This window comes from Ovis aries, chromosome 5 (genome assembly GCF_016772045.2).
Source record: "Ovis aries strain OAR_USU_Benz2616 breed Rambouillet chromosome 5, ARS-UI_Ramb_v3.0, whole genome shotgun sequence".
In the NCBI taxonomy this organism is placed as follows: Eukaryota; Metazoa; Chordata; class Mammalia; order Artiodactyla; family Bovidae; genus Ovis; species Ovis aries.
Window position 1 is genome coordinate 78,119,915 of NC_056058.1, and position 144,179 is coordinate 78,264,093.

The 144,179-nt window shown below is 39.1% G+C and overlaps 4 protein-coding genes and 1 long non-coding RNA gene across 25 annotated transcripts in view; 3 read left to right on the forward strand and 2 right to left on the reverse strand.

Annotated features, from left to right (window-relative positions):
• The first annotated feature begins 435 nt into the window (after positions 1-435).
• FBLL1 (fibrillarin like 1) lies at positions 436-2,254 on the forward strand. The gene has a single exon (XM_027970486.3). It carries the CDS (start codon positions 776-778, stop codon positions 1,772-1,774), a length of 999 nt encoding a protein of 332 aa, XP_027826287.2. The 5' UTR covers positions 436-775; the 3' UTR covers positions 1,775-2,254.
• A 1,475-nt stretch (positions 2,255-3,729) lies between these two features.
• LOC132659835 (uncharacterized) lies at positions 3,730-19,161 on the reverse strand. 2 transcript variants are annotated; one of them, XR_009600727.1, is made up of 4 exons: positions 18,626-19,161; positions 10,963-18,145; positions 4,780-10,516; positions 3,730-4,023 (listed from the first exon to the last, which is right to left on the reverse strand). It is a non-coding gene; the product is annotated as an uncharacterized LOC132659835 (long non-coding RNA). The 2 variants fall into 2 exon arrangements; XR_009600726.1 differs by having other exon boundaries at positions 4,780-18,145.
• Positions 18,294-81,045, forward strand: ZFYVE16 (zinc finger FYVE-type containing 16). Of its 18 annotated transcripts, none has more exons than XM_060415965.1 (21): positions 18,294-18,452; positions 21,499-21,622; positions 22,710-22,765; positions 36,472-36,580; positions 37,208-39,471; positions 41,286-41,382; positions 44,139-44,300; positions 47,585-47,727; positions 47,849-47,971; positions 49,573-49,948; positions 51,136-51,258; positions 54,941-55,096; positions 56,489-56,713; positions 59,645-59,727; positions 62,142-62,246; positions 62,619-62,766; positions 63,914-63,994; positions 71,035-71,197; positions 72,768-72,873; positions 73,781-73,948; positions 79,108-81,045. In XM_060415965.1, exons 4-21 carry the CDS (start codon positions 36,511-36,513, stop codon positions 79,270-79,272), a joined length of 4,758 nt encoding a protein of 1,585 aa, XP_060271948.1. In that variant the 5' UTR covers positions 18,294-18,452; positions 21,499-21,622; positions 22,710-22,765; positions 36,472-36,510; the 3' UTR covers positions 79,273-81,045. The 18 variants fall into 18 exon arrangements, with proteins under 18 accessions (XP_060271948.1, XP_060271947.1, XP_060271953.1 ...); XM_042250718.2 differs by lacking the exon at positions 18,294-18,452 and adding an exon at positions 18,586-18,732; XM_060415964.1 differs by having other exon boundaries at positions 21,499-30,210.
• A 7,288-nt stretch (positions 81,046-88,333) lies between these two features.
• On the forward strand, positions 88,334-121,418 carry FAM151B (family with sequence similarity 151 member B). 2 transcript variants are annotated; one of them, XM_042250721.2, is made up of 6 exons: positions 88,334-88,458; positions 93,321-93,446; positions 103,813-103,996; positions 110,695-110,912; positions 113,269-113,404; positions 118,799-121,418. In XM_042250721.2, exons 1-6 carry the CDS (start codon positions 88,434-88,436, stop codon positions 118,956-118,958), a joined length of 849 nt encoding a protein of 282 aa, XP_042106655.1. In that variant the 5' UTR covers positions 88,334-88,433; the 3' UTR covers positions 118,959-121,418. The 2 variants fall into 2 exon arrangements, with proteins under 2 accessions (XP_042106655.1, XP_004009101.2); XM_004009052.6 differs by having other exon boundaries at positions 103,831-103,996.
• Positions 121,419-132,199: 10,781 nt separating this feature from the next.
• ANKRD34B (ankyrin repeat domain 34B) overlaps positions 132,200-144,179 on the reverse strand; it is a 14,541-nt gene continuing 2,561 nt past the window's right edge. For both annotated transcript variants that reach the window (XM_060415974.1, XM_027970488.3), the window contains exon 3: positions 132,200-136,462. In XM_060415974.1, the coding sequence (XP_060271957.1) occupies positions 134,902-136,440 (1,539 nt within the window). In that variant the 5' untranslated portion in view covers positions 136,441-136,462 and the 3' untranslated portion in view covers positions 132,200-134,901. The remainder of the gene's footprint in view (positions 136,463-144,179) is intronic.

Sequence of the window (144,179 nt, forward strand, 5' to 3'; positions counted from 1 at the left end):
TAAGAAAATGCTAATGCGTATATAGGGCACTTAATACATACCATAGCTGAGGCAACGGTATGCGGTGCTTCAAAACAAACCTTTGAGGCAGGTTCTGCTTTACAGAAGGGATAATGAGACCCAGGGAAGTCAAGACACTTGCTCAAGTTCAGATAAGACGCTCAGAGAAGGTCAGATAAAGCTTTCGGAGACGACACAGCAAGCGAGTGTCAGAGCAGGGACAGAAACCGATGTTTGTCTCCCCCTCTCCTGCCAAGGAGATTCCCCCTTTCTTACACCCTGGAGAACTGCCAGGGGTCCCTGAGAAAGCAGAGCTGGGGAAGGGCGAAAGGGACGCCTAGGGTAGCAGGCAGCTGGAGAGGGCTGGGAAGGGGGGCTTCTGGGGCTACCGGGTCGCCATAGCGAGTGTGATGCAATGACGCCCATCGCTGCGTCAAAGGGCGGCTCCAGGGATGCGGGCACTGCGGCAGAGCCGGTCCCCACCGCCCGCGCCCACCTCGCCCCTGCAGCCTGCCGCGGCTAAGCCAGCAGGCAACCGCTGCTGCTCACCTTCCTCCGGCATCAGGACCACCGCCTGGAACCTCCAGTGACCCCTGAAAACCTCTCTCTGCCACAGGTGACCCCTGACAACCACGCCCAGGTACCGGCGGCCCCTGACAACCACTGCCAGGTACCCGCCGTCCCTGACAACCGCTCCCAGCCATCGGTAACCCCTGACAACCGCCGCCAGCCACCCCCACCCCCCACCCCGGTTCCGGAGCGCCCAGGGCGCACCATGAAGTCGGCGGTGGGCTTGCGTCGTGGCGGGTCTGGCGGCCGTGGGGGTGGCGGCTGGAGCGGAGGGCGCGGGGGCGGAGGCGGAGCGGGCAAGGGAGCCGGAGGCGACGGCGGCAGCCCGGGAGGCAAGGGCGGCTTCGGGGCGCGGACGCGCGGCTTCGGTGGCGGCCGGGGCCGGGGGCGCGGTGGCGGCGGAGGAGACGGCCGGGGGGACCGCGGAGGCGGCGGGCAGCTGCGCGGCGTGGCCAAGAACAAGAACCGCCGCAGGAAGAGCGTCTTGACGGTGTCGGTGGAACCGCACCGGCACGAGGGCGTCTTCATCTACCGCGGGGCGGAGGACGCGCTGGTCACGCTGAACATGGTGCCGGGCCAGTCGGTGTACGGCGAGCGGCGGGTCACGGTGACCGAGGGCGGCGAGAAGCTGGAATACCGCACGTGGAACCCCTTCCGCTCCAAGCTGGCCGCGGCCATCCTGGGCGGGGTCGACCAGATTCACATCAAGCCCAAGTCCAAAGTGCTGTACCTGGGTGCCGCCTCGGGGACCACCGTGTCCCACGTCTCCGACATCATCGGCCCAGACGGCCTGGTCTACGCGGTCGAGTTCTCCCACCGCGCCGGCCGCGACCTCGTCAACGTGGCCAAGAAGCGAACCAACATCATCCCGGTCCTCGAAGATGCGCGGCACCCGCTCAAGTACCGCATGCTTATCGGCATGGTGGACGTGATCTTCGCCGACGTGGCACAGCCGGACCAGTCCCGCATCGTGGCTCTGAACGCCCACACCTTCCTGCGCAACGGGGGCCACTTCCTCATCTCCATCAAGGCCAATTGCATAGACTCCACCGCGTCCGCTGAGGCGGTGTTCGCCTCCGAGGTGAGGAAGCTGCAGCAGGAGAATTTAAAGCCTCAAGAGCAGCTGACTCTGGAGCCCTACGAAAGGGACCACGCCGTGGTGGTCGGGGTCTATCGGCCCCTTCCTAAGAGCGGCGGCAAGTAGCCACCCAGCTCGGGCTGTCCCTGAGATGTGCCCAAGGCTGCACTGTGCTCCGTGTTACCGTACATTTTCTTCGTGCAGTTTTTCTATTAAATGACATAAAGAAACAGTACCCAGGTGTATCAGTGAGGCCACATTGAGTTATCCCCACATCTCCAAATCTGCCAAACCCTAAAATAGCTAAGATACCTGGTGAAAGGGGTCCATCAAGGAGTTACAGCTTGGGGACTGTGCTTCCTCCAGCCACGCAAAATCCTGACTGTTCAGGGCCCCTCTTCACATGTACTTCCTCATCACAGGGGCTGGGGAAATGAGCTGATAAAATCATCTTTGGAAGGCAGGGGTGGGGGGGCAGTTGGAGCACTTCCTACACGATGACACGTCACGTGACCAAGCCTGACTCCAGGGAGTGGCACTGGGACTAACACCCATCTGTCTGACTCCAAGCCAGAGTTCTAATCATAATAAATAGTCAATACTTTTCTCTTCAGGCTTCCCTGGTGGCTCACTGCTAAATAATCCACCTGCCAATGCAGGGGACGTGGGTTCAATCCCTGAGTCTGGAATATCCCCTGGAGAAGGAAATGGCCGTTCAGTTCGGTATTCTTGCCTGGGAAATCCCATGGACAGAGGAGCCTGGTAGGCACAGTCCATGGGGTTACAAAAGAGTTGGATATTACTAAGCAACTAAACAACAACAAGTTTCCTCTTCAAGTAAGACCTTTTGCATTTGCTGGTATGTGTAATGGGGCTTCTTAGGTGATTCAGTGGTAAAGAATCTGCCTGCCAGTGCAGGAGACCTGAGTTCAATCCCTGGGTCAGGACCATCCCCTGGAGAAGGGAATGGCAACCCACATGAGTATTCTTGCCTGGAAAATTTCATGGACAGAGAAGCCTAGTAGACTGCAGTCCATGGGGTGGCAAGGAGTTGGACACAACTGCGTGACTGAGCACACAGTATGTACAGTGAGACCGCCAGCCCCAAGATGGCTTTGTTTCCATTACCCTTTTACACAAGAGGCAACAGAGCTTCTGAAGGTAAACTGGTTGCTCAGATTTGCACAGCCAGATGGAACTCAATTGCCCGTCTTTGGAGCTCATAATCCATTGCTATTTCTTGTACACCAGTAGGATCTTGCCTCTCCCCCACAGGGCCCATGCCAAAGAGACCGGACAAGTCCTAACAAAGACATGGATTAGGACTCTCTTGACCTCTCTATGTTCTTTCTCTCCCTCCTGATGCTACCCTTTACTTTTTTTTGGCCATGCCACGTGGCTGGTGGGAATCTTAGTTCTGTGGCTACGGATTGAACCTGGGCCCTCAGCAGTGAGACTGTGGAGTCTAACCACTGAACCACCAGAGAATTCCCCTTTTCTTAGATTTCAAAATAGTAATACAGGGTATGAAGGTAGGCTGTGAGTCCACCTAACAAAGTATTCCCAGTGCAAGGCGTAACACATTCAAAGTGGCATCACCAAGGGTCTGAGAAATACCAGGAAAATGACTCTCAGAAAGTATCTGTCTCTGAGAGGCAGTTCCTGCAGACCCTGAAGTTCAGTACATCAACTCTGGCTCTCCACACCAGCCCAAAGGGAGCAGGAGAGTGAACAACCCGAGGAGAGCTGTGAATGTTCCAAATCAGGCTTTTAAAATGGCTTTTGTTTATTCATTCACTCATCCTTTCAAGAACTCCCCACTGCCAATTGCCAAAGTCCTGGACATTTCATCCGGGAATGACTGGTCCCTAACATGCCATTTGGAAAGCGGGTCCACCTCCCTAAAGGTGTTCCCGCACAGAGACTATGGGTGGTCTGTGTTTTCTGAGGATACACTTCCTTCACACAGGAAGAAGATAAATCAGATTTGTAAATGGCCAACCCCTCTGCTCCTCCCCTCCACTTCCCTATCAGTCACTCACACACACACACACAAGCTACAATGCAGGGGGGAGAGCTACCGTTCAGATTGTTGGCCAGACTTACTCAGGAAGAAGAGGGTGAATAGAGTAAATGTCTGTAAAACCCCAAACCAGGCATTTCCATAAACAATGTGAACTCTTCATTAAAACCTTGCAAAGCCAGGATCATTTCTACTTAACAGATGAGGAAACTGCAGTTTGGAGAGATGACATGACTCGCTTCAGATCCTCCAGTAAGACTCACAGCCAGAAACCAAACCCACAGGAGTCTGACTTTTCAGACTTTCTCCAATCCTAAGCTAATGAATTCATGGCTGAGATGAAATCTGGAGGCTGAAAAAAAAAAAAAAAAAAACAGAGGGGGAAAAAAAAAGAGGACTTCCTTGCTGGTCCGGTGGGTTAAGATTCTATGCTTCCGCTACAGGGGGGACAAGTTCAATCCTTAGTCAGGGAACCCCACATGCTGGGTAGAGTGGCCAAAAAATTTTTTAAAAGTGAGGAAAAACTCTGAGGCTGAGAAGGACTCCCAGGAAACAGGATGATTACTTCCAGAATCTTAAGGGATCCAATCCTTCCTCAGAGTCAGCTCAGCCTCAATAAGGAGCTTTTGGAGCCTCCATACAGGGTTTCTGTCCTTCCAGATTGAGGAGAAGGCAGGGGAACCTTGGCCTCTTTTTTTGGTGTGAGCATTCCCACATAAACACAGACAATTTATAGTTCATGTGTGAAGCTGCTTGACGTGGGACCATCAGTGGAGAAATGGCATTAAAAAAAAAAAAACTCATAAAGAATGTCTCTGAGCTGTAGATGGGTCTCTGGGCCAATGGGATGAGATGGTATATCCCAGGAGAAATATGGGCATAAGGACTAAGGGAATGTAGGGAGGGAAGCTGAAACCTGGTTTTGGAGGATAATGGCAGGAAGGAAGTATGGAACTGTAACTCCCATGGGCGGCAAGGTTCAGGACACAGGTAGCACCTGACTGCTGGGGTCCCCAGAAGGCGTTAAATTTGGGGTGCTTAGGTGTCTGAGACTGTTGAGGCTGTATAACAAAATACCACGGTCTGTGTGGCTTCAATAGACATGTACCTTCTCCCAGTTCTGGAGGCTGGACGTCCAGGGTCAAAGTGTCAGCAGGGTTGGTTTCTGGTGAAGCATCTCACCTAGCTTGTCAAGGGCTGCCTTCTCCCTGGGTCCTCACATGGTCTTTTCTGTGTGTGCACAAGGGAGATGAGAGAGATAGGGGAGGAGGAGGGGATCTCTAGACTCTTCCTCTTTGTAGAAGCACTCCAGCCCTGTCAAATTACAGCTCCACCCTTATGACCTCCTACAACCCTAATTACCTCCAGAAAGTCCCCATCTTCAAATACAGTCACATTTGAGGGTTAGGGCTCCAAGGTTTTAATTTGGGGAAACACAATACAGCCCATAACAGTAGGAACTGGATGGGAACTTTCTGCTAAAATGCCCATCTTATTGGCTTCTGGGAAATGACTGCGAAAAGCAATGTACAACTGAAGTACCTGTACGGAACGCTGCACATCATCCCTTCCTCCCATCTTTCCTCCTGTTGTGAGTGTAAGATAACTGAGAATTAACAGTTAACATTAAGGCTGTGGGTTGGAACAGTGCTGGTGGCTGGGTGGGGTGGGAGTGGTGGGGAGGGAAATTAGTTGAGCTTCCAAGAGGGATTGGTTTAAGCTGGAAGCTGGCTAGAATCTGCTGCTGAGTTTCAGAGAATCAGGAGTGACAAGAGCCATGGTTGAGCCCAGCCCAGCAGATGCAGTGAGGCTAAGGCTGATGCTCAAAGACCAGGTGAGATGGACCCTGAGTCACACAGTGTCAGCAGAAACCGTGGGAAGAACCCACAGACCTCAGCCTTCCACACACCCTCACTATGATGTCCGTCAGCTTCCTCCACCCTGATGCCTCTGGGGATGAAGGGAAGAAGAATGAGGAGGGAGAAAACCTCTGTCCAAAAGGGGCTGTTTTAAGCCAGAAGAAACCAATTTCAAGTGGTAGTTTCCCTCCCAGCTTCAAATTCTCAACCAAGCAAGATGCTTTAACTCCATCTGAGCTGCAGTGAATATGTTTAAATTCTACTACACTCGTATTTATCAACCACTTATGATGTCTCAGGCATAAAGATAAAGCACTTATTTGATTGCAAAGTGTTGTTTTTAAATTAATCACAAGAACAAACATACCAGAAAATACTGAAACGGAAATGTTCAGATTAATGTCGGCTGTAAAATGAATACTGGTGTTGGAACCACTCGAAACGTCTGTGTTGCTGGAGTGAGAGAGCGTGTAAGAGCCCCTGCCCCTTTTCCTTCCCACCCCTGGTTCTGCCCCCACACCCTGAAGGAATGCACACATATGTCTGTAAATAGACTGCTGCTGCTAAGTCACTTCAGTCGTGTCCGACTCTGTGCAACCCCATAGACAGCAGCCCACCAGGCTCCTCCGTCCCTGGGATTCTCCAGACAAGAACACTGGAGTGGGGTGCCATTTCCTTCTCCAATACACGAAAAGTGAAAAGTGAAAGTGAAACCACTCAGTCGTGTCCAACCCTCAGCGACCCCATGGACTGCAGCCTTCTAGGCTCCTCTGTCCATAGGATTTTCCAGGCAAGAGTACTCCCAGCTCTCAAATCCAAGATTTGATCCTGCCCTTCAAACAGCCTCCTTTAAGCCCCTTGGGACTGGAGTTGCAAACTGGGAGGATGGTCCCCTCAGGAGGACTGGCCTGGGGAAGACTTGGCCCCAATGCATGATCTAGAAGGTGGGGGTGTGGGCTCCTGGGGGCACGGCACTCGGCCACTATGGACTCCTTGCCCTGTGGGCCAAGGTGCAGACAGAGGAAGGCCAGAGTGCAGCCCTCAATATGTGGGGCTCTGGGCTGGGGCCCTGACTGCTCAGATCCAAGAGTGGCCCCTCCACCCAGTTGAATCTGTGTTCCTCCTTAAGGAGGCAAGTCTAACTCTTTCTTCCTAGTAGTCTTTCCTGGCTCTTGGGCTCGCAGGAAGTTCCTCCTGATTCACGTTCTGATGGAGACAACATTTACGGTGCACACGGTGTGTTCCAGGTACCTCTAGACACCTTATTTCACTTAATCCTCATAGCATCCCCCGGGAGGCAAGTGTTATCATTCCTGCATCACAGATGAGGAGGCTGAGGGTCAGGAAAGTGACAGGAATCACCCAAGGTGCAACAGAGCTGGAGAATATGAGATCTGGGTTGTTGTGAAGAACTGTATTCTTTCTCTAAGCCAATGAAATTAAAACCAGGCCCTCTAGGGGAAAGAAGGCCTGACGTCTGTTTTCGGTTAAGTCCCCCAGCTGATTCTACTGTGCGTCCAGGGCTGACATGACTATTTTATCCCATACTGTTCTTGCTGTTGATTGGGAAGGGCAGAATAAGGACAGCACTTTGAATCACTAGAAGATGACAGCTTTTCTGCGGGGTCTCTATGACAGGCCAGGATACCCCTTGAGATTCCCAGGAGGAAGAGGGTTGAGGTCTGTGAATGAAGTTACTGGTGTTCCTGCCTCTTTAGCCCCTGACTGAGAACTGCCCGCTAATCTTGTTTGTAAGGAGCTCAGCTGAGCTGGGGGAGAGAGCTGAGCTGCGAGGTGCGGGAGGAGTTCAAAAGGCAAGGAGGCAAAAATGAGAGACTTTGGTCTTTAATCACTTACTGTGATGGAATGGGCACTCGTGGTAAAGAACCTGCCTGCCAGTGCTGGAGATGTAAGAGACATGGGTTCATTCCCTGGGTCAGGAAGATCCCCTGGAGGAGGACATGACAACCCATTCCAGTATTCTTGCCTAGAGAGCCCTGGTCCACAGGGTCGCAAACAGTCAGACACGACTGAAGTGACTCGCATGCAGTGTGATGGAATAAGCAAGCAGATAAAATGGGAGAAAGCACCAACTCCTCTGTTCCACATTCCCCCATGGAAAGGCACCCCAGCTGAGTCAGTGGCATCAGAGCTACGTGGGGATGTCTTACTGCTGAAGGCGCCCTGGAACCAAATGCTCCAGCGTTTTATGGATCCTGACGCCTCTGGTGAGGGGATGAGGGGGAAAGGCTCGGAGTGGAAAAGTTTTCAAGATTCTCCCCTTCACGCATAAAGAAGCAGAAGTCCTCGGATAGAAACCTATAAGGGACTTACCTCGTGGTCCAGTGGTTAAGACTGACACTTCCACTGCAGGGGCAAGGATTCAACTCCTGGTTGGGGAACTATAAGATCCCACATGCCACTCACATTAAAACAAAACAACAACAACAACAAAAACATTTTGGAATGAAGGTGACGGATAGGAATAGCCCTGAGTCCTTGACTGCAACCCCCTTCAGAAACAGAAGTTCGCAGGCTGTGCCCCAGGTCTGGCGCAGGAAGGGCAGCTTCCCCCCTAGTCCCACCAGGTATTCTGGGTAAAGCCTTCTTAATTGCCTGTGGTCAGGCCCGAAAAATCAATCACACATTGATCCTTAACCAGAAGCTGATTCTGCAATGCCTATATCCTCATCCAAGCTCTGAATAGTGTTCCCAGTTTTTCCTGTCTCTTGAGCAAAAAATTTGTTTCTTTTTTTACCTTTCTATTTTTTGTTTATTTCTCATGTGTTCCTTTTCCGCTCCCTGGGGGCCAGCAAGCCCCACATCGTCAGCTATGGCTCCAGGCCCACTGCCTCCAGCCGAGCCTCTGCCTGGAGAGCTTGGGTGCCTAAGAACGTTACACAGGAGTTCTTGCTATGAGCAGTAGCTGTTGAGCAAGGCAGAACATGAGAAGAAGAGCTGAGATTGCTTTTATGGAGCACATTTGTCTTTCTTTCTTTTCATGTGACTTTAATCTTCCCCCACTTTTCCTCCCCACTTGTTTGCCCGCCTCACTGCCTTTAGGAACCCCAAGTCCAACAATCATTCAACCCCTGAGGACTTCCAACTATCTTGTCTTTTTACCACCCTTTCAACTCCCGTGCTCAAGTCTTCACTTGCCTCTTTACTGACTTCATGGCCTATAGCCACTTCCTTGCTCAATGTTCTGTCCCTGTCTGTCTGTCTGCATTTGTTGGCAAACTGGCCAGTTGTTTTCTGAACTATCTGTTTCTCACAGTAAATTATCAAATGAAAACAGTTGCCAGTATACGCTACTAACACTCTTTTCCAACTTCTCCTAAGGTCACATATTCAATGCTACGTTACCTACCTTCCAAGTTGTCAGGTGACCAAAGTTACACTTCTTCACAAGATGAATCACCATCCTTCCATCCTCTGATCGCAGTTTCTTTGCCACCTGCTGCCAGTCCCTAATCCAGGGCCTCGAGTTTTATTTAGGTTTCTGTTCAATAGCATTTGCTGCTGGTACCAACATTTATATCAGTTGGGATGGGTATATCAGATGGCTTATGTCACGGTAACAAATGTCCAAAGTCTGTGCCTAAATGACCAATTTGTTTTCTTCCTCGTATTACCTTCATTATTTTGTGGGAGGAGGTGAGAGAGAATTTTAGAGGGGTGACTAAGTTAATTTTAGTCACTTAGGGATCTAGGCTAAGAGACCAGCCACCATCTTGAATACTACTGGCTGTCAAGAGAGAAAAGATGGCTCCAGAAGGTCTCAGACCGGCGATTACATGTTCTAGCCATGACGTGGTAGTTCCAAGCACAAGTCACTCCCTAGTGGGCTAGAACCAGTCATATGAACCTCCTCAACCACAAGGGAGCCATATTGGTTGGCAGCTGAAGAAATGAAAGCCTAAATATTATGATTATAAGCTATAATAATTTTTTTGTCTTAATATGGCATACAGTTTATGGTTTGCTGACAAGCTCATATGTGTTTTAAAATTTCTGTGCCTTCAGATGGATAATAACCAGCTCTGGCTAGTCGAGTACAAGTTACTTGTTTGCTCTGACACTGAAAGAAAAGGAAGATACTGCAAAACAGAATAAAGATCAAATTACAGACAGAGTTTTGGGGATCTGCAGCACATGTGATAATTAAAGCCAGCAATAGATGAGTTTGAGAAGGACTTAGAACTGAGCTCTTAGGAGATCCACCGTTTTGTGTTCTGATAGAGGAGATGTACACAAAGCTTCTGGAACAATGTTGTGTCATGAAATCCAAAGGAAGACAGCATTTCAAGAAAGAGGAAGTGTCGGCTTTGCCAAATGCTGAGAAACCAAGGAAGATGACAGAAAGCACCCAATTAATTTGGCTTCATGGGTCACTGTTAGTGTTTGCAAGAACAGTGAAGTAGTCAGGGACAATCCATTTTAGAGAAGGTTGAAGATTAAAACGGGAGGCGAGGAAGTGAGTCAGTGAGAGCAAACACTCCTAAAAATGTGATGGGGGAAAAAATACAGTGAGGGGCAGAGGGACAGGTTTTGCTTTTTGACTTTGCATTGACAATGTAATTATTAATAGTGAGTCCCAGTGTGGTTGAGAAGTCAGCCTTTATTCTGGAGTTGTAGTTATCATGCAGAGACTGTTCAGATCAATATTATTTGATGAATCTGTGTTTTTGCAAGAAGGGAGCTCCCAGTGGCACCATGGTTCAATTAGAATGTGGCAGAAATTGCTATTTCCTCCAAATATCCATTCTCTCAGGCAGGTTAGAATTTTCAGCTAGGCACAGGGCCTCCCAAACTAGAGACAATTTCTCAGTCTCCCTTGTAATTATCTATGACCAGGGGAATAAGTCCTAAACAATTCAAATAAGCAAGAGTATCCTGTAGCAGGGCTTCCCAGGTGGCTCAGTGGCAAAGAATCCCCCTGCTAACCAGGAGACGTGAGTTCGATCCCTGAGTCGAGAAGATCCCCTGGAGAAGGAAAGGGCAACCCACTCCAGTATTCTTGCCTGGGAAATCCCATGGACAGAGGAGCCTGGCAGGCTACAGTCCATGGGGCTGCAAAAGAGTAGGACACGACTTAAGTGACTAAACAGCAACAACAACATCCTGTAGCAACTTCAGAGAACCTTCCTTAAGGAACAGCTTACATGAGTCATTTGACCCACTATGTCACTTTCTTCTTCCTTGCCGGTTGAAATATGGACACGATAGTTGGAGCTGAAGAGCCATATTGGACCATGAGATGACCTTGGGAATAGAGGCTACAGTTGACAGAGTAAAAAGCTGCTGCTGCTGTCGTTTCAGTCATGTCCAACTCTGTGTGACCCCATAGACGGCAACCCACCAGGCTCTGCCGACCCTGGGATTCTCCAGGCAAGAACACTGGAGTAGGTTGCCATTTCCTTCTCCAATACATGAAAGTGAAAAGTGAAAGTGAAGTCGCTCAGTTGTGTCCTACTCTTTGCGACCCCATGGACTGCAGCCTACCAGGCTCCTCCGTCCATGGGATTTTCCAGGCAAGCATACTGAAGCTAGAAGAATCCAAAGTCTGTGTTGACTTGATAAAACAGAGTTCTATGGCAGCCCTAGACATCTGTATCTGTTAATGTTACAAAATGTAACATTAGGGCAAATTTTGTTAATGCAAAAGGAAAATAAGCATCTAGTTTAAGCCTTATGTTTTGCAGATTTCTAATATCCTTGCTGTGTGCTCTGCTTAGTTGCTCAGTTGTGTCCAACTCTTTGCAACCACCTGGACTATAGCCCGCCAGGCTCCTCTGTCCATGGAATTCTCCAGGCAAGAATACTGGAGTGGGTTGTCATGCCTTCCTCCAGGGGATCTTCCCAACCCAGGGATCAAATCCAGGTCTGCTCTGGGCAGATTCTTTACCATCTGAGCCACCAGGGAAGCCCAAGAATATTGGAGTGGGTAGCCTATCCCTTCTCCAGGGGGTCTCCCCTACCCAGGAAGCATCTCCTGCATTGCAGTTGGATTCTTTATCAGCTGAGCTACCAGGGAAGCCCACTTAGTCAAATCTAAATCTAATGAATATATACAAGGTCACCAATAAAAGTGCAGACTGTAATAAAATTGACAGTCCATCACTGAGATGAAAACAGATTAAAAGTCACTGAAGAAAATTCTATTTAGGAAAAATAATAGTGTTAATTTAAGACAAAGGATACTGGTCAGGAGGCCTTGATGCTAAGAAGGAAATTAAGAATAGAAGTTTCCCATTTGCAGCAACATGGATGGACTTGGAGAGCATTATGCTAAAGTGAAATAAGTCAGATGGAGAAAGACAAATACTGTATGATATTATCTATATGTGGAACTTAAAATATACATGAACTAGTGAATACTACAAAAAAGAAGCAGACTCATATACAGAGAACAAACTAGTAGTTACTAGTAGGGGGGAACTGAGGTATGGGGGAGTGAAAGGCACAAACTGGTAGGTGTAAGATAGGCTACCGGATGTACTGAACAACACAAGGAATCAAGCCAGTATTTTTAAATAACTATAAATGAAGTGTAACAATTTTTTTCTAAGAAAGAAAAAAATTACAATGTTTAAGTTTTAGAAAATTTAAAAAATATATAAAAATAAACTCAAGGTTGATTACAGATCTAAATGTTGATTACAGATACTATAAAACTGCTAGAGGAAAACACAGGCAGAACAATCTTTGACATAAATTGCAGCAATTTTTTTGCATCCATCTCTTAAAGTAATGGAAATAAAAGCAAAGATAAACAAATGGGACTGAATTAGACTTCAAAGCTTTTGTACCAAAAAGGAAACCATAAAAAACAAAAAGACAACCTGTGGAATGGGAGAAAATATTTGCAATCAATGCGACTGACAAGGGATTAATTTCTCAAATATAAAAAGTTTGTACATCTCAATATCCAAAAAACAAACAATCCAATTAAAACGTAGGCAGAAGACCTAAATAGATGTTTCTCCAAAGAAGTCATACAGATGACCAACAGGCACATGAAAAGATGCTCAACATCACTATTAGAGAAATGCAAATCAAAACTACAATGAGGTATTCCTTCACATCAGTCAGAATGACCATCATTAAAAAGTCTACAAATAACAAATGCAGGAGAGGATGTGGAGAAAATGGAACCCTCCTACCCTGTTGACTGGAATGTAAATTGGTGAAGCCACTATGGAAAAGAGTATGGAGCTTCCTTAAGACTCTAAAAATAGAGTAACTATGTGAACCAGCAACCCCATTCCTGGGCATATATCTGGAAAAGACAAAAACACTAATTCAAAGAGATACATACATCCTGATGTTTATACCAGTACTATTTACAATAGTCAAGATATGGAAGCAACCTAAATGACTATCAACAGATGAATGGATAAAGAAGATGTAGTATATATATACACAATGGGATATTGCTCAGCCATTAAAAAGAATGAAATACCCCATTTGCAGCAACATGGATGGACCCAGAGATTTCATATGAAGTCAGTCAAAGTCAACTATCATAGGATATCATTTATATGTGGACTTTAAGAAAATGATACAAATGAACTTATTTACAAAAGAGAAATTGACTCACAGACATGGAAAACAAATTCATGGTTACCAAAGGGGAAAGGAGAGAGGATAAATAAAAAAGATAATGAGAAGGAGATGGGAAATGACCATAATAGGAAGAAAATGTCACATGAGGAAATGTGGTCTGATATTATCCAGTTTTCCAAATTTGCTGGCATATTGAGTGCAAAACTTTCACTGCATCATCTTTCAGGATTTGAAATAGCTCAACTGGAATTCCATCATCTCCACTAGCTTTGTTCATAGTGATGCTTCCTAAGGCCCGCTTGACTTCGCATTCCAGGATGTCTGGCTCTAGGTGAGTGATCATACCATCGTGATTATCTGGATTGTGAAGATCTTTTTTGTACAGTTCTTCTGTGTATTCTTGCCACCTCTTCTTAAAATCTTCTGCTTCTGTTAGGTCCATACCATATCTGTCCTTTATTGAGCCCATCTTTGCATGAAATGTTTCCTTGGTATCTCTAATTTTCTTGAACACCTCTCTAGTCTTTCCCATTCTATTTTCCTCTGTTTCTTTGCACTGATCACTTAGGAAGGCTTTCTTATCTCTCCTCGCTATTCTTTGGAACTCTGCATTCAGATGCTTATATCTTTCCTTTTCTCCTTTGCTTTTGGCTTCTCTTCTTTTCACAGATATTTGTAAGCCCTCCGCAGACAGTCATTTTGCTTTTTTGCATTTCTTTTTTTTTTTTTTGGAGATAATCTTGCTCCCTGTCTCCTGTACAATATCACGGACCTCCATCCATAGTTCATAAGCACTCTGTCTAATACACCTAGTCCCTTAAATCTATTTCTCACTTCCACTGTATAATCATTAGATATTTGATTTAGGTCATATCTGAATGATCTAGTGGTTTTCCCTACTTTCTTGAATTTAAGTCTGAATTCGGCAATAAGGAGTTCATGATCTGAGCCACAGTCAGCTCCCAGTCTTGTTTTTGCTGACTGTATAGAGCTTCTCCATCTGTGGCTGCAAAGAATATAATCACTCTGATTTTGGTATTGACCATCTGGTGATGTCCATATGTAGAGTCATCTCTTGGGTTGTTGGAGGAGGGTGTTTGCTATGACCAGTGTGTTCTCTTGGCAAAACTCTATTAAATCTATGCCCTGCTTCATTCTGTCCTCCAAGGCCAAATTTACCTGTTACTCCAGGTATTTCTTGACTTCCTACTTTGGCATTCCAGGCCCCTCTAATGAAAAGCACATCTTTTGGGGGTGTTAGTTCTAGAAGGTTTGTAGGTCTTCATAGAACTGTTCAACTTCAGCTTCTTCAGCATTACTGTTCAGGGCATAGACTTGGGTTACTGTCTTTTGAATGGTTTGCCTTGGAAACGAACAGAGGTCATTGTATCGTTTTTGAGATTGTATCAAAGTACTGCATTTTGGACTCTTTTGTTGACTATAGTGGCTACTCCATTTCTTCTAAGTGATTCTTGCCCATTGCTGCTGCTGCTAAGTCGCCTCAGTCATCCGACTCTGTGCAACCCCATAGACGGCAGCCCACCCGGCTCCTCTGTCCCTGGGATTCTCCAGGCAAGAACATTGGAGTGGGTTGCCATTTCCTTCTCGAATGCATGCATGCATGCTAAGTTGCTTCAGTCGTGTCTGACTCTGTGCAATCCTATGGACAGCAGCCCAGCAGGCTCCTCTGTCCACAGGATTCTCTAGGCAAGAATACTGGAGTGGGTTGCCATTTCCTTCTCCATTTCCTTACCCACAGTAGTAGTAGATACAATGGTCATCTGAGTTAAATGCACCCATTCCAGTCCATTTCAGTTCACTGATTACTAAAATGTCGATATTCAGTCTTGCCATCACCTGTTTGACCACACATTGGTGAGTAAAATATCCAGGCTAGGAAGACACATGTCATTTCACACAGTTCATCAGTCTGAATCAGTCACCCGGCCCTATTCAACCACAAGGGAACCAGAAGGTACTCTGCCATCACATGTCCAGAAGAGATAAGAACTAGAAATATTTGGCAAAGAATTCTGACCCCCTCAACAGGAAAGCCTGTGTCATGATGTTGAAGCTGTATCAGACTTGAGCTCTGGGCATGACTGTACCATGTATCACCTCTAAGACAGTATCCAAATACAAGTGCTCATCAGTCATTTGGGGTATATTTCTCTCCAATGATTCACAGTCATGCAATATATTATATGCAGAGATTGCATAATGAATAGAAAGTAATTGGTTGGCTCAGTTATGAATTCAGCAATTCTTTTTAAAAGGAATGATTCCATTTTTCCTCTTGGATTATTAAAAAAAAAAAAACTTGGAAAATAATGGAATACTCGAAAGAAGAGGGAGAAATCATCGATAATTTCACCTTCCAAAAATAGAGTTAATGTTTTAGTGGAATTTCTTCCAAATTTTTTCTATGTATTTTTAAAAACTAGCTGGCATGGTCACCAAAATGACAACTATTTCTTCATTGGTTCCCTTGTTCTGAATAGCTGATCTAACTGGCCCTAACTGGCCGACAATTTTTTTAAAAGATGTTTCAGCTCTTTTCCTTGTAACACTGGTATTTTAGCATGGCAATATAGCACTTAAATGCTAATCAGTAACTAACCATTGCAGGTCACATTCTGTAATTTGGAGCAATGAATCCATAGTTTAAAAATTGCTTCTTAGTCTCAGACCAGCCATACAACAAGTGAATAATTATAATAGTTATTTTTATATTTTTCTGGTATTTTCTCCACCTAGTTTACTTATGAAAAGGGAACAACTTTGGAAGTTCATATTACAATGAAATTTAAGCCACTTAAAATAATCAAGATTCTAGTTACCTTTCAAAATAATAAAAACTGCTGATGATCCAAGGAATGACTAGTCTAAGGAATAAATTAACCAAATATGTTAGAACTAGGATGATGGCTTTTCCGGAGTCCATTTAAACTAGACTCTTTAGGTGAAAGATAATACATGAAAATATTTCAGTAACTATTACTCAACTTTTTCCAAGGACTCTTCTTCCTTAATGTTTTTTCTGGCATTGCATTTGATGTGTAGATTTATTTCAACCAACAAAGAAATGTTGGCCAAGCATCTACACACAGCTCTTGTAATTTTACTATACTGCAGCAATCTTTCAGCTGTTTATGTTAATAAGAATAACACAATGGATTGTGAACTTCTTCAGGGAAAAAAATCATAAATTATCCATCTTTATAGTCCTTACAACTCCTAGCAAAATGCACTTTATAGAGGAAACACCCACAAAAAAAAATGTGATACAAAGTACAATCTGTATGTGAAAGGTATTTGAATTTTTGATATATTTTCCTTAGTGTTAGTCATCTAAATCTTTGTATTCTGAAACATATCCTTATAATTTCCAAAAGAAAAGCTACTTAATTAGGTCATGTGAAGATTTCTTGAAATGAGTTGACAAGTAACTTTACAAAATCTTTGTCATTTATATCCCCAACAGGGCATGAGTGCTCATTTCATTCTACGCTCACCAATGGAGTTTACTTACGAAGTAAACAAACTAATTAGATCCACAGGACATGTCTCTTTTGTCTTCTCATTATTAATGAGTTTGAATATTAGTAAAATATGCAGTACACATTTCTTATTTTGTGAATTGACTGTTTATGTCCACACTTTTCCCATTTATCTGTTTAAGGTCTTAGTGTTCTCTATTTCTAGCCTTTGTCCTCACATTGTACAATACACATACTTCTATTTCAAATAGGCACTTGTATACATGCATCTCCGCTGTAAGACTGTTTCTATAAGGGTTCCGTTTAGTTCAGTTCAGTCGCTCAGTCGTGTCCGACTCTTTGCGACCCCATGAATCGCAGCATGCCAGGCCTCCCTGTCCATCACCAACTCCCGGAGTTCACTCCAACTCACGTCCATCGAGTCGGTGATGCCATCCAGCCATCTCATCCTCGGTCATCCCCTTCTCCTCCTGCCCCCAATCCCTCCCAGCATCAGAGTCTTTTCCAGTGAGTCAACTCTTCGCATGAGGTGGCCAAAGTACTGGAGTTTCAGCTTTAGCATCGTTCTTTCCAAAGAAATCCCAGGGTTGATCTCCTTCAGAATGGACTGGTTGGATCTCCTTGCAGTCCAAGGGACTCTCAAGAATCTTCTCCAACACCACAGTTTAAAAGCATCAATTCTTTGGTGCTCAGCCTTCTTCACAGTCCAACTCTCACATCCATACATGACCACAGGAAAAACCATAGCCTTGACTAGATGGACCTTTGTTGGCAAAGTAATGTCTCTGCTTTTCAATATGCAGTGACTTTTTATTTATCTGGGAGCAACAGCATACACACAGTAGAGAAAATGCACACTGCACTTCCTAGAATTACTCTTAAGATTAAATGAGATAATCTAAGCAAAGCACTTAAAGCAGTTTTTGTCACAGCAGATGCTCACTAAACTATTTTAAGAAATCAATACGTTTCACTGTTGAGCTAAACCCACACAATTTCATTTCAAAGTTTAGGAAAATCAAGATGAAGTAGCTTTGAAAGATCACAAACTATACGACCAGGTTGTAGATTTGGATCCTGATTCTCAAATCTTTCGCCACCAATTTACATCAGACTGAAATACTCTTGAGATACTAAAGCTCTTGAAATTTCTGAAAGACCAGTATGAATTGTGAAATTTAAAACCTTTTGGCCACCGATGGATTATTTTCCCTAGTCTGTAATACTCTGCACCCACATAGATGTCTTTTCTTCCCTCATTTAAATTTATAGGAAATTGGTGGTGAAAATAGTAAAGCTCAAAGAAACCCAAATATACATCACATGATTGACGTTTACTTCTCCAGATTAGTTAGCTTTTGTTTTCAGACATTAGAGGCAGCTGCTCGCGTGGCCACTGTCAGAAAAGCAGAACTAAAGCAACTCAGAGGCAAAGACAGAGCCGTTGGGAATGGCCAGTCAGCTGGAGGGCTTAAGGCTTGGCAGTGGGTTAGGAGCACTTCTGTTGCTGCCAGGAGGAGGCGGGTGGGGTGGTTGCAAAACTAGTCTGAAGCAAAAAAAAAAAAAAAAAAGCGAGGTTTTCCGGGATAACAGCCGCGCCGGGGGCGGGGGCAGCAGGCCGGGTTGGCTGCCCAGCCGGCGGGTGTGTCCAGTACAGGCCGGAGGACGCAGGAGGCTGAGGGTGGGGGGCGGGGGGAGCCGCGTCTAGGTCAGCGAAGGACGAAAGAAGCCGGACAATGACGCCGGTCGCCACCGGATCCCGGCTCGAAGGCCTCTAGTGAGAAACCGGCTCCCCACCTACGGCCGGTCATCCCGGCATTCGCGAGACCCCAGGGCCTCCTCAGGCATTTCCGGTAAGAAGCCCGGGGCCCGGGGCTTAGACCCCTGCATCGCAGCGCGCAGGCGCCCTGCGATACTGGAGGCCGCGGACGCCGAAGGAGGGGGCGTGCGAGTCAGAGGAAAGCCTCTTCTGCGCCTGCGCTTTCTGTTTTACCCGGGTCGCGGAGGATAGGGGTTGGAAACAAACCTTGAGCCGACGTCTAGTACTCCCTGGACTCCGGGCCGGGGCCGCCCTCCACTCCTCCGCGCGGCGTCTCCGTGGGCCATCCGAGAGCTCCGCAGGGGTGTGGGGAGGTAAGAGTTCCCTCTTGCAGGCGTCTTGGCTTCTCCTCACTCCTGTTGCCTCACGGAGGGGGCGGGGTGGCCGCTGGTCGCGCTGCGCTGGGCGCTGGGTCTGGCCCTCCTGCGCCTCCAGGGTCCGAGCCTTGGGGCCCCAGGAGTCGTTCCTTTTCCGAGTGCCCTGAGACTGGCTAGGAATTCAGCACCCTCAAACCCAGCGGCCCCCTCGGTAAAGCCTGGAGGGCCGGACCAGGCTAGGGTGGCAATCACGGCGACTGTTTGCCGGGTCCCACCCACTTGGGCCGCCCGGAGTGCTCGGCGCTGCCCCGGGGAGCGACCCCCTGGGGCCGCGGCGGGTGGAGGGAGAAGCGCCCCCCGTACCCCCGGGCCGCTTGTCCAGCCGGGGTTGGGGTGCAGCGCCTCCCGGAGGGGCTGCCGCTCCCCGGAAGAGAGTGGCAGCCTCTGCGCGGAGAGGACTCGGCCCCCGCAGACCGATCTGTCATCACCGCCCGAGCTCTAGCAAAGCCCGTTCCCGCACCCAGGCATTCTTTTTCTCGTCGTTTTAGACCCGAAGGACGCGGCCGTTTTCCTTCCGTCTACGTTTTCTTTTGTATCTTTAAAAATTATAAAAGGTGATCTAACTTTTAAACTGTTAACTTCATTTGTACTACTGTGATTGCCTATTATTATATTCCAGACTGAGGGTGTTCTTGCACGCTCTAGCCCCCACATTTGATAACTATTTTTTTCTTTGACAAAATAGGCAGCTTGTTGATCGAATTAGGTTCCTTAATTTGTTGTTTTGAGCTTGTCTTTTGAATTGGCAGAAGTTCAGTGCTTTGATCTAGTAGAACTGATTTTTCACCTAATTTTTTTCCTTTTTTTCTCCACCGGATATTAAACTGCATGTTTGGTGTAAATATTTTTAAATATTAAAACAAAGGAAAAGGGAAAATAATCAACTATGATTCCACAGTTAAGGGTAATCAACAATAGTTAATTTTTTACCTGAGTCTTTTCCCCATGGCATTTTCTTAATGAAGATATTTTATATACAGTTGGATTACCCACTTTTCTTGCTTAAAATTATATTTTGAGCATTTCCCCATATTTAAAACAAACTTCATAAATATAACTTTATGATTTTGATTACACTACTGCTAACATGAACCAACTATCTTTTGAAATAGTTATATTACAGGTGAAACTAAATTCCCTGTTAACTATCATCCGGTATGCTAGATGATATGAAAGTATCACAGTTTATTTAATCCAGTGGGTCTCAGGTTCCCTTTCTACACTTAAAAATTATCGAGGAGTAATAGAGTTTTGTTTTTCTAATGAAGTATATATACTACTTTAGAAATTGAAACTGAAAATTAAAATTTTTTATTTATTCATTTAAAATTAACAATAAACCAGTTAAATATATATTAAAAATAATGTTTAAAATAGCTAAAGTATTTTTTAAAATGTATTAGTTTTTTTTTTTCATTTTACATATTTTATAGATCACTTAACATCTGGTGTTATAGGAGACAGGTAGAATCTCATTTGGTGTGCTGCCTTATTTAAGCTGAAGCATATTAAGAAAATCCACCCTTGCACAGATGAATATTTGGACAGGAAGGCCCTCATCCCCCCAAAAGATTTGGGGTTTCTAGGGGCCCTCAGACCACAGTTTGAAAAAGCTGATTTAATCGTTCTCATATTGATGAGCTGTTAGGTTCTTTGCAGTTTTCACTATTACAAACACTGCAGCATTGAAAGTTCTTTGTAATGGTTTTATTTATTTTTTTTTTTTGTAATGTATTCTTGAGCATAGTACTAGTGTTTCTCTAGAAGCAGAATTGCTAGGTCATAGAGTATGTACCTAAAAAATCTTGATATAAACATCACTTTTGATGTCTACATAATTTTTTGTGTTCTAATGTTCGTGTCTAGATTGTTTTAATTAATGATCTGGCAAAATAGTTTTAGTTGTTTTGAATTATTTTCTTGAATTTATGAAATGAGAATTATTAGATCAAATCTTAGGAATCTTTCTTAGGTCTTTGGTATATATTGTCATATTGTTCCCCTGACTGAGTATACCAGTTTATTTCTTATCATCAGGGTCTGTGATGCTCTTTTTATCAGACCCTTACCAACCATGTGTGCTTCTATTATTAGAAAGATTGTTTTCGGATTTAGTAGGCAGCTAAAGGTATGTATTTTAATTTGTGTTACTGTGATAGTGCAGACTGTACACTGAATTTTTTTCAGAATTTTACTAGTTTGTTCATATTTTTTGCCTGTTTATGGTCCAGTATCCAAGTGTTTTTCTAAAAGATTGTAATATCTTTTTATATTATAAGGATACATGTTATCATTTTTTGAAGGAAAGGAACAAAATTAACTTTTTTCCTATTTATAGTAGTATATTTTTATTAAAAAATACTATAATGACATATAATATAGATATGAAAAGCTTACATAATCTCAGACACCATTATTAATAGTTTGGTCTTTGCTTCTCTGTATTTTTTTTCATTGTGCCTTTGCTAATACTATTATTATTTTTTTTTACAACTTATTTATAAAAATGAGTTTGTACTATGCATGAGGTTTTATGATTTGATTTTTTCTTTTTTTGTCTTTTAACATTATATATTGGATATTTTTCTATAGAAGTACATAGAACTCTGGGCAGAGTTCTTTCAGAGTGGCTTTAGGAACACCAGTTGTGACCTTTAGTTATCTGATGTCAGGCTCCTGTCCTCTTCTGTATTCTCTTCCTAGGTGATTTCATCTGTTAACAGCTATGTGCTGCCAATTTCCAAATCTATATCTCAGACCTCCCTCCTGCATTCCAGATCCTTATATTCAACTACCCATTGGACATCTCCCCCAGGACATTCTCAAGGTACTTCAAACACCAGTCCAAACGTAAACTTGTTTTCCCTCAGTCCTGCTCCTCTTTGTATTGCCCGTTATGATCAGTGGTACTGTCGGCCACCTAGCTGGTCTTACGGCTCAGAGGTTAAAGTGTCTGCCTGCAGTGCGGCAGACCTGTGTTCGATCCCTGGGTCTGAAAGATCCCCTGGAGAAGGCAATGGCAACCCACTCCAGTATTCTTGCCTGGAGAATCCCATGGATGGAGGAGCCTGGTGGGCTACAGTCCATGGGGTCGCAAAGAGTTGGACACGACGGAGCGATTTCACTTCACTTCACTGTCAGCCACCTACTCACTTGTGATGGCAACCTATCTAATCCTACCTTTCTCCCTTGTTTTCACTCTCCAAAAGTCACCATTCTTTAGCCACTTTTGTATGTTTCCTTTCTGTCTAATCTGTCTCAGTTCAGGCTCTCATCATCTCTCACTTGAACCATTTTAGGAGCCTCCTTACTGTTGTTTTTTGTTCTCTGACAAATCTTCCATGGTGTTGCCAATTTGGTTTCACTCATGAAGAGATTTTTTAAAATCATTTTTGTAAAACTAAATAGTGTAAGTACTTGTTTGTAAAACTATGTGTACTTAAATAACCAAGTGAGTAAAGGTACTACTTACAACAGGTTATTATGCACATGTAAATAAAATTCCTTAGAATAGGCAGTATATCTTGTATTTGTTTTGTGTCTTCTCTACAAGGTAGATTACTGGCACAATAAATAAATCTTGATTGAAATGGAAGTATGTGCAGTTTAATAACATTTCATGTCAAAAGATTTCAGTATCACACTTCCTTTGTGGCTCAAATGGTAAAGAATCTGCCTGCAGTGCAGGAGACCAGGGTTCAATCCCTGGGTCAGGAAGATCTCCTGGAGAAGGAAATTACAACCCACTCTGGTATTTTGTCTGGAGAATTCTACAGACCGAAGAGCCTGGTCAGATACAGTCCATGGAGTGGCAAAGAGTTGGACGTGATTGAGCAACTAAGCACACACCCATCATACCTTTTATAAATTATTAGATTATGATTTAATTATCCTACTCTTTTTGTATCTTTTAGGTGCTTTAAAGAACATGGTGCTTAGAAGTACAATGTTATTTAGATAGAAATACTTTGTAAGTAGAAACACTTTATTGAGTATTACTTAATAAATTCTATATTCTTTAAGAAAAATTATCTGGCTTTTTCTAATGAGAGTTGTTTCTTTCAGTTCTGCACTTTATTTTTTTAAATACATTTTGTATTCAAAGTTCCTTTATTACTTTTTGCTGTTTATTTTTAATGTAATATTTATCAAAAGGATACCTGTACATAATTTAAAAAGTCAAGTAATACTACAAGACTTATAATGAAGAACAGCCCTCTGCCCTCATCCTCTCCCATAAATCCCACTCTGCAGAAGCAAAAGCAGAAGCAACTTTTCTAAGTGTTCCTCATCGGAATCACAAACAGAAATAATTTGACTAACTGTTTTCTCAGTTCTGCCAAGGGTGATTTATAACTACAATTGACCCTTGAACAACTCAAGTTTGAACTGCAGGTCCACTTATTCATGGACCTTTATTTTTTTCAGTAGTAAATAAATACTATGGTACTACATGATCCTACTTGGTTGAATACATGGATACAGAGGAATTTCAGACACTGAGGAACTGTGGATATGGAGGGCCAACTGTAAGTTATACACAACTTCATGAAGAGTCAGCTCCTGTAGCCCACTGTTAAAGGGTCAACTGCAGTAACACTAGATGCATAGGAGAGGTGTTAATTCAGTACATAAAGTGGATACCTCAGGGCATTAAGGATTAATTATCTCATAGAACCTTTATCGAGAAATGTTGCCCCATAGTCAGCCATTATTCAACTCTTTTTTCACCTCTAGGTTTTTAAATAACATGCTTTCTTATACAGCTCGCTCTCTCCCCTACTTCATCCTGCTGCTGCTGCTGCTAGGTCGCTTCAGTCGTGTCCCACAAAGTAGACAAACAAGTTTTAGATACTATTTACCAACTTCCTATTACAGAAGATGGGAGTTTAGTTTTGTTATACCAACCTCCACATTTAAACACCGCACTTCTCTCCTTTATGTTTGTATATTATATGTTAATTTTTAGGGGCTTCCCAGGTGGCTCAGTGGTAAAGAATCTGCCTGGCAGTGCGGGAGACAAGGAGCTGCAGGTTCCATCCCCAGGTTGGGATGATCCCTTGGAGGAGGGCATGGCAACCCACTCTAGTATTCTTGCCTGAAAAATCCCATGGACAGAGGAGCCTAGTGGGCTGTAATCCAAAGGGTCCCAAAGAGTTGGACACAACTGAGCACATCGTTTAGCCATGTGAATATTTTGTACAGCTGAGCTAGGTAGTATATTATAATGATATGTTCTTATATAATTTTGTGTTTTTCCTATAGTTAAAATTATCTTGGTTTTTTAATATATCTTTTTTTATCTTTAATATGTTAACAAACTTTCAGCCAAGACGTAATCTTTTGGTAGATTCACACGTATCAGATACTCTGTTTACTTTATAGCGTCTCTTCTGTCACCCTGCCTCCATCTTGATGGGTAGCTCTCTAGACCTGTTGCTGTCTTCCTGAAGTGTCCTTTGATGGTCATCTGTGAATTTCTTTTGTCTCTCCCCTGTGGTGGATAGCTTGTTTCCAGGATGTCAGGTCTTTCTTCCCTGGTGTCTATTACCTTCATGTTGGCAAAGTACATTTTCTAGTAGTTCCTGAAAATGACCGAGTGGGAGGCACATTTTGACATACCTCCTTCATTGTTTGTGTGCAACGTATGTGCACATACATTTCCTTACTTTCTGGCATTATAAGATACTCCATGCTCTTCTTGTATATTTCCTGTCCCAGTCTTAGCATCAGCCATTTCTGCAGGAACCTTGGTTCCTTTTGTTGAAGAAACATACTGGCACTAGTGTGTTTGTTGCCACTAGGATTGTCTTGCTTTTAGGCCCTTTTAGCTGATGGAGCAAGAGATAAATGGGTTTATGATAATAACTATAAATATTACAAGTAAAAAATTATTACAAATGTGTAACCACCTGTGTCCATATTAAGGTGAACATGAGTTTATTCTGATGTCTCCACCTCAAATTTGTTACCATATGGGTCATATTCTAGCTTCTTCCCCTTAACTTATCTATAACCTTTAAGAAGAGATGGCAAGAATATACAGAAGAACTGTACAAAAAGGATCTTCACAAACCAGATAATCACAATGGTGTGATCACTCATCTAGAGCCAGACGTCCTGGAATGTGAAGTCAAGTGGGCCTCAGAAAGCATCACTATGAACAAAGCTAGTGGAGGTGATGGAATTCCAGTAGAGCTATTTCAAATCCTGAAAGATGATGCTGTGAAAGTGCTGCACTCAATATGCCAGCAAATTTGGAAAACTCAGCAGTGGCCACAGGACTGGAAAAGGTCAGTTTTCATTCCAATCCCAAAGAAAGGCAATGCCAAAGAATGCTCAAACTACCACAAAATTGCACTCATCTCACATGCTAGTAAAGTAATGCTCAAAATTCTCCCAGCCAGGCTTCAGCAATACGTGAACCAAGAACTTCCTGATATTCAAGCTGGTTTTAGAAAAGGCAGAGGAACCAGAGATCAAATTGCCAACATCTGCTGGATCATGGAAAAAGCAAGAGAGTTCCAGAAAAACATCTATTTCTGGTTTATTGACTATGCCAAAGCCTTTGACTGTGTGGATCACAATAAACTGTGGAAAATTCTTCAAGAGATGCGAATACCAGACAACCTAACCTGCCTGTTGAGAAATCTGTATGCAGGTCAGGAAGCAACAGTTAGAACTGAACATGGAACAACAGACTGGTTCCAAATAGGAAAAGGAGTATGTCAAGGTTGTATATTGTCACCCTGCTTATTTAACTTATATGCAGAGTACATCATGAGAAATGCTGGACTGGAAGAAACAGAAGCTGGAATCAAGATTGCCGGGAGAAATATCAATAACCTCAGATATGCAGGTGACACCACCCTTATGGCAGAAAGTGAAGAGGATCTAAAATGCCTCTTGATGAAGGTAAAAGAGGAGAGTGAAAAAGTTGGCTTAAAGCTCAACATTCAGAAAATGAAGATCATGGCATCTGGTCCCATCACTTCATGGGAAATAGATGGGAAAACTGTAGAAACAGTGTCAGACTTTATTTTTTTGGGCTCCAAAATCACTGCAGATGGTGACTGCAGTCATGAAATTAAAAGACGCTTACTCTTTGGAAGAAAAGTTATGACTAACCTAGATAGCATATTGAAAAGCAGAGACATTACTTTGCCGACTAAGGTCCATCTAGTCAAGGCTATGGTTTTTCCTGTGGTCATGTATGGATGTGAGAGTTGGACTGTGAAGAAGGCTGAGCACTGAAGAATTGATGCTTTTGAACTGTGGTGTTGGAGAAGACTCTTGAGAGTCCCTTGGACTGCAAGGAGATCCAACCAGTCCATTCTGAAGGAGATCAGCCCTGGGATTTCTTTGGAAGGAATGATGCTAAAGCTGAAACCCCAATACTTTGGCCACCTCATGCGAAGAGTTGACTCAGTGGAAAAGACTTTAATGCTGGGAGGGACTGGGGGCAGGAGGAGAAGGGGACGACCGAGGATGAGATGGCTGGATGGCATCACGGACTCGATGAACGCGAGTCTGAGTGAACTCCGGGAGTTGGTGATGGACAGGGAGGTCTGGCGTGCTGCAATTCATGGGGTCGCAAAGAGTCGGACACGACTGAGTGAACTGAACTGAACTTCCTTCTAAAGGTGGGAGACCTTGCTCCCACCATCAGCCATCCATTTATTTAATTTCATTTCTAGCATATGAGTATGTTGGTTTCAGAATTAACCCATACCCCCATGAGAAACAGTTTTATCAACTAGAGCAGCGGTTCCCAACCTCTGGGTGGTTTGCCCCAGGGACCAGTTTTATGGAAGATAAGTCTTCCATGGACCGGGATGGGGAGGGTGCTTTCAGGATGATTCTAGTGCATTACATTTATTCTGTACTTTATTATTATTATATCAGCTCTACCACAGAGGCATTAGATCCCAGAGGTTGGAAATCCCTGAACTAGAGTATAATGCTTGTGTTGCTTTTAGACTCCACTCATTTCCCAAGGTCGAACTTTTATTTTTCCATCCTTTTCAGCATGTTTGTTTTATATATTCATAATGCATTTACACTTTTTTTTTCCAAATTGTGTGTTCCATCTGAGTTCTCCAGCCTTCTAAATATTTTTTAAATTTGCATACATTGAGATTGTTCTTTGTATTATAAAGTTGTATGGGTATTAACAAACACTTAATGTTTTGTATTCACTATTATAGTATTATACAGAATAATTTCACCACTCTAAAAAATCCACTTTGCTTTACCTGTTCAGTCCTCCCCTAGTCCAAAGCACTGGTTCTCACTGATGTATTTACTGTCTCTCTAGTTTTACCCTTTCCAGAATATCATAAAATTAGAAACCTATAGTAGTACATAGATTTTTTTAGACTGACTTCTTTTACTTAGCAATACCCATTTAAAATTCATCCATCTTTTTTGTGGCTTGATTGTATATTTCTTCATATCACTGAATAATATTCCATTGCATGCATGTACCAAGGTTTATTTATCCACTCATTGAAGGACATCTTGGATGCTTACAGGTTTTGGCAGTTATGAATAACATTGCTATAAACTTTCACATCTAAGTGCTTGTGTGGACATAAATCTTTAAATCAGTTGGATAAATACCTAGTATTACTGTTGCTGGATCATATGGTAAGACAATATTTAGTTTTATAAGAGACCGTCAAGGTGTCTTCCAAAGTGACTGTACATGTCACATTCCTAAGTGAAAGTTCTTGCCGCTTGGCATCCTTGGGGCGTTTAGTATTGTCAGGGTTTTTTTTTAATTTCAGCCATTGTGATAGATATAAAATGATATCTTCTTATTTTAATCTGTAGTTCTTTAAAGACAAATGGTGTTCAGCATTTTATATCCTTGTTTGCAATTTTTATATCTTTTTTTAAATTAAAAAATAGTTTTATTTATTTCCTTTTTGGCTGTGCTGGGTCCATTGCTGGGCAGGCTTTTCTCTAGTTACCGTGAGCCGGGCTCTTTTTTGTGGTGCGTGGGCTTCTCGTTGCAGTGGCTTCTCTGGTTTCAAAATACGGGCCCAGGGCGCGTGGGCTTCAGTGGTTGCGGTGTGTGGGCTCAGTATTTGTGGTTCCTGGGCTCTAGAACATACCCTCAACGGTTGTGGCGCAAACTTAGTCGCTCCATGACATGTGGATCTTCCCAAACCAGGGGTCCATCATGTGTCTCCTGCACTAGCAGGTGGATTCTTTACCACTGAGCCTCCAGGGAAGGCTTTTAACTTTTATTTTATATTGGAGTACAGTTATTAACACAGTTGATAATTGTGTTTGTTTTGGGTGTACAGCAGAGTGATTCATTTATACATATACATGTATCCATTCTTTTTAAAAATCTTTTCCCATTTAGGTTATTACAGAGAATTGAGCAGAGTTCCCTGTGCTATATGTTGTTCAGTCACTCAGTCGTGTCTGACTCTTTGTGACCCCATGGACTGCAGCATGCTAGGCCTCCTTGTCTTTCACCATCTCCCGGAGCTTGCTCATACTCATGTCCATTGAGTTAGTGATGCCGTCCACCCCATGTTATCCTCTGTTGCCTCCTTCTCCTCTTGCCCTCAATCTTTCCCAGTAACAGGGTCTTTTCCAATGAGTTGGCTCTGCATCAGGTGGCCGAAGCATTGGAGCTTCAGCATCATTCCTTCCAATGAATATTCAGGATTGATTTCCTTTCTTATTTGGAGACATAGCTGTTCAGAACTCTTGCCCATTTTTAAATTGGATTGTTTATTATCTATTGGGTAAGAAAGCTCATTCTAGGGAAAAACCCAAATGAACTTTTTGGCCAACCCAATAGTTATTGAATTTTAAGAGTTTTTGGAGGATTTTAGATACAAGTCCTTTATCAGTTAAGTGTTTTGCAACTATTGTCACCCACTCTATGGCTGGTCTTCTCATTTTCTTAACAGTGTCCTTTTCAGAGCAGATATTTTTAACTTTAATAAGGTCCAATTACCAGTTTTTCTTTCATGTCTCATGTCATTGGTCATCACCAAACCCAGGGTTTGGGAAGTTTTCAGCTATTATGCTTCAAATATGTTCTCTGCTCCATTCTCTCCTCCTCTCCTGAAACTCCTGTAATGTAAAGTTAGTACATTTAATGTCGTCTCAGAGGTCTCGTAAGTTGTCTTTTTATTTTTTTTCCTTAATTCTTTTTTTTTTTCCCCCCCTGTTCAGCTAGAGTGATTTCTACTACTCTGTCTTCCAGTTCACGGATCTGTTCTTCAGTATCATCCTACTGCTGATTCCTTCCAGTGTATTTTTTTCTTTCAGTTATTGTATTCTTCAACTCTGTTTGGTTCTTTATATTTTCTAATTCTTTGCTAGAAACTAATTTCTCACTGTTCATCTGTTCTTTTACCAAGTGCTTTGAGCATTTTCATGATTATTACCATGAACTCTTTATCAAGTGGGTTGCTTATCTCCACTCGGTTCTTCTTCTGGGGTTTTTATTCCTTCATTTGGGACATACTCCTCTGTTGCCTAATTCTGTGTTTTTGGTAGGTTGGTTACACTTCCTGATCTTGGACTAGTGAAACCTGATGTAGAAGATGTCCTGTGGTGTCCCGCACCCGCTCCCCTCTCATCCCCAGACTTATGTGCTCTAGAGAGCGTACTCTAGGTGGACTGCAGGGGCCCTTCCTTTGTGGTGGGATGGCTGCTGTGGGCACCCTGGTAGGTGTGGCTGACCTCTTCTTTGGTTTGGTTGCCAAGCTCTAAGTAGTGTGAAGGCTGCCAGCTGCTGGTGGGAGGGGCAGGTCCTGGCATGGCTGGCTGTATGGCTTGGGGTGTTCCAGTCGTGATGCTGGGCTACTGGTGGACAGGGCTGGGTCATGAGCTGATTGGCCCAGAACTAGTACTGGCTCATTAGTGTGCAAAGCTGGATCTTGAGGCTGGTGTTGGCCTGCTGGTAGGTGGGGCCGTTTCCTGACATGGGTGGCTTTGAGGTCTGGGATGTCCTGGAGCTGATGCTGGCCTGCTGTTGCTTGGGTCCAGATCTTGTGGCTAGTAAGCCAGAATGATGCTTATCATCACAAGTGTCCACATGGTAGAATGAGCTCCTCAAAGTCACCGGTGCCAGCATCTGTGTCCCCAGGGTAAGTCCCAGTTGCCTCCTGAAATCAGCAGTGAGTCTGACATAACCTCCTTTCAAATTACTGCTTCTGCCCTGGATCTCAGAGCATGTGTGATTTTGTGTGAACTCGTAAGTCTCATTTCTCGCAGCCCTCTGGCTATCCTGAGTGTAAACCTAAAGCCTAATGTTTTAGAGGGCTTGTCCTCTGTTGCAGGACCTCCAGGCTCGGAAACTTGCTGTGAGGCTCAGGCTTCTCATTCCTTGGGCAGAACCTCTGCAATCGTTTATGCTGTTTATGGTTCATCCACCCAGGGGTATGTGTCTTGACTATACCATGTCTCTACCTTTCCTGCCCATCTTGTTGTGGGTCCTTCTTTATATTAAGTTATAGAAGATTTTTTCTGCAAGTTCTCATCAGTGGTTGCTCTTTAAATAGTAATCTTGGGACTTTCTTGGTGGTCCAGTGGCTAAGACCCTGCATTTCCAAAGCAGGGAGCCTGGGTCTGATCCTTGGTCAGGGAACTAGATCCCACATGCTGCAACCAAGTTTGCCCGCAACAACTAAAAGATCCTGCATGCCACAAGAGATCGAAGATAACCACATGCCAGAGCTGAGACCTGGCACAGCCACAATAAATAAATAAGTATTTTAAAAATAAATAGAAATTTTGATGTGTCCATGGAAGGAGCTATAGGTATTTTGTAGATATTCTTTACCAAATTGAAGAAGTTCCCCTCTAATCATAATTTGCTGAGAGTTTTTATCATGAGTGTTGGGTTTTGTCAAATGGTTTTTCTTTTGCATCAGTCAGTATGATTGTTTGATAACTCTTCTTTAGTCTGTTGATGTGGTACATTACATTGATTAATCTTCAGATGTTGAACCCACCGTGTATACCTGGATAAATCCCATTTGGTGGTTGTGTATAATTCAGTTTATGCACTATTGGGTTCAGTTTGGTAATACCTTGTTGTAGATTTTTACTTCTATGTTCATAAGCTACATTGGTCTGCAGTTTCCTTTCCTGTAATGTCTTTATGGTTTGGTGTTACAAGTCATGGTGCTCTTATAGAATGATTCAGGAAGTGTTCCCTCTGCTTCAGTTTTCTGGAGGAAACTTTGGAGAATTGGTATCATTTCTTCATGAAATGTTTGGTAAAATTCACAAGTGAAGCTATCTAGACTTGGTGATTTATTTTGTGGAAGGTTATTAATTATTAATTCAGTTTCGTTAATATATGTAGGACTTTAGGCTAATCTATTTCCCCTTGAATGAATTTTGGTAGTTTGTGTTTTTTAAGAAATTGGTCCATTTCATTGAAATGATCAAGTTTGGGGGTATAGAGTTGTTCATAATATTCCTCTATTTTTAAGTGTCCATGATATCAGTAGTTATGACCCCTCTTTTATTTCTGATGTTGGTAATTTGTATCTCTCTCTTTTTAAAATTAGCCTAGTTTATCAACTTTACTTTTGTAAAGGGTTTTTGTTTTCAGTGATTTTCTTCATTTCTCTATTGTTTTCCTGTTTTTAACTTATTGATTTCTGCTCTAATGTATTTAATTTATCTTTTCTGCTGCCTACTTTGGCCTTAAATTGCTCTTTTTCTGATTTTCCAAGATGGAAGCTTAGCATATGGATTTTTAGATCATTCTCCTTTTTTAATATATACACTAAAACTATTAAAAACTCCTCTAAGCACTGCTTTTACTACAGCCTGTAATCCTCACTTGAATTTTTAGATTTCTGCTATCAATTTCCATGAATACTTTTTTCTTCATATATTCCTTATGTATGGCTTCCTATTGCTGTTTCATAGTTGCATTGCTTTTTTTCTGAGAATGTAAGTTTCTTTGATGTTTTCTTCTTCCTGTATTATCTCTTCCTCCAAGTTCCTTTTATTTCTTTTGGTGTCTGTGTGTTTTCATGTACTTTTGTATATGTATGGTATAACCACAATTTAAAAATGGAGATAGAAGTAATACACTTAAATGAATTAGGATGCCATACCATTGTTACTGAGAATTTTTCTGAACTTTGCCTTGTGCTAGCATAATTAATTGTTCCTTTGAAGATGATCCTTCTGTCTTCAGAATTCAAAGTTTCACTATAGAGTAACTGTGGATTCCTCTTTGCAGTCTGTTGAACTGTGTGAGGGTTAGGGATGCTGACCTTCTCTGCTGTTAAAAATTCTTCCATAACCTACAGTCAGTCCTCCGTACCCATGGTTCTTCCATATCCATGATTCCACCAACCCTGATTGTGCAGTGTTACAATATTTACTATTGAAAAAAATCTGCATGTAAGTGAACTGTGTAGTTCATACCCATGTGGTTCAAGGATCAACTGTACTTAGGTTGCTTGGTAATGGGTTCCCTGCATCTGTTGTGTCTTTAATCAGTTCTGGAACTCCTGGCATTATCTTTACAAGCATACTTGTTCCATGCTCTCTAGTCTCCTTGTAGGGCTCCATTCTCATTCTGTCATCCGTGTTTCTTAACTTCTTTTTCATATTTTCTTCTTCCCTATTTCTCTGGGCTTCGTTTGAGGTTATTTCTTCAGATAGGTCTTCAGCTCTTTGATTCTGTATTAAGCTCTGTCTAACCTTTTTAATTCCGTCTTTATGATTTTTTTGAGCCTCGTGTCCCCAGTTTGTGGTGACTATCATCAGTGGCTCTAGTAAAGCGCTCTCATTTGTTGATTGTCTCTTATCTTTCATTTCCCTCTCCTTTTCCTTACTCCAGGCCACCATTCACATGTGTTTAATAATATATATCTTTCTGTTTGTATATTATTGCAAAATTTTTATTGTGTTTTATCAACTATTTGAGGAACATTGCTGGAAGTGTTCCTCCTTCTGCACTTAGTCTTAATTGCTTTCTTAAGATGTCGTTTAACTTGTCCCTCTATGCTTGAATTTCCTGTAAACATGCAGTTAGTGCTAAAAGCTTGATTAGATTTGGAGTCAGTTACTGTTTTTGTTTTTGAAGGCAGGAATATTTTGTATGTGATTCTGTGTCTTCCACATGAAGCATATAATGTTTGGTTTTTTCACATTTATTGATGGTGAAACAGCTCAACTGGAATTCCATCACCTCCACTAGCTTTGTTCGTAGTGATGCTTTCTAAGGCCCACTTGACTTCACATTCCAAGATGTCTGGCTCTAGATTAGTGATCACATCATCATGATTATCTGGGTCGTGAAGATCTTTTTTTGTACAGTTCTTCCGTGTATTCTTTGCCACCTCTTCTTAATATCTTCTGCTTCTGTTAGGTCCATACCATTTCTGTCCTTTATCGAGCCCATCTTTGCATGAAATGTTCCCTTGGTATCTCTAATTTTCTTGAAGAGATCTCTAGTCTTTCCCATTCTGTTGTTTTCCTCTATTTCTTTGCATTGATTGCTGAAGAAGGCTTTCTTATCTCTTCTTGCTATTCTTTGGAACTCTGCATTCAGATGCTTATATCTTTCCTTTTCTCCTTTGCTTTTCACCTCTCTTTACACAGCTGTTTATAAGGCCTCCCCAGACAGCCATTTTGCTTTTTTGCATTTCTTTTCCATGGGGATGGTCTTGATCCCTGTCTCCGGTCACGAACCTCATTCCATAGTTCATCAGGCACTCTATCTATCAGATCTAGGCCCTTAAATCTATTTCTCACTTCCACTGTATAATCATAAGGGATTTCATTTAGGTCATACCTGAATGGTCTAGCGGTTTTCCCTACTTTCTTCAATTTGAGTCTGAATTTGGTAATAAGGAGTTCATGATCTGAGCCACAGTCAGCTCCTGGTCTTGTTTTTGCAGACTGTGTAGAGCTTCCCCATCTTTGGCTGCAAAGAATATAATCAATCTGATTTCGGTGTTGACCATCTGGTGATGTCCATGTGCAGAGTCTTCTCTTGTGTTGTTAGAAGAGGGTGTTTGCTATGACCAGTGCATTATCTTGGCAAAACTCTATTAGTCTTTGCCCTGCTTCATTTCGCATTCCAAGGCCAAATTTGCCTGTTACTCCAGGTGTTTCTTGACTTCCTACTTTTGCATTCCAGTCCCCTATAATGAAAAGGACATCTTTTTGGGGTGTTAGTTCTAAAAGGTCTTGTACTCAATATGCCAGCAAATTTGGAAAACTCAGCAGTGGCCACAGGACTGGAAAAGGTCAGTTTTCATTCCAATTCCAAAGAAAGGCAATGCAAAAGAATGCTCAAACTACCGCACAATTGCACTCATCTCACATGCTAGTAAAGTAATGCTCAAAATTCTCCAAGCCAGGCTTCAGTAATACATGAGCCGTGAACTCCCTGATGTTCTAGCTGGTTTTAGAAAAGGCAGAGGAACCAGAGATCAAATTGCCAACATCTGCTGGATCATCGAAAAAGCAAGAGAGTTCCAGAAAACATCTATTTCTGGTTTATTGACTATGCCAAAGCCTTTGACTGTGTGGATCACAATAAACTGTGGAAAATTCTGAAAGAGATGGGAATACCAAACCACCTAACCTGCCTCTTGAGAAATCTGTATGCAGGTCAGGAAGCACCAGTTAGAACTGGACATGGAACAACAGACTGGTTCCAAATACGAAAAGGAGTATGTCAAGGCTGAATATTGTCACCCTGCTTATTTAACTTATATGCAGAGTACATCATGAGAATCGCTGGACTGGGAGAAACACAAGCTGGAATCAAGATTGCCAGGAGAAATATCAATAACCTCAGATATGCAGATGACACCACCCTTACGGCAGAAAGTGAAGAGGAGCTAAAAAGCCTCTTGATGAAAGTGAAAGAGGAGAGTGAAAAAGTTGGCTTAAAGCTCAACATTCAGAAAACGAAGATCATGGCATCTGGTCCCATCACTTCATGGGAAATAGATGGGGAAACAGTAGAAACAGTGTCAGACTTTATTTTTTGGGGCTCCAAAATCACTGCAGATGGTGACTGCAACCATGAAATTAAAAGACACTTACTCCTTGGAAGAAAAGTTATGACCAACCTAGATAGTATATTTAAAACCAGAGACATTACTTTGCTGACTAAGGTCCATCTAGTCAAGGCTATGGTTTCTCCTGTGGTCATGTATGGATGTGAGAGTTGGACTGTGAAGAAGGCTGAGTGCCAAAGAATTGATGCTTTTGAACTGTGGTGTTGGAGAAGACTCTTGAGAGTCCCTTGGACTGCAAGGAGATCCAACCAGTCCATTCTGAAGGAGATCAGCCCTGGGATTTCTTTTGGAAGGAATGATGCTAAAGCTGAAACTCCAATACTTTGGCCACCTCATGTGAAGAGTTGACTCAGTGGAAAAGACTTTGATGCTGGGAGGGACTGGGGGCAGGAGGAGAAGGGGACGACCGAGGATGAGATGGCTGGATGGCATCACGGACTCGATGGACATGAGTCTGAGTGAACTCTGGAGATGGTGATGGACAGGGAGGCCTGGCGTGCTGCGATTCATGGGGTCACAAAGAGTTGGACACGACTGAGCGACTGAACTGACCTGAACTGATGGTGAAATTGCTGGATTCATATATATTGGCCTGATCCCATATTATAAAGTTTCCCACCAGCCTTTCATCCAACAGTTTTAACATCCATTGATAGCCATTGCCTAGTACATTTATTGCATTAGGGACTATGAAGAGATGATTTTTAAAATGTTAATATCCTTCTGCATTTATCAACTGGAATTCTTATCTAAAGAACTCTTCCTTAGCAGCTATTTTGTTATCCTAAAGTACATTTTGTAAATAAAGTGCAAAATAAATTCTTAGTTCTTTTCTCTTAATATATCAATTTTCAGAGTAATGAGTTACTGCCCTAGCATCCCTCTAGTGAATGGTGGTTTTTGTTTCTGTTTTTAGTATCATTATGATCTCTTGGTGTGTGTGTGTTTTAATCCATTTGATTTGTGGTCAGGCCTCATTTATTTGATGGTCACTTGTTCCTTTGAAGCCAGTGGGATCACCTTCAACTTAGCCCCTGTGTTCTTTTATATTGTCTCATTAGTCATTGATAGATTCCTTCAATATCTCTCAGGCTTATTTGGTGTAGTTCCTGCCACAAATCAAAAGTTCATCTACTTTATTCATAAAGTTAATTTTAGCTTTCTTGTACCTCTCTTGTATGCTTATTTTCTGTTTCTTTAATTTCTGCTCTTAGCTTATTTGTTTTCATTCTTTCTTTCCTAGTTTAAGCACCTAAGTCTCTTCGTATCTGTTGAAGTGCCACTTTTACTGATTCTCACAAGTTTATACATGCAGTATATTTTATATTATTTGATACATGGTACTTATAGCTATTTTTAGTTTTCAACTATGAATTCTTTGACCCATGAGTTATCTGGATGAGTGTTTTAAATTTGACAGTAGTTTATGTGTACATGTTATATTGTTAAGAGTTTGTTTTCATGTCATTTTTGTATGTATAGAGGAATTTCTCCAAATATATCACAGGTTCTTCAAAGCAATACTCTTAAATTTTATTTGTGTCTATTCCCTGACTATGTTTCTTGGCATGCAATACATTGAATTAAAGGAATATAAGGAATTAAAGGAACTATCATACTTTGTATTTTTTAGCCACACAAGAATTAAATTCTGAATAAGTCTACAAGTAGAATGGACAGTTATTTTAAAGCAGCAGTCAGTGACTTGGACAGACTTCTCGATGATTTCGAACAGAATCCAGGTTTGTACTATTAATGTAATTTTAAAATGTCAGTAATTAGTACTCTTAGCAAAATATGGTTTCAATTTTGGTCACATGGTTATCTTCTGTAAAACATTCACATATCCCGTTATAATGAATTAGTATATTCTTATACTGAATAGAACCAATAGCCAGACATAGAAATAAGAAAACCAGAAGTTTCTTTCCAGATATAAACTTAGGTAAAAGAAAGACCTTTAAAACCAGCATATGAACCAGCTAAAAGCAACTTGAGAGTTCTTCATAAAGTTGGTATTTCATTACTATGAAAGAGAGTGTTTTCCCCATCTTAGGGTGAAGACAAGGAAACTGGTGGGCAGCACAAATAAGTTAGATTGTTTTTCAGCTCTTCCTTAGTCTGGTTTTTATAGTGCAACAGAGTTATTTTAAGTTTCTATCATATTATGACATCTACATAAATAAAGGTAAAAACCCCAAATAGTTTAAATCCAAATAAAAATAATTTCTGAAATTATTGCCATTCTGCAAGAGAGTAATCTATCTCTGGTCTAAAAAAACAAGCTTAGAAGTTGTAGAAACCATAACATCTTTGGAATAATTTTGATTTGGGTCTCATCACTAACATTGTATTCCTGTTTTAATTAGATGAACAAGATTATCTCCAGGATGCACAAAAGGCATATGATTCTAAGCACTATTCAGTCTCTTCAGAGCTGACTGCCTCACAAGGAACTTCATTGCTACCAAAGGATCAACAGTGCATTAATTGTGTCTCATCAGAAACAGGTTATGAGACAAATCAGATTGCCCTGAGTGAAAAAATACTTGAGGGACTAACTTCTTTACAAAATGAAAAAAATGTAACAGGGCTTGATCTCCTTTCTTCTGTGGATGGCGGCACTTCAGATGAAATCCAGCCTCTGTATATGGGACGGTGTAGTAAACCTGTCTGTGATCTGATAAGTGACATGGGTAATTTAGTTCATGTAACTAATAGTGAAGAAGATATTAAAAAATTATTGCCAGATGACTCAAAGTCTAGTGCAGATTCCTTGACGGGACTGGATTTATCTTCAGTGTCAGAAACTTTCTGTGTGTCTTCAGCAGACCATGGTAATAATGCAGTCAGAGAGGAACAGAGTGATGTCAGCTCTGAATTACAAAACAGAGGAATCAGTGAAACTACAGAATTTGGTGTAAAAGTAGATATAGCACTTTCAGATTCATGTACTTACAATGAAAAAGAAAATTTAGAGGATAAAAAGATCTCTAATCAGTCAGAACCAGTTGTTGATTTTAACATGCCATCTGCTTTGACTCAACAAAGTTCCAAAGTGTTTGATGCCAAAGACCACCCACAGCACAGGAACCAGCCATGTGAATTGGTAAAAGCTGCTGGGTGTTTGGTAAAAGAGGAGGAAGAGATGCCAGTTAAAGCTGCCACAGAATGTTTAAAAGAAGGAGGCAGCACAAGTGCTTTGTCTTGCAGTCTTCCAAAAAATGGAGGTTTATGCTTAAATGATTCAAACTTAAGAGATGAAAATTCCAAGTTACCTGACTTTTCCTTTGAGGAAGATAGGACTGCGGTATTTATAAAAGAATCTGCAAAAGGAGACTCAAGAAATTTAGATCTTAATGATAATAAAGATGTAATCCAAGATTCTGCTTCAGCTTTACATGTTTCAAGTGAAAATGCATATTCCTCATTGTCCTGTCTTCCAGTACCTGGGTCTTTGTGTGGATCTTTAATTGACAGTAAAGGTCATGGTGATTTTTTACCCCAGAATGAAAATAAAGACAATGCACAGAATCCAGTGACTGTACATGAAGAAATACAGAAGAAGGTTACTTCAGGTAGGGAATCTTTGAAGGAGACTGATCTTTTGAAACAGGATAAATGTAAAAACATACTTCATCAGCCATTAACTGAAAAGATGGGAGATAGAAAGGTAGATTCTAACCAGATGGTAATTAGAGTTGAATCTATGGATTACCCTGATAACAGCAGTTCTTATACAGCTGCAGAGTCTCAAATGGAGCTTTCTGGTGCTAGTGCCCCAGAATCTCCTGATCATTGTGAAGGTCTTACTTTTTCAAGCAGTGATATTGATGGACAAGACTTAGATTACTTTAACATTGATGAAGGCATGAAAAGTGGCACACCAATTAGTGATGCTGAACTTGATGCCTTTCTCACTGAACAGTATCTTCAGACGAGTAACATAAAATCATTTGAAGAAAATATAAGTGATGCAGAATCTCAAATGAATCAGGTAGATATGAAAGGCCTAGATGATGGAAATATTGATAATATATATTTTGATGCTGAAGCAGGAGCTACTGGGGAAAGTCCTGGTATTAATATGACTTGTGAAACAATTGATAAACAGAATACAGCTGAAAATGGTAGCCTTTCTTTAGGCGAAAAAAGTACAGTTGAACAAGGTTTATCTAGCAGTAAGTCTGAGATTACGAATGAATTATCAGTCTCTGATAGTAACAGTCAATCTGTTCATGTTGGAGGGGCCAGGCCTAAGCAATTGTTTAGTGTTCCATCAAGAACAAGGAGTTCAAAGGAACCAAATAAACTGGATGTTCCAAATATGCCTGAAAGTAAACCCAGGACAGCAAATACCATTGTTCCAGCCACTTGTACTACAGATTCTGTGACTGATCCTCAGGTTAGCTTCGATTCTAATTACATTGATATAGAAAGTAATTTTGAAGGTGGGTCCAGTTTTGTAACTGCAAATGAAGACTCTCTTCCTGCAAACACTTGCAAAGATGGCCTTGTTTTGGGCCAGAAACAACCTACTTGGGTTCCTGATTCAGAAGCTCCGAATTGTATGAACTGCAAAGTCAAATTTACTTTTACGAAACGGAGACATCATTGCCGAGCATGTGGAAAAGTAAGCTATTAAAATGTTTGTCTTTTATTCTTTTGAGGCATTTTAAATGAAATATTATGTGACAGAATAACTGATTCATAGATAATTAAAAGATTCAGTTAATTTAAAATTGTTGTTTTTCGTTTATGTGGAAATATATAAAGCCCTGCCATTTTTATAGATGAGGTTTGAATAAATATCACACAGTCATGGGTATTACATACTGGGAAATGAGGAACACTAATTTTTGTGAAATCAAACAATATGTGTCATTTTCTCCCTGACATTGACACATCAGATGTACGGAATTCAGTTAAATTCCAGTTTATCCTTGAATACTTATTTCAGGACTATTCTGCAAGCTAGTGTTAACGCCTGATACCTGAGGTAAACACTGAGAAAAAAAGCAGATTGACTTGCACGAGGTTCAGAACACTGAAGATGACTTCATTTGTGTTCTGTCTTGTCTGTGAATTCTAAGGCTTGCCTATAGAAATGACATTGCATTTTTTCCCCAGCATTTTCAGCTTTTCTTTAGTTGCAGCAAGTAGGGGCTACTCTTTAGTTGCAGTGTGCAGGCTTCTCACTGCAGTGATTTCTCTTGCTGTGGCTCGTGGGCTCCAGGGTACTCAGGCTTCAGTAGTTGCAGCCCATGGGCTTAATAGTTGCAACTCACAGGCTCTAGAGCACAGGCTTAAGAGTTGTGGCACACGGGCTTAGTAGCTCTGCAGCATGTGGGGTCCTCCTGGATCAGGGGTGGAACCTGTGTCTCCTGCATTGGCCAGCAGATTCTTTACCACTGAGCCACCGGTGTGTGTGTGTGTTAGTCGCTCAGTGGTGTCCAACTCTTTGTGACCCGACGGACTATAGCCCCCCAGGCTTCTCTGTCCGTGGAATTCTCCAGGCAAGAATACTGGAGTGGACTGCCATTCCCTTCTCCAAATGTAAACCAGCTGCTGCTAAGTCGCTTCCGTTGCGTCCAACTCTGTGTGACCCCATAGACGGCAGCCCACCAGGCTCCTTTGTCCCTGGGATTCTCCAGGCAAGAACACTGGAGTGGGTTGCCATTTCCTTCTCCACCAGGGAAGCCCTCTATTTTTGTTGTTTGTTACAGTTGATTTACAATATTATGAAAGTTTCAAGTATACAACATAGTGGTTCCCAATTTTAAAAGATTATACTCCATTTGTAGTTATTATAAAATACTGGCTATATTCCCTGTGCTATACAACATATCCTTGTAGTTTATTTTATACTTGTTAGTTTGTGCCTTTTAATCCTCTACCCCTGTCTTGCCCTTCCCCACTTTCCTCAGTGGTAGCCACTAGTTTGTTCTCTATAAATCTGAGTCTGTTTCTCTTTTGAATAACATTCTACTTTTAAAAGTTAAAGGAAAAAAAAAAAAGGAAGGAGGCTTCCCTGACAATCCAGTGGTTAAGACTGTACTTCCACTGCATGGAGTCTGGGTTTGATCCCTGATTGGGATTCAAAGATCTCACATACAATGCAGCACAGCGAAAAAGTTAAAAAAAAAAAAAAGTGGGGGGGGAGTTGTAAAGGATGACAGAAAGCTTTTAAAATTGTGAACTTATTAATTAAGAAAGTTTTTTTCCCTTCTAATTAGTGTAATTGATTTAAAGGAATTCTCATCAGTAATTTTAAATTGTAGAAACCTCATTTAAGTAAAACAATAAAAATAAAAAGAATCATTTTAATAATTACCTATGACTACGATCATTAGAAAAATTGTCATGTAATCAGAAAACTGGTGTTTGCCTCAAGTAGGTATAACCATGCTTGAAACAAAATCAAATTTGCTATTTTATTCTCTTCAGGTATTTTGCGGTGTCTGTTGTAATAGGAAGTGTAAATTACAGTATCTAGAGAAGGAGGCAAGAGTATGTGTAGTCTGCTATGAGACGATTAGTAAAGGTGAGTATTAACCTGACATATCTTCTTCCAGTAATTGAATATATCTTAAAAACAACTAGATTGTGACAAAGATAAACTTCTTTATTTTCTTAAGGCGAGGACCTAGTGTTGACTTATCTGGCTTAGTTGGGACATCCCAAGGCTTGGTTTCTCTTCTTTTTGTTCCACTCTCACAATTATTACTACCAGTCTGGAAAGGAAGCATTCAGTTTCTGGAATGGCAGTTCATTAACTTTTAACAGGTACCAAGTCCCTAAATGCTGCATTTCATCTGCTGTTTGTTTTTGTCACCATCATTGTCATCCTCATCATCTTAATCTAAGCATTTATAGAATATCTAGCAGTAAATATTATCCAATCTTATATATTAATAGCATAAGGCAAGGTAACAGTTCCCACCTTATAGAAAATTACAACCTACATTGGGAATGAAAGCTAAGGTAGTAATATTTATAATTTTTATATAAATTCATAGGACTGTTACACTATTTGTACAGTTTCATCTTTTACATATTTCTTTCCTTTCTCAGTTTTATAATTTTGTTTGTACATTTAGCTAGTTTACTGTTATCAGCAAAAATCTTGGTGGTCTTACTTTAGCTCTCACAGTTGTGTATGTGTCTATATATGTGTATGTTTGTTTTTTTCTTCAAATACACTTTTGTTCTTTTGAGTACTTCTTGGCATTTTTAAAGATTTGTTGACAGTTTAATTCCCAGCAAATATTACTTGGGACTTTTAAGACCAGACCTGTGCACTAGCTCAGGTACTGCTTCCTGTTAGCCAGGAGAATAAATACCTGATAATAATTTGTTTTTCTCTTTTGAATGAAGATAAATTTTTTCAGCAATTCTTCAAAAAGCTCTGATGTGAGTCTGTTAGCCTGAGGTAAGCTGCTTTACTCCCTGCTGTTGACCTCTGCTCTGGAAGATAATAGAGTGTAAATCTTTTAATATTTCCATAATACCACCAGTCTTTATGAAGACTTTAAGTACTTATATCTTTTGCTTATGCCATTTCAGTAGCCTTTAAGACTACTGCTGGTGAAAAAAAAAAAAAAAAAAAAGACTACTGCTGGTGCTGTTAGCCAAGCAATCTGCTAGAATTAAGAAATCTTAGAGCAAGCTCCAACATGATTATCTCTCCCCGGTTAAAAATAAAGCAGCCATGAAGATTTGAAACATTCTTTGAGTTGACAAGTCAGATATTTAGGTGAACATTAGAACATATTCTGACTCTAAGGATCCAGGAGAGAAGATACAGTCATTAAAGAAACCAGCTAGGAAACTGAGATCAAGCATTGGTTTATTAAAGAAAATATTTTGAATGGATTTGTTTATTTAGATATCTGTTTTATTTATTCTGTTTTGATATAACATGTAATTTCATTTGTAGCTCTGTTTATCATTAATTTATACACCACAAGAAAACATAAATAAATTACTTTAACACCAACGTTAGGGTTGAAAATAGTAGACATGATCATTTAAAATAATGTTACTAATAGGAGGTAAATGACTCAAGGACTCTTTTAAGACAAATTCCAGGAAGAAGAGAAGATAGTTTTGTTATAGACTAGATAATGAGGAAGTGCTAAAACTGTAAGTTTTAAAGAAGCATGCATGTGAGTGCCATTACATAAACTTAGGGCAGGTTGGAAATTACTTTGAAACTCTGGTATTATGTTTGGATTTTTTTGGTTAGTGGAAGTCATTGCATGAGGGTGCGAATTCAGTGGCGCTTGAAGGGGTTATTGCAGCAGTGGCAGCATTTGTAGCAGATCAGTTTGGAGAAATGCTTACGGGAGAGCTGCCAGTGCTCTTCCATGTTGTTGGGATGAAAAATCATTCAGCAGTGTTCAGGCACTGTTCTGTGCTTTGGAGATCCAGGTGAAAACAAAACACATTTCCTGTTCTTATGGAACTTTTTGATCTCATAGAGCTTATGAATGTGGGGAGTGATGGATAGGATAGCAAAGAGAATATCAGATGGTGATAATATTCTAAATAAAAATAAAAGAGTGTGAGAGGGATAGATAGTAACAGATTTAGGGGCAAGAGGTGGTTATTTTAAAAGGTGGTAAGAATAAGGGTTTATGATACTATGATATGTTAAGCAGAGACTTGAAGGAGATAAGAGAATAAAGCTATATGGAAAAATATGCCAGGCAGAGAGAACAGTAACAGCAAAGACCCTAACCTAGAAGAGTGCTTGCTTCACTGTTGAAGAACAAGGAGGCCTCAGTGGCTGTATCATGATGAGTAAGTAGGATATTAGTGAGAAATGATATCAGCTAACTAGGAAAGCAGAGGCAGGATTAATAGAATGTAGACTAAGACAGGGTCTTGTGGGCCACTGTAACTTAAATTTTCATTTTAGTAGGGAAGCCATTAAAGGATTTTAAGCAGAAGAATAATGTGATACGATTTATGTCTTAAAAGAATCACTAGGAACTATACTGGAAATTGACTCTAAGGGTACAAGGGCAAAAACAGATGGTCATATTAAGTAACAATGATTTTCTTCAGTAGATACCAAACATAAGCCAAAATTATATTGAATTAACTAATTGGTATCTTATACTGAAGTAGAATGCTGCCAACTAAAATAAGGAAGTAAGAATATTATCTTTCCCACGTGCCACTTACTGTTTAGCCATTTGATTTCTTTCTCCTTACAACTTGAAAAACAGAATATTTATCTTAACTTACTTTGAAGTTTAAAAACATCTGAGATGAATTTTTTTCCCTTTATAGCTCAGGCATTTGAAAGGATGATGAGTCCAACTGGTTCTAATCTTAAGTCTAATCATTCTGATGAGTGTGCCACCGTCCAGCCTCTTCAGGAGACTCAAACATCAAGTATACCTTCACCTACAACTTTACCAATCTCAGCACTTAAACAACCATGTGTTGAAGGTAACTAGAAGAAAATTCTGTGTCTAATATTAAAGATAAATTATTAAAATAGAAGTTTTCTAGTATTCAGGAATCTAGTGAGAATAGAGAACATAGACTAGCTGCCAGAAGGAGCTTAATACAGGGAACTGGTTAGAAGGGTATGTATGTTAGAAGGGCAGAAGAACAAAACGGGCATGCTCAAGTGACGCTCAAGGGTGGAAAAAAAGCTATGACAAACCTAGACAACGTATTAAAAAGCAGAGACGGTACTTTGCCAGCAAAGATCCATCTAGTCAAAGCTGTGGTTTTTCCAGTAGTCATGTATGGATGTGAGAGTTGGACTATAACGAAAGCTGAGCACCGAAGAACTGATGCTTTTGAACTGTGGTGTTGGAGAAGACTCTTGAAAGTCCCTTGGACTGCAAGCAGATCAAATCAAACCAGTCAATCCTAAAGGAAAGCAGTCCTGAATATTCATTGGAAGGACTGATGCTGAAGCTGAAACTCCAATACTTTGTCCACCTGATGCGAAGAGCCAACTCATTGGAAAAGACCCTGATACTGGGAGAGATTGAAGGCGGGAGGAGAAAAGGACGACAGAAGATGAGATGGTTGGATGGCATCACCGACTCAATGGACATGAGTTTGGGCAAACTCATGGAAATGGTGAGGAACAGGGAGGCCTGGTGTGCTGCAGTCCATGGCGTCTCAAAGAGTCAGACACAACTGAGTGACTGAACAAGTGACTCAGAGAATAGTAAGTGCAGGAAGCAGCTGCTATCCCTAGGGTTGGGAGAATGAAAGGGGAGAGTCTGTGTTACTAGAACTCAGTACAGGAATACCAGGAGATGCTTGGTTCTCAGACTTGGTGTTCATGGATTAGGGTACCACATCATGTGGCTGCTGCTGTTGCTTCTAGAGGAACACCAAGTGGCAAATGCTGGGGCCATTGAGGAGCCTCAGGATTGATGTTAAGATGACTGAAGGAGTGTTCCCAGCTTGACTGATTGATTGATGTAAGGAGTACTGAAACTCACGGGACATGTTAGGTATATCTGGTGGTGGTGCTGCTGCAGAGATCCTGGCAGAAACTAGAAACAGAAAGAATTCCCTTCTCTTCCCACCTTTCAGTCTTCAACCAGTGCCTGTGACCAGAACCAACTAGCAAGGGGGTCTGGGAATTGCACTTTTCAGATGTCCAAAGAGTATCAAAGAGCACCATATAGAAGGGTGGGCTTGAATTTGAAAGACAGTGGGTAAATAGTCGGCATGTCTCCCTTTCCTTAAAAATCTATTTTTAAATGTGTATTTCACCACAATAAGAAATGTTTCTTATATCTTCTAAAAAACTTTTAAAGATTTAAAAACCTTTGGGTGCTCTGTTCTTTTTTACAACCTATTGTAGTTTAGGATCTTGAGTAAAACCTGTATAGACTTCTAATTTTCAAATTGAAGTGTAGTTGATTTACAATGTTGTGTTAGTTTCAGGTGTATGGTACAGTGATTCAGTTATATATGTATATATATTCTTTTTCAGATTCTTTTCCCTTCAGTTCAGTTCAGTTCAGTTCAGTTCAATCACTCAGTCGTGTCTGACTCTTTGCGACCCCATAAATCGCAGCACGCCAGGCCTCCCTGTCCATCACCAACTCCGGGAGTTCACTCATTCACGTCCATCGAGTCAGTGATGCCATCCAGCCATCTCATCCTCGGTCGTCCCCTTCTCCTCCTGCCCCCAATCCCTCCCAGCATCAGAGTCTTTTCCAATGAGTCAACTCTTCACATGAGGTGGCCAAAGTACTGGAGTTTCAGCTTTAGCATCATTCCTTCCAAAGAAATCCCAGGGTTGATCTCCTTCAGAATGGACTGGTTTGATCTCCTTGCAGTCCAAGGGACTCTCAAGAGTCTTCTCCAACACCACAGTTCAAAAGCATCAATTCTTCGGCGCTCAGCCTTCTTCACAGTCCAACTCTCACATCCATACATGACTGATGGAAAAACCATAGCCTTGACTAGACAGACCTTAGTCGGCAAATTAATGTCTCTGCTTTTGAATTTGCTATCTAGGTTGATCATAACTTTTCTTCCAAGGAGTAAGTGTCTTTTAATTTCATGATTGCAATCACCATCTGCAGTGATTTTGGAGCCCAAAAAAATAAAGTCTGACATTGTTTCCACTGTTTCCCCATCTGTTTCCCAATACTGAGTGTAGTTCTCTGTGCTATTCAGTACTGTGTATGGTTTTTAACATAAACTATTAGTCTGTAACGTGCTAGAAGATAACTGATTGTCAGACAAATTCAAGTATTTCTATCAACTATTTTGAGTTTCACTTCTCTCTCACTTAACAGCTATTTTCTATTTATCATTGTAACTTACATAATGAGGTTCAGCATGTATGGTTATGTATTCTAACTCTAAAAATGATGAGTCCGCTTTTTAAAATATTTATATATTTTCCTATATTGACTTTAAAATTATTATATTATGAAGCATTGCAAATACAAGAAAGATGCCTTTTAAAATATATCCACCCATGTTGCAGAAATTATATATGAGTCCAATTTTTTCACTGTTATTTGTATTATGCTATGGAAAGTTGGTCCTTTTGATGATTGTATGTTCTAAAATCTGGTAGGAATTTTCATAACCTTCCTCCATAGATGCTTTTTAACAAAAGAGAACAGATATTTATGCTGACATCTAGTTATTTCCTCCAAATCTGAGAGGAAAATATTAATTACTATTAAGAAATATAAATTAATTATATTAAAAATGTAAATATCCAACATTATAAGAACAAAACATGTGCTTCTGTTAGAAGTAGAAATTGACCTCCAATACACAAGTGATCCCATTTCTTTTTTTTTTAGATTTTTTATGCTTCTTTCTTCTGCTCTTCATACTTTTTTTCCTTTGCTTATCTACCATGCTCTGATCTGTTCCATTTTCCCTCCCTGTGCCTTAGTCCCTAAATTTTATTTGGTCTCCATACTCACAAAGTTAGCCTTAATGATAACAGGCTTTAAATCTGCATTCAATGTCCTTAAGGTATAATGTCTCCTGTCTATTCTTTTTCTGACTTCAGGATTCCTAGGGCCAGCTCTGCCTTTGTAGGAATTAGGAAAAAAAGTATTCCAGGTAGATGAATCACAAAAAGCCATTTCTGTAGGCCTTGAAACCCTGAAATGCAGGGCTTGCCAAAAGTTATAAAAAGCTTTTGAAAACTTTTCCTGACCTATTTAATATTAAATCATTGCAATATCAAATTAAAATGCTTTACTTTTTTGAACTGATTCTAGGATTATGCTCCAAAGAACAGAAGAGAGTATGGTTTGCAGATGGTATATTGCCCAATGGTGAAGTTGCAGATACAACAAAATTATCATCTGGAAGTAAAAGATGTTCTGAAGACTTAAGTCCTCTCTTACCCGATATGCCGTTGGTAAGGAATCTAAAGAATGATTTGATAATTTAGTAAAATTTTATTTTATAGGTAATTCCTTGCATGATTATTAGAGTCATTTAGTTGCTAAGTCATATCTGACTCTTTGGTGACCCCACAGACTATCACCTGCCAGGCTCCTCCGTCCATGGGATTTCCCAGGCAAGAATACTGGAGTGGGTTGCCATTTCCTTCTCCAGGGGATGTGCCTGACCCAGGGGTTGAACCTGTACCTTCTGCGTTGGTAGGTGGATATTTTACCACTGAGGCACCAGAGAAGCCCCTGATTTACTAGAGTACTTTTTAAAAAATTCTTTGAGCTTCATTAAATGAGAAACATATGATGTAGTGAATATATTTTAGATTTTATTTTTTAATGTCAGTTTAAGGCAGTGATTCTTAAATTTTTTTTTTTTAATCTCAGGACCCCTTTATGCTCTTAAAAATTATTGAGAACTCAAAAGAACTGTAGATTATGTGGGTTATGTTTATTGATAATTACTGAATTAAAACTGACACAAATTTTAAATTAATTAAAAATAAACTCATTAATAGTAATAATACTTTTATGAAAAGTTTTAAAAATAAAAGTTTAGTGAGAGGAATAACATTGTTTTATATTTTGTGTGAATTTCTTTAACATCTGGCTTAATAGAAGATAGATTCTTACATCTACTTCTAAATTCAGTCTGTTGTGATATGTTGTTTTAGTTAAATTAAATGAAGAAAATCGTGGGACCTCACTGACTTCCTGAAAGGGTGTTGAGATCCCTGGACCACATTTTGAGAACCACTAGTATGGGGAAATAGAACTGAGATTTAGTAAGGCAATTTAGACTAATTTGTTTAATGATTTTCAAACATTCAGTGAAGTATCTGATGGTAGTATATATGTTTATATTTACACAGAGGTTACTAGGTGTTACATAGAAGACAGAATCCAAACCCACTAAGAACTCTTAATTGTAAAATAGTAATATGCTTACAAAAGCAAGTATGAACATATGAAGTAGAAATCTTGTTTATTCATTAAACAGATTTATTGAGCATCTCCTCTGAGCCGGTTACCTGGTTTATCCATTAGACATGGATAATACATTAGACCTGGTTTATACATTAGACAAGATGCACATGTATCCTCTCTTCAAGTTCCCATACCATATAAACTTACGTCGTTTGTCAGTAAGAGTTCAGGAGCTAGGTTTTACAAGGAGCTGTAATTACCAAAATTATGTTCCTTAGCTAGCACCTACCCTCAATCAATATTTTAACAAAATGGAATTTTTACAGAGGCTAGTATTACTTGAGTTCTTAAATAGTTCTCTATTGACTCAGGTTTGGCCAGTCTTAAAAAAAAGGGGGGAGGGGGGCTTAATTGAAGCAGATTTGATGTATAGTTTATTCCAGATGGCTACTGTTGTGGAATATATCTGCCATTTTGCTTCCTAACCACTCCCCTCTCTGCCTTCTCCCTATTCCTCTCCCTTGCCACCTCCCAGCCAGGCTTTTTTGTCTATTAAGAGGAAGAGTGTCTTGGGTTGAATTAATAAACATCCTGACTTTGTGGCATGGAATAGGATCCTGAAGTTCTCCTTGCCTCCTTTTTCCAGACTATAAAATTAAAGTCATACTTACCTGAGCATATAGTAAAGCTAAACCTGTGTACTTGAATTTAGAAGCAAGATGGTACTGTTTCTTGGGAAATTTGGCTTCTAAAGAATTTCTGAGCCCGGTTTGATTTTATTTATTCTTTTTCAAAAGATATCTTTGACTGTCTACAATCAATATTTCACATTTGAGCAGAGACCCTGAACTGATTTGGGCTTTTTCCTCCATATTTCACAGATGGTAAACACAGTGGATCATGCCCATTCTACTCCAGTGGAAAAACCAAACAGTGAGACAGAAGATACAATAAATGAGATAATTCAAAGTCCTATTTCTCAGGTTCCACCTGTGGAAAAACTGCCTACAAACACAGGAACTGAGGGGTTCCCTACATCTGCTGCTTTTACACTAGATGATGATGTTTTTGCAGAAACTGAGGAACCATCAGGTCCCACTGATGTCTTGGTTAACAGCAGTTTACCTGTTGCTTGTAGTTCAGATTATAGGCTATTATGTAGTATTGATGATAATGTTTGCAGTAAGGTTAGTCTTCTACCTGATGATGAGGACAGCTTGCCCCCTCTTCTGGTTACATCTGGAGACAAGGGGTCAGGTAGGAGAGCAGTTATTTACATTTAAAAAGGAGTTTTATTGTTGTTGTTTTTAAAGAAGAATATATCGATGAATTTTGTATCTGATATATGAAATGTATTTTTTTAAACTTACTGTGGTTGAAATATGTATGATGGCATGGAACACTTAGTTTGCAAAAAGTCTTAACTATATAAAAACAATTCTAAAAATATCTGACCTCTTGAGTTGATTTGAATGTGATTCACGTATCTGAGTCCCTAATTTAAAGTCCGGTACAACAGAGAAATTCATAGCCTTTAAGTCTTGTATTAGTTTTGATTCCATGTCATTTTTTGTTTTAAAGATGCATAGTGCCTAAAGAAAGGAATATTGGTTTGGATAACAGAAATTTTAGTTCCTCATCTGCTACATAATATACCTATGACTTGAAGCATAATTTAATCTTTTGGGCCTCAGCTTCCTTTGTAAAAGAAGATAATTTAGGTGGTCTCTAAGGACCTTTCTAAGCTGGAGATTCTGTGGCTATCTCCCACCTTGGAATAGTTCCCTAAGAATACATCCGTGTAACTCCAGGCATTATGCTACATCCCACATGAAATGATTACGTTCTGTGCCTGATAGTGTAGGAGAATGAAGCCTAGGATCTCTGTTCTGTAAGAAGGAGCTATTTTCATGATCCTAGTGATAGTGGCAAAAAAATACCGTAAGCCCTGTTCTTTGCATTCCATTGGTATATTTTCCTGTTGATTGTCAAGTTTTTTCTTAGCCACTTATCGCTGACCTAAGGCATGTCACAGCAAGCAGTATATACAGTTTGGGTCTAGACTACTTTTATAGTTGCAAGTTACAGAATTTATAATTGGAGTGACTGGCAGATTGGAATCCACTTTAGAAAACTGTCTTAAAAGCTTAAAGGTGCTGAAATTACATCAGTATGCTGTTTAATCAACATATTTGTGCATAGACTATATATATAATTGATCAGAATTTATATGTATTCTAATATTAATATATTCACATAAATTGAAAAGTAAAAATTAGTAGTATATAACAGTTGTCTGGTTGTTGATTGATTTCATGAGATGTGTTTTTGCTTTTTAACTGGGATCAAGTCATTTGTGGATTTATAAATGTGGCTTTTTTGTGATAGGCATATTTAACAGGAGACATATTTATTCGAATTAATATGTTATTTTCATGTTTTAGTGCCTGTAGTAGAAGAACACCCATCTCATGAACAGATCATTTTGCTTCTTGAAGGCGAAGGTTCTTGTCCTGTTACATTTGTCTTAAATGCTAATCTACTTGTGAATGTCAAGTTAGCATTTTGTAAGTAACGATTTATTTTTCTTTGCCTAATTGGTAAGCAGGATTTCTGAATAATTAATTTGTCAGGTTAAATTTCGATTGACAACTGTAAAAAATAAGCAGTATTGGATATTGATTTTTTAGTCAAATATTACATAAATAAATTTTGCAGTTTTACATGCAGTGATTTTTAAAGTAATAGTTTAAAGATTTTTACTCAGTTCAGTCGCTCGGTCATGTCTGACTCTTTGTGACCCCATGGACTGCAGCACACCAGGCCTCCCTGTCCATCACTAACTCCTAGAGCCTACTCAAACTCATGTCCATTGAGTCGGTGATGCCATCCAACCATCTCATCCTCTGTCATCCCCTTCTCCTCCTGCCATCAGTCTTTCCCAGCATCAGGGTCTTTTCAAAAGAATAAATTCTTCACATTAGGTGGCCAAAGTATTGGAATTTCAACTTTAGCATCAGTTCTTCCAATGAATATTCAGGACTGATTTCCTTTAGGATGGACTGGTTGGACTTCCTTGCTGTCGAAGGGACTCTCAAGAGTCTTCTCCAACACCACAGTTCAAAAGCATCAATTCTTCGGTGCTCAACTTTCTTTATACTCCAGCTCTTACATCCATACATGACTACTGGAAAAACCGTAGCTTTGACTAGACGGACATTTGTCAGAAAAGTAATGTCTCTGCTTTTTAATATGCTGTCTAGGTTGGTCATAAGTTTTCTTCCAAGGAGCAAGCGTCTTTTAATTTTATGGCTGCAATCACCATCTGCAGTGATTTTGGAGCCCAAAAACATAAAGTCTGTCACTGTTGCTGTTGTTTTCCCATCTATTTGCCATGAAGTGATAGGATGAGATGCCATGATCTTAGTTTTCTGAATGTTGAGTTTTAAGCCAACTTTTTCACTCTCCTCTTTCACTTCTTGAAGAGGCTCTTTAGTTCTTCACTTTCTGCTATAAGGGTTGTGTCATCTGCGTATCTGAGGTTATTGATATTTCTCCCGGCAATCTTGATTCCAGCTTGTGCTTCTTCCAGCCCAGCATTTTGCATGATGTACTCTGCATATAAGTTAAATAAGCAGGGTGACAATATACAGCCTTGACGTACTCCTTTTCCTATTTGGAAGCAGTCTGTTGTTCCATGTCCAGTTCTAACTGTTGCTTCTTGACCTGTATGCAGATTTCCCAGGAGGCAGGTCAGGTGGTCTGGTATTCCTGTCTCTTTCAGAATTTTCCACAGTTTGTTGTGATCCACACAGTCAAAGGCTTTGGCATAGTCAATAAAGCAGAAATAGATGTTTTTTTGGAACTCTCCTGCTTTTTCGATGATCCAGCAGATGTTGGCAATTTGATCTCTGATTCCTCTGCCTTTTCTAAAACCAGCTTGAACATCTGGAAGTTCACAGTTCATGTACTGTTGAAGACTGGCTAGGAGAATTTTGAGCATTCCTTTGCTAGTGTGTGAGATGAGAACAATTGTGCGGTAGTTTAAGCATTCTTCGATGTTGCATTTCTTTGGGATTAGAATGAAAACTGACCTTTTCCAGTCCTGTGGCCACTGCTGAGTTTTCCAAATTTGCTGGCATATTGAGTACAGCACTTTCACAGCATCATCTTTTAGGGTTTGAAATATCTCAACTGGAATTCCATCACCTCCACTAGCTTTGTTCTTAGTGATGCTTCCTCAGGCCCACGTGACTTCGCATTCCAGGATATCTGGCTCTAGGTGAGTGATCACACCATTGTGATTATCTGGGTCATGAAGATCTTTTTTTGTGTAGTTCTTCTGTGTATTCTTGCCACCTCTTAATATCGTCTGCTTCTGTTGGGTCCATACTGTTTCTGTCCTTTATTGAACCCATCTTTGCATGAAATGTTCCCTTGGTAGCTCTAATTTTCTTGAAGAGATCTCTAGTCCTATTCTATTGTTTTCCTGTATTTCTTTGCAGTGATCACTGAGGAAGGCTTTCTTATCTCTCCTTGGTGTTCTTTGGAACTCTGCATTCAGATGCTTATATCTTTCCTTTTCTCCTTTGTCTTTTGCTGCTCTCCTTTTCTCAGGTATTTGTAAGGCCTCCTCAGACAACCATTTTGCCTTTTTGCATTTCTTTTTCTTGGGGATGGTCTTTATCACTGCCTCCTGTACAATGTCACAAACCTCGGTTCATAGTTCTTCAGGCACTCTGTCTGTCAGATCTAATCCCTTGAATCTGTTTGTCCCTTCCACTGTATAATCATAAGGGATTTTATTTAGGTCATACCTGAATGGTTTAGTGATTTTCCCTACTTTCTTCAATTTGGCAATAAGGGGTTCATGATCTGAGCCACAGTCAGCTCCCAGTCTTGTTTTTGCTGGCTGTATAGAGCTTCTCCATCTTTGGCTGCAAAGAATATAATCAGTCTGATTTCAGTTTTGACCATCTGGTGATGTCCATGTGTAGAGTTGTCTCTTGTGTTGTTTGAAGAGGGTGTTTGCTGTGACCAGTGTGTTCTCTTGGTGAAACTCTATTAAATCTATGTCCTGCTTCATTCCGCATTCCAAGGCCAAATTTGCTTGTTACTCCAGGTGTTTCTTGACTTCCTACTTTTGCATTCCAGTCCCCTCTAATGCAAAGGACATTTTTTATGGGTGTTAGTTCTAGGAGGTCTTGTAGGTTTTCATAGAACTGTTCAACTTCAGCTTCTTTAGCATTACTGCTCCAGTCATAGCCTTGGATTACCGGGATATTGAATGGTTTGCCTTGAAAACAAACAGATCATTCTGTCGTTTTTGAGATTGCATCCAAGTATTGCATTTTGGATTCTTTTGTTGACTATGATGGCGACTCCATTTCTTCTAAGGGATTCTTGCCCAGAGTAGTAGATGTAATGGTCATCTGAGTTAAATTCACCCATTTCAGTCCACTTCAGTTCACTGATTACTAAAATGTCAATGTTCACTCTTGCCGTCTCCTGTTTGACCACTTCCAGTTTGCCTTGATTCATGGACCTAGCATTCCAGGTTCCTTGCAATATTGCTCTGTATAGCATAGGACTTTACTTCTATCACCAGTCACATCTACAACTGGATGTTGCTTTTGCTTTGGCTCCGTCTCTTCTTTTCTTTCTGGAGTTATTTCTCCACTGATCTCCAGTAACGTATTGGGCACCTACAGACTGGGGGAGTTCCCGTGGACCACATTTTGTCAGACATCTCCACCATGACCTGTCCGTCTTGGGCAGCCCTAGAGGGCATGGCTTATAGTTTCATTAGACAAGGTAGACAAGGCTGTTGTCCATGTGATCAGATTGGTTAATTTTCTGTGATTGTGGTTTTCATTCTGTCTGGCTCTGGTGGAGAAGGATAAGAGGCTTATGCCAGCTTCCTGATGGGAGAGACTGAGGGGGAAACTGGATCTTGTTCTGAGGGTGGGGCCATGCTCAGTAAATCTTTAATCCAATTTTCTGTTGATGAGCAGAGCTGTGTTCCCTCCCTGTTATTTGACCTGAGGCCAAAACTATTGAAGTAATCTTACAGAGTTACACAAGCCATCTTACACAGTTCAGTTTAAGTTTTGTGAGAACATTGGGGAAATAAGGAGTTTGAAAAGTTGTACTTCATGCAAAGGACAATTAGAAGTTGACATTTTTAAAAAAAAATTAAAAAAAAAAAAAGAAGTTGACATTTATAGTTGTATGGTTTTGTCACTTAAGATTCCTCAGACAAATACTGGTACTTCTCAACCAATGGATTGCATGGCTTGGGACAGGCAGAAATTATTATTCTATTGTTATGTTTGCCAAATGAAGATACTATTCCTAAGGACATCTTCAGACTGTTCATCACCATTTATAAGGATGCTCTGAAAGGTACAGTATTTTATTTTTAACTGTTCAGACCAGGGGATGGATAAATGAGGGGCATTTTTGCTTTTAGCAGTGCTAACTGTACTAAAGGTTTATTTTATGAAGAGATTACTGATTACTTAAAAGAGCTTAGTCATCATTTTCAGTCTCCTTAAATCTAGCATTTTATGTAACTAGTGTCTTTATTGTTTTTTTTTTCTATTTTAAAAGGTAAAATATATTTACTTTCTTGATCTTTTTATGCGTCTACACAGTAGTCCCCCTTTATCTGCAGGGGATAAGTTCCAAGACCCCAGTGGCTGCCTAAAACTGGAAATGGTACTGAACCCTATTGTACTATTTTTCTGTAGTATATATATACTATATGAAAAATAGCATATATGTATATATACTATAAATATATATATATGTGTGCTGTGCTTAGTTGCTCAGTTGTGTCTGACTCTTTACGACCCTATGGACTGCAGCCTACCAGGCTCCTCTGTCCATGGAGATTGTCCAGGCAAGAATACTAGAGTGGGTTGTGATGCCTTCCTCCAGTGGATCTTCCCAACCCAGGGATCGAACTCAGGTCTTCTGTATTGCAGGCGGATTTTTTACTGTCTGAGCCACCAGAGACGTCCAAGAATACTGGAGTGGGTAGCCTATCCTGTCCCTTCACAGGAGGGCTTCCCGACCCAGGAATCGAACCAGGGACTCCTGCATTGCAGGCGGATTCTTTATCAGCTGAGCTACTGGGAAAGCCACACACACACCACACACATACTATTTTTTCATACATATCTATGATGAAGTTTAATTTATAAATTAGGCAGAGTAAGAGAACATCTGAATTGCCAGCATCACTTCTCTTGTGCCTTGGGGGCAATATTAAAAAAATAAGTGTTACCTGAACAGAAGCACAGTGACTGTTAACAGTTGATCTAATAACAGAGACTACTGCTGAGTGACTAATGGCCTGTAGCATATACAGTGTGAACATGCTGGGCAGATGACCGAAGGTGTGGTTCACATCCCAGTGGGGCAGAGCAAGATAGCAAGAGATTTATGTAATTTTCCAGTTAATATTTTTGGACCACAGTTGACCAGAGGTAACTTAAACCATAGAAAGGCTGTATAAGATTTGGGGAACATGATGACTTTTCACTTGACCTTGAAGTAAGGAGAAAAATTTAAAAACACCTATGGTTAGAAACATTCTCAAATTTCTGTTCACAATTTCCAGTCCTCAGAAATAACTGAACTTTGTGCACACAAGGTATTTAATGCTTCTTCAAGAGTGAGAGTAAGGAAAATATATTGCTTTTCTTTATGAAAGTTTATATTGGGACATTCAGACTCAGACTGCCACTTGAAAACAATTTAAAGTCTTTTTATTAATGATTTTATTTCTAGGAAAATACATAGAAAACTTGGACAGTATTACCTTTACTGAGAGTTTTCTCAGCAGCAAGGATCATGGAGGATTTTTATTTATTACACCTACTTTTCAGAAACTTGATGATCTCCTATTACCAAGTAATCCTTTTCTTTGTGGAATTCTTATCCAGAAGCTAGAGATTCCGTGGGCAAAGGTTTTTCCTATGCGTTTAATGTTGAGATTGGGTGCAGAATATAAAGGTAAGTTTTAGAATAATAAATTATGTAGGTTCATATACTGACTGTAAATAAGAATTTAACATATCATTAAAATGAATTTTTAATGTATTAATGGGACTACTTTTGTTTTGATGTACTTTTAAAATTCTAAAACAGCCCTCCTCTGGTATAAGATTAGTCTAGACAACCTTGATATGAGTTTCTAGATGTTCCTAATTATTATATTATTAACTTACCTTAAAATTTTTTTTGAACTTCAAAACAAAACACAGAAAACCTTGAAAAGTTTTCTTGAAAGTATTTACTGTAAGGAGTTCATTTTGTTATGTTGCTTATATATTAAGAAGGTAAATCATTGTGCCCCACCCCAATTTGTACATACTATAATGACAGACATAAATGGTTGTGAAGTAATGGTCAAGGCTTATGTATATTTCTAAGGTTCTCTCTAAGCTAAAATAATTTCTGTGTTAAACTTTTTTGAATTCACACTTTTCTTTATCCCTCACAAAAAAGAATAATTTATTTCTTGCATGTAAAGTATATCACATATAAGGAAAATTTAGGCATTTGCTTCTAATTTAATGGATATTTTCTTGGAGGAAAATGAAATGTAGAGAAGTTATAAAAGTGACCATTACTATTTCAAAATGGACAAATTCCATGAAAGAGACATACGTTTAAATCTATTTGGCAAATTTATTAAACTCTAATTTGAGGGGGTGGTCCTTACCATTTAAGATTTAAATACATGATACTATTAAATTGTGTTATAAGAAGTAAAAAATTAACTTTCATCTCAGGTTTTGTACTGTGAACCAAAGAGCTTAAGAGAGAGCATTCTGAGCCACGTGTTTCATCCATTCAGGCTCATGTTTTGTCTCTGATACTAATATTTGAATGTTATTTTTATGGAAAGTTAGGTCAGAATGCTGGCTAATCTTACATCATTATGGAACATAATAATCTATAAATTTGGCCAGTATTTTTGCCAGTATCACTTCTATATACTAAATCTGTTTTTCTTATACTGAAAATAGGAAAATCACAGAGTAATATTTTGAGAGACTTCTCAAAATCTCAGATTGGAACTGGAAAGCTATGATAGCTGTTTCGTGGTAATGAAAAAAATTACCAGTTATACACAGAAGTTAATTAGTCTCTGTTTTCTGAGTTCTTTGTGTCTTGCTGGATTTTAGATAGATCAGCATTTTGATGTTACTGGTGTTCATGCCACTTTAGACTAGAATTTGAAATTGTGGGGTGTGTGTGTATGTGTGTGATTATTTTGTTTTAGAGATAATATACCTATGGAGAAGTTCATGGCAAAAGTTAGAGTCCCAAGATTAAAGACTGAAAACTGTCTGAAATTAGTAATTTTCCAATAGGAATTTCCTTCACTTTTATGTTGACACTATTTGGAATATCATTAAATGTTGAATTAGATGATTTATAAAGTCCCTTTGTAACTGACAGAATGTCATTCTAAGTTATAACCTTTTGAAGATTAATTTTTTAGGTAAAATTACCTCTATCAAGTTGCAAAGGATGCTCCCTATTCATATAAAATGAAGTAAAAAAATCAGCCTTTACCTTAATCATATTGTTTCCTATTTTAATGTGTTTTACCACTAACTTTTTTCTGTATTCTCTGTCATCCAAATAACTTAGTTGTCATTTTTTAAAACTAAAAAAATATGTTTGTATGTAGCAAAGATGTAAGTTGCCCTTAATTTTTTTTAAGTAGATAATGTCAGGTGTGTTTTCTTAGAATCTTAAGAAAGTGCATTTATATAATAGGTATTAAAGAGGTTTATTTAAATCTGAGCTGAGGACTGAAATTCTCAGTTCAACATGTCTGATTTTTACCATCATAGAAATAGTCTTATCTTCCTGTTCTTACTTTCCTTTTCTTCCAGAAGTCCTGCTGCATTGCCACCTAGGTACTTTTCTTTTTTGGTGTGCAGTGTTTATAGTGTCCTAGAGAAAGAGAAAAGTAGTTAGGTGACAGATTCGACGTCACTTCTTTGCACTGTCTTCCTACATGTTCCTTTTATCATGCTGATCCAAGAACTATATCATCCATAAATTAACACAATTGAACATTAATTACAATTGCCTCAAAAATCTTGAATTCTTCATACTTTGTTTTAAATTTTCAGAATGTTTCTTTTTAAATTATGAGAATTTTATAGAGGTCCAGCCAGTTATGGTAATTTTCCAGACATTATAATGTTTGTAAACAACATGTATGATGAAAAGATTAAGTGCTTTGGAATTGGGCAATCCTGGTTACATATCTCTTTTACTAGTTACTAGCTTAGAAACCACAAGCAGGGTTATTAACCTCTGTCTACTTCCCATTTGTAAAGTAAGTGTAGATATACTTGCCTGATTGGGTTGTTAATGCGATTTTTTTTTCTTTTTTCTTTTATTTTTAAATTTTATTTTTTTACTTTACAATACTGTATTGGTTTTGCCATACATTGACAGGAATCCACCACAGGTGTACATGAGTTCCCAACCCTGAACCCCCCTCCCACCTCCCTCCCCATATCATCTCTCTGGGTCATCTCCGTCCACCAGCCCCAAGCATCCTGTATCCTGTATCGAACCTAGACTAGCGATTCGTTTCTTACATGATAGTATACATGTTTCAGTGCCATTCTCCCAAATCATCCCACCCTCTCTCTCTCCCACAGAGTCCAAAAGTCTGTTCTTTACATCTGTGTTGTTAATGCGGTTTAAATAGGAATCTGTATATAGAGGTCCCAGTTCAATGTAGCATCTAGTACATACACAGTATGTGTTAATGTTACCTCTCATTCTGCCCAAAGATCCAAATAAGTGGTATTTGTTCATAAATTTTGAAAAATGAGAATCAACAGTAATAAATTCAAGGCTTCTTTTGGTTTTTGTTGATAGTAACCTGTTTTCTATTCTTATATATAGCGTATCCTGCTCCTTTAACAAGCATCAGAGACCGAAAACCTCTTTTTGGAGAAATAGGACACACTATTATGAACTTACTTGTTGTGAGTAATTGAACTATTTTATCAAGTATTCTTATATTGTTACTTAACAAATTAATTTAGCAATTTTATATATTTATTTTTTTCTCTTTTAATTTGGCATATTTGGTATAATGAAAGTTCATTTATAATAAATCCTAATTTATTTAATATAAATGAGCTTTTTTGATGAAGTGGTTTTAGAACACATTTCTTCATGTATACCTGATTTAGATTGCCTATGATTCATTCAGCTGCAGTGCTTACACATTTAGGTAATGTGAGATTTACACAGTTGTTGAAGTTTTAGCATGGACCTAACAGAAGCAGAAGATATTAAAAAGAAGTGGCAAGAATACACAGAAGAATTGTGCAAAAAAGATCTTCACGACCCAGATAATCACGATGGTGTGATCACTCACCTAGAGCCAGATATCCTGGAATGTGAAGTCAAGTGGGCCTTAGAAAGCATCTCTACGAACAAAGCTAGTGGAGGTGATGGAATTCCAGTTGAGCTATTTCAAATCCTGAAAGATGATGCTGTGAAAGTGCTGCACTCAATATGCCAGCAAATTTGGAAAACTCAGCAGTGGCCACAGGACTGGAAAAGGTCAGTTTTCATTCCAGTGCCAAAGAATGCTCAAACTACCACACAATTGCACTCATCTCACATGCTAGTAAGGTAATGCTCAAAATTCTCCAAGCCAGGCTTCAGCAATACGTGAACCAAGAACTTCCTGAGCTGGTTTTAGAAAAGGCAGAGGAACCAGAGATCAAATTGCCAACATGCACTGAATTGTGGAAAAAGCAAGAGACTTCCAGAAAAACATCTATTTCTGGTTTATTGACTATGCCAAAGCCTTTGACTGTGTGGATCACAATCAACTGTGGAACATTCTTCAAGAGATGGATACCAGACCACCTGACCTGCCTCTTGAGAAATCTGTATGCAGGTCAGGAAGCAACAGTTAGAACTGGACATGGAACAATAGACTGCTTCCAAATAGAAAAAGAAGTACGTCAAGGCTGTATATTGTCACCCTGCCTATTTAACTTATACAGAGTACATCATGAGAAACGCTGGACTGGAAGAAACACAAGCTGGAATCAAGATTGCTGGGAGAAATATCAATAACCTCAGATATGCAGATGACACCACCCGTATGGCAGAAAGTGAAGAGGAACTAAAAAGCCTGTTGATGAAAGTGAGAAATTAAAAGACGCTTACTCCTTGGAAGAAAAGTTATGATCAACCTAGATAGCAAATTCAAAAGCAAAGATATTACTTTGCCGACTAAGGTCCGTCTAGTCAGGGCTATGGTTTCTCCTGTGGTCATATGTGGATGTGAGAGTTGGACTGTGAAGAAGGCTGAGCGCCGAAGAATTGATGCTTTTGAACTGTGATGTTGGAGAAGACTCTTGAGAGTCCCTTGGACTGCAAGGAGATCCAACCAGTCCATTCTGAAGGAGATCAACCCTGGGATTTCTTTGGAAGGAATGATGCTAAAGCTGAAACTCCAGTACTTTGGCCACCTCATGCGAAGAGTTGACTCATTGGAAAAGACTCTGATGCTGGGAGGGATTGGGGGCAGGAGGAGAAGGGGGCGACCGAGGATGAGATGGCTGGATGGCATCACGGACTCAATGGACGTGAGTCTGAGTGAACTCCAGGAGTTGGTGATGGACAGGGAGGCCTGGCGTGCTGCAACTCATGGGGTTGCAAAGAGCTGGACACGACTGAGCGACTGAACTGAACTGTACTGAAGTTTTAGTAAAGCATAGTCAATCAGTTTGGTGATTTTGAGCAAACTGGCCTAAGTCATCTCATTTTTACTAGGAACTATTGGATTAGATGATTTCTAGTTCCCTTGTACCTCTAATTCCTCTAATTTTGTCTTTATCTTTTATTGTAGAAAAGTATTTCAGTGGACTTGCTTTTATTTATAAATGTTCAGTTAAAAGACCTATTTTGCAAGATGGAAAGAGGAGTGAAAGTGTTAGTCACTCAGTGGTGTCTGATTCTGTGACCCCATGGACTGTAGCCTGCCAGGTTCCTCTGTCCATGGAATTCTCCAGGCAAGAATACTGGGTATCCAGTTCCTTCTCCATGGGATCTTCCCAACCCAGGATTGAACCCAGGTCTCCCACATTGAAGGTAGATTCTTTACCATCTGAGCCACCAGGGACGCCCCAAAGAAAAGAGTAGAACACCCTCAAAGACTACAGAGTTCTTCCTGAGAATATTTTTTATATTATTATAAAGTAGCTGGAAGGATTAGTTGGTTTGTGAAGTTGGCATTGCTTTCTGGATGGCATTTTGATAGTTATGTATAACAAGTTTAAAAATCACAGATACTCTTTAAAAAAAGGATTTAATGAATGGGTAAATGTCCATGGATAGTAGTTTCAGTTTTATGAAATATCATTGTTTTATGTAGGACCTTCGAAATTACCAGTATACCTTGCATAATATAGATCAGTTGTTGATTCATATGGAAATGGGGAAGAGCTGCATAAAAATACCTCGGAAAAAATACAGTGATGTAAGTGTAATTACTTTATTCAAGTTTTGAAAATAATATTGAACATTAGATTTGTTTAGAAGTGTGTTAAATTTCTTGTTCTGAATTGGACTAATATATAATGGCAGGAAAAAGTTATTGTTGAAATTTAAGGTTTGCTTCCTAGTAAAGGATATGTTTAATCCTATTTTTTGTTTTTCTTACTATTTTTATCTGTTTTTTAACTGAGGTAATTTTATCTTAGAACATTTGTTTCTGACTCATTCTCAGGGAATTGTCCAGACTAAAAGCTTGATAAAGGTGGTCAGAAATATGACTCTTTGAATTATTGCAACTAATAAAGGCATAAAATGTTAAAAATGTTTCTAAATTTTTTGAGTATTTTTTCCCTAGGTAATAAAAGTAATAAATTCTTCTAATGAGCATGTCATTAGCATTGGAGCTAGTTTTAGTACAGAAGCAGATTCTCATCTGGTCTGTATACAGAATGATGGGGTTTATCAGACACAGGCCAACAGTGCTACTGGCCATCCTAGAAAAGGTGAGTATTGGTTCCTAGTGTTCATCCATAAAACCATCTCGAGAAATAGAACTCCTTTCAAAGGGGAAATATATATATATATATAGACGTTTTACTTATTTGCTAAATTGATGATGATGAAACATTATGCTTTAAATATTTAGCTGTAGAAACAAAAAAATTGCTTCTAATGTGTGTGTGTGTGTTTTATCTTGGGCAACATTAGGTTTAAAGACTTGGAGTACAGTATTTATTTTGATGTCTTCAGGTTTAGTGTGTCTCATATAGTGGGTTCTCTGGAGTGTTTTTGCCAGTGTTTTGCAAGCTCTGCTGCAACACCTATTAGCAGGAAGCACAGGGTAGATAAGTGTAAGAATGAATTATAAAACTCTTAAGTGTCCAAGAATGTAAAAATGATAAAGATTACATTACTCAGCTGAATGGTCTCAATGACTGCTGCGATTACCAAATCCTTGTGATACAGATCCTAACAAATTGAATTAAGTAGAAGTAAGTATTCCATAAAATTAATACATTATTATAAAATAACATTTAAAATAGACATTCTGACTGCTAATACAATTTTTTCCTCTGTTTATAAAAGTATGTATGCTTATTTGTAGTAAGCTTGGAAAACATGTTTCAAGGAGTAGTAAAAAGTGTGAGATACGGCCTTTGTTGACATTTTAAGATATTTCCTTCTTATATTGATATATATGTTAATTAGATGATTTTATGCTAGATACTTTATATTGTGCCTTTTTTAACATACCATTGACATTATTTTCATTTAAATTACTGTTAAGTTAAAATTTAAGAATTTAACATTTATTTGATAAATACGTATGTAGTACAGAATTCACAAGGTATAAGTATTTACACTGCAAAATCTCCTTTCCTCCCTAGACCCCTAGACTACCCTTTTCCACTCCTTATAGGCAACCAAACCAACATTATCAATTTTTGGTATATCCTTTCGGAGACTTCTTGCTTGTGTGTATATTTAAGCAGTACCCCTGCATACACACACCTTTCTTCCACGTTTTTTTCCCTTGGCTGCACTATGTGGCATGGCGGAACTTCTCTGACTATGCATTTAACAAGTATCATATACCATAAAAAGAGCAGTTTAAAACGTAATTATTATTGTTGTTGTTTTTTAAATCAGTGACAGGTGCAAGTTTTGTGGTATTCAACGGAGCTCTAAAAGCATCTTCAGGATTTCTTGCTAAGTCCAGCATAGTTGAAGGTATGAGTTTCTTCTTTAAGATTGCTATAATGTAAAGATGTTTTCCATCTCCTTTTAAAAATGTATTTGATACTTACAAAAGAATATATGTAAGTTACAAAGCATAATACCTCAAACTTACGTGAACCATCAGTCAGCCAAGAACTAGAACATGTCTAATATTCGGGTCTACCTCAAGCCTGACAACTCTGCCTTAACCTGCATTTCTTGTCTGTTTATAGCCTAAAGGTCAGTCTGAGGTGAGAGCTTAGGGTCTTCTCAGGTCTGGTCTTAGCATACACACACCCTGGGCGTGCAGTCAGTATTGCACATGCATGAGGCCTCCTGAACTCCCAGATATATGTTAGAGCCTTTCAAAGTACTTATGGACATCTTATTCCCCAGATTTTCCTGTAAGTGTTTGCTTGGCCTATTGTTTGCCTCTACCATTATCTGCTGCCACAGGCAGCTATGATGTTGATCACTGGCCGCTAATTGTTTTTGACAGATGCTCCCTGAGAAAAGACTTATTTTCCACCAGGCAAGCTTAAGAGTCCAGTCAAATAAAGACGTTGTATACAGAGCCTCCTAGGGAGGAGTCTTCCAGAAACCACCTGACCAGTCAAAAAAATGACAGTTCTCCAGTAATGAAATTTTGAACAGACTGGTTCCAAATAGGAAAAGGAGTACGTTAAGGCTGTATATTGTCAACCTGCTTATTTAACTTATATGCAGAGTACATCATGAGAAACGCTGGGCTGGAAAAAGCACAAGCTGGAATCAAGATTTCCAGGAGAAATATCAATAACCTCAGATATGCAGATGACACCACCCTTATGGCAGAAAGTGAAGAGGAACTAAAGAGCCTCTTGATGAAAGTGAGAGTGGAGAGTGAAAAAGTTGGCTTCAAGCTCAACATTCAGAAAACGAAGCATCCGGTCTCATCACTTCATGGGAAATAGATGGGGAAACAGTGTCAGACTTTATTTTTTGGGGCTCCAAAATCATTGCAGATGGTGACTGCTGCCATGAAATTAAAAGACGCTTACTCCTTAGAAGAAAAATTATGACCAACCTAGATAGCATATTGAAAAGCAGAGACATTACTTTGCCAACAAAGGTCCATTTAGTCAAGGCCATGGTTTTTCCAGTAGTCATGTATGGATGCTAGAGTTGGACTGTGAAGAAAGCTGAGCACGGAAGAATTGATGCTTTTGAACTGTGGTGTTGGAGAAGACTCTTGAGAGTCCCTTGGACTGCAAGGAGATACAACCAGTCGATTCTAAAGGAGATCAGCCCTGGGATTTCTTTGGAAGGAATGATGCTAAAGCTGAAACTCCAGTACTTTGGCCACCTCATGCGAAGAATTGACTCATTGGTAAAGACTCTGATGCTGGGAGGGACTGGGGGCAGGAGGAGAAGGGGACGACAGAGGATGAGATGGCTGGATGGCATCACTGACTCAATGGACGTGAGTCTCAGTGAACTCCAGGAGTTGGTGATGGACAGGGAGGCCTGGCGTGCTGTAATTCATGGGGTCACAAAGAGTCGGACACGACTGAGCGACTGAACTGAACAGTATAAGAGTGTTTTCTTTTCTTCATACCCTCTCCAGCATTTATTATTTGTAAACTTTTTGATGGTAGCCATTCTCACTGATGTGAGGTGCTATCTCATGGTAGTTTTGATTTGCAGTTCTCTTAATTAGCAGTGTTGAGCATCTTTTCATGTGCTTGTTGGCCACCTGTATGTTTTCTTTGGGAAAATTGTCTGTTTAGGTCTTCTGCCCTTTTTTCGATTGGGTTGTTTGTCTGATATTGAGCTGTATGAACTGTTTGTATATTTTGGAAATTAACCTTTGACAGTTGGATCATTTGTAAATATTTTCTCCTGTTCCATTTCATTTTGTTTATGGCTTCCCTGCTGTGCAAAGCTTTTGAATTTGATTAGGTCCTGTTTGTTTATTTTTGCTTTGTTTTCTTTGTCTTGGCAGACTGACCTAAGATGTCTAAGAATGTTTTGCCTGTGTTCTCTCCTAGGATTTTTATAGTGTCATGGCTTATTTAGGTCTTCAAACCACTTTGAGTTTTTTTTTTTTTTTTTTGTATATGGTGTGAAGGGAGTGTTCTAGTTTCATTGATTTACATGAGGTATCTGGCTTTCACAACACCATGTCTTAAAGAAACTGTCTTTTCTTCATTGTACAGTCTTGCCTCCTTTGTCAAAGATTAATTGACTGTAGGTTGTGTGGGTTTATTTCTAGGCTCCTCTCTTTCATTCTCTTGATCTGTATATGTGTTTTTGTGCCATTACCATATTGTTTTGATTACTGTAGCTTTATAGTATTGTCTAAAGTCTAGGAGGCTTATATCTCCCGAGATTGTTCTTTTTTCAGGATGTCTTTGGCAATTCTTAGTCTTTTGTGATTCCTTATAAATTTTAGGATTATTTGTTAAAGTTCTGTGAGAAATGTGATGTGTAATTTAATGGGGATCACATTAAATCTGTAGATTGCCTTGAACAGTATGGCCATTTTAACAATATTAATTCTTCCAGTCCAAGAGCATGGAATATCTTTCAGTTTCTTTGAATCATCTTCAGTTTCCTGTATCAATGTTTTATACTTCTCAGTGGATGAGTCTTTCACCTCCTTGGTCAGGTTTATTCACAGGTATTTTTTTTAATGCAGTTTTTAAAGGGATTTTTTTTTTTTACTTTCTGATAGTTCATTGATAGTTTAAGGAAATGCAACATATTTCTGTATGGTCATCTTGTATCCTGATACCTTGTTGAATTTATTTACCAGTCTTAATAGTTTTTGTGTGGAGTTTTTAGGATTTTCTATATTGAGTTTCATGTCATCTGCATATAATGATAATTTTACTTCTTTCCTTCCAATTTTTATACCCTTTATTATTTTTCTTGTATGATTGCTGTGGCTGGGACTTCCAGTACTAAATTGAGTAGAAAGTCAGTGGAAGTCAAAGTCTCTCAGTCGTGTCCAACTCTTTGTGACCCCATGGATATACAGTCCATGGAATTCTCCAGGTCAGAATACTGGAGTGGGTAACTGTTCTCTTCTCCAAGGGATCTGCCCAACCCAGGGATTGAACCCAGGTCTCCCACATTGCAGACAGATTCTTTACCAGCTGAGCCACCAGGGAAGCCCAAGAATACTGGAGTGGGTAGCCTATCCCTTCTCCAGTGGATCTTCCCAACTCAGGAATCGAACCAGGGTCTCCTGCATTGCAGGCAGATTCTTTACGAGCTGAGCTAAAAGGGATGCCCAAAGTCGCTCATTGTGTCCAACTCTTTTCCACCCCATGGACTGTATGTAGTCCACCAGGCTCCTCTGTCCATGGGACTTTCTAGGCCAGAATACTGGAATGGGTAGCCATTCCCTTCTCCAAGGGATCTTCCCAACCCAGGGATCAAACACAGGTCTCCCACATTACAGGCGAATTCTTTACCAACTGACTTACCAGGGAAGCCCAAGAATACTGGAGTGGGTAGCATATCCCTTCTCCAGTGGATCTTCCCAACCCAAGAATCAAACCAGGGTCTCCTGCATTGCAGGCAGATTCTTTACCAGCTGAGCTGCCAGGAAAAGCCTGCCAGCTTTGAGTGGAAAAGCCTGGCATATTGAGTAGAAGTTAGGTTTATTCCTAGGTATTTATTTTTCAGCTTTTTTCTTATTGTGAAGGTGGGAGTGACAATTTTCACACTTTTTACATATTGGAGCAGACACCAGAAGTCTTTAGTATTTTTTGTTGGCAGGCTTTCATTTATCTAAAATTGTCTACCTCTCATTTTTCTGACACTGTCTTTATTTCATTTGCATTTTTAAGGGTATTTTTGCTAGATATAAAATTCTGCTTTGAAAGTCTTATTTTCTTTAAAGATGTCACTTCTCTGTTTTTTGGCCTTCATTGTTTCTAGTGAAGTCAATAATAAGTTCAGTTCAGTTGGTCAGTCGTGTCCGACTCTGCAGCCCCATGGACTGCAGCACACCAAGCCTCCCTGTCTATCACCAATTCCTGGAGTGTACTCAAACTCATAGTCAGTGATGCCATCCAACCATCTCATCCTCTGTTGTCCCCTTCTCCCGCCTTCAGTCTTTCCCAGCATCAGGGTCTTTTCAAATAAGTCAGTTCTTTGCATCAGGTTGCCAAAGTATTGGAGTTTCAGCTTCAGCATAATTTTAAATTTTTTCCTTGTATTTAATGTGCCCTTTTTCTCGTCTGCTTTCAGGATAGCCTCTATCTTTGGTTTTTCACCAGTTTTACTGTGATGTGCCTCAATATTGCTTTCTTTGTATTTATCCTTTTGGGGATTTATTGAGCTCCATATTTGGCATTTGTTGAGTTCTTTGGATGTGTGTGTCCACACACACACACACACACACACACACACACATCTTTGATACTCTTTTTTATTTTCCTCTTTTTTCTCTTGGTTCTTCAGATTTGATGATATTTGTAGACCTTTATGTTCTCTGATTCTTTGTTTTGCCATCTTCATTGTACTACTAAACCTGTCCATTAAGGTTTCTATTTCAGTTGGATTATACTTTTAAAGTCGTAGAATTTGGGGGGAGGGTTTCCCAGTTTCTATTTCTCCATTAAGATTATTTTAAAAACTATTCATTTAGCTTATATTTGCTTTTTCATTCTTTGAATGTATTTTCCTTTAGGCATTTGAATATGTTTTAGAACAGGTATTTCAGTAATTAAGTTTTTTTTTGTATTTAATCCAGTGTTTAGGCCATCTTGTGGTTAATTTCAGTTTTTTCAGTTCAGTCGCTCAGTCGTGTCCTACTCTTTTTGACTCCATGGACTACAGCATGCCAGGCTTCCCTGTCCATCACCAACTCCCGGAGCTTACTCAAACTCATGTCCATCAAGTTGGTGATACCATCCAACCATCTCATCTTCTGTGGTCCCCTTCTTCTCCCACCTTCAGTCTTTCCCAGCATCAGGGTCTTTTCCAGTGAAACAGTTCTTCACATCAGGTGGCCAGAGTATTGGAGTTTCAGCTTCAGCATCAGTCCTTCCAGTTTTACAGGGGTTTATAGTGTCCTGTCACTGTCTGGTCATTGATATGCTCAAGAGACTTTAGATTGTTAGCTTTTGCTGAAGAAGGCTTATTTATATTTAAGCTGGCATTTCCATGTCTGTTTACCTTAAGCCTGTGTAGTCTTTATTTTGTATTTTTGTAGCAGATGAGTCTGTGGATATCCTAAGGTATTTACAGTCTGGCAGGAGTCATTTTCAGAATTTCTTTTGCTTGTAGATTTTGTAAGGGCTTTCTCTTGGCTTTGCATAGTTCAGGTTAATGAGGTTCTATTGTCTGTTTTGGTTGGTCTAGACTACCAGTGTTCAAGCTGGTTTTGGAAAAGGCAGAGGAACCAGAGATCAAATTGCCCACATCCACTGGATCATCAAAAGAGCAAGAGACTTCCAGAAAAACATCTATTTCTGCTTTATTGACTATGCCAAAGCCTTTGACTGTGTGTCATAATAAACTGTAGAAAATTGTTCAAGAGATGGGAATACCAGACCACCTCACCTGCCTCTTGAGAAACCCATATGCAGGACAGGAAGAAACAGTTAGAACTGGACTTGGAACAACAGACTGGTTCCAAATAGGAAAAGGAGTACGTCAAGGTTGTATATTGTCACCCTGCTTATTTAACTCCTATGCCGAGTACATTATGAGAAACGCTGGGCTGGAAGAAGCACAAGCTGGAATCAAGATTGCCGGGAGAAATATCAATAATCTCGGATATGCAGATGACATCACCCTTATGGCAGAAAGTGAAGAGGAACTAAAGAGCCTCTTGATGAACGTGAAAAGGAGAGTGAAAAAGTTGGCTTAAAGCTCAACATTCAGAAAACGAAGATCATGGCATCTGGCCCCATCACTTCATGGGAAATAGATGGGGAAACAGTGTCAGACTTTATTTTTGGGGGCTCCAAAATCACTGCAGATGGTGATTGCAGCCATGAAATTAAAAGATGCTTACTCCTTGGAAGGAAAGTTATGACCAACCTAGACAGCATATTAAAAAGCAGAGACATTACTTTGCCAACAAAGGTCCATCTAGTCAAGGCTATGGTTTTTCCAGTAGTCATGTATGGATGTGAGAGTTGGACTATAAAGAAAGCTGAGTGCCAAAGAATTGATGCTTTTGAACTGTGGTGATGGAGAAGACTCTTGAGAGTCCCTTGGACTGCAAGGAGATCCAACCAGTCCATCCTAAAGGAGATCAGCCCTGGGTGTTCTTTGGAAGGACTGATGTTGAAGCTGAAACTCCAGTACTTTGGCCGCCTCATGCGAAGACCTGACTCATTGGAAAAGACCTTGATTCTGGAAACGATTGAGGGCAGGAGGAGGAGGGGATGACAGAGGATGGGATGGTTGGATGGCGTCACAGACTCAACGCACATGAGTTTGAGTAAACTCTGGGAATTGATGATGGACAGGGAGGCCTGGCTTGCTGTAGTTCACAGGGTCACAAAGAGTCGGACTCGACTGAGTGACTGAACTGAACTGAACTGAGACTACTAATATCCCCCAACAGTGCTTGAATTCTAGTATCTCTATTCTGTTCCCAACTGTATAATAGCTGTTTTCTGTTGGGCCTCATCTAGGGTCACTTTTGTGTCCTCAGTTCCAGTCCATGGACTCAGAGAGACCCTTGAACACAGTCTGCAGGTGCTCCCCGTTTTAGTGTCTTGACCACAGACTTCAGTCCTCCCTAAACCCTTATCTTTGACCTCTCAGCCCAGAAGGACCATCGTAGGTTTAATGGTAACCGTGCAGAAGTTGTCCTCAGAGAGCTTGGACAGTTGTGGGCTTACATACTGAATATTCCTATAGGAACCATGGTATTGTACTTCCTGTTGTCCAGATATGTTTTCTGACAGAAAACAATCATCAGAATGATTTAAAATGTGATTTAAAACTTGCGTGGAACATATTTTGATAGCAAAGTTTATGGCATAGACATATAAATTTATATTAGTAAAACAAATGTGAAACATAACTCTCATTTTTAGATGGCTTAATGGTACAAATAACTCCAGAGACTATGGATGGCTTGCGGCTAGCTCTACGAGAACAAAAAGACTTTAAAATTACATGTGGGAAAGCTGATGCTGTAGACATGAGAGAATATGTGGACATCTGCTGGGTAGATTCTGAAGAAAAAGGAAACAAAGGGTAGGAATTTTTTGTTATCAAAATGTAACTGATTTGATGGAGGAGAAAGGATAAAACATACTGTTGAGAAAATTAAATATTTTATAAATATAGAATTGTACCATTAATTTAAATGCATATACTTTAGTTACTAAATGCAGTATTTTTTCCAGAAATGTACCTAACCAGCATCATGTGTATTTCTTTATCTAGCATGCTGTAAATTATTAAAGGGTGGGCAGTTTGGGAGGGGGCCAGTGATACAATGTGCATTGTGTAGCACTTTAGGCTTGATGCCAGCTCTGAGAAAGACAAGCTACTTTGTCTGCTGTATGGCACCTTGAGACACATACATATTTTCACCCCAAACTACCTTTTACCAATATGTATTTCTGTGAAATTATTTCACGATTTTTTAAATTAATTTTTTTATTGAGGGATAATTGCTTTATAGAATTTTGTTGTTTTCTGTCAAACCTCAATATGAGTCATCCATAGGTATACATATATCCCCTCCGTTTTCAACTTCCCTCCCATCTCCCTCCCCATCCCGCCCCTCTAGGTTGATACAGAGCCTCTGTTTGAATTTCCAGAGCCAAACAGCTAATTCCTGTTGGCTATCTATTTTACATATGGTAATATATGTTTCCATGTTACTCTTTCCATACATCTCACCCTCCCCTCTATGTCTGTTTCTCCATTGCTGCCCTTTAAATAAATTCTTAAGTACCATTTTTCTAGATTTTGTATACATATGTTAGAATACAATACTTATTTTTCTCTTTCTGACATAGTTCAATCTATATAATAGGTTCTAGGTTCATCCACCTCATTAGGACTGACTCAAATGCATTCCTTTTTATGGCTGAGTAATATTCCATTGTGTATATATACCACAACGTTTTCATCCATTCACCTGTCAATGGACATCTAGGTTGCTTCCATGTTCTAGCTATTGTAAATAGTGCTGTAATGAACAGTGGGATACACGTGTCTTTTTCAGTTTTGGTTTCCTCAGGGTGTATGCCTAGGAGTGGGATTGCTGGGTCATATGGTGGTTTTACTCCCACAATCATTTTTTGTAAGTAATGGAATCCTTTGGATGTTTATTCTGTATTACGTTGATCCATTGTAAATACAAACAACTGAATTCAATAATATATGTTTACATTAGAGGCCTTATAGAATATTACTGCCATTCCCTCTTACCCATTTTCTTTCTCTTTTTGGAGACTGGCTAAGGGATCTGGAGCAAAAAAGGAAGAAGAGGGCTAATGCTGAAGGATTCCAAAATAGAGTTTTTGAAATACATGAGATAGCTTTTCTGTTAGGAGACTATTTAAGGTAGTTTAAACCTTAGGTCTGAATTGGGCATTTGAAAAAGTAGATATAATTTGCTACACAATTTAAAAAATCTTGGTAAATGAATGTGAACTACAGTTTTAATTATTTTGTCTATAATTGAGATGTCTTAACTGCTGCTTTAAATTAATAGCTTTCATAATTTTTATCCTTATTCCATTTCTTCAAGTCTTATAATTCACTTCATAGAAAGCACTTTGGTTAATAATTCTATTACTTTTTTCTGCAGTGTTATTAGTTCAGTGGATGGAATGTCATTACAGGGATTTCCAAGTGAAAAAATAAAACTGGAAGCAGATTTTGAAACTGATGAGAAGATTGTAAAGTGTACTGAGGTATCTTAGAAAAATGATCCCTTCTGTTTACATGTTGTATTTGGATATATCTTTGTTAACTTGGAGATTTCACAGTATTCAACCTCTGAATGTTTCAGTGCAGCTTATTACACTTTACATTACACCTTGAGACACACATATCTCCACCCCAGACTGCCTTTTATCCACCAGATCTGTATCCCCATAGGATTATTTCAGTTTACTATATGGTGATACTGCCTGTGAACTCACAGTTAAGTTTTGGCAGCATTGCCATCTTTGTGCAATAACATGTTATTTGACCATAGTGTTTTCATTTTTCTCTTATTTTACAAAAAATAAGATATTTTATAGATATCAGTTTATAATCAGAATTCACATATGGAAGTCATTTTCACTTGTTCCAATTTTTAAAAATATGATTAAAGATAATATGAAACTATTCCCTCCCAGCCCGTTAGTCTACCTGCATATTCCCCCCTCATTCTACCTCTTGGGTCAATCAATGTTACTAATTTCTTAGGTATTTCTGATTTTAGGTATGTACAAGATACAGAAACTATAGAGGATACCAAAATTACAGAATATTATTTCTTTGATCTTAACTTCATTAAGAAGTCTTTATAAGATGGGTATCTTGTAGGATGGACTCATTAATACTTGTCTTTAAACTGAGTTAACAAAGCTTTTGTTGCTACAAGTTAACTTAAGGCAAAACAGCTAAGTCATTCCTGTATCCCCTAACCTTTTAAGTTTTAAGTTTTTACTTATAGATCAGCCCAAATATGGAGAATGTTCTTAACTAGTGAATTATCATGGCACTAACCTTGGAATTTTATTCATAAAGTTTAATTGAAATTAGCAATTGTATTTTTAAAGCTACGTTTAGTGTTAATCGTGATTTGTTTCCTAATTGAATATATTTCAGGTGTTCTACTTTCTAAAGGACCAGGATTTATCTGTTTCAGCAACTCGTTACCAGTTTGCAAAAGAAATCGCCATGGCTTGCAGTGCCGCACTGTGCCCTCACTTGAAAATTCTAAAGAGTAATGGAATGAATAAAATTGGCCTCAGAGTTTCCATGGACACCGATATGGTGAGACAGGTTTTTCTGATATATTTCTGAAATGAATATATCTTATATTAAAATAATCAAAAGTTTCTTAACCTTTTACTTTGGGATGACTGGAAAGAACTAAAATTTGTTGAACATTAATATTTGGTATGTACTTCATGTACATCCATCTCCTTTACTGTCCACAGCAGGGGCCCACAAATTTTTTTTTTTTTTTTGGTTAAAGGCCAGACAGTAAATAATTTAGGCATTGTGGGCTATCTGTTTTCTTTCATATCTACTTAACTCTGCCATTGTAGTGTGAAAGCAGCTATAAACAGTATATAAACAAACTTAGCTGTGTTCCAGTGAAACTTTGTTTTCAAAAACAGTGGGTGGGCCACATTGACTCACAGGCCGTAACTTACTGATCCCTGCACTACAACATTCCTGTGTGATAAGTAGGTTTTTTTATTTATGCTGGCTAGATTCTATATTTATGTGATTTAAAATCATGAAAGTCTAAAGTGTTAAAAAGGGGGAAATTTCAGTTTTTTCCTCCTGTGTAGGGAAAAACCATTTCTTCCCTACTATTTCTTTCCAGTGTGTCTCTATTAACTAGTCACAGAAAACACTTGGTCACCAGATGTGTAGAGGCTTTCCCCACCGGTAAGCAATTCTCAGACACAAGCAAGGTATCTTAAGAATTCAACTTAATTTTGACTGATCTACTCAGAGAGGGACTTCCCTGGTGGCTCAGATGGTAAAGAATCTACGTGCAAAGCAGGAGTCGGGTGGCTACCCACTCCAGTATTCTTGCCTGGGAAATCTGGATCACGGACAGAGGAGCCTAGCGGGCTGTGGTCCATGGGGTCGCAGAGTCTGACATGACTGAGTGTCACTTTTTTCACCCAGAGGTAGCATCAGAACCTCCAGGTCTTACCAGACTGCCTCCTCCCCTACTTCATATGCCAGTCACAGCTATCACCTGTGCTTTTGACCAACCAGTTATGGATCGGAAATTCCAATGACCCCCACTCCTCCTTGGGTTTAATTAATTTGCTACAGTGGCTCACAGAACGCAGGGAAACATTTTCTTGTGTTTGTCAATTCATTAAAGGATACACAGATGAAGACATACATAGGGCAAGGTCTGGTGGGATCCTAAGCAGGAGTTTCCAGGGATATTATCTCACAAATGTGTGTATATATATATTTGGGGCACATCATTAAACATTTTCAGAGAGCAGCATTCACACAATTCTCTAATTTAATTGATGACCTCTAGAGGTACTAACTCCAGGCCACAATGTAAATGGTTTTGTTGCAGGAAGGCGGACCCTTTCCAGGGCCCGAAACCGGGCTCTTGTCTAACACTCGGAAATGAACTGTCCGGGGAGACACATGTGCTGACAGAGCAAGAGATCTTATTGGGAAGGGCAGCCGGGTGGAGAGCAGTAGGGTAAGGGAACCCAGGAGAACTGCTCTGCCGCGTGGCTTGCAGTCTCAAGTTTTATGGTGATGGGATTAGTTTCCAGCGGATCTTTGGCCAATCATTCTAATTCAGAGTCTTTCCTGGTGGCGCACACATTGCTCAGCCAAGATGGTTGCTAGCGAGAGGGATTCCGGGAAGTGGACGGACATGTGGTGTCTCCTTTAGACCTTTCCCTAACTCTTCTAGTTGGTGGTGGCTTATTAGTTCCGTATTCCTTATCAGGATCTCCTGTCATAAAACAACTCAAGCAAATAGTTACTATGGTGCCTGGCCAGGGTGGGCAGTTTCAATCAGTGTGCTTCCCCTAACAGTTTCAGTAGAGTTGCTGGGATAATAGCCCTGGAAAGACCTCCTACCTGCCCTTGACTCCTAACACTTTAGACGACTTCCATACTCTGCTTCATCCTCCCTTCCTAATCAGGCAATCAAATGTTATCCATTTCTGTGTATTCCTTGTAATTTACATGTATGAGCAAGTAAGTTTGTATGTCCTTTTTGTTCTTTTTTCACTTTTTTAAAAAAGCAGTTCTTTAACTTAATATATCTTAGGGAGATTTCATATAAATTACATACTCTCTTTAAAAGTTGCATAGTAGCTGACTATATAAATGTACCATAATTTATTTAGTTCTTATGCATGTTTAGTATGTACTGCTTGATATTTAAGGTATCCACAATATTTTGCTTTTGCTTAACTGTGAGTATATAACATTCCTGGAACTCCCAGGTCCAAGTGTGTACTCAGTAGATATGACCATATTGTCTCAAATAGAGGTTATGACAATTTATACTTCTGCCACAATTTATGATAGTATTCTCTCACATTCTTATCAAAGCAGCATATAATCAAACTTTCGAACTTTACCAATTTACTAGGTTAAAAATTGGTACTCCAGTAGTATTTTAATGTGCATTTTTAGCTGCTTCCAACATCCAATAATACAGATTTCACTCCAGGTTTTCATTAGAACAGTCAATCTTTTTTTATTTTTTTGGCTCTGCTGTGCAGTATGTGATATCTTAGTTCCCCAACCTGGGATACAGCCCATGTCTCTTGCAGTGGAAGAGTGGAATCTTAACCACTGAACCGCCAGGGAAGTCCAAGAATGGTCAGTCTTCACATGAATAATTTCATATGCTAAAGGTTTGCTTTTCTTCAGGCAGGATGTGTTACAGTTCTTATTGGAAAAAAGAATATTTGAGTAATTACTGTTAATTTTTTAGTCATATGTATTAAAATATTTTCACCAGCAATATTCAATTCAAATATTATTTTACAACAAATTAAAAGTATTTTTAAGCAGATATTTTTAAAAATACCCTGGGGTTTTTGCTTAAGTCATATTGATAATTATTCAAAACCTTGGTCCACCATGTGTTTTACATGTTCAAAGAGAAGAGACCTACAGTAAAGTAGTGGCAGTTTTATTTTCATAATAAGAGTGGGAGGGACAATTATAATTAATGTAGTAGATGGGAAAATAAAAGAGAATATAAAACATTATTTTATGAATGAAAATATGAAGTATTCAGTTCAGTTCAGTCGATCAGTCGTGTCCAGCTCTTTGCGACCCCATGAATCACGGCACGCCAGTCCTCCCTGTCCATCACCAACTCCCAGAGTTCACTCAACCTCATGTCCATCGAGTCAATGATGCCATCCAGCCACCTCATCCTCTGTCGTCCCCTTTTCCTCCTGCCCCCAATCCCTCCCAGCATTAGTCTTTTCCAGTGAGTCAACTCTTCGCATGACGTGGCCAAAGTACTGGAGTTTCAGCTTTAGCATCATTCCTTCCAAAGAAATCCCACGGTTGATCTCCTTCAGAATGGACTGGTTGGATCTCCTTGCAGTCCAAGGGACTCTCAAGAGTCTTCTCCAACACCACAGTTCAAAAGCATCAATTCTTTGGCACTCAGCTTTCTTCACAGTCCAACTCTAGCATCCATACATGACCACTGGAAAAACCATAGCCTTGAATAGACAGACCTTTGTTAGCAAAGTAATGTCTCTGCTTTTCAATATGCTATTTAGGTTGGTCATAACTTTCTTCCAAAGAGTAAGCGTCTTTTAATTTCATGGCTGCAGTCACCATCTGCAGTGATCTTGGAGCCCAAAAACTAAAGTCTGACACTGTTTCCACTGTTTCCCCATCTATTTCCCATGAAGTGATGGGACCAGATGCCATGATCTTCGTTTTCTGAATGTTGAGCTTTAAGCCAACTTTTTCACTCTCCTCTTTCACTTTCATCAAGAGGCTCTTTAGTTCCTCCTCACTTTCTGCCGTGAGGTTGGTGTCATCTGCATATCTGAGGTGATTGATATTTCTCCCGGCAGTCTTGATTCCAGCTTGTGCTTCTCCCAGTCCAGCATTTCTCATGATGTACTCAGCATATAAGTTAAATAAGCAGGGTGACAATATACAGCCTTGACGTACTCCTTTTCCTATTTGGAAGCAGTCTGTTGTTCCATGTCCAGTTGTAACTGTTGCTTCCTGACCTGCATATAGGTTTCTCAAGAGGCAGGTGAGGTGGTCTGGTATTCCCATCTCTTGAAGAATTTTCCACTGTTTATTGTGATCCAAACAGTCAAAGGCTTTGGCATAGTCAATAAAGCAGAAATAGATGTTTTTCTGGAAGTCTCTTGCTTTTTCCATGATCCAGCGGATGTGGGCAATTTGATCTCTGATTCCTCTGCCTTTTCTAAAACCAGCTTGAACATCTGAAAGTTCTCGGTTCACGTATTGCTGAAGCCTGGCTGGGAGAATTTTGAGCATTACTTCACTAGCATGTGAGATGAGTGCAATTGTGCGGTAGTTTGAGCATTCTTTGGCATTGCCTTTCTTTGGGATTGGAATGAAAACTGACCTTTTACAGTCCTGTGGCCACTGCTGAGTTTTCCAGATTTGCTGGCATATTGAGTGTAGCACTTTCACAGCATCATCTTTCAGGATTTGAAATAGCTCTACTGGAATTCCATCACCTCCACTAGCTTTGTTCGTAGTGATGCTTTCTGAGGCCCACTTGACTTCACATTCCAGGATATCTGGCTCTAGATGAGTGATCATACCATCGTGAGTATCTTGGTTGTGAAGATCTTTTTTGTACAGTTTTTCTGTGTATTCTTGCCACTTCTTCTTAATATCTTCTGCTTCTGTTAGGTCCATACCATTTCTGTCCTTTTATCAAGCCCATCTTTGCATGAAATGTTCCCTTGGTAGCTCTGATTTTCTTGAAGAGATCTCTAGTCTTCCCCATTACGTTGTTTTCCTCTATTTCTTTGCATTGATCGCTGAGGAAGGCTTTCTTATCTCTTCTTGCTATTCTTTGGAACTCTGCATTCAGATGCTTATATCTTTCCTTTTCTCCTTTGCTTTTCGCTTCTCTTCTTTTCACAGCTATTTGTAAAGCCTCCCCAGACCACCATTTTGCTTTTTTGCATTTCTTTTCCATGGCGATGGTCTTGATCCCTGTCTCCTGTACAGTGTCATGAACCTCAGTCCATAGTTCATCAGGCACTCTATCAGATCTAGTCCCTTAAATCTGTTTCTCACTTCCACTGTATAATCATAAGGGATTTGATTTAGGTATTAACATGCTTAAATAGAATGATACTGTTAAGTAGTTTATTTTATATTCATTTGCTGAACTAAAACAAGATTGCTCACTTTGTAGGGTTGACTTACCAAGATATTTTTTTTTTCCCCAGGTTGAATTTCAGGCAGGATCTGAAGGCCGACTTCTTCCTCAGCATTATCTAAATGATCTTGATAGTGCTCTAATCCCTGTGATACATGGTGGGACCTCCAACTCTACTAGTTTACCATTAGAAATAGAATTAGTATTTTTTATTATAGAAAATCTTTTTGAGTGAAAGAACTGAGTTGTATTCTATATTACAAATTGATTTGTTAAAACTAACTCCAGCACTAAGGCTGAAATGCCACAAACACTAAAAGAAAATATGTTTGATGTTTGAAACTTGTAAGCTTTGCTTTTTAGGCAGGAATCATCTTTTAAAAATCATTAGCACAATATTTAAATCTCAAAAGAATGGAAGAGATCCACAGTTTTTGAAGCTTTACACTTTACAAGTACTGGAAAAGCAAGGATTTCTTTTGTCCTTAAGAAATTTGTAGCATTTACTGTAGTGTTTAAATGCTAAAGCCAAAGTATCTGCACTTTTATGCCAAGAACGATTTTAGTGAAGGCTGCTTTCAGATGCAACCTTATGAGGGAAATACCTGTTTTGTTTATATGCCAGTTAAATGACTGGTTTCTAAAGTCTGTTAAAAATGTATTTCAATGGCACAGACCAGTTTCCAGATCTTACACTTACATGATAATTCTTTGAATAAGGCAGATTAGCTTATTTGTTTAATTGGAGTGGAGACCTACCTCCATGATTAGATAAACAGATTATTTGCATTAAAATCAGAATTTTGCCTTTTTTCTTTTCAAATTATTATTTTATATATATATATGACTTTCTGTTGATTAAATGGGTATTCTTAAAATAATTGTGGGTGCTTCAGGATTTTGTGCTTCTATATTTAAGTATATTGTTTTTATAGCGAGAACATGTGATTTGGTATGTGTTTTATAAATCTTTAATAATTTATAAATAGGTGATATTTTTGTATTGCAGTGCATTATTTTTCCTCCTTTCCTCCCAAAGTATACCACTGTATATACCACTTCTGAGAGTGATTGACGACAGGCCAGATGACCCTTGAAGTAGTCATTATGTAGCAATAAATGAAGCCTGAAACAGGTGTTTTTTTAACTTATCCTTGAAACCTTAGCAGTTTCTTGGCAAGTCTGCATATTTTCATTGACACCAACGTATTAAATATAAATTTAAATGGAACTACTTACTTTTGCATACTTTAAATTCTTTATATGGTAATTATTTTTTATAACAGGATACTACCATAAGTTAAAGTCTGTGTATTTGAAACTGTTACATAACTTTCTTTACTTCAAATAGCAAAAAAAATTTTAAGTTCATTGTATTAAAAAAATCATATTTTAGTTAAGCCTGTCATTTAAGTTATATAAAATATAATCATTATTTTAATTTAAAAAAAAAATTCTTATGTGGAATATATATGTTTTTGTATCAAAAACACTCCTGTGTCTCATGAAAAAGAAACTACACTAAATAGCCCTGTTTTAAGAAAAGTATCTATGAAGCATCTCAACTTGAAGACAAAGTCAGGGTTGTAATAACTCAGGATCTTAGGTCTCAGGCTAGGAAAGACAGAATTTGAATCAGTTTGGTCATATGGTTCCTACTAAATCACATCTGTAGTACTAGCCAAAGACATGGCATGAAGGAAAATATCAGTCTTCTGGAAGTAACTACTTCATAAACAATGTAAAATGTTGCAGATATTAAATAGCAACATGTAATAACTTGTGAAATTTGTTGACATCATGTAAGATAAAAACAAATGCATATCAAACTCAATTCGTTTTCTTTATATATTTATTGTTTATTTTACAGTATAAGTTAACTGTACAGTCTGTGAATACTGAATTTACTTTAAAATAACCGGAAGGTAGAGGGTTCTTCCCATGATGGGACAGCTTTGGATTTGTTTCCATAAAGTCTTTACATTTAATAAAAATTGGAGTTACTGTATCTTTGGAGGCACTAAGGTATTCTTTGTAGAAAGATGTTTCTGAATGCATTTGTCATGTTCTTCATTGATACTTAATTTAAAATTTTAATTTTTTTAAAGATGAAGAAATAGAATGGTTCTTTGTACTCAGTCTGCAATGATCTATTTTTGGTCTCTGCCTTTTAAGAGTACTGTTTTTCTCTGAATTTTGAAATACGAAGTAGAATTTAGCCCATTTGTTTTTTGCAGCCATCTGGCAGACTTTCTATATCTATATGCTTGCTATACACGCAGCACTTTATTAAGCTTCATTGATTGAAAGATGAATAAACTAGTTCTTTCCCTCTTGGAGATGAATGTGTAAAGCAGATAATTAACAAAGAAAAAATAATTTGCTAAAATAGCAATATGACTTTTGAGTAGCTAGTTGGAAAACAATCCAGGAGGATAGCTGTACCAAAAAATGAGAAGGCATGGGCATTAAACTTGCCTTGGCAAGAGTTGAACATCTGAAGAGTAGATAATATGTCAAAACATTGAATTTTCCCTCTAAAGGCAATTTAAAGAGTCTTCTGTGTTGTGTGAATATCTTACCTTATAATTTAATCATAAAAGAAGTAGCCTGACTATGGTGTTTCAACAGCCTAGATTTAAATATTGTTTTATAAGAATACAACTTTTTTTAATAGCAAGCATAACTTTGATAACTTGACTCAAATTTTAAAAGAAAATATCTTGAAATAAACCAGAAACCTCTGAACAATCCTAGGTTTTAATTCTTTTGTGGTTAAAATAATGGTTCATATATAATATATAAACATTAAAAAGTCAGAAATGTTAAAAACTTATCAATATAAGTTTTCCTGCCAACCTTGTATGCATCTGTCTTCTCACTCTGCAACCTCAATAAGAAGTGATTTTTATTACTGTGTATCTTTCCAAGGTTTAGGTATAGTAGAAGCAAATAGGAATATATATTTTTATTTTTTCCTCTCATTTTTTATACAGAATATAGTGTGCTGTGTACAGTGTCATCTCCTCAATTACTTTTGATTTATGTGGCTTCTACTTAGAATCTTAAAAGTTTCACTGCTTCTCAAACCACTAATTGTGGAAAGGCAAGAAGAATATCCATTATTGGGATTATGTTTCAGTTAGGAGGACAATTTTTCTCATAACAAATTTTTACAAAAATACTTGCAGGGTTATTTTTTATTTGAGCTACATTTAAAACCTGTTTTTTTTTCTCCTGTTCAACACTAAGCCTCACCATCTAAATTTATCTTTTACCACTTAATTGACACATTGTTTTTTTGTTTTTTACATCAGATTTTTAGTATGTTTAAATCTCTATAGCCTGTGTTTTGGATTTAGCTTAGCTTGGAATGATACACAATATTTAATACCATTTGGAAAACATCTGCATTCGCATTGAGAAAATTACAGCCATATTTTCATGTTTTTACAAATGAAGAAATAAGTCTAATTCAAGTGCTTTATTATGAACCTCTGAATATAAAGTTGTTTTTTCTTTCCCTTTTGGTAAAATAAGATGCTAGCCAGCCTCCAAAATAGCCCACAGAGATCCCTGCCTATTGGTATTCACACCCTTGTGTAGTCACTTCCCACATTGTACACTGTTGGTGTTTGTGACTAATAGAATATGGAAGAAGGGATGGGATGTCATTTCCAATATTATAAGAGTTCTGTGGCTGCCACCTTTGGTGCATTTCTCCCCACCTCTCCCTCCCTGTCTGTCCCTTTCTCTTTCTCCTTCTCTATTAAGTCACTCATTCTTGGGGAAGTCAGCTGCCAGGAAAGTGGAATGGGATCCCTCCAACCCTAGTCAAGACTTCAAATTGCAGCCCCAACCACAATTTGACTGTACCCTCCCAAGGACCACCCAACTAAGCAGTTCTTAGATTTCTGAATCTCAGATATAAATGTCTGGTTTTTGTTGTGATTTTATTTTAATTGGAGGATAATTATTTTACAATATTGTGATGGTTTTTGCTATACATCAGTATGAATCAGCCATAGGTATACATGTGTCCTTCCATCCTGAACCCCGCCTCCCCCTCCCTCCCCACCCTCTCCCCCTAGGTTGTCACAGAGCACCGACTTTGGGTGCCCTGCTTTATGCATCAAACTCACACTGGTTATCTGTTTCAAGTATGGTAATTATATGTTTGAGTACTATTTTCTCAAGTCATCCCACCCTTTCCTTCTCCTACTGTGTCCAAAATGTCTGTTGTTTTAAGCTGCTACATTTCCTGTTGGTTGATTACATAAAGCAACTAATATTAGGTAACTGAAACAAAATACTGATATCTTACAGCAGCTCTAAATGAAAATTTCTAAAAGAAAAAAATTGCTCTGACAAAATTAAGCATAATTCTTAACATTTACGGATTGCATGCCACAAGGAGTATGTGCTAAGTGCAGAAAATACCACGAGAAAAAGTAGGTTTGGCCATGTAGGAACAAAGATGGAACTGTGGGAAAGTTTCTCTTTCTCCAAATTGCTTGTTAGGATATTTAGAGTATGCCTTTGCTGAAAACAACCAAAGCTGATTAAAATACAAAAAGAATCTTAAAACTTCAAAGAGATTTTAAGAGCGCACACAGTGAAAACAAAACACACACACACAAACTGAAAAGGCACATGAGGGAACCAGATTCCAGAAGCAGGAATTAGTAGAAACAGGTAAATTCGTATCATCTTAGATACTAAATTTATGCTTTCTGTGTTTAAAGAAAGTGTCAAGTACCTGTAGACAATGGGAAACTAAAAAGTGATGGAGCTAATTTGGGAAATATAAATGTTGCAAGAATATATAAACATTGGTAAATAGGTTTAATGGCAAAATGGAATATGGCCAATTGGAAGGCTTTATAGTCTGGAGTGTAAATCAGTGGGTGGCTCATAATCCCAGCCAGCGGTTTGATCTGTTTCAATGTCAGCTGCCACATGCTCTGCTTCAAGAGGGGAGCTTGTCTTCTGTGAATTTTTTGTACATAAGTATTTGTTACAGATATCTTAGCAGATGCTTTCTATTTCTCTTGCTTGTGCATATCTTGGCTGGTGTTACAGAAAAATAGTGTAAACATTATTTCCTTACTGGGGAATGAGGGTTTTTTCTTTTTTTTTTTTTTTGTGGTGTGGGTGGGTGGGTGGGTAGGGGATGGTTTATGTTGAATGTTTAGTTTTTCTTCTGCACGAAACATCATGTGGGATCTTTAGGAAACTTCATACTGTATGAATAAGAAAATAAAATACTTGAAACTTGAAAACAAAAATCAGGAGAAATTAATCAGAATCACAGGTCATACTTCCACAGTCAGCTCATCTCATTCCACTCCTAGAGGAGGAATACATATAATCTCACCACCTCTACCCAAATTGGGTTAATCAGAACTTATCTTTATACCATTTATTCCTATTTAAATATTTAAATATGTCATCCAAAGCAGCTCCAAACTATCAGGTCAGTGCCCATTTTTCACATTCTAATCTTCATAAAGCCCTGTACATCATCTTTCTTCAATGTATCATGTACCCTTAACACATGAAACCCTTCCTTTGTGGGAAAAAAATGAAAATAATCACACATATTTGTTATAAAATTTTCCAAACACTTAAAAGTAGAGGAAATTTTAATAAATTCCATGTACTCTTCCTATAACAATCCTCAGATTCAAAAGTTAATCAAGATTTTCCACTTTTGCTTCATTTATCTTGATTTCTTTGCTGGAGTAGTTTCAAGATAATCTCACACATCATTATCTCATGCCACTTAGTCCACTCGCTGTGCTGTGCTTAGTCATGTCCGCCTCTTTGTGACGCCATGGACTATAGCCCACTAGGCTCCTCTGTCCATGGGGATTCTCCAGGTAAGAATACTGGAGTGGGTTGCCATGCCCTCCTCCAGCGGATCTTCCCAACCCAGGGATCAAACCCAGGTCTCCTGCATTGCAGGCAGATTCTTTACATATTCCACTATATAGTTCTAAAAAAATGCACAGTGAAGAGTAAGTTTGAGCCAGTTACTATAAAAATCTATAAAAATATTGCCCCAATATGGTGATAAACAGGCCACAAAAACTTTTGTACTACAGCTGGTATCTGCTGCTGCTGCTGGTAAGTCACTTCAGTTGTGTCTGACTCTGTGTGACCCCAGAGACGGGAGCCCACCAGGCTCCCCCGTCCCTGGGATTCTCCAGGCAAGAACACTGGAGTGGGTTGCCATTTCCTTCTCCAATGCATGAAAGTGAAAAGTGAAAGTGAAGTCACTGAGTCGTGGCCATCTCTCAGCGACCCCATGGACTGCAGCCTACCAGGCTCCTCCGTCCATGGGATTTTCCAGGCAAGAGTACTGGAGTGGGGTGCCATTGCCTTCTCCGACAGCTGGTATCTAGAAAGTGAAAAGACAACCTGCGGGACTTAGCTGCTGGTACAGTGGATAAGAATCTGCCTGCCAACGCAGGGGACACAGGTTTGATCCCTGGGTTGAGAAGATTCTGCATGCTGTGGAGTAAGCAAGCCTGTGTACCACAGCTGCTGAGCTCGAGCTCTAGAGCCCTTGAGCTACAACTGAAGCCAGCGTGCCTAGAGCCTATATTCACAATGAGAGAGGCCAGTGCAGTGAGTGAGAAGCCTGCACAGCACAACTACAGTAGCCCCTACTCTTTGCAAACTAGAGAAAGCCCACATGCAGCAAAGACCCAGGACAGCCACAAATAAATTACTTTAAAAAAGCCTGTAAAATGGAAGAGAATATTTGTAAATCCTTTCAAATAAATTTTACAATTCAACAAAATCTCCACAAATAACCTAATTTTTAAAATGTGGGAATAATTAGAATAGACACTTCTCCATAAAAAATATATAAAAAGCCAATAAGCACTTGAAAATAGTTCAGCATTATTAGTCACTAGCAATACTCAAAGACCACAATGAGATGTTACTTCATATTAATTTCCATGACTATAATTATATCTAAGTATTGGCGACGATGTGGAGAAATTGGAACCCTCATAATTGCTGGTGGGAATGTAAAATGTCATGTAGGTGCTTTGCAAAACAGGCAATTCCTCAAAAAGATAAACAGTTATATGAAACAGCAATTCCACTCCTATGTATATTCCTAAGAGAAATACAACCACATATTATACTGCCACACAGAATTTTGTAGAAGAGTGTTTATAGCAGTCAAAATTCACTAGTAGTCAAAAAATGGAAACAATGCAACGGTCCATCCATTAATTGATGAATGGACAAATAAATGTATATGCTAACAATGAAAATTTATTTGGCCACAAAAAACAATAAAGTACATGCTTCCATAGAGATGAACCTTGAAAACCTGCTAAGTGAAAGAAGCCAGTCACAAAATACTGTATGAGCTCATTTAAATGAAATGTCCAGAACGGGCAAATCCATAGAGCTGGAAAGCAGATTAGTGGGTTCCAAATAGGAAAAGGAGTACGTCAAGGCTGTATATTGTCACCCTGCTTATTTAACTTCTATCCCGAGTAGATCATAAGAAATGCTGGGCTGGAAGAAGCACAAGCTGGAATCAAGATTTCCAGGAGAAATATCAATAACGTCAGATATGCAGATGACACCATTCTTATGGCAGAAAGTGAAGAGGAACTAAAAAGCCTCCTGATGAAAGTGAAAGAGGAGAGTGAAAAAGTTGGCTTAAAGCTCAACATTCAGAAAACGAAGATCATGGCCTCTGGTCCCATCACTTCATGGGAAAATAGATGGGGAAACAGTGGAAACAGTGTCAGACTTTAGTTTTTGGGCTCCAAGATCACTGCAGATGGTGACTGCAGCCATGAAATTAAAAGACGCTTACTCCTTGGAAGAAAAGTTATGACCAACCCAGATAGCATTTTGAAAAGCAGAGACATTACTTTGCCAACAAAGGTCCATCTAGTCAAGGCTATGGTTTTTCCAGTGGTCATGTATGGATGTGAGAGTTGGAGTGTAAAGAAAGCTGAACGCTGAAGAATTGATGCTTTTGAACTGTGGTGATGGAGAAGACTCTTGAGAGTCCCTTAGACTGCAAAGAGATCCAACCAGTCCATTCTAAAGATCAGTCCTGGGATTTCTTTGGAAGGAATGATGCTAAAGCTGAAACTCCAGTACTTTGGCCACCTCATGTGAAGAGTTGACTCATTGGAAAAGACCCTGATGCTGGGAGGGATTGGGGGCAGGAGGAGAAGGGGACGACAGAGGATGAGATTGCTGGATGGCATCACTGACTCGATGGACATGAGTTTGAGGGAGTTGGTGATGGACAGGGAGGCTTGGCATGCTGCAGTTCATGTGGTCTCTTAAGAGTCAGACATGACTAAGCAACTGAACTGAGCTGAAAGTTCGGAAGAAAATGGGGAGTGACTGCTTTGGATGATGAAAACGTTCTAAAATTGTGGTGCTGGCTCCACAATGCTATGACTACAGTGAATTGTAAATTGTACCCTTTAAATGTGTAACATTTTGTATCATTAGGAAATGCAGATCAAATACAAGCCAATCAATTATTTCTCCAGAAAGATTTTTCCTTAAGATAAGTGAAGTCATTGAAGTTTAGTGTTCTCTGAAACTCAAGAAATCTTTTGATCTTGAGAAAATCCACCCTAATTGAAGACACAGTGAGATAATTACAACTCGTCTGGACTTAACGTATGTTAAAATCTGAAGAGTTGGGCGAGAAGGACTGCCATTTGTCCTTTGTGTAACGTGTGCTATTTGTTATCCTAATTTTACAATTGACAGAGTACAATTAGTTACAGTACTAGAATACGGTAGTGATACGTTGTTAATTCTCATCAGTCTGATTCCACTGGCGCTTTTTCCAAACCCAGTTTGGTTGTGGAAAGGAGTTAAAGAGGGCAAAGGCGCTGGGTGGGAGACTCTGATAGTATTTCTAATGAAAACCGTCAGCGAGAAGAGGGGAACAGAAAAATTTTGACTTAGCACTTCAGCCTCCTCATGCAGAAACACTCATTTTTATGAAGCTATGATTTCATGTCATTTTTCAGGATGTTATCAAATTAAAAAGAAAAACTATATCGAACTTTGGAAATTCGTACCCCACTGCAGCAACTTAGCGTCTCAACCCAGCCTCCGTCTTCCCTGACGAGACGTTCTACAGAACTACTGTGACTACTTTTCAGAAGAGCAAGTCGCGCGACACTTGGACGCGAACAACAGGACCGCGCACCCGCGAAACTCGAGCTGCAGCCTCTGCGCGTGCGCATTGCTCCTCAGCCGCTTCCGCCTCCGTCTCGCAGGCCACTCCTCTTAGTCTGTCGAGTCGGGTTTTCTCGCCACAGGTGACGGGTCATCAGCGGTGCCCACCCTCGGCGCCTGCGCAGACTGAGGCTCACTGTCACCATGACAGCGACCGCCGGGGGCCCTGGTAAGCGGGGCTCCCCAGGCTCCGAGTCTGAGACCGTGCTCCACACTGTTGGCTTGCAATGAGTGGACATTTTCTCCGGCCCGGTGCCGTAGTTGGGGGCCTTTGAGAGTCTCCTCTGGTGGCACTCCTTCCTATTTTGGATCTTCATGGTTCGCGTTCTCCACGTGTGCCCATAATCAGCTGGCCTAGAGTCTTGGTTCTCAGTGTGGGCGTTAGCGAAAAGCTTTTGGGGTGTTCAAGAATGGCAAGAATATTGTGCCTTTTTGGAAAGGATTTCTTTTTTTCAAAAGAGCAGTTTTAGTTTCTTAGGAATACTAAGTGACGGACCTGGAGGTTCTCCATTCAGCCCTACCTGACATAGGCTCAGTTGTGTTGGACTCCGCGAACCCATGACCTGGGATCTTGCAGGCAAAATTACCGGAGTGGTTTGCCATTTCCTACTCTAGGGACAAATCCATAGCTTCCCATTATCAGCCTTCCTCTTCAGAGTGGTACTTTTGTTACAACTCTGAGCCTGCCTTGATGTATCACAATCACTCAAAGTCCATAATTTACATTGTTCACTCTTGGTGATGCAGGATCTGTGAGTTTAGACAAATGTATAATGAATGACATGGTCCATGGTAGAGTATCATACAAAATAGTTTCACTGTCCTAAAAATCCTTTATGCTTTACCTACTTATCTTCTTACCCCCAACCCCTGAAAATCAGTGATCTTTCTATTGTATCCATAGATTTTTTTCCTTTTTTTTTTTTTGGCTTTTCCAGAATGTCATGTAGTTGGAATCATAGAGTACATGGGCTCTCCACATTGGCTTGTTTTCACTTAGTAATGTGTGTTTAAGCTTTCCCCATGTCTTTTATAGCTTGAGAGCTCATTTCTTTTTAGCAAACAATAATTCTGTTGTGTGAGTGAACCACAGTTTATCCATTCATATTCTGAGAGAGATCTTGGTTGCTTCCAAGTTTCGGCAGTTGTAAATAAAACTGCTGTAAACCTAAGTGTGCTGTAAATAAAACTAGTAAAAACATAAGTGTGCAAGTTATTGTATGAACATAAGTTTTCAACTCCTTTGGGTAAATATCAAGGGGTGATTTCTGGATTGTATGATGGGAATATACTTAGACTTGTAAGAAACCAGCAAGCTTTATTTTAAAGTGGCTATACCATTTTGCATTCCCACACGATGAGTGAAGACTCCTGTTACTCCATATCCTCACCAGCATTTGATATACTAGTGTTCTGGATTTTGGCCATTTTAGTATGTGTGTAGTTATACCCTGTTGTTTTAATTCGTGTTTGATGAAAAGTGGAGCACCTTTTTATATGGTTGCCATCTATCTTCTTTGTTAAGGTGTCTGTTACGGTCTTTGGCCCTTTTTTTTTTTTTTTTTTAATGGGATTGTTTTCTTATTGTTGAGTTTTAAGAGTTCTTTATATATTTAGATTAACACTTTTATCATATATGTTTTTTGCAAATGTTTTCTCCCAGTCTATGGCTTGTCTTTTCATTCTCTTGATGTTATCTTTTGCAGAGCACAAGTGTCTCATTTTAGTGAAGTCCAGCTTATCCATTATTTCTTTCATGGATGGTACCTTTAGTGCTGTATCTAAAAAGTCATTGCTGTACTGAAGGTCATCTATAGTTTCTTCTATGTTATCTTGTAGGAGTTTTATAGTTTTGAATTTTACACTTAGATCTGTTATCTGTATTGAGTTAATTTTTTTGAAAGTATGAGTTCTGTGTCTAGTATTTTTTTTTGTGTGTGTGTGAAAACAAAAAAGTTTGTTGAAAAGGCTGTCTTTTCCCCCATTGTATTGCCTTTGTGCCTTCATTGAAGATCAGTTACCTCTATTTATGAGGGTCTATTTGCGGGCCTCTCTGTTTTGGTCCTTTGATCTATTTGTTTATTCTTTCACCAAACCAACACTGTCTTAATTGCTGTAGCTTTATAGTAAGTCTTAATGTTGGATAGAGTCATCACTTTGTTCTCTTTCAATATTATATTGACTATTCTGAGTTTTTGCCCTCCACATATGGAGTTTATGCCCGCTACTGGTTTTGGACCAGTTAGTTGATAGCCACAAAATAACTTGGTGGGATTTTGATTGGAATTGCTTGAATCTATAGATTAAGCTGGGAAGAACTGACATCTTGACAATATTGAGTCTTCCTATCCATAAACATGGAATATCTATCCATTTATTTAATTCTTCTTTGATTTCATTCATCAGAGTACTTATCCTCATGTAGATCTTTACATATTTTGTTAGCTTTATACCAAAGTGTTTTGATTTTGTGGTTTAATGTAAATGGTATTGTGTTTTCAACTTCCACTTACTCATTGCTTTGTAAATAGGAAAACAGTTGACTCTTTTGGGGGGGTGTTCTGTACTAGGTCTTCATTGTGACATGCAGACATATAAAACTAACTCTTAAGTAACATTCTGGTTGCATCCATGTTGCTGCAAATGGCATTATTTTGTTCTTTTTATGACTGAGTAGTATTCCATTGTATATATGTACCCCATTTTCTTTGTCCATTCATCTATCCATGGACATTTAGGTTATTTCCATAACCTGGCTATTGTGACTAGTACTGCTATGAACATAGGGTGAATGTTTTTATTCTTGTTTCTTTGTTTGTTTTCTACACCACACAGCATCTTTAGTGGGATCTTTAGTTTCCAACCAATGATCAAACCTGTACCCCCTGCATTGGAAGTGCAGAGTCTTAACCACTGGACTGCCAGGGAAGTCACATATCTCATAAACTTCATTTTTAACAGCTACATCAATTACATATTTTATCATGAGGATAAACTGTGATTTAATTACTTCCCATTGTTGGACATTTCTGTTTTAGCCAATAATTACTGTGCCTTTTTAAGATGCATAAGTTAAACATTTTAAAAATGATGACCATATATTTTCTTTCATCTGAGTCTGAAAGGTCTGTGACTATTGCATATGCTAAAAAGGGACATGTGTGTTTCTATAAGAGACTGCTTGGGGGATAGTGGATATCACAATTAACTCTCCCCTTTCCTTATTCTGTAACCCAATACACAGAGTGGTCACTAAGTTCCATGAATATTACTTAGAAATTATTTTTATATGCCCTTCCATTCTCTTATGAAATTTTATTTTCTTTCAATGTCTTGTCAGCAGTTTATAATGGCCATCATTAAATTTTTAAACTGTTGTTATATAGAATTAATAAACAATTAATGGAAGACATACTCTTATGCATAGGGAATTTGTAGTTATTTGGTAGGTACTTAAATGTTCAAAACAGTGAACAAAAATTGGGGAGGTAAGGTTATAGATAACTCCTACTGTTTTTCAACCTTTTCTCCTTGTTATGGGGGCTTTCCCGGTGGCTCAGACAGTAAAGAATCTGCCTGCAATGCAGGAGACCAGAGTTCGATCCCTGGGTTGGGAAGGTCCCCTGGCGAAGGAAATGGCAACCTCCAGTATTCTTGCCTGGAGAATCCCACGGACAGAAGAGCCTAGTGGCCTACAGTCCAAGGGGTTGCAAAGAGTCGGATACAACTGAGTGACTAACACTTTCTCTTTCAGTGGGATATGGCATTATATGGAGTAGAACTGATTCAAGTATTTTAGTCTTAACTAAATTAACTCACACATTTTAATGCCTAATTAAAAAAAAATCTGGTCTGCCAAAAAGTAGTCGAAAGATACAGGAATTATGCATATTTGTACATGCTAGAGAAATCTAGAAATACTAACTCAGAATTTACTTTTCATAAGTATTGCTGACACTCGTAATTTGAAGGCGAATATGCTTAAATGTTGGGCTTCCCAGGTGTCGCTAGTGATAAAGAACCTACCTGTCAATGCAGGAGACATAAGAGACAGTGGGTTTGATCCCTGTGTGGGAAAGATCCCCTGGAGGAGAGCATGGCAACCCACTCCAGTATTCTTGCCTGGAGAATCCCATGGACAGAGGAGCCTAATGGACTACAGTCCATAGGGTCGAAAAGAGTCAGACACAACTGACGCGATTTAGCATGCATGCATGCTTAAATGTATAATTTAAAATTCTAATGGTTAATATAAATATAGAATGGAGCCTCAGGTGGAGAGTTTAAGTTCTACAAAATTTTGATGTTTTTAATATAGCTTTGGCTTTACATACATTTTACTTAATTATGGGGCTAGAATTGGAGAAGATACCATGTGAAAATTCCTGCATTAAAATGTCTGCTGCTTAACAGTTTTTTTTTCCTTCCTGCATTTTTCTTTACATGTCTGAGGCTCAGACTATCCTAAATGTTTACTGATTATTACTTACATCATATATAGCATGCATGTGTGTGTACTCAGTCGTGTCCAATTCTTTGTGACCCCAGGCTCCTCTGTCCATGGGATCCTCCAGGCAAGAATACTGCAGTGGGTTGCCATTTCCTATTCCACATTTATAGCATATTTATATATAAATATATATATATATATCTTTATATTTGTCATATCTGAATGTGTGCTGAGTCGTTTCAGTCATGTCTGACTCTTTGTGACCCTATGGACTGTAGCCCACCAGGCTTTCCTGTCCATAGGATTCTCCAGGCAAGAATACTGGGGTGGATTGCCATGCCCTCCTCCAGGGGATCTTCCCTACCCAGGGATCGAACCCTCATCTCTTGCATCTCCTGCATTGGCAAGCAGATTCTTTACCACTAGCGCCACCTGGGAAGCCCATCTTGATACTGGTTCTTAAGTTTTTAAAATCTTTTCTCAGTTTTATTGCTTTATTTTTCTCCATCAACATATGCTGTGCCCTTTTTATTAAAAAATACCCTATAAAATTATTTTTAATATCAATGCTGTCATTTTAGGATCTTGGAGTGAAAATATACTGGAATATTTTCTGAGAAATAACCAGATCACAACAGAAGATGGCGCCCAAATCATCTGGTATCATGCAGCTAACCACAAGATGCAAGTGAATGAGGCACTGAGAAGTAAGTCAGTATTCCTTGTACTTGGATGAATTCAATTTGTTTTAAAAAATCTGGTTATATTTGCAGGTACCAGAGTCTTAGATGATTTTAGTGTAAATTCTTGGCTAACGTAAACATTCTTATAAAAGATCTCATTTTATTTACAAAATGAACAAATTTTCCTAATGGAAGAACCTCCTCATTTTCCAGAAATGATTTTCCTTTACTATGCCTTATTTAAAGTTCTCATGTATTATTACAATTGCTTATATATGCTAAGTTGCTTCAGTCGTGTCTGACTCTGTGTGACCCCGTAGACGGAAGCCCACGAGGCTCCCCCGTCCCTGGGATTCTCCAGGCAAGAACACTGGAGTGGGTTGCCATTGCCTTCTCCATTGCTTATATATAGTAGTGATTTAAGTAAAATGTTTAAGATCACGATTGTATGTCACACGTATTTCTGTGTCTTTCACAGCTTGCTCAGGAGAGGCTCAAAAATATTTGTTGAATGGATGAATGAAGCCATTAAATGCTAATTTATAATGCCCTGGGCAGTATTTATGCCTGGGCTAGAAACCAAGCTTTTGGGTTTGCTAACTCCATCTGTAATCTTATGTAGATGAACACTATAGCAGTTTAGTTAGCCTTTTCCTGTGAAGTACCCCTTTTGGCTACAGCAGTGTGGGAGAATGAAGGTGTATCATGAGAGGGATGGGGCATAGCTTGAAGTGCCCTGTTCCAGCAGAAAGATTTTCTTGTAATCTCATGCTGCTGCTGCTGCTAAGTCGCTTCAGTCGTGTCCGACTCTGTGGGACCCCATAGACGGCAGCCCATCAGGCTCCCCCGTCCCTGGGATTCTCCAGGCAAGAACACTGGAGTGGGTTGCCATTTCCTTCTCCAGTGCATGAAAGTAAAGAGTGAAAGTGAAGTTGCTCAGTCGTGTCTGACTCTTAGCAACCCCATAGACTGTAGCCTACCAGGCTCCTCCGTCCATGGGATTTTCCAGGCAAGAGTACTGGAGTCGGGTGCCATTGCCTTCTCCGTGTAATCTCATATTTTATTGTAAAAATCTACAAATTTACTCAATTTACACATCCAACTCAATTGTGTATCTGGATAGTGTATCTGGATAGTTTCTTTTATTGAAAAGATATTATTTTTAGTTGCTTTTCAAAGGGAAGAAATTTGTCTTCTAATATTTAATACCTTATAATTAAAACAGTGCCTAGCATATAATAACCTAACTGTGGTTTTTTCATAAATAAATTTTAGCAGAAGCAATGCTTAAGGAAAACATTGATTAATGGCTTCCTGGAGCTGAAATGAATAGGGGCTGGGGAGTAAATGCTAGTGGGTACAGGTTTTGTTTTGGAATGATAAAATTTTTCTGGAATTAGATGGTGCTAGTGGTTGCACAGGGCTTTCCAGGTGGCTCTAGTGGTAAAGAACGGCACTGCCAGTGCAGGAGGTGTTAGAGAAGTGGACTCAATCCCTGAATCCGGAAGATCCCTGGAGGAGGGCATGGCAACCCACTCCAGTATTCTTGCCTGGAGAATCCCACGGACAGAGGAGCCTGGTGGGCTACAGTCTGTAACGTTGCAAATAGTCGGACATGACTGAAGTGACTGAGCATGTACGCACGCATGATGGTCACACAACCTTCTGAATATTCTGAAAACCACTAAATGGTATGCTTTAAAAGAGTAATTTTATAGCTTGTGAATTATATATCAATTTTTAAAAATAGAAGAAAATAGGAAGAAATATATCTATTATTTGCAGACAATATAGTTTTATATTTAGAAAATAAAAAGATTTTACAGCTAAATGATTGTAATTCATAAGTTGATATAGACAGTCTCAACCTTTTTGACAATATAAAAATCAAAGCAGAAAATAAATTGGATTTCTCTGTAACAGCTAAAAATTTAGAAGCAATCTTTAAATTTTATTCTTTGTAATAGTAAATGTAGAAGTCTCAGACCTAGAAATAATTTAATTAAATATGACTACTTCTAGCCTTATTTTAAAAATAATCAATGGAAGTCATTTCCAATTGCTGGCAGTTTGCTGTTGATCTGGGAATTTTTCATAGGTTACTTAGTTTTCAGATAATATCCTCTTTACTTTCTCCTAGTCAACCAGAACCCCAAGTTTTATACTTTTGGGTGTTCAGTTCAGTTCAGTTCAGTCGCTCAGTCGTGTCCGACTCTTTGCGACCCCATCAAGTCCCTTTTTTCAGTCCTGGCTAATCTTGAAATTTCTTTCAAATACAGAGGAAAGAAAACAGGTTCCTGGAGACATGTATTACACTGCTTTATTTCATTTCTTCCAGAATATTTAAATTTAGTACGACTGTTATTAATGAAGCTGTTTCTGTTTTCATTAATATGTGATATTGGATTTTCAACAATGTCTGTGATTTAAAAAAGCAAAGTACAGGAGGAACAATGTAGAAGTGCCATTTGTCGACAAAAGAGTTGCATTGTCAACACAGCTGATCTCAGAATAGGCAAAATTGTTTACAAAAGTTATTACATATAATGTTATTTTTCGTTATAACATTTCTGCATGTAGATTTTTTAAATGTATATTAAAAGAAATGTTGGTTAAAAATAGAAATTATTAAATCTCTTTGAGAATAAAAAATGTAGTTTTTTAAAAAAAACCTTTGTAACTTATTTAGGAAAAGTGTGACTATAGTCACAACTAAATGTATTAGTAAAAATATAGTAAATTGCTGCATTAGGAATGTAAATAGTATAAGCAAGATAGATAACTTTAACTTGATTTCTATAAACATATTTCTTTGAGTTTTGTTTTAGTGTAAGTAGCGTCTGTTTGGGATTTCCTTGTGTAGAAAATCACAAAAAAACCCAAAGCTGTTTTCTATTGTCTGGCTCTTGTCAAAAGTTGGGGTTCCTGTGGTTGCAGTGTTAATCTTGATGTGCAGACTTCTTCCTGTGACTCTCCCTGAGATGGGAAACATGGTGACCAGGCAGTCTCCCAAAGCAGAGGCATACCCTGACCTTCAAAAGCCTTCTACCCAACAGCCATTGGTGGGAGAATAGGGAGAGAGGCTGGGCAACTCACATACATGTCTCCAGGCCAGGCTTCCCTCTCTTCCGAGCACTAGTCTCTCCAACTTCTTATTTGCTGTTTTCACTTAGAGAGTTCTTGTGCATCAACAGAAAATTGGATTAAAGATTCACTGAGCATGGCCCCACCCATCAGAACAAGACCCAATTTCCCCCTCAGTAAGTCTCTCCCATCAGGAAGCTTCCATAAGCCTCTTATTCTCATCCAGCACAGGGCAGACAGAATGGAAACCACAATCACAGAAAACTAATCAAACTGATCACATGGACAACAGCCTTGTCTAACTCAGTGAAACTATGAGCCATGCCCTGTGGGCCACCCAAGACAGATGGGTCATGGTGGAGAGTTCTGACAAAACGTGGTCCACTGCAGAAGGGAATGGCAAACCACTTCAGTATTCCTGCCTTGAGAACCCCATGAACAGTATGAAAAGGCAAAAAGACAGGACAGTGAAAGATGAACTCCCCAGGTTGGTAGGTGCCCAATATGCTACTGTAGAACAGTGGAGAAATAGCTCCAGAAAGAATGAAGAGATGGAGTCAAAGCATTTAACAACACCCAGTTGTGGATGTGACTGCTGATGGAAGTAAAGTCTGATGTTGTAAAGAACAATATTGCGTAGGAACCTGGAATGTTAGGTCTATGAATCAAGGCAAATTGGAAGTGGTCAAACAGAACATTGCAAGAGTGAACATCAACATTTTAGGAATCAGTGAACTAAAATGGACCGGAAGGGGTGAATTTAACTCAGATGACCACTATATCTACTACTGTGGGCAAGAATCCCTTAGAAATGGACTAGCCCTCATAGTTGACAAGAGTCTGAAATGCAGTGGTTGGATGCAGTCTCAAAAACAACAGGGTGACCTCTGTTTGTTTCCAGGGCAAACCATTCAGTATCACAGTAATCCAAGTCTGTGCTCCAACCAGTAATGCTGAAAAAGCTGAAGTTGACGGTTCTATGAAGACCCACACTACCTTTTAGAACTAACACCCAAATAAGATGTCCTTTTCATTATAGGATACTGGAATGCAAAAGTATGACTTCAAGAGATAACTGGAGTAACAGACAAATTTGGCCTTGGAGTACAGAATGAAGCAGAGCAAAGACTAACAGAGTTTTGCCAAGAGAATGCACTGGTCATAGCAAACATCCTCTTCCAACAACACAAGAGGAGACTTTACACATGGACATCACCAGATGGTCAATACTGAAATCGGACTGATTATATTCTTTGCAGCCAAAGATGGAGAAGCTCTATACAGTCAGCAAAAACAAGACTGGGAGCTGACTGTGGCTCAGATCATGAACTCCTTATTGCCAAATTCAGACTGAAATTGAAGAAAGTAGGGAAAACCACTAGACCATTCAGGTATGACCTAAATCAAATCCCTTATGATTATACAGTGGAAGTGAGAAATAGATTCAAGAGATTAGATCTGATAGATAGCCTGAAGAACTATGGACGGAGGTTCCTAATATCCTACAGGGGACAGGGATCAAGACCATTCCCAAGAAAAAGAAATGCAAAAAGGCAAAATGGTTGTCTGGGAGGCCTTACAAATAGCTGTGAAAAGAAGAGCAGCAAAAGGCAAAGGAGAAAAGGAAAGATATACCCATCTGAATGCAGAGTTCCAAAGAATAGCAAGGAGATAAGAAAGCCTTCCTCAGTGATCAGTGCAAAGAAATAGAGGAAAACAATAGAATGGGAAAGACTAGAGAGGTCTTAGAGATACCAAGGGAACATTTCATGCAAAGATGGGCACAATAAAAGAAGAAATGATATGGACCTAACAGAAGCAGAAGATATATAAGAAGAGGTGGCAAGAATACACGGAAGAACTATACAAAAAAGGTCTTCACAACTCAGATAATCACGATGGTGTGATCACTCACCTAGAGCCAGACATCCTGGAATGTGAAGTCAAGCGGGCCTTAGAAAGCATCACTACGAACAAGGCTAGTGGAGTTGATGGAATTCCAGTTGAGCTATTTCAAATCCTAAAAGATAATGCTGTGAAAGTACTGCCCTCATTATGCCAGCAAATTTGGAAAACTCAGCAGTGGCCACAGGACTGAAAAAGGTCAGTTTTTATTCCAGTCCCAAAGAAAGATAATGCCAAAGAATGTTCAAGCTACCACACAATTTCACTCATCTTACATGCTAGTAAAGTAATGCTCAAAATTCTCCAAGCCAGGCTTCAGCAATACGTGAACTGTGAACTTCCAGATGTTCAAGCTGTATTTAGAAAAGGCAGAGGAACCAGAGATCAGATAGCCAACATCCGTTGAATCATCGAAAAATCAAGAGAGTTCCAGAAAAGCATCTGTTTTATTGATTATGCCAAAGCCTTTGATTGTGTGGGTCACAACAACCTGGAAAATTCTTAAAGAGATGGGAATACCAGACCACCTGACCTGCCTCCTGAGAAATCTGTTTGCAGGTCAGGAAGCAACAGTTAGAACTGGACATGGAACAACAGACTGCTTCCAAATAGGAAAAGGAGTGTGTCAAGGCTGTATATTGTCACCCTGCTTATTTAACTTCTATGCAGAGTACATCATGAGAAATGCCAGGCTGGATGAAGCAGAAATGGAATTAAGATTGCCGGGAGAAATATCAGTAACCTCAGATATACAGATAATGCCACCCTTATGACAGAAAGTGAAGAAGAACTAAAGAGCCTCTTGATGAAAGTCAAAGAGGAGGGTGAAAAAGTTGGCTTAAAACTCAACATTCAGAAAACTAATCATGGCATCCGGTCCAATCACTTCATGGCAAATAGATGGGGAAACAAGGGAAACAGTGAGAGACTTTATATTTTAGGGCTCCAAAATCACTGCAGATGGTGACTGCAGCCATGAAATTAAAAGACACTTGCTCCTTGAAAGAAGAGTTATGACCAACCTAGACAGCATATTAAAAAGCAGAGACATTACTTTGCCAACAAAGGTCTGTCTAGTCAAAGCTATGATTTTTCCAGTAGTCATGTATGGATATGAGAGTTGGACTATAAAGAAAACTGAGCATCAAAGAATTGATGCTTTTCAACTGTGGTGTTGGAGAAGACTCTTGAGCGTCCCTTGGACTGCAAGGAGATCAAACCAGTCAATTCTAAAGGAAATCAGTCCTGAATATTCACTGGAAGGGCTGATGCTGAAGCCGAAGCTCCAATACTTTGGCCACCTGATGTGGAGAACTGACTCACTAGAGAAGACCCTGATGCTGGGATAGGTTGAAGGAGAGAGGAGAAGGGGACGACAGAGGATGAAATGGTTGGATGGCATCACCGACTCGATGAACATGAGTTTGAGTAGGCTCAGGGAGTGGGTGATGGACAGGGAGGCCTGGCATGCTGCAGTCAATGGGGTCGCAAAGAGTCGGACCCAGCTGAGTGACTGAACTGAACTGAATGTGCATCACATTCTTAATTGTGTCTGCTAACCTGCATTTCCTATGATCCTTCCTCTCTCCGTAAATGGCACCATAATCTGCATATATTCTTAAACCAGTAATCTGTGAGTCATCTATTCTTTGTTTTTTGTTTTTTCTTGTATCTACTCTATTGGACATTATAATTCTATTCCAAAATACATTTTGAATTAGTCCACATCTCTCCATCTCTTTTGTCTTCACCCTAGTCCAAGCCACCGTGATCTGTTACCCTTACTACATAGCTTCCATTCTTATTCTTAAAAGAAACCATCAGGAACATAATTTACATGGAGCCTGAGACTCTTGACATTGCCGTTTAGCAATTTGTTTTTCTAACCCCTAGGAAATGAATGGAGTTAATAAATGGAGAAACTGACTATTACTTTTAAGGAATTCCAAAGCCTATGTATTCCTTTACAACAACACTGATAGACAGGACGGAATGCCTGCATATGTTATACTAAATACCACTTTGCTGAGAAATCATGTTTGTGTGACTTATAAAATTAGCCAGAAGCTTGACCTATTTCATGTTAAATATAGCTCTCTTTAACTTTTTTTGAGAAACTACCAAGCTTTTCTGAAGCAGCTGAGTGGGTTCTTATATTTTCACCAGCAAAGTGAATGATGTTTCCAATTTCCGCATGTCCTTGTCAAAATTAGTTATTGTCTGTCTTTTTCATCATAGTCGTCCTAGCGTTTGTGAGTTGGTAGCTCATTGTAGTTTAGATTTGCATTTCCCTGAAGATTAATGATGTTGAGCATCTCTTCATGCACTTATTGGAAAATCACCTGTATGTGCAGCTGAGCAACTTTTTCAGCCTATTTCCTGCCTGTAGAAATTGGAGAGTTCATAGACTTCTTTTCAAAGTCCTTCAAGTTGGGCTTAAGCAGTATGTAAACTGAGAACTTCCAGATATACCAGCTGGGTTTAGAAAAGGCAGAGGAACCAGAGATCAAATTGCCAACATTCCTTGGATTATAGAGAAACCAAAGGATTTCCAGAAAAAACATCTACTTCTGCTTCATTGACTACATTAAAGCCTTCGATGGTGTAGATCACAACAAACTGGAAAATTCTGAAAGAGATGGGAATACCAGACCACCTTACCTGCCTCCTGAGAAACCTGTATGCGGGTCAAGAAGCAACAGTTAGAACCTGTCATGGAACAACAGACCGGTTCCACATTGGGAAAGGAGTATGTCAAGGCTGTATATTGTCACCCTGCTTATTTAACATCTATGCAGAGTACATCATGTGAAATGCCAGGCTGGATAAATCACAAGCTGGAATCAAGATTGGCAGCAGAAATAACAACCAGATATGCAGCTCATACGACTCTAATTGCAGAAAACAAAGAGGAATGAGAAAACCTCTTGATAAGGGTAAAAGAGGAGAGTGAAAAAGCTGGTAGAACTCACCATTTGAAAAACTAAAATCATGGCAACCAGTCCCATCACTTCATGGTAAGTAGAAGAGGAAAAAGTGGAAGCAGTGACAGATTTTATTTTCTTGAGCTCTAAAATCACTGCAGATGGTGATCGCAGCAATGAAATTAAAAGATGCTTACTTCTTGAAAGGAAAGCTGTGCCAAACCTAGACGGTGTATTAAAAAGCAGAGACATCACTGCTGACAAAAGTCCATCTAGTCAAAGCTATGGTTTTTCCCGTAGTCATGTATGGATGTGAGAGTTCCACCGTAAAGAAGACTGAGTACTAAAGAATTGATGCTTTTGAACTGTGGTGTTGGAGAAGACTCTTGAGAGTCCCTTGGACTGGAAGGAGATCAAACCAGTCAATCTTAAAGGAAATCAGTCCTGAATATTCATTGGAAGGACTGATGCTGAAGCTGAAGCTCCAATACTTTGGCCACCTGATGCGAAGAGCTGACTCATTAGAAAAGACTTTGATGCTGGGAAAGGTTGAAGGCAAAAGAAGGGAGTGGCAAAGGATGAGATGGTTAGATAGCATCACTGACTCAATGGACATGAATTTGAGCAAACTCCAGGCAATAGTGGAGGACAGAGGAGCCTGGCATGCTGCAGTTGATGGGGTTGCAAAGAGTCGGACATGGCTTAGCAACTGAACAACAGCAACAACAGACCTCTTTTCATTTTAACTCTCTCTCTTTGTTCAGGTCCAAGTCTATAACAGCTCTATTAAAAATGTACTGGGATTTTTATATATCAAGTTATAAACCATCCCTTTAGTCAAAAGCCTTACTGCCAAATCTCTTTGAGGCAGGTCTCTCTCTGCTTTGGTTTGCTAGTTAGAGTGCTATGGGATAACACCCTTAAGATTCTATAAATTCTTTTATCTAGCTATATTGGTATCTGAGGCTCCATATTTCTTAGGTCTTAATAAAGTGTCCTGTCGTTGTATCCTTGATTTGGCCTTGATCCTGAGGCTATAGTTTCCTAGCAGCATCCTGGACTTGACTTTTGGACTGAGGCTTTCTCTTCCTTTGAGAATCTTTCGCCAGATGGAGAGAGTGGTTTTATTTTCTAACTCACATGAGTTCTGAGCTGGAAATATTTCCTCTTTATGCTGCTTAAAATCTAAACAGCTAATTATTTGACTCAGCTCTTTCTTCCCATCCTTTATCATAGGAACTAAAAGAAGCCAATTAACGCTTTCAACATTCTGCCTGGAAACCTCCTTAGCTAAATCCACAAATTCATTAGATATCCTATCTATCTTCCACCAGTTGCTACAAGTGCCAGTGTTGCCAGAAGTTTCACCACGATGTAAAAATAATTTTCTCACTGCTCTTCCAACCTCTGTTGACAGTGCCTTTCTAGAATCTGCTGGATCCCAAAGCCAGTGTCACACATTTCAGTGCCCCGCGTCCAGATAACTATTTCTGCATGTTTTATATTACTGTGTAATAAATTACCTCCCAAACTTAGTGGCTTTAAATAACAGTGACTTATTTTTGCTGATTTTGTGGGTCAGATAGTGGTTCTTCTCTTCCATGTGGAATAGGATGAGGACATGTTGCTGCACTTGGCTGTTGCTCAACTAGGCCTGGAAATTTTGCAGTGGCCTCACTCACGTGTCAGAGACCTAATGCTGTCTGTCAGGCATGAAGCCTTAGTTTTCTTCTATATGACTTCTCTCTCTCTCTGTGTGGTTTCTGAGTCTTCAGAATTCTTACCTGAACTTCTTTACATGGTAACTGGCTTTCCAGAGGACAGAAGCAGAAGCTGCCAGACCTTTTAAGAGCTAAGCCTAGAACTGACAGTTTTGTTTCCACTTTCTTTTGGTGGTCAAAGCAAGTCACAAAACCAACCCAGACTCAAGGGGAAGAGAAAGAGATGAGAAGATAGATAGCAGGAATTGTTGTCAGACATCTTTGAAGTTAGTCCACCAAAGCGTGCTAAGTCACACTAGGTGGCTAGTGAAGCTTCTTACCCATTCCAGGGATGTGTGCTTTTACATAGTAGCTAAGCTTTGGGTCAAAGAATTCAATCTATAGCATAGAGTTTCAAACATAAACAATAAACGTCTGTAGTTTCTAATTTCAGGAAGGAGAAGATAAAAGTACTCTTTGTGTTCTCAGAAGCTTCAACAAATACTTACGAAGCCTCCTCTTGAATACTCACTTTGCTGTGTACTGGGAAGAAATTAAATATTAGGACAACAGTTTGAGTGTGACCTAGGCAAAGATATTTAACTCCTAACCACCTGTTTGCTCATGACTAACAAACAAGGGCAACGTGCAAGGCCTGACATAGTACCTGGCACTTAGTTATTTCTCAGTAAATATTATTTTCTTTCCTCCTTTTTATCTTCCTCAAAAGGATACTGGACATGCTGTCTGCTGTAGTCTCTATTAACACTAACATAGATTCTTTTATGTGGACAGGTACTGCTCATATGATAGAGGCCGATGTCATTCTTCCAAGTGAGAGATCAGAACATGGCCAGCCAATCATGGCCCATCCTCCAGAAATAAACAGTGATAATACATTACAGGAATGGCTGGCTGAAGTTATTAAAAGCAATAAAGGCATAAAGCTGGATTTTAAGAGGTATTTGTACAAACATGTTCAGTCTCCTGGTTGTTATAGAATAACAATAAGGGGAAAAAATCAGTAACTTCATATATTTGTACCTAAGTAACTTTATACTCTATCTAAACTGAAAATGAAATTGCAAAGTAATATTTTTCAGGAATGAACCAAAGATCCACAGAGTTTTCTGCTAATATTGTTTCTTGGGAACATTTTGAGGTTAAACTTAAGTTAATTTTTATAAAGGAATTTATCATAACTGACCATTGTAATAATAGAACGGTAAATTTTTTTTCTATGTGAATAACTCCCAATACCTTTTAAAATTTTTAACTGGAGGATAATTCCTTTACAATGTTGTGTTAGTTTCTGCTGTACAATGAAGTGAATAAGCTGTGTGTGTGTGTGTGTGTGTGTGTGTGTGTGTGTGTGTGTGTATGTATCCCCTCTCTCTTGAACTTTCCTGTCCCCCACCATCCCACTCTTCTAGGTCATCACAGGGCACCGAGCTGAGCTCCCTGTTACACAGCAGCTTCCCATTAGCTATCTGTTTTGCACATAGTATTCTATATATTTCAGTGTTACTCTCTCAATTTGTCTCACCCTCTTCTTCCCCCACTATGTCCACAAATCCATTTGAAAGAAAGTGGAGTCGCTCAGTCGTGTCCGACTCTTTTCGACCCCATGGACTGTAGCTCGCCAGGTTTCTCCGTCCATGGGGTTTTCCAGGCAAGAGTACTGGAGTGGGTTGCCATTTCCTTCTCCAGAGGATCTTCCCGACCCGGGGATGGAACCCAAGGCTCCTCCTTTATAGGCAGATGCTTTACTGTCTGAGCCACCAGGGAAGTCATTGAGCAATACAAGTTCACAAGTCCAGAGAACAATACATTTAAGATGCTACTTTCACTAAGAAGTAGTCTGAGACAGAGTTGGCAGTAGTTGGGTTAGTTAATACATTTCCTACTTGATTTGTGTTGTTATATTTGGGAAATTATTTAGAATTCTTTAATTACTGAAGAGTTTCTTAAAAATAATGTTTTAGAAACATTGATAATGAAGAGAGCAAGATTAAGTATCATTTCCTTCTCCGTGACCATCACAGAAAGTTTTACTTTTGTGGTATTTTGGCAGTGTAAAAATTATAGGTAGAGCCAGGGATTTATTGTGACACCATAAAAGCTCTTCATGAGACCCATGAAGGCAACTGCTATGAGAATCTAGGATGTGTGGTAAACTTACTTTATCTTTGAACAGTATTTTAAAATTGAATCACCTCAAGAAAAGAATAAGGATTGGAAATCTTATTCATAGGATTTTTAAAAACCTAATAAGTATTTAATCATTAATGCTCAGCGAGCAAAACTTTAGATCTCCTTGCCTTTTCATTTGTTGTGGGGCTAAATATACTAGTAAACCTCTTTATACTGTGAATGAAAGCTATTGTAAGATCTTAAAGCTTTTAGAATGGTGAATAGTCCAACTCCATTTTATTGACAAAGGAACTTAGTCCAACAGAGGTTATGTGACAACAGCTAAACTTGAGAGCTGAGCTAGGACCAGATTCCGGGTTTCCTAGAGCCAGTCCAGTGTTCCTTTGATGGTGGTTTAGTCACTCAGTTGTGTCTGACTCTTCGCAACCCCATGAACTATAGCCCACCAGGCTCCTCTGTCCATGGAATTTCCCAGGCAAGAATGCTGGAGTGGTTGCCATTTCCTTCTCTAAGGGATCTTCCCAACCCAGGGATTGAACCAGCATCTCCTGCATTGCAGGTGGTCTCCTACATTACAAGTGGATTCTTTGCCGACTAAGCCACCAGGGACCATGAAATAAAGTATTTAATCCTTAATGCTTGGCAAGCAAAACTTGAGATCTCCTTGTCTTTTCACATGCTCAGTTTTCTTTTTTTTTTTTTTTAATGTTTACCATTGCCTATAGACTTGTTCTCTATGAAATATATACTTTGACTCCTCACCAGTTAGATCAGCTCATTCATTCCTAAATGCTAGCAGTCACCAGTAAAAGGCTGTGCCACTAGAAAAAGACTGCATGTTTTTTGATCATGCATATTTGAAGGGGAATTAACTAACAATTATGTAAATACATACTGTGTGTCAGACACAGTTCTAAGAGTAAGAGTGTGCTCAGTCACTCAGTTCTGTCTGATTCATTGTGATCCTAGGGACTGTAGTCTGCCAGGCTCCTCTGTCCATGGGATTTTTCCAGGTGACAACACTGGAGTGGATGCCATTTCTTCCCCCATGATCTAAGAGCATTGAATGTTAATTCGTTTAATCTTTACAGCAGTCCTAAGACATAGGTTCTTCCTATTCTCATCTTCCAGATAAAGGAACAAAGGAATTTATAGATTAATTGGGAGAGAATTGTTATTTTAAATATTTATGCAGTGAGTCTTCCAGGCTAGGAATATAGTATATTATTCTTTGTAGTAAATATTGTATTTTGCTGTTGGGCAAAAGTTTATCCTCAGTCTTTTTTTTTTCCTCCCCAAATATGGTGTTTCCTCCACATTTACTCTTCCAGAAGAATTTTGTAATTATTTTGTAAATTTCCAGAAATTAAAACTTAATTTTTTCCTAAGTAAGATTTTGTGTTTTTCTTAATATAGGTTTTGTTTTTCTTAATGGAAAGGGAAAGTGGTGGTACTATAGTCTTTTGTATTAGTGATAATTAAAACATTTACCTGTAAAAGAATATTAAAATATTAATAGTTAAATATTAAGTTATAATATTTCATTATTACTGGTTAATAATTAAAATATTAAACAGTTAAATATTAAAAAGTATATTAAAGTCTTACTTCATTATGTTCTGTGTCGTAGGTCTTTATGTCTAACTGTGCAGTGCTTTGCACGTGGTAGACACCTAATATATGCCATTGCAATGTCAGTTTGGGGGAGAATGTGTTGAGAGTAGATATCAGATGGTGAGCCGTCATTGAACAGCCTAATGTCAGTTTACTAAATTGAGAAAGGCTAAGAAGCTTCCTGTTGAATATAAACGGGAAGTTAGTGATTAACCCAACTCCACAGACACCAGATTTCTTAAGAAAGCAGAATCATTTCTAGAAAAGGAGAGGAGGTCAGCTGTGAAACATGTGTGGCTTAGTTTAAGGTTTCCTTCTACTCCACTTCTGAAGAGCAGAACCCCACCGGCACTTAGCTGCTGCGGTGGGACTTGCAGACGAGCCAGCTTTGGAGTAATAGGTATAAGTTGCTTAAGTACCTTGTAATAGGTACAGGTAATAGGTAAGCAAGCTTCAGAATAATAGTACAAGTTGCTTAAGTACCTTGTAATAGGTACAATTCCCTAAAAATGAGGGAATTTTGTAGGAAGTACAGTTGGCCAGATCTCAGAATTGTGGTTTTTAACACAGTGTTGATATCATTCAAGGCAGAAAGCATTTGAGACAGAAATGACAGCATCTATATTAGAATCTGTTAAGGTCCTGCATTAGAGTTTATTAATCCGCTTTAATCTAGGGCCCGAATTTCAGGGGTATAAGAATGAGAAAAAAAGCAGCTTATTACATGGGAGCAGAGTTAAAGAGAGGCTGATTTCCTCTGGTTTTAGTGAACAGTATCCTTGCTCACTAATAAATATGACCCTATAGAAGCAGAAGAGATCAAGAAGAGATGGAAAGAATACACAGAACTGTACAAAAAAAGAGTTTAATGACCCAGCTAATGACGATGGTGTAGTCTCTCACTCAGAGCCAAACATTGTGGAGTATAAAATCAAGTGGGCCTTAGGAAGTGCTGCTGCCAATAAAGTCAGTGGAGATGATGGAATCCCTGCAGAGTTATTTAAAATCCTAAAAGATGATGCTATGGAAGTGCTGCTCTCAATATGTCAGCAAATTTGGAAAACCCAGCAGTGGCCACAGAACTGGAAAATGTCAGTCCTCATCCCAATTCCAAAGAAGGGTAGTACTAAAGAATGTTCAAACCACCAGACAGTTGCACTCATCTCCCATGCTAGTAAGGCTATGCTCAAAATCCTCCAAGCTAGGCTTCAGCATTACATGAACTGAGAGCTTCCAATGTCCAAACTGGGTTTAGCAAAGACAGAGGAACCATAGATCAAATTGCCAACATTGCCTGGATCACAGAGAAAGCAAGGGAATTCCAGAAAAATATCTATCTCTGTTTCATTGACTATGCTAAAGTCTTTGACTGTGTATATCATAACAAACTGTGAAAAACTCTTAGAGAGATGGGAATACCAGACCATCTTACTTGTCTCCTGGGAAACCTGTATGTGGGTCAAGAAGCAAAGTTAGAACCCTGTATGGAACAACTGAGTAGTTCGGGATTGAGAAAAGAGTACGAAAAGGCTGTTTATTGTCTCCCTGTTTGTTTAACTTATACACAGAGCACATTATGCAAAATGCCAGGCTGGATGAGTTACAAGCTGGAATCGAGATTGCTGGGAGAAATATCAACAACTTCAGATATGCCGATGATACCACTCTAATGGCAGAAAGTGAAGAGGAATTCTTAAAAGAGTCTCCTGATGAGGGTGAAGGAGGAGAGTGAAAAAGCCAACTTAAAACTAAATATTAAAAAAAACAAAGATCCTGGTATCCAGTCCTTTCACTTCATGGAAAATGGAAGGGAAAAGGTGGAAGCAGTGACAGATTTTTTTTCTTCTTGGGCTCTAAAATCACTGTGGATGATAACTACAGCCATGAAATTAGAAGACGATTGCTTCTTGGCGGGAAAGCTATGACAAACCTAAAACAGTGTGTGAAAAAGCAAAGACCAAAAAAAAAAGCAAAGACAGCACTTTGCTGACAAAGGTCCATATAGTCAAGGCTATGATCTTTCTAGCAGTCATGTACGGATTTGAGAGCTGAACTATAAAGAAGACAGAGCGCCAAAGAATTGATGCTTTTGAACTGTGGTGCTGGAGAAGACTCTTAAGAATCCCTTGGAAAGCAAGGAGATCAAACCAGTCAATTTTTAAATTATTATTATTATTATTATTTTACTTTACAATATTGTATTGGTTTTGCCATACATCAACATGAATCCACCACGGGTGTACACGTGTTCCCAATCCTGAACCCCCCACCCACCTCCCTCCCCGTACCATCCCTCTGGGTCATCCCAGTGCACCAGCCCCAAGCATCCTGTATCCTGCATCGAACCATGATATTATACATGTTTCAATGTGGCATACACACTGAGGAAACCAGAATTGAAAGAGACACGTGTACCCCAATGTTCATCGCAGCACTGTTTATAATAGCCAGGACATGGAAGCAACCTAGATGTCCATCAGCAGATGAATGGATAAGAAAGCTGTGGTACATATACACAATGGAGTATTACTCAGCCATTAAAACCAGTCAATTTTAAAGGAAATCAACCCTGAATACTCTTTGGAAGAACTGATGCTGAAGCTGAAGCTGAAGCTCCAATACTCTGGTCATCTGATGTGAACAGCTGGCTCGTTGGAAAAGACCCTGACGCTGGGAAAGACTGCAAAGGCAGGAAAAGAGGGCAACAGAGGATGAAATCGTTGGATGGCATCACTGATGCAATCGACATGAACTTGGGCAACCTCCGGGAGATGGTGAGGGATAGGGAAGCCTGCTGTGCTGCAGTCCATGGCGTTGCAAAGAGCCAGACATGACTGGCGACTGAACACAGTGAACAGCAATGATGACATTATCAGTTTCTGCTCATAAAGTAGGAAGCCCAAAAGGAGTGAGGGAAGAGTGGTGGAAGCATAGGCAGAAGGACTCCAGTCCATTAAGAGGAAAAGTGGAAGACCGACAAGGGGTGCTGCATGTTCTCCCTCCCAATATCCACCTCCCAGACTCTTAGTCCCCCCAATCATTGTGTTCCTTAAAAGCTAATTTTCTGAGAAATATGCATAGGCCTCAAAGATTCAGAAGCGATTCAAGATTGCATGTACTGTAGTTTTCCAATAAAGTTTGTTTGTATTTTTTAAAAGTAAAAATTATATTGGCGGTTCAAAGCCTTATTATTTCAAAATGTATTCGTCCAAGAAGATGTCAGGAAGTAAAAGGAGTGAAGTTGCTTTTTAGTTTAAAAGTAACTAAAATATAGTTGTCTTGAGTTCTCAGAAAAGATGTTTACAGTAGAGGAGAAAAATGAAGTTTATAAAAGCTTTAAGGAAATATTTTAATGTTACATTTTGCAGTCATTTTTAGAAGTGTGTTTGTGCATCCAGACTCTCACAAGAATACATACAGGGAAAGAGGCTCTTTTTCCCAAGGTCATTAGCCAGTGTTAGAGACATAGTGTCTGAGTGCACTTTGGGTATTTTCATAAACTGGAATTTGCAGGTTGTGAGTATGTTTAATTTTTAAATCCTATTTATACATTCTTTGATGAGTGAATGTTTGTGTCTTTTCTTAAATTGTTTTTATACTGAGTGATCATAATACAGGGTTTTGAAACTTCTATCTACAGGTAGTGGCATTATTCATACATTAATAGAATCTTTTAAGTACCTTCATGAATAATAAGTATAAATCAGTATTTTAAGATATGGCATATGTTAACTTTCCCCTCTGGTGATATCTAATCTTTGATTTTATTTAATTCAAGCATTATGATGTTATACATTTATTATGAATTTGAGAATGTTAAAGCCACTAGTCTAAAAGAACCTTTTACTTTTACTTTAGGAATGTATCTCATTGACAACAAATTGTTTTTAGTTTGGCAGCTGTAGAACCATCCATGATGCTCTTGGAAAATGTCAAGAGGTATCTGAAGCGTCCAGTGTGGATTAATGCTGATGTTCTTCCTGGTCCAAATGGAAATAGCAGAGTAGTGGATGCAAAGCCTTTTATAGACACTGTGACATCCTTCTTTCCAGATGTGACATTTTCTCTGGGTTGGACAACAGGATGGCATCCTGAGAAAGTCAATGAAGGTGATAATTTAAAATATGTGTTCCTTTTATACATTCAGATATAAAAATAATACCTTTACTACAAAACCAAAACCATGTTCTATAAATCCAAGAGCCTAATGGAGAGAAAGATCTGGCCCTAAAGATGTGTGTATGAATCTTCCTTCTGTTATTTCAGATCGATCTCATTCACTGGTGACATTTTGTCACCAGGCTCCCACAGAAAATATTTATTTGCAAGGTCTAGAATAACCAAAGCTGCCTCTATACATACTTTAAGCAAATTCTGAGTTGGTCTCTTTGTACTTGTAGAGCATTCTATACTCTTTTTTTTTTCTTTTATTTTGAAGCAAACTCTCTATGTTGGATGAAAGATAAAGAAGTGGTAATAAAATCTTTTTAAGTGATGTAAGGCCAGAAGTAGGCGATGTGTGGTTGAAGAGCATAGATTCTGCTCCCTTGATATTAGACGGTCCTTGAAATGAAGACTGCTAGAAAAGAAGCTTGGTGCCCTCACGCCCTCTAGCTAGACAGAGGGTGTGGGAGGCCACGAGACTTTCCTCTCTGGGAAATTTCTTCTTTTTCTTCATGTACTCTTTTCGATGGACCTGATATTCAGCTTCTTTTTCCTGGATGAAACTTATTACGCTATATGGATTCATCTTTTTCTTCATACATCCCTATTTAATGATTGTCCAGTAAAATCACTAATTAGGGATCCTAAATCAGGGATCCAGTAAAATCAGATGCTCTGGGACACCTGAACACATGGTAAAAATAATTAACCAAGAAGATATTTAGAGTTTATGGAAATGTTAGCCTTTATCTTGTGTTTAGGGCGTTTTAAAATTTACTTATTTGCTATTACTGTCTTTAGATGTAAAGTTTTAAAATCTAACATGAGATCAGAGTAACTGCTATCTGGTTGCGTAGTGACATTTAGGTTATAACCCCTGGGGCAACAATTGATATAATCGAGAGAAAAACAGTATACTTTAAATTTGTTCTATTTTAATTTTCTAATCGTTTTATTCGTGTCAGTAAAGGATATAGCCTATAATTCAAAGTGTTTAAAGAAGGTAAACTAGAGACGATTTAATAGCTTCCATACTGCTTCTGATCTCTTTTTAGTCACAGTTTAGTCTAACTCTGACTTTAATCTCAGGCTTGAACTGAATTAAACCATGTCTGGGTCTTTAAGTCATGTTGGTGTTGAATGTTTCCAGGCTACTTTTCCCCTGCTGGCCGATGGTCATTACCACCGTGTGTTTTATCTTCCCTTACTTCTTATGCTACAAATTTTAGGAAAGAGAGTTTATGTTTGTAGTAATGTAAGTAATAGCTTATGTTAGCAGCCCCTTTTTCTAATTAAAAAGATACAATTTTCTAGATTTTAAAAGAAAACAGACCTTTCCCTTCTTTCATGAGGAATTTAGCTGCTATAGGCTTTTAGTAAATTGTTCCTTTACAGACCAATACTTTTTCAACCTACTTTTGATAGAGTTTAGGGGTTATTTTTTAAATATACATTTTTTTTCTGAAGCTGTTTATAAATAGGCAGATATATTTTCCACAATGTCTAAACTTGATTTAAAACAGAAAACACACATATAAAAGCCAATTCAAATACTATTTCTATTTTAGATAAAATGTGTAAGTAATTTGGACTAGCCCCCACATTTAAAAAAAAAATTGAAGTTAATTATTACCTAAATAGCTTGTAAGTACCTAGCAACCATCTTTTTCCTGGAAAAGAAAGCTTAACACAAGTGGAAAATCTAAGTTTATAGAGTATATGAATGATGCAGAGCCTTAGAATTTTAAATTATATATATATAGTGCCAACATTTCCTTTTTTGTACTTGATAGATTAATCAATTCTTTTGTAAGTTTTCAATTTTTTTGCTTGATTTGCTCTTGTTCGCTTGTGACATGACTTTAGATGTAATTTTTTTATCTGCATCCCACTCAAAATATTTTCCTGCATGAAGTGGTATACTACTTTCTCTGAATCCAAATGAAAATTTTAATGAATTACCTATGAATTTACATATTTCATATATAATTTAATTTTTATCCTTTCCTGGTGGCTCAGATGGTAAAGTGTCTGCCTGCAATGCAGGAGACCCGGATTTGATCCCTGGATTGGGAAGATCCCCTGGAGAAGGAAGTGGCAACCCACTCCAGTATTCTTGCCTGGAAAATCCCATGGTCGGAGGAGCCTGATAGGTTACAGTCCATGGACTTTTTCTGAACCCAAATGGAAATTTTAGTGAATTACCTATGAAGTTACATATTCATATATGATTTAATTTTTACTTAATTGACTTTTTAGGATTCTGGTGAGAAAAGTTAAATTTCTTTCTTTTCACTTCAGGTTACAGTTGGACAATGGTGAAAGAGATGGAATATATATGTAACGAGCTAAATCAACCTGTAACATTTCCTGTCAGAGCAGCATTAGTCAGGCAGTCTTGTTCTCAGTTACTTTGGCTGTTGAAGCAATCACACAGGTATGTGTAAGTTTGACAGTGTAGTGTGTACATGTGAGTGTGTGTGAAAGGTGAAAACTGATCATACAGACTGTGTGTGTGAGGGAGAGACAGAAGATGGATGCTGATTCTTGTCAGTGCTCAGACTTCCTCCCTGGAATGAAGCTCCTTGATGAATCTTAATATCAGGTCTTTCACCTCTATTCCACACGAAACCTTTTGCCCATAATAGGTACCTAGTTTGTCATTTTTTTCAATATACTACACATTCACAAAAAGTTATAAGTGAATACAATAATTTCCCTTTGAATTCTGTCATAATTCCAAGTCTTTTCCACATAAAAATTTTGTTATTTTAAAAATTAATTTTTTTTGGCTGTGCAGCTTGTGAGATCTTAGTTCCCTAACCAGAGATTGAATCTGTACCCTCGGCAGTGAAAGTACCAAGTCCTAAACACTGGACTGCCAAGGAATCCCCCAAATTTTGTTATTTTATCCTGTCATAAAAATTTGTTGGACCATGTATTAAATAGTATAAAGCTACAGATAGTGAAACAGTTTTGATACTATGTTTTTTAATAGGCTAGTCAATAGGACAGCAGGGAAAGCCCAGAAATAAACTCAGCTCTATCATGGAACTTAGGATAGGAAAAGGCTGGTATTTCAGATCACTGGTGCAAAAGTTCAATAACTTGTATAGGGACAGGCAACACTGTAAGAAAAACAAAGTAAATGACCTTCCTTAATCTTCCTCCAAAATAAATTCCAGATGAATTAAAGACTTGAATGTCAAACAATAAGTGCATAAAGAAAACACAATTGATGATTTTTTTTTTTGTATATGTAGTTTCAGAATGGAGAAGACCCTTCTTATAAGGCACAAAACCCAGAAGCAATAAAAGGAAATTTTGATACATTTGAATACGTAGAAATGAAAAGATTCTGGTAAAACTGCCCTCAACACATATGTTACATGGTTGTAAACACTTCTAACAAGCAAATAATTATCACAAATCATCCAGAAAAGGACCCAGTTTGATAATTCACTATATTTTAGAGAGTAAGAGAAGCATATACCCAAATATTAGAGAAATATCCATATTCCTGTGGGTAGAGTTTTTACTAAATTCTTTTTCAGTTTTTAGGAATATAACCCTATTTTCTCACATTATATATTAATAAAATAAATTATATTAGTGTTTTATATATTGAATCATCCACACATCCCTCTTGAGATTTATCATTCTTTTATAGTCTGCTGAATTTTATTGCTAATATTTTAGTTAGAATTTCGGCATTTTAAAGTGAGATTGGTCTGTAGTTTTTTCTTTCTCAGTTTTGGGTATCAATATCATGGGCATTTCATTAGAAAAAAACTAAGGACCTTTCTTTCTTTTTACATTTCCTAAGATGTTAAAAATAACATTCAAATAGCCTGTACTTGAGTTTGAATAACTCAGTGTTGAAACCAACCTGGTGCTTAGTGTTAGAGGCTCAGTCGTGTCTGACTGTTTGTGACCCCATGGATAGTAGCCCACCAGGCTCCTCTGTCCATGAAATTCTCCAGGCAAGAATACTGGAGAGGGTTGCCATTCCCTTCTCCAGGGGATCTTCCCAACCCAGGGATCAAACCTGGGTTTCCAGCATTGCAGGCGGATTCTTCACCATCTGAGCCACCAAAGAATATAAATATGATTTTTATTTTATTTTTCATCGACTGTTTTAAGGGTGACTAACAGTTAGAACTGGACATGGAACAACAGACTGGTTCCAGATAGGAAAAGGAGTACGTCAAGGCTGTATATTGTCACCCTGCTTATTTAACTTCTATGCAGAGTACATCATGAGAAACTCTGGACTGGAAGAAACACAAGCTGGAATCAAGATTGCCGGGAGAAATATCAATAACGTCAGATATGCAGATGACACCACCCTTATGGCAGAAAGTGAAGAGGAACTAAAAAGCCTCTTGATGAAAGTAAAAGAGAGTGAAAAAGTTGGCTTAAAGCTCAACATTCAGAAAACGAAGATCATGGCATCTGGTCCCATCACTCCATGGGAAATAGATGGAGAAACAGTAGAAACAGTGTCAGACTTTATTTTTTGGGGCTCCAAAATCACTGCAGATGGTGATTGCAGCCATGAAATTAAAAGATGCTTACTCCTTGGAAGAAAAGTTATGCCCAACCTAGATAGCATGTTCAAAAGCAGAGACATTACTTTGCCGACTAAGGTCCATCTAGTCAAGGCTATGGTTTTCCTGTGGTCATGTATGGATGCGAGAGTTGGTCTGTGAAGAAGGCTGAGCGCCAAGGAATTGATGCTTTTGAACTGTGGTGTTGGAGAAGACTCTTGAGAGTCCCTTGGACTGCAAGGAGATCCAACCAGTCCATTCTGAAGGAGATCAACCCTGGGATTTCTTTGGAAGGAATGATGCTAAAGCTGAAACTCCAGTACTTTGGCTACCTCATGCGAAGAGTTGACTCATTGGCAAAGACCTTGATCCTGGGAGGGATTGGGGGCAGGAGAAGAAGGGGACGACCAAGGATGAGATGGCTGGATGGCATCACTGACTCGATGGACGCGAGTCTGAGTGAACTCCGGGAGTTGGTGATGGACAGGGAGGCCTGGCGTGCTGCGATTCATGGGGTCGCAAAGAGTCGGACACAACTGAGCGACTGGACTGAACTGAACTGTCATAAAAATAATATTAAACCTACACAGAAGTTGCAACATCTCCTTTACCCATGTTCCCAAACTGTTTATCCATTCTTTCTTCCTCTATCCTTCTCTCTCCCCCATCTGCTTTTCTTTTTTTCTGTTTATTTTTCTGTTATGATGTCTCATATCCTGAAGTCCTCCAGTGTAGACTTAACCCACACAAGAATGCACTTCTGTATTTCTACTGTGTAGCCTCCCAACCAGGAAATCAGCATTAAGGCAAAACTGCCCCTATAGTCTCCAGATCCCATTCAAATTTAGCAGCCATTCCAACAATCCTTATTTCCTTGTGGTCTATGAAACTCTCTAAGAACATGCACTGCATTTAGTTTGCATCAGTCTCTTTCAAAATTCTTCCTCAATTTTTCCTTTCCTCTCATACATGTAACAGTCTTAAAGACTACAGGCCCTTTATTATGAAAAACATCCTCAGTCTCAATCAGTTCAGTATTTCCTCATGCTAGATCTCAGGTCTTGCATTCTTGGCAAGCTAATCATGTTCTTGTCCCAATTCCCAAATCAGTCACTTCTTCAAGGATCCCTTCTTGATTATAGTAGCAGGTGGTATTTAGAAAGCAAAATCTGGGATTTTAGTATAATCATTGCTCCTAGAGTATCAATGCTTCCAGGAGTGTTAGGGATAGGAAAGAATTCTTAAGCAAGACACAAAAATCATTAGCCATAAAGGATATGTTTGAGTAATTTGAACACATTAAAATTTGGAAATTCTTGCCATCAAAAAACACCATGAAGAATATGAACAGGTTAGGCAGAGTTGGGGAATATTTTTGTATATCAAAAGGGCTCTAATCAGAATTTATAATGAATTCTGTATTCTACTGTGTGCACATCAGAGTTCATTTATTATTGAATGATATTTGGATTATTTCATGGTTTTGTCTATTGCAAAAATTGGTGGTGTGAACATTCATATATATATATATATATATATATGTACATATACATAAATGTGAGCACACACATACATCCTGGTGCAAATGTGCCTAAAGATTATGTAAGGAAGGAATTTCTGGAAATAGAATTTCTAGGTCATAGGGTGTTCATATTTTCAATTTTAGTGGATGCTGCTAAACTATTTTCCAAAGAAAATGAATAAACTGTGGCTACATGTTTCAACTTGAATACATTTCACAAAAAATATTCAGCAAAAGATGCAATACCAAAAATATTACATTCCATGATTCCACTTATATGAAATTTATTAACAGGCAAAAATTAAACTGTGTTGTTTAGGATGAATATACAGGTGGTAAAGAAGATGGCAACTGAAAAGTCTAGGTTGTGAGAACTCCCGGGGAGAGGTGAGGCTGTGATGGGGCTCTGATATCCAGGTGTCTCCTAAGGTGCTGGCAAGGTTCTTTTCTTGGTTTGTGTTGTGTTACACTGGAGTTCACTTTATAATAATTTGTCAAAATTTATATTTATGCTTTATGCATCTTTTCCTATATGTGTTATTTCACAGTGGAAAGAGCTTTAAAAATGAAACCTGAGAGGTGATTTGAATGAATGCAATTTAAAATACCCTTAGGCAATTTTATTTTTCCTATTTTAGTTTGTATACCATAGTGGGAGGATTAAAAGAGGCAAAATAACACTGGAAAGCTCTTCTTTTAACCTAAATTCATATCTGTCTTTTTATAAGGTTTGTCTCCATGGTGCTTGAATAAAGTAATAAAAATGCCATTTTAGCAAAAATATGTTTTTAGAGTAATTCTTATTTTTTTTCCTGTGTTCCCCACTGTAGTTTAAAATTATTTTGGGTTCTTCACATAATACTCTTATGGAGCAAAGTCCAAAGTACTTTCCTTTGTTACATTTCCAGAATGGTGTTATCATCCTTAAGGACAGTAATGTGTCAGTGTAATAACAAGAATATATATATTGGTTAGACGGTTTTCCCATCTTTAGTAGAACAACTGCTTTGGAGATTTTCTCCTGGAATCTGACATGCTTATGAGGAAAATAAATATGAAAATACTTAAAGAAATTTTCATTTCTCTAAATTCTAATAAGAACAGTGTAATAGTAATGTCACCGGAAGAAATGAAAATATATGATTTAAGTAGCATTTGAATTTCTGAGCATAGTCTTACATCCATAATCAATCTGCATATATTATTATTGTTTTTTGACTGCAGAAATAGATCTAGGTTTATTCTCTTTGGCGTTGTTATATCTCATACAGAAACCCCCAGAAGGGATAGCAGGACCCCTTAGAAGTGGATATGAATGTTGGGAATGTCAGTGACAATTGTATCTCTTCACTGTCCCTTCCAGTCATGCTTTTAACTCTGGCCTGGCTACTGAAGAAACCAGGTTAGAGCTGCGGTTTTGTGTAGGGAACGGATTCCTTGATCAACAACACAATCTCCTCTGTTCTTTTGTCCAAAATTGGGCCTATTTACAGTGCTAACCATTCTGGGTTTCCAAAGTCATATGAGGGTTACCTAATTTAGGCAATAGCGATGTGAATTTTATTCTCTCTAGCCCTTTGATGTTGATGAAGAAATGAAACAGGAAAATACAGTTCCACCAGTGCTAATTAATTTTTCTTCTATGTGAATTTGGGTTAGAGACAAATGAGGGTGACTGTGTTTAGGCTTGTTGGAATTCTTCATCACTGTTTCTTATCCTTCTGTATTAACTATATAATTCTGTTTTGTTTTGATGCAGGTACAGCCTGACCATTTGGACTGGAAAAAATGATAGCTATTCTATTGAAGATTTACTTTTTATTAGAGATCATTTTGACAAAAAACGAGTTTTCTATGACATCTTGGAACCACAAAACCATGAATTTAAACAAGCCATTGGAATCAAAATTAATCTCTAAGATGAAAATTCTGCTAAATTATTTCATGTTTCGCTTTTGCAATCCTTCCTTGTCTGATCTGAATTAATTACCATATAAATTATGATGACTGATTTATGTTCCAGTTCATCAAATCAAAAAATACTTATTGAACGCTTACTCTGTTAGGCCTCTGTCCTTATAATACTGTACCTACCTACAAGATTTGGAAAGAAGAGATTTCATTGGGCCTCATATAATAATGATTTAGGAAAATGAATCTTTAGAAGCATTAATAAAAAATATTTTGGTATTTTGAAAATAATGGAAAAAATCCACGTGTCATACAGATACTAAATTACATGTTGGTGTTAGCATTACAGAGATTCCATAAAAATATGCCATCCTCTTTTATTTTCCCTGGAGAACTAATTATTTCAGAGACTACAAAAGAGAAAGAGGGCTTTAAAAACGTTTTTAACTTTCACAGGGTTGAGCAGTTTTCTTATAACAAGATCAAGTCTATTTACTGAAAGCAATGAGGATTAAATTAGGATGTATCTAGAATTTCCTTATTGTTCAGAGCATCCTGACAGCCATATATTAATGTGTTGTTTTGTATTCTTTGTTTTGATCATAGTATCTTATCTAGAGTGAGCAAAATACTATTGGAGAGCAGAATTTTAATCCTGGTAATCTGTTATTTGTTTTTCAAGATTTTCACCCACACCGCCTTGTCCCAGGCCCTTGTCCCACTACTAGAATTTTAAAAATTATTTCCTCATGACTTCATTCCTCACATTACTCAAAGAAACGCTGGATAATTCTGCTGAAAAAAAAAAACAAAACTTTAAAAACACCTCTTTCTTTATGCCAAATCAAAAACCTCTAGGGGCTTCTTAAATTCAACTTCATTGAATTTTACTCTTTCAATACCCTTCCTAATATAGTCCCACTCTAAAAGTTAATTCAGTGTCCTCAGTACAGTGCTTTGTTTCAAAAATGCTTACACCATCAGTAATCTCCAGATTTTACTTTAACGATTACTTTTAACTGACAGTGTTCGCTAATTGTGTCAGACATTGTCGTTATGTCTCCTTAGCTAGACTATGAAGTCCTTCATGGGGAGAGAACATTCTTAATTGTCTTTACAGTATCTGGCGTAGTCCTGAGCAAGGTATTCAGAAAAACATGTTGCTTCTTTGATTTATTGAAAAGTACTGTAACAATGAATGTCCTAAGATACGTAATTTGTCTTTTATCAACCATTTCCCCCCAAGAGAATAAAATAGTGCTGGGCAGAGAAAAGAGCTTGGGTTTTGAATTCAGATAGACTTCCCTTACAGCCCCACTTCTGTCCCTTCCTAGCCATGGATTTGAGGAAATATTTAACCTCATTGAGTCTTGATTCCTTCCTGTATAAAATGGGGGCAAGGGGCAGGGTGGAGGATGAGGATTCTCTTGTAGGGTTGTTGTGAAGATTAAGGGAGATTCTTGCAATGGAAGCATGTAGCTCAGTGTTTGTCTCATAGCAAGCGCTCAACAGATAGTCCCTTTTTATTAGACTTACCATGTGATCATACCCATTGTAGATAGATGGCAGTAAGAGATATAACATGAAACATTGTACACATGCAATACTTAAAGAAAATGATCACATTCTACTTTAAATTTTAGCTACAACTGAATATGCTGCTATTGGTCAAATAGCAACTAAAACTTCACTTTCTATGGTTGTTTGCCAAAAGCAAAAGGTGCAATTTCGTAATTATAAAATTATAACAATTGTAGCAAAGAATAACTCTTTTAAAACTATGGTTAAAAGTATTGTTTACATCATAAATGTTCTAAAATGACCCTGCTTAGCTTTCACAAAAAGAGTTGAATTTATAAATGAACTACATTTAAGTTTAAAATAAAATTCATTTGCCCAGATTATTTTTACTATTTATCTGGTCCTCAATAATATTTTTTAAAGTATTAATCTTAAAGCCAAATGCTTTTGTATTGAGAAATTTATCAACTGAGTGTTATTTAGATTAAGATTTAAAACTATATTTTAAAGTGTTCTCGGGAATAAAAGGGCTTCCCAGGTGACTCACTGGTAAAGAATCCACCTGCCAATTCAGAAGATGCCAGAAATGCTGGTTTGATCCTTGGGTGGGAAAGATAACCTGGAGGAGAAAACAGCAACCTGCTTCAGCATTCTTACCAAGAAAATCCCACGAACAGAGAAGCCTGGTGGGCCACACTTCATGGGGCCCCAAAGAGTCGGACGCAAGGGCACACACAGCAGCAGGAATAAAAATTATATAAGAGAATTATAAAATTTACTCTGTTGAAAGTAAAATTTAAATGGATTATGGTCCATATGGGAAAAAAGGATAACGATTCCTCCTTCACGCCCTACACAGATAATAATTTGAGTTGGATCTTAGGCCTAAAAGTGAAACCTAAATCTATAAAGCATTTAGAAGAGAATAAAGGAGAATGTTTTCATGACTTAAGGTAATTCTTTCTTTCCTTTTTTAAATTTCAGCTTTACTGAGATAAATTGACACATAAAATTGTAAGGTATTATTATTAAATATTTGGTAAGAAGTTCACAGACACAAGTAAATGATTTAATAACACCTTTTTTTCTCTCCAGATTCTCTGGTTTAATGTATTAAGATCCCATAGCATTCAAATACCGTTTCTCAAGCCTGCAGAGCAATCCTCTCCCTAGAAAATGCTTTTGTACAAGATCCAATTGTTCAAAAAATCAGAGCTTTTAAAAGAAGTGTGGCTTATGGCCCTGTAACAGTGATTTGATTGCTGAGCAACCAGATGCGTACTTATTTATCCAGTGGGAAATTGTTGCAAGTTATTCAGAACAGGTTGTTCATTTGCTTGTTTGTTGGAGCTAGGATTTTAGATTTTTCCTTGTAACTAAAAAAAAAAAACAACAACAACAACAAAAAACAAAACCAGCAACAACTGAAATACCTAGTGAATATATAGAAAAATGTAATATTTCTCATTTTGAACTTTAAGATGGGAGTCTACTTAGTATGAGCTTACTATCTTCCAAGTTCATGAATCAATGCAAGGAACATTGTGTGTTAGAAAGATGAGAATAGTAGTGCTGAAGTACTTTTTAATCTAGAAAATGAGAGTATAATGAATCAGTGAAACCAAGAAGAACTGATCACAGGTCTTGAAGAAGTGGGCAGCATCCGGGAGCGCTTGGTGGCCTCAGCAGCAGGAGTTCAGCGGCCTTGTTCCAACGTCCCACCTCAGAGTCACTCTTCTAGTCTTCACTGTGATTTCCTCGCTGTTCCTCGTACATCTGGACTGCCATGCTTTGGTCCAGAGACCTTAATTTGTTCAGTCACTTGTGTCTTTCATGAGGGAGACATGTACTTTAGGGCTCAGTAGGAACTTGGGTGAGGCCGGTGCGGTGGAGGGAAAAGGGACACCTAATTGATGTTTGATTTCCTGAAGCAGGGCAAATAATTCAGAAATTTCTATCCCAAGGCTCTTATCGTCTAGTAGGGGGAGCAAAAGTGAAAGCGAAGTCAGTCAGTCATGTCCGATTCTTTGTGACCCCATGGACTGTAGCCTATGAGGTTCCTCCATCCATGGAATTTTCCAGGCAAGAGTACTGGACTGGGCTGCCGTTTCCTTCTCCAGGGGATCTCACTGACCCAAGGATTGAACCCAGGTCTCCAGCATTGCAAGCTGTCTGAGCCACCAGGGAAGCTCGAGCTACAAAGGAAGCCCAGTAGGGGGAGAGAGACTTGTAAATAGTATGTTGAATATTTGCTGTAACTCTTGTAATGGAACTATACTCCAGGTTGTGGCAAGAGACAGCAGTCTGTTCTAATTTGGAGAGAATACTTGAGTTGTGTTTAGTAAGATTCACCATGTAGACAGAGGGAATGGCCTTTCTGACAGAAGCACATGAGCAGAGGAACTCTTAAGGAGGAAAACCTTGTTCAGAAAAGTTTTTGTGGAGGCACTAAGGAGTTTGTTCCTTTTCTCTCAAGCTGTAGGAGGCATCACACCATTTTAAGCAGGGATGTGTTATCAGTTTTGAGTGTTACAAAGATGATTCCAGTGGCATGAGAAGGAAAAGGAGATGACGCCTTGAATTAAGGTGGAAGCAGAAGGGGATGGGAAGGCTCAAGACATAGAGGAAAGGTTAAGAAAGAAGAACTTTTAAGACTTTGTAAACCAGTTGACTGAGAAGTATGGGGGAGAAGGAAGAATCTAATAATACATATTTTGGGCTCGTGTAACAGAGGTTCAGGAGGAGCCACTGACCCAAACAGGACAAGACAGACGATAGATATTGCTATATTTCTCAGTGATTTGTTGACATTGCTACTTGATACCAATTTGGAAAGAAAAATAAAAACCCCATCTTCCTGCCTCTGAACTCACCTCCCATCTATGGTCATACCACACTGAACAGACCCAATCTCATCTGAACTCATCTCCCATTTTGACTTTAGGAAGAATGCTCTTTAATTCAGGTTTCCCAGGTAGCACTGGTGGTAAAGAATCCATCTGCCAGTGCAGGGATGCAAGAGTGGAGGGTTCAATCCTCAGGTCAGGAAGATTCCCTGGAGTAGGAAATGGCAACCCACTCCAGTATTCTTGCCTGGAAAATTCCATGGACAGAGAAGCTGGTGGGCTATAGTCCATGGGCCTGTAAAGAGTTGGATGTGACTGAGCTCTTTAAATCTACCAGTTTCTTAACTACACCCACTCCCCAGTAACTGCTACTTTACTACATATATTTAGATTATGTCATAATTTTAACCAACGAAAGCTACCCCATGGTCTAACCATCAGAGAAGAGAGAAAACAGGCAAACCTTGGAAACTGCTCACCCAACCGCCTGTCCTCGAAGGGAGGCTCTTTTGTTTCTATGTTTCTGCTTGCAAAAGGAACCAGTCTGACTAAATCAGGCAGTTGAGTTGTTCTGGGTTTGATAGAGATACCAAGGGAACATTTCATGCAAAGATGGGCTCAATAAAGGACAGGAATGGTATGGACCTAACAGAAGCAGAAGATATTAAGAAGAGGTGGCAAGAATACACAGAAGAACAGTACAAAAAAGATCTTCATGACCCAGATAATTACGATGGTGTGATCACTCACCTAGAGCCAGATATCCTGGAATGTGAAGTCAAGTGGGCCTTAGGAAGCATCACTATGAACAAAGCTAGTGGAGGTGATGGAATTCCAGCTGAGCTGTTTCAAATCCTGAAAGATGATGCTGTGAAAGTGCTACACTCAATATGCCAGCAAATTTGGAAAACTCAGCAGTAGCCACAGGACTGGAAAAGGTCAGTTTTCATTCCAATCCCAAAGAAAGGCAATGCCAAAGAATGCTCAAACTACTGCACAATTACACTCATCTCACATGCTAGTAAAGTAATGCTCAAAATTCTCCAAGCCAGGCTTCAGCAATACGTGAACCGTGAACTTCCTGATGTTCAAGCTGGTTTTAGAAAAGGCAAAGGAACCGGAGATCAAATTGCCCACATTCACTGGATCATTGAAAAAGCAAGAGTTCCAGAAAAACATCTATTTCTGCTTTATTGACTATGCCAAAGCCTTTGACTGTGTGGGTCACAAAAAACTGTGGAAAATTCTTCAAGAGATGGGAATACCAGACCACCTAACCTGCCTCTTGAGAAATCTGTATGCAGGTCAGGAAGCAACAGTTAGAACTGGACATGGAACAACAGACTGCTTCCAAATAGGAAAAGGAATGCGTCAAGGCTGTATATTGTCACTGCTTATTTAACTTCTATGCAGAGTACATCATGAGAAACGCTGGGCTGGAAGAAGCACAAGCTGGAATCAAGATTGCCAGGAGAAATATCAATAACCTCAGATATGCAGATGACTCCACCCTTATGGCAGAAAGTGAAGAGGAACTGAAAAGCCTCTTGATGAAAGAGGACAGTGAAAAAGTTGGCCTAAAGCTCAACATTCCGAAAACGAAGATCATGACATCTGGCCCCATCACTTCATCGGAAATAGATGGGGAAACAGTGGAAACAGTGTCAGATTTTATTTTGGGGGGCTCCAAAATCACTGCAGATGGTTATTGCAGCCGTGAAATTTTAAAAGACGCTTACTCCTTGGAAAGAAAGTTATGACCAACCTAGATAGCATATTCAAAAGCAGAGACATTACTTTGCCAACAAAGGTCCGTCTAGTCAAGGCTATGGTTTTTCCAGTAGTCATGTATGGATGTGAGAGTTTGACTGTGAAGAAAGCTGAGCACCAAAGAATTGATGCTTTTGAACTGTGGTGTTGGAGAAGACTCTTGAGAGTCCCTTGGACTGCAAGAAGATCCAACCAATCCATTCTGAAGATCAGCCCTGGGATTTCTTTGGAAGGAATGATGCTAAAGCTGAAACTCCAGTACTTTGGCCACCTCATGCGAAGAGTTGACTCATTGGAAGAGACTCTGATGCTGGGAGGGATTGGGGGCAGGAAGAGAAGGGGATGACCGAGGATGAGATGGCTGGATGGCATCATGGACTCAATGGACGTGAGTCTGAGTGAACTCCGGGAGTTGGTGATGGACAGGGAGGCCTGGTGTGCTGCGATTCATGGGGTTGCAGAGTCGGATACGACTGAGTGACTGAACTGAACTGATAGAATCTTCATAAAAGCTGGTCATTGCCCCTTTCTTCTTTATCCCTTGTTGGGGTCACATAATGTAGTAAGAATTTAGAAAATTTAATTGAAGTATTTAGTGTGAGAGTCTGTTTCCACTTTGTGAATTCAAGAGCTAATCAAAAAATTCTGAATTAAAGTTGAAGGGTGTGATCTCTTCATAGAGCCTATTGAGCTCTGTCCCTAAGCCAAGGTTTCTATAAGGTCTTTCATGACTTTCCCAGGGCTTTCTCCTGGTGCACATCCTCTGCTAGACTATGACTATTTTATGGGTTTGTGTTTTGCCCTCAACTGTGCTGTTGTGGGAGAGGTTATTCATCATTTTTGTATGATACCTGGTCAGAACAGGCCCTTAACAAATGATGGATGAATGGTTGATGGATGACACAAAACCTCAGCAATTCTCTTAGATCAGTGGTTCCTAATGTGTGGCCCACAAACCCCTCAGTGTCCCTGAGATGCTTTTAGAAGGGAGATGAGATCAAAACCATTTGTGAAATTGCCCGTCTCACTGTGTTGACATTTGCACTGATGGCAGAAAAAAGAATGTTAGGTCGAGCCGTTGATAGCTGGTGTGCTGTACTTAGTCACTCAGTCGTGTCCAACTCTTTGTGACCTCATGGACGGTAGCCCACCAGGCTCTTCTTGCCCATGGGGCTTCTCCAGGCAAGAATACTGGAGTGGGTTGTCATGCCATCCTCCAGGGGATCTTCCCAACCCAGGAATCAAACCCAGGTCTCCCGCATTGCAGGTGGATTCTTTACTGTGTGAGCCACCAGGAAAGCCCCTAGCATGAATCAAATTCATGGCATCGACTATCAGTCATAATCTCCACTGCCCCACATGTGAAAACAAAAAGAACACAGGAATATCATCGATGATTCAGCAATAATCAGTCATTTCAGTAAATTTTGATCCTGAGTACATATCTTTTTAAGATTCCATGTGATGGAATTGAGGTAGAGTACAGCTCTGTTGTACTGAAGTTTAGGACTTATTTTAAAGAAAAGCCCTTGATGCAAACTGAACCAGCCATTTTTTTCATGGAAAAAATATTTACTTGAAAGGACATCTGACAGCCCAGTTACTTAGTCTTGGGTAATTGGCAGATATTTTCTCAAAAAGGAACAAAGCAAGCTTGTCACTTAAAGGAAAACAACTGACAGTATCTGCCGCCAGTGATAAAACCTGAGGTTTTACACGTAAATCAGAATTTAACTAAACTTGAACCATCGTTGTGAGCTTGACAATTCCCAATACTTAAGGACTTTGATATCAGTGGTGATATTAATAAATGTTATTTCTTTTAATGTTACATACTGCAATGGGTCAACACTTAGAATATCTGCATAACTCAACGAATCATTGTTTTACAAATTACTAGTGCATGATATTATAAGGTCTTGCTTGGATAAGGAATCCATTCAAAGTGCAAGTCAAAGCAGGGAAATTTAATGTAATAAATGAAAATGGTGTGGCTTCAGATTCTATACTACAACTAACTGTTTAAGAAACTACCACCTACTCAACGAGTATGAGTACAGTATCAAGAAAGATGATCTACAATTATCTGAAAAGGATATTAAGTTATTCCTTCCTTTTATATTTATCTGCATGATGCCATATTTTCCTCATGTTTCCACTAAACATTTTACAACAGACTAAAGCAGAAACACAGTTGAGAATCCAGCAGTTTGCTATTAAGTCGAACATTAAAGAGACTGCAAAAGCATGAAACACTGCCACTCTTCTCACTAAATATATTTTGGAAAATATAGTTATTTTTCATAAAATATTAATGCTAATGTGTAATGGGTTTGGCATTTTAAAACAATATTTTTAAATGGCCCAGTTTTAAATTTTAATGTAGTAAATATTGATACACATAACCCAGATATACAAAATAACAACGAAAACCATTTGAGGTTCTAATTTTTTATATTGTAGAGTTCTAAGAACAAAATGTGTGAATGTCTCAAGGTGTTTCATGTGTTCAGCATTTGTGGATAAAAGGTTCATGCCATTTCTGCTTGATAATTCTAGCATTGTTTCTTAAAGCTGTAAAATCTATGTCAGTCAGTCAGTCATTTCAGTCACTCAGTCGTGTCTGACTCTGCGACCCCATGAACTGAAGCACTCCAGGCCTCCCTGTTCATCACCAACTCCCAGAGTTTACTCAGACTCATGTCCATTGAGTCGGTGATGCCATCCGACCATCTCATCCTCTGTCGTCCCCTTCTTCTCCTGCCCTCAGTCTTTCCCAGCATCAGGGTCTTTTCAAATGAGTCTTCGCATCAGGTGGCCAAAGTATTGGAGTTTCAGCTTCAACATCAGTCCTTCCAATGAACACCCAGGACTGATCTTTAGGATGGACTGGTTGGATCTCCTTGCAGTCCAAGGGACTCTCAAAAGTCTTGTCTAACACCACAGTTCAAAAATCATCAATTCTTCAGCACTCAGCATTCTTTACAGTCCAACTCTCACATCCATACATGACCACTGGAAAAACCATACCCTTGACTAGACGGACCTTCGTTGACAAAGTAATGTCTCTGCTTTTTAATATGCTGTCTAGGTTGGTCATAACTTTCTTTCCAAGGAAAAAGTGTCTTTTAATTTCATGGCTGCAATCACCATCTGCAGTGATTTTGGAGCTCAAAAACATAAAGTTTCTCACTGTTTCCACTGTTTCTCCATTTATTTGCCATGAAGTGATGGGACTAGATGCCATGATCTTTGTTTTCTGAATGTTGAGTTTTAAACCAGCTTTTTCACTCTCCTCTTTCACTTTCATCAAGAGGCTCTTTAGTTCTTCTTCACTTTCTGTCATAAGGGTGGTGTCGTCTGCATATCTGAGGTTTTGATATTTCTCCCAGCAATCGTGATTCCAGCTTGTGCTTCTTCCAGCCCAGCGTTTCTCATGATGTACTCAGCATAGAAGTTAAATAAGCAGGGTGACAATATACAGCCTTGACGTACTCCTTTCACAATTTGGAACCAGTCTGTTGTTCCATATCCAGTTCTAACTGTTGCTTCCTGACCTGCATATAGGTTTCTCAAGGGGCAGGTGAGGTGGTCTGGTATTCCCATCTCTTGAAGAATTTTCCACAGGTTTTTGTGATCCACACAGTCAAAGGCTTTGGCATAGTCAATAAAGCAGAAATAGATGTTTTTCTGGAACTCTGTTGCTCTTTTGATGATCCAGCGGATGTTGGCAATTTGATCTCTGATTCCTCTGCCTTTTCTAAAACCAGCTTGAACATCTGGAAGTTCACGGTTCATGTACTGTTGAAGCCTGGCTTGGAGAATTTTGAGTACTACTTTGCTAGCGTGTATTAGTATTACTTTGCTAGATGAGTGTAATTGTGCGGTAGTTTGAGCATTCTTTGGCATTGCCTTTCTTTGTGACTGCAATGAAAACTGACCTTTTCCAGTCCGGTGGCCACTGCTGAGTTTTCCAAATTTGCTGGCATATTGAGTGTAGCACTTTCACAGCATCACCTTTTAGGATTTGAAATAGCTCAACTGGAATTCCATCACCTCCACTTGCTTTGTTCATAGTGATGCTTCCTAAGGCCCGCTTGACTTCACTTTCCAGGATATCTGGCTCTAGGTGAGTGATCACACCATTGTGATTATCTTATGAAGATCTTTTTTGTATAGTTCTTCTGTATATTCTTGCCACCTCTTCTTAATATCTTCTGTTTTTGTTAGGTCCATACCATTTCTGTCCTTTATCGAGCCCATCTTTGCATGGAATTTTCCCTTGGTATCTCTAATTTAAATGTATTTTGTGTCTAAACATATTCAATCCTTGAAAAATAGTTTTATTAGTCTTTTATTTTTTTATTTCTTGGCCGCACCACTCAGTTGTGGAATCTTAGCTCCCCAGCCAGGGATTGAACTCTGCCATTGGCAGTGAAAGCTCAAAGTCCTAATCACCAGACAATCAGGGAATTCCCTATTAGCCTTTAAATTGAAATATATATACACAAGCAATTTTAAGATTCAAACAGTACAGAAGTATGTTGAAGTTGTTTTTTAGTTAAAGGGTGTATAAAATAATGACCCATTTGTAACATTGTAGGGCAAAGAGAATAAGTATAACCTTTGTCTTACCAACTTATCAAATGTTTTCTAGTTTTTAAAATTCCCTTATCCTTATATTTATTATAAGCAGTAAAAATGTGAAGTGTGTACTATATGCCAGGCATTGTACTAAAGAACCTCTGTGACATGCTGTGATCACTGATAAAGATATTGTCTCCTGATACACTCTTCAAAGCTGAAGCCTTAGGTGTCAAAGCTGCCTTATAACTCTCTTGGCATGAAGCATGAAGTCCTTGTTTTGATGCTTATCTTCTTTCTGGACCATATTTTCCATTTTGATCCAACTGATACTGCTTTAGGTACTGTCTTGTTCTAAAACATTTTGGATGTATTAATAGGATCCCACCCAAATTAACTCAAATAACTGAGGCTAGGGAAGAACTTACCATAAGAGAAATATCCAGAAAATTCAGAGAAACGTTGAACACCTAGGTGGCAGGAAGGGCAAAAACTAAGACCACTGTCCTAGGCAACTAAGACAAGGTCCTCAGCAGTGGGAGGTCACAAACTCCAGTGTGCCACAAGACAAATTCAGATTACTGAGAGAAAACTCCCACTGGTTCATCCCAGTTTGTCCCTTTGTTCCTTTGGGTCACTTGTCCATCTTTCATCCAGTTTACTGTCTGGGAGTAAGGGAACCAATGGGATGATATGATACCTTAGGCTGCCCCTTCTAACAGAAGGGCAGAAACAGCCAAGAATGTACCTGGTGGTGTACTCCCATCTCTTCATTCTTGAGAATTCTGATGCCTCAATGCTCCATTTGTGTGTAACTGGGATAACCTACATTTACCACTGGCTAAGAGGAGAGTGAAAAAGTTGGCTTAAAGCTCAACATTCAGAAAACTAAGATCATGGCAACTGGTCCCATCACTTCATGGGAAATAGATGGGGAAACAGTGGAAACAGCGTCAGACTTTTAGGGGGCTCCAAAATCACTGCAGATGGTGACTGCAGCCATGAAATTAAAAGACACTTACTCCTTGGAAGAAAAGTTATTGACCAACCTAGATAGCATATTCAAAAGCAGAGACATTACTTTGCCAACAAAGGTCCATCTAGTCAAGGCTATGGTTTTTCCAGTGGTCATGTTTGGATGCGAGAGTTGGACTGTGAAGAAAGCTGGGTGCTGAAGAATTGATGCTTTTGAACTGTTTGGAGAAGACTCAAGAGTCCCTTGGACTGCAAGGAGATCCAACCAGTCCATTCTGAAGGAGATGAGCCCTGGGTGTTCTTTGGAAGGAATGATGTTAAAGCTGAAACTCCAGTACTTTGGCCACCTCATGCAAAGAGTTGACTCATTGGAAAAGACTCTGATGCTGGGAGGGATTGAGGCAGGAGGAAAAGGGGATGACAGAGGATGAGATGGCTGGATGGCATCACCGACTCAATGGATGTCAGTTTGAGTGAACTCCAGGAGATGCTGATGGACAGGGAGGCCTGGCGTGCTGCAATTCGTGGGGTTGCAAAGAGTCAGACACGACTGAGCAACTGAACTGAACTGAACTGATGATAATGCAAGGGGGTCCCCAGTGAATTCCTCATATTCTACCCATATTTATTCCAACCAGTGTCATGAAACCTTTTTCTCCTGTGAAGGAACCAGGAATGATCAGATGGTTATCACAGTTTCCATTTTGGTGGACTGTGATTGAATCCCTTGGTAGAATTGTTCTTCCCTTGAATATCAGATTCCTCATATTTATAGGACCCAAAGCTGTAGGGATAATACAGAATTTTTTTTTAAGAAATTGAGAAGAGCCTTTTTGAAATGTGTTGCCTGACAATCAAAATTTATATTTATGCCACTAAAGCTAACACTGAATAAACACAAAAATAAAGCTAAGAAGTTGCATGGATGACTGAAATTCAAAAAAGTAATTTCAATCATTAGTTTTCATCTTGTCCCAGTGAATCTAGAATTGTCAATAAGTAAAGCCTTTCTCAAAAAATCTTCAAGGTTGATAAGACTTTGGTGGTTAGTCAATCAAAGGAATCTCTTGTTAAATCTTTGATTAACATCTATCCTCAGCCTATTTCCAAAAGTGACTGTTATCTTCCTAGGATAGGTAAAATATTTGAAATATTTTTGTAACTTCAATTTTCTGGCTTTAGTTGTTTTTCTTAATCTGGAGGATTTGGACCAAGTCAGTCATCAGTCCTTTCAGGATTAAGGTCAGCTGTCTAATCTCAATTGAGTCCCACGGGATGACTTTACAACCAGGCTCAAACAACCTCAGACCCTAAAATGTTCCTAGGATTGACAGAAGACTAAAAACTCTTCCAAATATGGCCAAAAAAGTTTAATACTATTAAATATTATTTTCATGTTGGGATAAGAGTGACAACAAAAGTTATTCTTTCTTAGTTTTCTATTTACTCAAAGAAAATGTATATGGCACAATTTCTTTTCAGATTATGTTAATTTTTATCATTAGTATGTATACTAAATACTGAAAAGTAAAAAACAGCACTGATACTCAAAATGACATTTAAATCTTTATTGATATCATTTTGGTTATGAACTAATCAAACTACATATTCTTCCAAACTGTATTCTTACAACTTAAAGCCAAGAACTTTTCTCAGTATTAAAACTTCCAAAAAGGGTTGAGTTACCTATAAACATCAGGCACGATTCTAAGTTCTGAACCAAAAAATACTTTTAATGCAATTAATATTTTTCAAAATATTAAATGGAAAACTTCCAGTTTCCATTTATTTTTCAAATAAAAGCCACAAGAAATTAATTACTATGTTATACAACTTGCTTATATCAAGTTATAAAGAAAAGCATCATGTCAATTGCTAGGACCTCAAATTAATACACTTTAATTTTTTTAGGTTCTGTATAGTTTGATTTACTCTTTGTTGTAAAACTGCTAACTTGAAATAAGGACTCTGTATAGACACCATATTTTGAAATCATGTAGCTAATATATCCATAATATTTTATGATAGTAGCATCACATTCATTAATTTTGTTAGAAATTATTCACAGGTCCTAAATACTAGATGATTAGAATGTCACACTAAGGAAATTACCCTTATTATTCTAATTATATAAATATCTAATAATTATATCTCAGAAATAAAAAGATATTCTTTAATATTGACCAAATACTTAATACATTTTGTAATTAAATTTCTACTGGCTTTCTGTATTTTAGCTAACCTAATATAATCTAATAATCAGTTTTTCTTTTTTACAACAAAGCAAGCATTTAGTTTCTCTTGTGATAAATCCCAAACTTTTTTTTTTTTGGTTATCTTTAGAAAGACAAGAATATAGTTTGATACAAGAAAACAAGAAATGTTTTTAACAGTTGTATTATCTTGTCATTGGGAATCTACGACTAAGCTTCAAAAAACAATAACAGGGATGAAAAGATACAGAGAAAGAATTCCATAAAATAACATTAAAAAAAAAGGGCAAAAACTCACTCTAGTAGTTTTGCCTGGAAAATTCCATGGACAGAGGAGTCTGGTGGGCTACAGCCCCTGGGATTGCGGAGTTGGACGTGACTAAGCATGCGCACACGGAACTGAACGGCACTGCACTAAGATATAGTAATAGGTAACCGAACTGCAAGTAGATAAAGCAGTGGATTAACACACTGGAGAAACACGTATCAGAAACATTCATCAGATTCACAAACACCAAAAAGAAGAGAACATCAGCACACAAAGATGAAACTCATCAAACTACAAAAGGAAAAACGAAAATTTTAAAAAAGGAACAAAGAAGAAACAAAAAATTACCTGGAAAACAAGGTTTACAAAGGCAATAAATACACACCTATCAGTAATGACCTTAAATGTCCATGGATTAAATGCTCCAATTGAAAGATGCAGAGTGGTTGATAGGATAAGAAAACAAGAGCTTTCAATATGCTGCCTACAAATGACCCGTCTGGGGGGAAGGACACACATAAATTTAAAGTAAGGGGATGGAAAAAAGATATTTCTTGCAAATGGAAATGACAAGAAATTGGAGGCAGCAATACTCATTTCAGAAAAAACAGACTTTAAAACAAATGTCATAAAGATAGATAAAGGACATTATATGAGGATTAAAAAAAAATCTGGATCCACATTGAGTTTATGGACTAAAGAGTTAATATTATTCCAAAATGCCTTCATGTTTTAAAAAAATCAATACTCTATTACACTGTACATATGAAGGCTCATTGAACTATTCTACTTTTGTGTGATTGAAAATGTCCATAATATGAAATAAGAAAAAATGTTCTGTCAACAGCAAATGAACAGAAATGTTCCTTTGACTAATAATCCTATAAATTCAATACTGCAGAAGCTTAGTATCTGGAAGAAGTTTCAGTAAACTCTGTCACAATGTCAAGCAACAAACTAACGTTTTTGTTGTTATAATTTCTTTTCACTGCCTCTAATATTTTATGTATTTTAAATGTATTTTATTCTTGCTTTAGTCTTACTATATTTGCTCTTGGGAAATAGAATAAAAAGCAGAAAAGGTCCTATTTAAAAAAAAGGCAAAGCAAAAAATAGCACACAAACATTTGGCATAGATTATAACTAGCTTATAAAACTCAGATCTGCCATTTTGACACTGATTAAGCTGACAACACATATTAGCTGCCTTGTCTACTATATTGGTTGACCATTAAAAATATTAATTAGATTGTCACCTACCTGGAGTCAAGATTTTTCAGGAATTAGTTCATTCTTTCTTTGTAGCTTAGGCTTATTGATCATAGAACTTTATAGCTGTTAATGTTTTCTTTTATGATGTTGTCATCATGGCAAATTACAATCTTGAAATGCTTTTTAAAAAATTACTGATTTGAACACAATGTTTCCTAGTAAAATTTTGGCAAAATTGAAAACTCTTAAGTTATCTCCAACATATGTAACCTTCTTTGTTTGCTTATTTTTGTTTAAATTAAAAACTTGGACCACGTAAAGTTTAACTATGGAAGGTTTTTTAAAAAAATTGGTTTAATTTTATTTGAGAGAATCTCTTTTCAAAAATTATCTATTATTTGTATATCTACAGTGCATAGTATGATGGTACACAGTACATTTTGATAACCCCTAACTATTATGAACTATCCAATTAAAAGTTTTAAAAGGATGAACATTTGAATCTTCTAGTTCCGTATTTCTCTGATAAAATGTGAACAAAAATGTATTTTCTAGCCATGTCTTAAAAATTAACTAACTGCTTAATTTGTTCTGTTTGCAATGATTGTCTCCTTAACAACATCTTTTTACTTTTGAATTCTTTGGGGAAAATAGGAACTGTTGGCATAAGCACTTTTTGACCACAAGAAAGAAGGCTGGAAATCTTGTTGCTGACATTGATATCTGATATGGGAGGGTGAGGGTTCACATTTAAGGGTGGCAGGAATCCTGGTCTGGTTTGTGTACTGTTGTGATCTAAAGGGAAAGCTCCTGAACCACGCCTTTCTAAAAGGGCATGAGTTCTCCTGCTCAGGGGACCTGGGGGGATATTCTCCAACAATTCTTTGGACCCTGATAACAAGGAAGAAGATGGCGAGAGAATCTTTTTCTTTCCTATAAGTGCTTTGCCTTCGTCTGAAGCTGCAGGGGTAAGACCAGCTGAGAGCTGGGAATCAGAGCTGTAGTGATTTGCTCCTGAGTTTCTTTTTTGAACTATACTTCTTAGGGTGGAAGCAAATATTGTCTGGTTAGAATCTGGGTCCTGATCCACTGGGATGTCAATGCATTGCTGATTTCCTTCCGAAAAAAATGACTGATGATTTACTTCATCAAATGACATCTTTCTTGAGCTGGCCTGATCAAAGGCTCTTAGCAAATGCGCGGTGTCTTTTACGTCAATACTTTGGTGCCTAGTAATGAATCGCTTGGAAAGTGCCAGCCGGTTGGCTTTGTAAGATAATTCTTCCTCTGGAGTAATATCCTGAAGCTCCTCTTGTAAGGAGGCCACTCTGTGCATTAATAAAGGAGGACTCCTGATCCAGTGAGGAGCCTGAGGGAGCTTGGGCCCATTAGGGGTTAGAGCAGGCTTCCTCACAGGGGAGCCTCGATCCCCAGTATCATCACTGCTTCCTGCAGGCTCCAGATCTTTAAAGCCAAAAAGTGTCGTTTCAGTTTCAGAAGAATGTGAAAGTGGTGATGAGGCTGTTTTTAAGTCTATTTCTGAAGGAGTGGCACAGGTGGCTGGAGTATGACACCCATCCATACCCCCAGGAGGCATATTTAAGTACTGTTTGGTGGTGTGCCTGCCAGAGGGCGATTTTGCTGTCGTTATGATAATGACCTCTTTCCCCTTTGCCTTGCAAGCACTAAGGAGAACTTTCAGGGTCTCTCTATCTTCTGAATTTATAGCATAAACCAGGGCCGAGGAACTAGAATGATCTTGCAAGCTGAGGTCAGCCCCGCTCTTTAGGAGCAACGAAACAACTTCAGGACCAGCTTTTTCTAAGCAAGCATGCATTAAGGCAGTCTTCCCAGATTTGTCCTGTATGTTGGGATCAGCATTGTTTTCTAACAGGTACTTAACCATTTTGGCTTTACTGACACTCTGGTGATCAACATGTTTGGTCTTACAAGCAATCATTAAAGGTGTTTCCCCACGGTCATTGCTCTCATTGATGTAGGCGCCGCCTTCCAACAAGAGTCTTGTAAGGCGAAGCCGGCTCTGATGGACCGCTTTAATTAGGGAATTTCCATCACTGGAAATTTCTACACATTCATCCATCTTCAAAAGTCAGAATCAATACCTGGTTATCAAAGAAGATGAAGAACAAAAGATCAGTTGGAATCAATGTCTCAATTTATATTCATGTTGTTATTCACAATTTCTGAAATATGTCTAGGGAAAGAAGACATAAATAAGACTCTTCTTTAATAAATACAGAGCAAAATAGTGAATTGCAAAATTTAAAAATAATTTTAGAATAGTAACAACCTTTAGGGCATTCAAACTAAGATTTACTTTAAAAATCTTCATTGAATATTTATGATATAACACTAGCCTGGTATTTCTCTAAATCCCACATTAACTAAATAATCATCATCTTATTTTCTACTTGGAAAAAACATTTTAAAAATAATATTAAAATGCAAATTTAAGCAAAAAAGCCAAATTTCTGTGTAACTGCAACTGAATCAACTAAAATAGAGCATGTTTATGATAGCTTAATATAAAATACTTCTTAGCATTAAATTACTTAAACATGCTCTTCAATTAAATAGTATAATTAAGATCTAGATTTCCAATTTGAGAGGCATTTTGATGTTTCTTTTAAAGGATGAAAAAATATCTGGACTACAAGATGTTAGAAGAACTGACGTGTCTGACACTGAGATAGGAATGATGAGCATGTGATTATGCATTTTTCTTGATTCCATTATTTAAATCACATACTGACTAGGTTACGGGATTAGCAATGTACTACTGGGTTAAATTTTGACAGCTGCTCCAAAGGAGTTTTCTAGGCTAAAACAAATGAAGACATGTAGACTTCATAAACATTTTATTGTTATCATTAAAACGGAAAATGATTTATGTTTAATTTATTTAAATCATTTAGATTCAAACTCACTCAGCAGATACTTTCATGAGGTGGTAAGAATTATATCTTTATCAAGAGCCAAGGAAATGTTAGTTTTACAACAGTCCTTGAAGCTAGGGATAAAAAGCAAATAAACGTTTATGTAATATTTAAGTCTATTTCATTTAAATTGGTAGCTCTGATAAATTGAGAAGGATTATTTATTCTACTCATTTACTTTTAAGATTAAGGATATTGGACATGAATTTCTATTGGATAGTAAAACAGATAATAAATATGACTTCTCAAAAGAAAGAAGAGATGAAGAGAGCAGAAAGAAAGTGAAGAAAAAAGGGATCGACATGTACACAGAAATTAATTCAGTGATAAACAGCTATAAGCTCTTAATATTGTGATGGGCGCTGAGCTATAACGGTACAGGCCCCAGCCCTGAGGAGCTTATACAGCTGTTTGGAACACAGCTGTATATAAAATCATGAGAACACACAGACTTTAACAGTGTGAGGATGGAATGGGGGCTTCACAGAGACCAGCCATTTGAGCTAAGCCTTGCTGACTGTGAAAGAGTTTGGCAGGCAGAAAAAGGGGGAACGGACAAGTAGAGACCACTCCTGTGCAAAGACCTGAAGACTTTAATTAGCACAGTTATTTATCACAGATCAGGCTTTATACCAATACAATAATCAACTTTAGGAAAATACTTCAGCAGATGATTATGTTTAGGGTGATACGGCAGAACAAACACATCTAATTTTTAAACCTGCCTGAAACCCCCTGAAAGTAAAGTTTTGGTTTTTTTTTTTTTTTTTCAGAAAGACATAAACTCACAAAGATAGCAGGAAAAGGACAGAAGATGACAGCAACGTTTTGGAAGCCAGAAAGCAAGCGAGCCAGCGGTAACTGACTCAGCCAACCTGAAAAGGCTGTGTGCCTCGAGTCATCGGGGCAGAGTTGAGAGCTAACCCGCATACACTACAGGATCCTCGGAAGAGGCAACAGTTGGAGGCTCTGGAACTACTAGTGAGCAAGTGGAAAGTACAGCCCTCCTAGAGGGTTAGGAGAAGGACTGTGAGAGAGGCAGTTAGATCCCTGGGACTTGCTACAAGAAGCGTGGTGGTCCTACCTGAAACTTGTTAAATGTGCAAAATCTCAGGCTCCGACCCCAGACCTACTGAATCGGAGCCTACGGTTCAACTAGATCCCCAGGTGACTTGTATGCACAGTAAAGTTTGAGAAACACTTAGCTACTCCAAGCCACTCGGAGACAGAAGACTGTCATCTCCCACCTCAAAAGATGTCCAGTTTATTCTCCACACACGGTAAAACGGAGAATCTCTGGACTGCGAGACACTGGGTATATCTGAGGACAAGAAAACAGGAGAATAAGTGACTGTATGCTTCTTGTTTAGTCACTAAGTCATGTCCGACTCTTCTATGACCTCATGGAGTGTGGCCTGCCAGGCTCCTCTGTCCATGGGATTTCTCAGGCAGGAATACTGGAACAGGCTGCCATTTCCTTCTCCAAGGGATCTTCCCAGTTCAGGTACTGAACCCTTGCAGACCCACATCTCCTGCACTGCAAGCAGATTCTTCACCACTGCGCCACAACAACGATGGTATGCCTACTGACCATCAATATGAAAGGCCTCACAGCACTGCCCCCCTACTCAGCTTCAAGAAGGACCGCAGCCGTATCTTTATTCTTCAGAAGAAAACAGAATAGGCTTCTCTCAAGAATGTGACCTACCAAGGAGAAAATACCTCGAGTACTGATCACGGGATTCCTCAACATGCCGCCCAAATCATCCCACAGGGTGATATAAACGTCACACACATGCTCAAAGCTTCACATTAGCTTTTTAACCCAAGCCCTTTAATCACGAGCCTGAAAACAAAAATGCCTCTTATATTAAAGGTAGAGACCAGAACAAATAGAAAATGTAACCTGGAGAAGTCCAGAAAATGAAAACTTCCAAAACTCATTATCCTCAAAAGGATAAAAAGATACTGTAACCATGAAACAGGGATACCAGTCTATTAAAAAGAATATTCAGAGACCATAAAAAGCTCTCAAAAGATAAAAACATGATACAAACTGCAAAAGTCAATAGAAGGGTTGAATAATAACGTTGATAAAATCTCTAACACAGTCAAGCAAAAAGAATAAAAAGAAAAAAATGAGAAAATTAGAGGACTAGATCAGAAAATCCACGATCCAACTAACAGAAGTTCCTGCTAGAGAAAATCGTGGGGGTGGAGGAATGGGTGAGCAGGAGAGGAAATGATGAATAAGATCAAGACAATTTTCTAGATGTGAAGGACACAAGTTCTTGAATTTAAAGGGCCCAATTAGAACACAGCACAATGGATGAAGGCAGACCCTGACCACAGCACATGGTTGTAAATTTCCAGAACACTGAGAACAGAGAAGATTCCACAAGTTTGGAGGCAAGTAAGGGGAGTGGAATGGATAAGTCACCTTGTAGAGGATCAAGAACTACAATGGACCCAGATATATCAACAACAATAATGAGAGACAACAGAGGATATCTTTTTTTTTTTTAATGTGAAGGATAAATGATTCCCAGGTTAGAATTCTCTACTAGCTAAACCACTAGGCAATAATTAGGAATCACTTTCAGCTGAATCCCAATTCACTTTCAAGAATCTACTGAAGAATACTTTCTATCAAGATGAAATGGTGGAACAAGAAAGAAGAAACGAGATCTGGAGATCATCAGAGGAGAAGCAACAAAGATCCCCAGGAAGATGGTGAGATGCCAGGATAATGAATGTGGACAGGCATCCTCTTTGAGATCATACTCCCATTTTACCATCTTGTTAACTTAGGACCAAATGCCCAGGTGAGCCTGACCCCAGTTCTTTACCCAGCTTGCTTTTTCCTCACCATATCTCTGCTCTCCCCTCCATGCTCTGCTTTCTGGGGCAAGCAATGACGCTCATTTCAGCCCTGCTCAAATGTTCTGCTTTGACCTGCTCTGAGATCTGAGGATAAGTCATGGTGTGTGTGTGTTTATGTGTGTGTGTGTGTTAGTTGCTCAGTCATGTCCAACTCTTTGAGACCCTATGGACTATAGCCTGCCAGGCTCCCCTGTCCATGGAATTCTCCAAGCAAGAATACTGGACTGGGTAGCCATGCCCTTCTCTAGGGGATCTTCCTGACCCAGGGATCAAACCTGGGTCTCCTGGACCACAGGCAGATTCTTTACTGTGTGAGCCACCAGAAAGCCATGAACTCAGGAGGAGAAAGACTCAAAACCCACTGCCTTTGGATATCCAGTATCTGGTCGACACTGTAGCCTGCCAGAGGCCTTGTCATGGTAAACCCATGTTTCCCAGGATTCACTCATGACCTTGCCCAGAAGGGCTCTCGTAAACTCTCAGGGATGCTGAGCTGAACTGAGATCCAGAGACTGTTCAACTTATCTTCTCCTGAGAACTTTTTGCCATATTTTGGCAATACTGATCTTCCTTTATTCAACTAATTTGTGCTTGCTACCTAGTTTACCAAAAAATAGTCTACTTAAGGATTATATACAAGTGGGAAACTGGGAAAAAAGAAGCAAAGGGAATGATCTACATAACAGTTAAGACCAAGTGACCTCTTGGGAATCAGGAGAATAATGCACTTTGGGAGGGACACGGAGAGGTTTTTAATATTCACGTGATGTTCTGTCTCTCAACCTGGATGGTGTGTATATAGGTGTCCATTTTATTTTTATTCTTCAAATAGTATATACTTCATATACTCCTCTATACGATACTACTATTCTCTATTGTAAAATGAGACATGTATACAAAAAAGAACATAATATTTATGTAAGAATGTCTCATAATTAAAATTTATAAAGGGCCATATTAGGTTTCAGTTTTCACAACATAAATCACTTTTTGTGGTGTTTTCAATAGTATTTACACCTAGACTTTCAAGGTATTTCAGCTAGTCAGCTCCTATAAACAGTATTCAAAAGGATATACTTATTCATTTCCACTTCAGTTTCATTAATGATGTTAAGCAAAGAACAACCACTCAATATATGTATCTATAAATACAATGAAAGTAATACATAAAATACATCATTTTTGTCCTCTGTGCAACCTTCTAAAAGAGCTATTCCAGAGCCAGATGTACCTGCAACCTAGGAATTTATGGTTGGCTGACAGATTGGGGCCCAATTCAGAGGTCTATTCAGAATGTGAAATATCTGAAAAGAGCTCACATGAGACAGTGATCACAGAAATACCTTCTTTTAGCATTTTTCATATATTTAAATGGATTTAATAAAGCAAAGCGATTTATAGAAATGAGCTGGAACATAATATAAAATATAAAAACTACTCTGTAACTGCCATTAAAGAAGAGGTAATAGTATCAATCATGTAAAAACACCTCTGACCAAAAGTAGCATTTGAGAGAGATATTCAAATGAGAACCAGTTGCCAGATACCAGATTTCAGTATTAAATATAGTTTCTAGTATTGGAGCCAAACCTCTTTCTTTTTTTTTTTTTTTAAGTTTTAAAAGAATCTTTTGGAACAACATCCAATTTTTTCACCTATCCTCATGTACAGACCTTTCTTCACAGTGCTAAACCTGGCCACTTCCTGCCATAACTTTCTCTCCCACAGGGAAAGTTTCCCTTTCAATGGGAGAAGAAGGGGAGCTGGCTGGGATGTCTAAGCCAGGTAGTGGTTCCACCGTGGTCCTGTGAAAACAGAAGATGCTGTGGGCTCCAGGGCTGGAAGTGGCACCACTAGCTGGCGGCAGCTAGCAAGGATGGCTACCATGCGGCTGTAGGCAGATCCCGCCCCTGAGTACTGCCGGCTGTCAAAACAACAAGGCCTAACTTGCTCATTATAAAGACTTCTAAGCTACTGGATCATCGAAAAAGCAAGAAAGTTCGAGAAAAACATCTATTTCTGCTTTATTGACTATGCCAAAGCCTTTGACTGTGTGGATCACAATAAACTGTGGAAAATTCTGAAAGAGATAGGAATACCAGACCACCTGAACTGCCTCTTGAGAAACCTATATGCAGGTCAGGAAGCAACAGTTAGAACTGGACATGGAACAACAGACTGGTTCCAAATAGGAAAAGGAGTAGGTCAAGGCTGTATATTGTCACCCTGCTTATTTAACTTATATGCAGAGTACATCATGAGAAACGCTGGGCTGGAAGAAGCACAAGCTGGAATCAAGACTGCCGGGAGAAATATCAATAACGTCAGATATGCAGATGACACCACCCTTATGGCAGAAAGTGAAGAGGAACTGAAAAGCCTCTTGATGAAGGTGAAAGAGGAGAGTGAAAAAGTTGGCTTGAAGCTCAACATTCAGAAAACGAAGATCATGGCATCTGGTCCCATCACTTCATGGCAAATAGATGGGGAAACAGCGGAAACAGTATCAGATTTTATTTTTTGGGGCTCCAAAATCACTGCAGACGGTGACTGCAGCCATGAAATTAAAAGACGCTTACTCCTTGGAAGGAAAGTTATGACCAACCTAGACAGCATATTCAAAAGCAGAGACATTACTTTGCCGACTAAGGTCCGTCTAGTTAAGGCTATGGTTTTTCCAGTGGTCATGGACAGATGTGAGAGTTGGACTATAAAGAAAGCTGAATGCCAAAGAATTGATGCTTTTGAACTGTGGTGTTGGAGAAGACTCTTGAGAGTCCTTTGGACTGCAAGAAAATCCAACCAGTCCATTCTAAAGGAGATAGGCCCTGGGGGTTCTTTGGAAGGAATGATGTTAAAGCTGAAACTCCAGTACTTTGGCCACCTCATGCAAAGAGTTGACTCGTTGGAAAAGACTCTGATGCTGGGAGGGATTGAGGGCAGGACTGTAGCCCCCAGAGGAGCTGTCCACAGGGATTCTCCAGGCAAGAATACTGGAGTAGTTTGCCATTTCCTTCTCCAGGGGATCTTCCCAACCCAAGGATCTAACCCAGGTCTCCTGTATTGCAGGCAGATTCTTTACCAACTAAGCCACTGGGGAAGCCCACCATATCTCTAACTCACAGGCTATTTAAATAACATAAAACATTTGAAATGTTGTTTTTCTAGAATCTATAAATAATGTTTGCAAACATAAATGGAACCTAATAAGTGAACTATGGAATAAGATACCCCTTTAAGGGCATTTTCCTTATAATTTCCAAATACAATAATTTCAGCATTAAAGATATGAGTAACATAAGGTATTAATTATTAAACAGCTGGATAAATTGCTTTTATTTTAAAATTAAATTATCTTTAACAAGGCTCATGATTCATCATGGCATATTTATTCTACTCTTTAACAGCCTCGCTCAATCTTCTCCAGGGGATCTTCCCAACCCAGTGATCGAACCCAGGTCTCCTGCATTGCAGGCATGTTCTCCACCATCTGAGTCACAAGGATGGTCTCCATCTCCCAAGGCCCTTCTAAAATTACCATTTATTTTTTTTAAAGATATCTATTCTGAAGAACAAAGAAAACTGAAAGAGGGTAATATCAGATGATCAATTTCAAACATGCTGAGGAGGCAGAGGTGCGGGTGGCATGGTTAACTGCATTAACATAGTAGAAGCTACATTGTAAAGCCCCTCAGGGAGGAGGCCCCAGCGAGAAGGGAACCAGTTTACCAGCAGGACCCCGGAAGCTTAGGACATGGAGGTTCCAAATGACACAGAAATTGGCAATGAGGCACAGGGCTGAACATGACAGGATGGTTGGATAGAACAACTGGACCCCCAGAACTTTACACCACCCCAAGTAGACAACCACTCTCCTAGGCAAGAAGTGAAGAGTTGTTCTCTAAACAGACTGATCAGGAAGGCTTCAGCCTTGGAAGCCACGTGCTGAAAACGGAAGAAACTCAGAGTCTATAGGCTACATGGTGCAATTCCCAGCTCG

Bases quoted from the DNA above. Each gene is read 5' to 3' on its own strand.
- FBLL1 (XM_027970486.3), top strand. From the start codon at position 776: ATGAAGTCGGCGGTGGGCTTGCGTCGTGGCGGGTCTGGCGGCCGTGGG.
- FAM151B (XM_042250721.2), top strand. From the start codon at position 88,434: ATGACAGCGACCGCCGGGGGCCCTG. The intron at 93,447-103,812 runs GTAAGTCAGTAT...ACACTAACATAG, and splicing joins AGTGAATGAGGCACTGAGAA to ATTCTTTTATGTGGACAGGT. The intron at 110,913-113,268 runs GTGATAATTTAA...TTTTCACTTCAG, and splicing joins TCCTGAGAAAGTCAATGAAG to GTTACAGTTGGACAATGGTG.
- ZFYVE16 (XM_060415964.1), top strand. From the start codon at position 36,511: ATGGACAGTTATTTTAAAGCAGCAGTCAGTGACTTGGACAGACTTCTC. The intron at 41,383-44,138 runs GTGAGTATTAAC...TTCCCTTTATAG, and splicing joins CTATGAGACGATTAGTAAAG to CTCAGGCATTTGAAAGGATG. The intron at 63,995-71,034 runs GTATGAGTTTCT...TCTCATTTTTAG, and splicing joins TAAGTCCAGCATAGTTGAAG to ATGGCTTAATGGTACAAATA.